The sequence below is a fragment of the Vigna unguiculata genome, chromosome 9 (assembly GCF_037176805.1).
Source record: "Vigna unguiculata cultivar grain cowpea cultivar isolate G323 ecotype 2 chromosome 9, ASM3717680v1, whole genome shotgun sequence".
NCBI lineage: Eukaryota > Viridiplantae > Streptophyta > Magnoliopsida > Fabales > Fabaceae > Vigna > Vigna unguiculata.
In genome coordinates, this window is record NC_140800.1 from 45597644 (window position 1) to 45734347 (window position 136704).

The following is a 136704-nucleotide window of genomic DNA, read 5'->3' on the forward strand; positions in this document are numbered from 1 at the left end:
TTCTGTGGTTGGTTTTCTTTTGTAATACTTGTCTTGGGTCAAGAGAAACTATGAATACGTTGAAATTAAGGATCTTAATCCATGTTATGAAATTCACACGTTATTGTTTCTATAAATGGGTTCGTATGTAATATATTTTTTGGGTCGATAAAAAATTGAAATGTATTCTTATTTTGTTTCAGCCTCTTTTTTTTAGAAACAAATTACAAAGTTTATATGGATACAGTAAATTATTTTTCCTCAAGTATTAGTCTTTGAAATTGCAATACATTTTCTTTTAATATTTAATATCCAATTCAAGAGGAAGTTCTACGAAAATTCTTTTAAATGCTCACCGGTTAGTATTGTCGCAAAAGATGATTTAGCAAGTAATTATCATAATTTAATATATTAATGGAAATTTTCGGTGAGATTTGACTATGATAGATAGATTGGATGAACTTTAAATTACTGATTTTATTTTAAATTGACAAATACACTCACTAAAATAAGGATATTGATAGAAAGAATAGAGAACTACAGAAAAGAAAAAAAAAACAATTTACTTTTACATAATGTAGTGTGCAATTGGATTTAATTAAAAAAAAACTGAACTTGATTGAAAATAATATGATAAAGATAACACAGCAAGCACATATATTTTTGTCAGTTTTAAGAATGAAAAGAAGAAGAAAAAAATGAGTTAAGTACTTAATTAGTTAAATTTTATTTTTTGAATATTTGATCAAATAAAGTCACTTATATTTTTTACTTTAAACTTTGAAAACCTGTAACTCATAATTCTGTTTGGAGCATTGTAAATACTTAATAGTTCTTTTTAGTGAGAATAGCATATACACTAATTATGTAAAGTCACAACAATAATTACTTTTACGAGCATTTAACAGTTTTTTTTTTACCTTAACGGTTACAGAGAAATTATTACTTTCTACTTTATATAACCTTCCTTTCTACAAAACTTAATATAATCTTTTAACATGCAATTTTTTAAATTCTAAGGAAACAACTTAGAAACATCTTCAAGAAAATGTTACAAATAATACATCTGAACTAAAACATCTTATCAATAAATGAATTGAATTTCAGTTTTAAATTTTGTATGTTTAAGTAATAAATAGGTATTGAGATAGTTTAATTTGGTATATTTACCGATACAATATATAACAAGATAAAGAAAAAACTAACATCCTGTACACACCTATGTATATAAGATGGATAGAGAATTTATCAATTGTCAATTGTAACGTAGAGAATTACAGTATTAACAAAGCTGCAGAAAAAACCGCCACTTTGGCTGAGACTGGCTTACATTAATTATATAATAATTGTCAAATTATTAGTTGACACAGAGAAAATGCAATACGAAGATTGTTATCCAAAACAGTATATAGTAAATGAGAAGGATAATTAAACATTTGACTTTGAAGTCATAAAGACTTGGTCGATATCAATTCAACTGTATACTTAATGGAGATGCCAACCTGTGTTATAAAGTCAAAAAACAAAAAAAAAAATCAGAAGAAAGGACTATTTCTGAATGCTTCTGATCTTAAAAAGAAAGGTCCATTAAATAGGGTCTTTTCTTTCCTACAACAACATGACAATATCATGTTAGTAAGCAATGAGTGAATTCAATCCCAAAAAAAGAAAAAATATATCATCAGAGCTGTAATGCCAAATTAGGCTGCAACTGAGAACCAGCCTCCACATTGGAACTACTGGGTGAATTTGTAGTTCCAATCCTTCCATTCAAGTCATTAGAAAGTGCAAAAGACTTCTGTTTAGTGGGAACTTCCAAACCCTGCCAAGATGATTTTCCAGCAATTCCTTGAGACCAACTTCGTGGCTCAAACACAGATTCTCGGGCCAATAAATTACCAGATTCTAGTTGACTTGATTTGCTCCCATACTGTCCCATAAGAGAAGGATTAGTATTTGTCTGCGCAATGCGGTTGCTTATGGGATCCATTGGAGGAGCAACCCCAGCACTCGGAGACCCAGTTAGGTCAGCAAGTTTTACCATCTTCATTTGTGGTGAAAAATTATAACCTAACCAATCATGTGAGCCAATATCATCAGAGTGCGGCATGGATTCCTGCTGAATCTTCACAGGAGTTATGGACTCAGATCCACCAGCAATGTTGATTGCCGGATTCAATTCTTTTTGATAATTATTTATAACCATGTCAACACTTTGCAAGCAGGGTCTATTTGCAAGGGGAAGAAGTGATCCAGATGGAGAAGAAAATCTACTTTTACAATCCTCTACTACGGGAGGGTCTGAAGTTCTACCCTCATCACAAACTGGGAAGTGTTGTTTCTGTGACCCGTCTTCTTCACTTACCCATCCAGGACCAAATTCATGTCCTGTAGGCAAAACACTGCTGATTTTACTTGCAGCAATCTTCCAAACAACAGGACCAAGGTCTGCAGCAAAATGGGCTAGACTTCTTGCATAACTATGCTTCATGTGTATACCTACCTGATTTATACAAAAAGAGGCGGACGTCAATTTTGTGGCCAAATAAAAAGCCTTTTTGAATTTGACTGAGCATGTAAGTATCATGATTCAAAAGCGAGAAAAGAGTAAAAATCAAAAAAAAAAAACACAGAAGTCCGTACAGCAAGAAGCTGTTTGACTTCATCTTCAACTGTGGTCAACAGCGGTCCTTCATTTCCTGAAGTCACTGGTATTTTGTAAGAATCGCGCCTGGTCTCATCAACTGCAAACTGCTTCTTTCCATATCTTAACACAGCTTTTACAACAGAAGCTGCAAACAAAGACATAATTAATTGAATAACTCCAATTAAATGATGGGTGCATTTGTTTGTCCCTACTATTAATAGAGAAGTTATGGAACAATGGGAAAGTGTAGATATAGGCAGTGACCTGGAAATTCATTCTCCCATTCAGGCCAGCCACTATACCCTCCACTGTTAAAAGTGTTGTTGTAGGCCCTAGTAGATGAATCTGTAGGCTGAAATTTGCTTGGTCCTTTCCTAAGATTATAACCGTTGGAGCCACTAGCAATGTCCCCGCCAGAAGCAAGAGTTGCATCAGAAGAAGATTCAGGACCAACGCGCTCAGCAGGAGGCATACCCAGTGACTTTCTTGAGGGCTTGCCTGGTGGCCTTCCTCTCTGCACAACTTTGGGCTGCGGTTCACTATCATCACTATCTTGTCTAAGATTCTCAAAGTCCTTCCTTGCGATATCTTGCATGGCTCGGGCCTAAGAAAAAGTAAAAATATTTACCTTTAACAGACACTAGACAAATACTAAAAAGGGATGGAAACAATTTAGTTTGGTTAAAAACTTCACCAAACCTGTCGATGGTAAATGGTATCTGATGAATTATATTGCATTGCATTAGAGCAAATCAAGAACACATCTTTCTGCAAGAATGAAGCAACAGTATTTCAAAATTGTATCAGACTAACAAGAAATACTCTCCTCAATGATCAAAGTAGTACATGGAACCCAAACCATCCACTAAATAGCCCACCCAAACTAACACAACAGTGAGTTGCATAATTAGTGAAGATATGCCACGATCACCAGAAATTTAAAGTTAACCCAAATCAGACATATCAGAGAATCTAAAACAGGGCAGCATTGTCAAGAAAAATCCATCGATCATACGAATGCATGGGTTTAATAGATAACAAGCAATCACAGACCAAGAATTACATACTGCACTGCACATGACATATCAGGAATAACCGTCCTTAATAAAACTCGAGCATGCCAACGATGTAACAAATTATCAGTTTGTCATATATGTTGGTTTCCCACATGAAACTTTTTTTAAATCTTACATCCAGCACTAGTTTCAAAACACTTAGTAGTTACATTAACCTTCTACATAACTGTCAAGCATGCATTAACCATAATTAAGAAGCATTAATCTAGTTAAATTTCAGGTGTCCTGTCATGGTGTTCATAAACACTCGAAGCAGAAAATATAGTAGCATTAGTTACTTAGCAAGAATCAAGAAATCAGCACTGCATGCAACATTGTGTGAAAGTTATGCTTCTTCGTTTCAAGGACTTTGTTATTCATAGATAAACACTACAGAAAAAAAAAAACGAAAATCACGTAATAGAATGCCCTGGGACTTCTGACCCAGAAGCAAATCACATAAGAATCTGTCCAGTAAGAAAGTTAGAAGAGCTTTTGAGAGTTGCTACAGAAAATAGTAGCACCAACCTCAAAATCTTCCAAGTCGGTATACAGTCCCTCATCCAATTTCTTTCTCACAGTTCCAAAATCCATCGGGTGCTTAATGATGTCATGATAATCAGGAAGCTGCAGCAACAAGGTTAAGGTGCTGAGCATTCAAACAGTGAGAAATCAATTGCAAGTACTCTTTTATCATATAAAAAATTGCACCTCTTCAGGATCCACAGGCTCGGAGAACACCCCGTGTGTGTCCTTTCTGCAAGAAGGTTGTGCAGTAAAGAAAGATCAAATACCCAACTTGAAAAAAACAAACAAGGGGGAAAAAGAAAAAAGAAAAGAAAGAAAGAAACAAATAAGACTATAAGAGACACACTTTTGAAGCCTGTCAAGGATAAACAGCAAGAGCTTTTTGTCTGGCAAAGGTGTAGTGGGACCGGACTCCCCCTGCGAACCTGTCAACACATAATATAAAAATCGCCATTAATATTCCCCCACTATACTATATACTAAGTATGCCCCCCTGCCATTGCACCTCCGTTGAGAAATCATTTCATAAAACTCTTCATTTTACACATACCATGTTTACTGTCAGTCGCTTTCGGAACCTTCCCATCCTGCAAGCAAAATCACCCCATCATCAAATACCATAAAAAGACATGTGCGTGTGATTTTGCCACACACAGCCATCCACTTTTTATCCATAGTCCTCCAAAAGAGAATCGAAAATCAACCCCCCCAAAAACAATTACTATTTTTTTTTTTTTAAAAAAAGGCGCAACTCACGAGCAAGCTACTAAGCTATAGAGTCTTGTGCTGAAGGGCAAGGAATAAAAGAGAAAATTAAAAAAATGAATAGCCCCAACAATACTGGGAGAAAAGACAAATTGAAGCTTTTATGCATATCCGTGCATAAACGAAGGCTCGATCTGGCGTACAGCCAATAATGAAAGATTAAAACTAGGGCCAAAAGAAAGAAGAAGCACCCACCAGTGCCAGTACCCCACATAAATTTTCCCCCAAATAATTTAAATTAAATTACACGAAAACTGAAAACCTAAACGGTCAAACCAACAAACACATCCACCGGTTCCGAGTTCCGCGAGTTCACCGCGAATTAAAATAAAAACAAAACAAAAAAAAGGAAACAATATTACGCGCGAATTCCCAAAAGATTATAAAATAAATAGAGAAAATCGGCGTTCTAACACGAAGACCCCACAAATCGGATGCGCGGAAGAGATAGATTGTAATAATGGGTGAGATGAATGGCGAAACGCACCGTTTGGTGGTTGTGTAGCGGGTCAATCTTGCGCCTCTTGGGATCGGAATTGACTGGCTGTGAATTGGGGAATAATGTCGGGTGTTGGAGATGTGAATTGAGCCCGACTAGTAGCTTGTGCTTCTTCTCCTTTCTCTCGTCGTCGTCGTCGTCGTGGGTAGCAGCAACGTTGGTGTTTTTTGAGTGTGAATTTGTGGAATTGGGGTTGTTTTGTCGGTGGTTGTGGTGGTGGTTCTGTTGCTGTTCCTTCTTGAGAGATCGCTTTTGAAGATCCAAAAGAGAGGGTCGTCCCTTCTTCTTCTTCTTCGTCATCGTTTCAGATACCTCGCCCATTGTTTCCTCCTCTTTTCTCGCTCTCCCCAAACAACACACACAAACAAACACGTCCAACACCTTCTCTCTATTCTCCCCTTTTTTAACAAAAACAAAATTTTTTTATTTCTTATTATAATTTTAATAATTCAATTATAAATACATAAAACAAAATATCTATATTCTCCTCCACGCGTGCACCTCACGTGACTACCCACCTTTTCTTCACCTCACACTCTCTTTCTTTCTTCCTACAATAACATTTTTTTTTAACTTAACATCACCACAAACAAACCTATGCTTCTAGTACTCCTCTCTACACTGTCCAAAAACTTTGAGGTTGCAGTTGGAATAACTAACCATCAAATATTGTAACTATTAACTACCCGCTCTTATAAATTTGCTTCTACGTAAATAACTCCTAAAAAAAAACTAAATATGCTTTTTATATGCCACAAAATATATATTTCTTCTTCATAAATTCATATTTATACTTTTATTTTATGGGAACCTTTCCATTTTTGTAAAAATATAAATGTTTTCTTTTAACATTGTATATATGCTTCTTTATGTTGTTTTCCATTTTCCATTCTAATGGAAATATTTTTCTCCTGTCTCTTTTTCACCAACTTTTTTCTAGTTATACGGGTGTTAATATAATTATCCATCACGGTCGAAATATTTATCTAAAATTTTCGATATTTGTATTAAAATTCTGTTTTAATGTGTAATGAATGTTTTTTTTTTTATTTTTGAGATAAAGATCTTTTTTTCTTGGACGAATCAATTGTTTGTCTTTCATTTTTAAATATAGATTTTTTATTAAAAAAAACACAATCTCATATATATATATATATATATATATATATATATATATATTATTTATTTACTGTGTATGTAGGTGTGTATGTAGGAGGGGAAAGATGAAATGAAATATGTGACACTTTCTAATATTACGGCGAAACAACTTAGAATTTATGATTTCAATTTATATAAGTTTAAGCATCACAACGTGTTCCTACCGAATATCGAAGTACCCGCGAACACAAGTTATGTAGGGACCAATAACCTATTAAATGCACACGTCCACCTGCTTTAGCTTCTAAGTACAGGAGCCTAAGTATCTCCTATCTCCTTCCAAGAGCCTGAGTATCTCCTTCCAGGGGCCTGAGTATCTCCTTCCAGGGACCTGAGTATCTCCTTCCGGTGGAGAGTTCCGCTGGCTGGAGGCCTTCTATGTTGTCCACTGCCAAAGTGTCCTCTCCAATTGTGTGGGATAATTTAGGCGGGGAGCCTTCTATGTTGTCCACTGCCGAAGTGTCCTCTCTAGGTGTGTGGGATGATTTAGGCGGGGAGCCTTCTATGTTGCCCACTGCCGAAGTGTCCTCTCTAGGTGTGTCCGAGGATCTGGACAAGGAGCCTTATGTGTTGCCCACTGCTGAAGTGTCCTCTCCAGATGTGTGGGGTGAACTGGGCGGGGAGCCTGCAAAGCCACTTCGACGCTCAAGTTAGATATATGATATAGGCAGTGATAGCAGTAATAATGAACAATATGTTTTACCTCGTGAGCATTGTCTTATATACTACCTGAATGGGCCTGACTTCGTGGGCCTAGGGTTTGTGGTGTCCACTTGCTTTAGGACCCTCCTAATTAACATTTATTAGTCTAAATCTATTAATTTTGCCAACAAGGATATGTACTTCCAACCACCTGTCGTTGTACTTGTATGGAATGTTATTATCCCCTTTATGGTGGTGGATACTTAGGCCTTCATTTATAGTGTGTGGCACATTCAACTTTTTGGTTTGAGACATACTCCTTGGTCCGAGGTCCGAGGTGTCTTCTCCTACTTCCGAGGTGTCTTCTCCTGTCCACCACGTACACTAGTCCCCCAGAGTTAAGACTGTATTGTCGAAGACTGTATTGTCGACACTCTAAATGTGCTTTTAATGATGCTTTTTGGTTTCGATATGCTTTGTTTTGGTATATATTAATAGGCCGATTAATTCCCCTGCTTCTACTTTTGGGATGTTTCACCCTTTTATAGTTCTTCTCAATCGAGTATCCTACGAGGGAGTTGAAGGGCTTTGAGGAGTTTAAGTGGGCTTGGGCCCTTTAATGTGACCTTGCATAGGGAAGTGTGACCGTTGCCACTGTGTAGCCATTGGATCTTCTTAATCTGATGGATGGGGTGAGATTGGCTCTGACTCTTCCTCTCCTATAAATAGCTTTGACCTTCTGGGACCCCTTGTGGTCGTATTTGAAGTTGAGTCGTTGATATCGTGATTTTAGGCAGGTATGTCTTCGTCTTCTTTGTCTGATAGGTCAGCTACCAAGATCCACTCGGATCGTGTTGGGGCATCTTTGGCCTTTCCCTCCACTAGTAGTAGCACAACCTCTTCTGATGAGGAAGGAGTGGTAGGTTCTCCATCCCATTCGGGATACGAGTGGGTTGATAAGGGTGTGCGTGAATACTTTTCAAAGTATCAATCGTCCTCATCCATTCGCAAGTTTGCCGCTGCATACGCGATTTTGGATGAGGATAGTCCGGATGAGGCAGTGTCTTTGGATCAAGTTAGTCGTGCGGATAATGCTTGTGATGGGCGAGGGGGGTATTCTGATGAATTCTTTTTTATGTATTCCGTGTTACTGACAAGCCTGCATGTTCGACTACCTTTCGATGAGTTTACTGTCGGGGTGTTACGCATCTTAAACGTGGCGCCTTCCCAACTTCAACCTAATGCTTGGGCCGCTTTGGAAGCCTTTAAGTTAGTTTGTAGAGCCTTAGGCTTGAAGCCCTCTCCTCCGGTATTTTTGCATTATTATAGTACCCGACCTAAGGAGCTTGTGGGATGGTTATCTCTGTTTGGGCAACCTAGGATAGGTCTCCTAGCCCCTTATTCTTCATCCTTTAAAAGTTATAAAAATACCTTTTTTAGAGTGGTGGTGAATCCTCCTGGTCGACCTTATTTCTTTGACGGTGATGTTCCTAAATTTCCTTTCTATTGGGCACGTAATCCACTGCACTATGATAAGTGGCTTCAGACTATGTTGTCTGCTGAGGATTGTGAGATCCTTAACTTGCTAGATTCCCTTCCTCGAAGGCTTCCTACTAAGCGTATTGTGGCTATATTGAATTCTCCTCGTCCCCGCGGGGATATGTTGGGTATGTGTCAACTTTTCTTGCTTTATGTTATAATGTTAACTTATCTTACTTTGCGTTTGTTGTTGCCAACTTTGATGGCTTCGCATGAGGGTGTGGGTGCTCGTCGAAAGAGTCGTTTTCAACTACTTCGCGAGAAAGTGAATGCTCGCAAGAAGGATGAAGATGCTCTTGTGGGCTCTAGTTCGGGTGCAGCTGGGAGGAATAGTGTAGGTGGGGTACTCCTCGACCTCCACCTGCTGCAGAAAAGAAGAGGAAGAAGACTTCCCAGAAAGGTGAGAGCTCGTCTCGACATTCCTCTCCTAAGTGTAGTCGAGTATCAAAAGTCATTGCTTATACTCGTTTGATGGGGACTGAGATGCAAATTTATGATGGCATGAGTATTACCATTTCCCAGCAGGAGGATGATATTATTGCCCACTCTCCCTTGCCTATCTTGATGAAGGCCTTCGCTGAATATCAGTCTCGAGCATTAGTGATTGGGAGGCATATAGGTCACGAGCTAGACAAATCAAGCCATGTGGAAGAGCTTGAAACGGAGGTATCGTCACTGAAGGTCGAGAAAGAAAACCTAATGTCTGAGGTGAGCAATTTGCGGAGCCAGCTGAGCCAAGCTCTCAATGAGAAGAAGTCTTAGAAGAATCGTTGTCTGGAGACCAAGGAAAAGGGGAAAAAGACCCTCGAAGAGATTGCTGCATCCAAACGTGTGGTGGAGGAGCTGAAGATTACTAATGCTGAACTGGATAAGGAGTTGTGGGAGTTACAAGAAAGCGTGATTAAAGAACATGAATTGGGTTTCAAGAAGGCATTGCGGCAGGCTGCTCTTCTGTTTAGCGTGCCTGCAAATGATCAACGTTTTGATGTTGGTAAGGACGTGTATTAGAAGTCTTTGGTTCGACTTGAGGATATTCCCCCTTGTCCTGAACATGCCGAGGATACTCCCTGTAGGGAAGATCGCGAGGGTGTTGATGTAGATGGGGCTGAGGGAAGAGACTAGGTTGTTAGCTTGACAAATGTTTTTTTGTGTTGTCGTTGGCTTTGTAAGCCCTTTTTTGACCGAATGGTGTGTAGCTTTTGGAATGTGTTTGTATAGGATTAGGTTTAACTTATGGTGGTTAAGTATACCCGGCCTATCTTGGTTAAACATCGTTGGATTGCCAAAGACGTCTCCGCTGATTGCTTGTATCACCTACTAAGTATTTTTGCAGTATGCGTTGATGAGAGAGTGAGGTTGTTATTCATGGCTGTAGTTTGCAGAGTTTGTATCCTTTTTGTTATCGCGAGTCTGTTTACTTCGCTTGATTGTACGACTTATATTGCTTGATTTCTTTGGTATTGGTACTATAGTGGTTGGACCGTAATATCTTAGATTGTCAGTGATTATTTTTGTTCGCGTACACGTTGTGGTGTGTGTAATTGACTTTGTGTGGGAAAGGTGTTATACTAGGGTCCTTCTAGGCAGATAGTCTTGATAAGTTTTCCTTAATCAAGAAATAAGGTTTTGAAAGATTCCACCTTGGTTGACAGGTTGTATCAACAAGTACTTGTGAGAGATAAGGTTTTAGGAGAGATCCTGAGTCGACCTGGGTTGATTGATTGTATCCACAAGGACTTGTGAGTTATGGGGTCTTAGGAGAGACCCTGAGTCGACCTTGGTTGATAGGTTGTATCAACAAGAACTTGTGAGATATGGGGTCTTAGGAGAGACCCTAAGTCGACCTTGGTTCATATGTTGTATCAACAAGAACTCGTGAGATATGGGGTCTTAGGAGAGACCCTGAGTCGACCTTGATTGATAGGTTGTATCAACAGGGACTTGTGAGATATGGGGTCTTAGGAGAGACCCTGAGTCGACCTTGGTTGATAGGTTGTATCAACAGGGACTTGTGAGATATGGGGTCTTAGGAGAGACCTGAGTCGACCTTGATTGATAGGTTGTATCAACAGGGACTTGTGAGATATGGGGTCTTAGGAGAGACCCTGAGTCGACCTTGGTTGATAGGTTGTATCAACAGGGACTTGTGAGATATGGGGTCTTAGGAGAGACCCTGAGTCGACCTTGATTGATAGGTTGTATCAACAGGGACTTGTGAGATATGGGGTCTTAGGAGAGACCCTGAGTCGACCTTGGTTGATAGGTTGTATCAACATGGACTTGTGAGATGTGGGGTCTTAGGAGAGACCTTGAGCCGACCTTGGTTGATAGGTTGTATCAACAGGGACTTTTGCAGGGAGGGGGTATATATGGAGATATTAAGATAAAAAATGTAGTGATGACAAAGTATTTTAAAAGATCGGAGTAGGAAAGAGTACCTCTAGTTGCAAAGTTTAGCTGTAATAAAACTTTAAATGAGTCACATTCCATGTCCTGGGACCTGGCTCGCCAAAAATATATTCCAACTTGTATGCTCCTTTTCCAACATCTGCAAGCATCCGGAAAGGGCATTGCCAATTCGCGAAGAACTTTTCATCTGTTTGCCTTGCATCACTATTCATTCTTCAAACCAAGTCACCTAGGTGGAACTTCCTTGGTTTGACCTTAGAGTTGTATCTTCGTGACATGCTTTGTTTTGCAGCTGCATATTGGATTCCTTTAACTCTTCCATTCGCATGTATTTTGCCGCTCTTTGCCTTAACTCAACCATACTAGTTGTTGGTCTTTTACACAGACTATCGGCAAAGGGTCTGCTTCTTAGTGCGTTAATCATCTGATGCAGGGCTATCTCTGGGCTCAAGTTATTGATGCTGAGGGCTAGCTTGCCGAGGCGCTCCATGAACGCTCTCAATGATTCCCCTGCCTCTTGCCATATGTTGATGAATGCTAGAGAGGTGAGATCGTGTGGTTTTTGACGTAGCGAATTGCGCTCCAAACTGGTATGATAAGGTGTCGAAATAATCTACGAAGAATGGGGCAAGACGAGTGAACCAACTGAAGGAAGCACCCTTGAGGGATGTTGGAAAGACTTTGCAAAAAATTGTATCATCAGATGTGTAGAGTCCGATCTGGGTTAAGTACACATGTATATGCTCATATGGGTCGGTGGTTCCATCGTATCTGTCCATGGTCAAGGACTTCCATCCTCAGGGCAAGGGTGTTTCGATTATGCCATCCACAAAGGGGTGCTTATGCGCGCCCCGCCGTGGTGCCACGATATTTATTGTGCCTTCCCTAGGGGTATGAGTGTTGTGTGCGTTTTCTCCTGTTGTTTCCATATGTGTAGGCAGGGAAGTAACATGAGTCTTGCTTGGATGTTGTTGATCACCCTAACCCTCTGCATTTTCAAGCTTTCGTTTAATTCTAACATTCTCTTCTCGCAATTCAACTATCTCTTGTTGTATGGCTAAAATAACTGCCATCTGACTGCTCCCTGTTATTGCTTGGATGTTCTCGGTTGTTAGTACATCGGGGTCGTTACTTGTCATGTTTCTTGTGGACACCATGTGCACTAATTTGCCTCGACCCCACGGTGGGCGCCAAATGTTCCTACCGAATACCGAAGTACCCGCGAACACAAGTTATGTAGGGACCAATAACCTATTAAATGCACACGTCCACCTGCTTCAGCTTCTAAGTACAGGAGCCTAAGTATCTCCTATCTCCTTCCAAGAGCCTGAGTATCTCCTTCCAGGGGCCTGAGTATCTCCTTCCAGGGACCTGAGTATCTCCTTCCGGTGGAGAGTTCCGCTGGCTGGAGGCCTTCTATGTTGTCCACTGCCGAAGTGTCCTCTCCAATTGTGTGGGATAATTTAGGCGGGGAGCCTTCTATGTTGCCCACTGCCGAAGTGTCCTCTCTAGGTGTGTGGGATGATTTAGGCGGGGAGCCTTCTATGTTGCCCACTGCCGAAGTGTCCTCTCTAGGTGTGTGCGAGGATCTGGACAAGGAACCTTATGTGTTGCCCACTGCTGAAGTGTCCTCTCCAGATGTGTGAGGTGAACTGGGCGGGGAGCCTGCAAAGCCACTCCGACGCTCAAGTTAGATATATGATATAGGCAGTGATAGCAGTAATAATGAACAATATGGTTTACCTCGTGAGCATTGTCTTATATACTACCTGAATGGGCCTGACTTCGTGGGCCTGGGGTTTGTGGTGTCCACTTGCTTTAGGACCCTCCTAATTAACATTTATTAGTCTAAATCTATTAATTTTGCCAACAAGGATATGTACTTCCAACCACCTGTCGTTGTACTTGTATGGAATGTTATTATCCCCTTTATGGTGGTGGATACTTAGGCCTTCATTTATAGTGTGTGGCACATTCAACTTTTTGGTTTGAGACATACTCCTTGGTCCGAAGTCCGAGGTGTCTTCTCCTACTTCTGAGGTGTCTTCTCCTGTCCACCACGTACACAACGAGTTATATATTAGCTAGCAATGTTTTAATACCTTTCAAAACCTCAAATTTTGTACAAATTACATTTAGTAAGTTTCTTTCATCTTTGTAGAATTACTATTTTATTCTCATATTTTTTATTGTTTTTTTTATTTTTGTATTGTATAATATATTAAACTTTTAAGGTGGAAAACTATTTTTTTTTAATCCATGTGTTTTATTTAATAAATCTTATGATATTTTTTTATGGTAAAAAAAATTACAAATATATCTTTTTAAAGTATTATTTTTAAAATTTGTTACGTAATTACAGGAAAAGATTAAATTTAATTTTGTATTTAAACCCATTATAGGAAAAAAATGTTTTTTTCGTCATTAACTAAAATAATATTTATTATAAAAAGGTTATAATTAATTAGATTGTAATTTAAACTTTTGGACGCTATTAGAGAAAAATGATATTTCTTATAAAAAATTGTAATTATTTAAAATGTAATTAATTAGTGCTTTGTTTTGAATTATAAATTATTCAATTTTAATTGATTAAAATTTATATTATTAGATTAAATTAATTAATATATTATTTAGAGTAAATTTTGATTGAATATAAAAATTTATATTAATCATTAATAGAATTAAATTTAAAATATTATAAATTTGTTATTTATAAATTGTATTAGATAATTATGGTAAAAGTAAATATAATGAATATAAAAATGTATAAATTATTGGGATTTAAGTTTGAAAATTATGATAAAAATTTAATATTTATTGTTTTGTTTATTTTAATTTATTTCTGACCAGATTTCTGAAAACACTGTCCTACATGCATTGGGGGTGATAATAGAGATTTAAGTTTGAAAATTATAATAAATATTTAATATTTCTTGTTTTGATTATTTTAATTTATTTCTGACAGATTCCTGAGAACACATGTTGTCTTCCTATATCCTACATGCATTGGTGGTGATAGAGGTTAGTTTTTAAATATTGAATAGTTTATTTAAAAACAAAAACAGTTGTCCTCTACATGCATTGGTGGTGGTAGAGGTTGGCTTTAAAATATTGAATGTTTTTTTTAAATGGTTGAGATGGGTTGATGTTGTTTATTTATGTTTAGAAGAGGGTGATTCCTGGTTGTCATCTTCAGAGAGTTTGTCTTGCTTTGTTTGATTATTTTGTGAATCCAATTAAGTTTTGTTATTGTTAAGTCCTCAAAATTGAAGTTGTCCCAATTGGGTTTTGTTTTAAAAAATTTGTTCCAATTTGGTCATTATTGTTAGGGTATAACTCACTTAATTATGTGCCAGTGCCACTACCACCTTCTGGGTTTTTTGTTTTTTGTTTTAATTTATTTTTAACTTTTTTTTCTTAAATAACAACTGACACATGTCAAATTAGGGTTTTGCCACGTGTTAGTTTGTGTGTTTTTTTATTATAAAAAATTGCCTTGTGTCAATTGTTTATGTAAAAAATATCAATTTGATCCATATATTTGTATTTTATCTCAATTTAGTCCTAATTTTGTATGGTAAAAATAATTACAAATACATCATTTTAAAATTTATTACATAATTACGGGAAAAGATTAAGGTTATAATTAATTAGATCGTAATTTAAACTTTTTTAAGAGAAAAATGATATTTATTATAAAAATTGTAATTATTTAAAATGTAATTAATTAGTACTTTGTTTTGAATTATAAATTATTCAATTTTATTTAATTAAAATTTATATTATTAGATTAAATTAATTAATATATTATTTAGATTAAATTTTGATTGAATATAAAAAATTTATATTAACCATTAATAGAATTAAAGTTAAAATATTATAAATTTGTTATTTATAAATTGTATTAGATAATTATGGTAGAAGTAAATATAATGAATATAAAATGTATAAATTATTGAGATTTAAGTTTGAAAATTATGATAAATATTTAATATTTATTGTTTTGTTTATTTTAATTTATTTATGACCATGTTCCTAAAAATACAGATTGTCTTTCTATATGCATTGGTTGTGATAATAGGGATTTAAGTTTGAAAATTATGATAAATATTTAATATTTTTTGTTTTGTTTATTTTAATTTGTTTCTAACTAGATTCCTGAAAACACAGGTTGTCTTTCTACATGCATTGGTGGTGGTAGATGTTAGCTTTTAAATATTTAATAGTTTATTGAAAAAATACAGCTGTCCTCCTACATGCATTGGTGGTGGTAGAGGTTGGCTTTAAAACATTGAATGTTTTATTTTAAATGGTTTAGAGGGGTTGATGGTTGTTTATTTATGTTTAGAGGAGGGTGATTCCTAGTTGCCTTCTTCAGAGAGTTTGTCTTGCTTGGTTTGATTATTTCCTGAATCCAGTTAAGTTTTTGTATTGTTAAGTCCTAAGATTTAAGTTGTCACAATTGGGTCTTGTTTTGAAAATTTTGTTCCAATTTTGTCATTATTGTTAGGGCATCACTGACTTAACTATGTGCCACTATCAACTTCTGATTTTTTTTATTTTAATTTATTTTTAACTTTTGTTTTCTTAATAAAATAACTGACACATGTCAAATTAAGATTTTGTCACATGTTATTTTTTTTACTTTTTTTTTTATAAAAAAATTGTCATGTATCAATTATTTATGTAAAAAATTTCAATTTGATCCCTATATTTGTATTTTGTCTCAAATTAGTCCTAATTTTTTTTAAGTGGAGTAATTTCACCCCTCCCAATTTGAAACTGAGTTTAACTTTTAAATAAAAATTATAATGATATTTTTATTATAATAGATATTTTTAACCAAATTAAGTTTATTTATAGATAACTTTATAAATTGAGTCAATAACAATTACAAACATTTAAATTTTACATTTGAATTTTGTAATTGTTTTTAAATTTTACATTTAAATTTAAAAAGTTGTCTAAGAATTATTAAAACAAATTCTAAATAAAGTTCAATGCATAATTTAAATTTAAATAAATTTAATTTAGTTAAAAATTAAAAATATCATTATAATATTTATATAAAAGTTAAATTTGATCTCAATTAGGAAGGGATACAATTACTCCAGTTTAAAAAGAAATTAAGAATAAATTAAGACAAAATAACAAATATACCAAATCAAAATTTTTCACATAAACAATTGACATAAGACAAAACCATAATTTGACCCATGACATTTTTTTTGTTTTTTTGTAATTGAAAAATAAATCAAAAAAATTACAAGGTGACGTGTGGCATAATCCTAATTTGACACATGTCAATTGTTTTTTTTAAAGTAAAAAAAAAAAATGAACTAACATGCTACGCTGAGTTAACATGGTCACTGGTGTCCTAATTGAAATGACCAACTTGGAACAAAAATTCAAAAATAAAGCTCAATTGGGATGATTTAAAATCTAAGGAGTAATTGAGTTTTTTTAACGAAAACATGACCTTATGAAGGATTAAACCTTTTTTATCTATCACATATATCACATCACTCACTACTTCTCATAAACTTTTCTCTCATTTCTTTTCAGATCTTATCATATTTTTCTTAATTCAAACAAGTCAACTTCACATTTCTTTCACCTTAAATTCAGCCAAATCCTAAACAAACACACGATTAAAGAGAGGAAGATAATATAAATATATTATATTAGATATAAATGATTTTTTTAATTGAATTTTATAATTAGAAATTACAAGTTTTAATTTTAGATTTTAATTAAAAATTATTTATGTATCAATCAATCAATATTCTAAATAAATAATGAGAGAAAATTTATGATATTAGGAACGACAAAATATATTTTACCAAATATCTAATAATAATCTTAACAAAATAAAGAAAGAGTTTGCCCCACTAACCTTTATGTAGAAATCTGCCGCTAAATATATGTATATAATATGTGTGTTTACACGTGCTTTTATTATATTTTTATATATTTAATGATTTGGATTAATTGTGTTCTTACACTTAAAATGTTTAATTGAATAAAATAACAATAGAATAAGTGAATAATTTATTTATAATTAAATTTTTAAAAAGGAAAAATATGAATATAAGTTGTATGCGTGTTTTTAATTATTTTATTTTTTATTACACTTGTTTATGAATAATTGAATTTACAATTTTTGTACACTAAAATTAACTATCATAATTTTGTACACGTTAACTTAGTAAGTCCGGATATCGAAAATAAAAATTTAAACTATTTCTCTTTCCATTATTAACTATTATATTATATACAATGTCATTAAGATTCAAATTTTCATGCAATAATTTAAAAAAAAATGCAAGATTAGGTTTAAATAATATTTTGGTTCATGTTTTGGTCTAGTTTGTTCAATTTGATCTTGTTTTTTCACATTCAATTTGGTCCATGATTTGATAAATTATGTTCAATTTCCTATTTTTTGTTGACATTGTTTTAATTAGTAATGGCATAAATTACATCCTGATAATGTTCACAACATGTGGCACTGTTCACACTATGATTACACATGTTTTGTTTAAATAAGTTCCTAATTTAGTTAAATTTATTCAATTTAATTTCATGACCTTTCACTGATGTCACCATTGAAGTTGTTGTTCTTAAGCGTGAAGGAACACTCCATCTCCACCACTACACTGCATCTTCTTCACACTTCATAATTTCTTATCTCTTTATTCAAACATTCACTCTCATTTTGTCGTGTTTCACCAAGAGCAAGAAAACCATGTATTTTTGGCATTCACTTTCAAAGTCTTAAACTCAAACTTCTCAAAGCACTACTATAATTCCTCTAACATGTTCTCCACACCTCACTAAACGAATGCAACAAGAAATCTGCTTCATTTGTGCCCAACTTGCAATAAGTGATTGTATTGGTAATTGCAGAGTGGTTATAGTGGTGGTGGTGGTGGTTGTGGGTTCAGTTTGGTGGTGGCAGTGGTTTTAGTGTGGTGGTGGTTGTAGTTATGGTGTTGGTAGTGACAACGACAATGGTGGTGGTGGTGGTGACAGCGACAATGGTGGTGGTGGCAGTGGTGAAGGGTCATGAAATGGAGGGTGAGACTAAATTGAACAAATTTAACTAAATTAGGGATTTATTTGAACAAAACACAAACAATTATATTATTAACAATGTCCACTTGTACATTCTGTCGTTATCAATTTAAATGCGTAAACGGAAATGTCAGAATTGGATATAATTTAGCAAATCAATGATCAACTTCAACGCGCAAAAAATAAAGGACCAAATTAAACAAACAAGAGAAAAACAAGGACCAAAATAATATTTTAACCATAAGACTAACACGCGTAAAGTATTCCTCTAGTTTGACATCTTATATTGCTATTAGCAATTTTTTTAGATTGGTTATTTACAACTTATTTATTATTTTGATAGTCATTGTTTTCTTTGTATCCATAAAAATATATTTAGTGTTTTTTAAATCAATAATTATGTTTGTTTTTGAAGATGAGTTTAGAAGGGTTAGTCTAAGGGGAAAGAAAGGTAAGGGATAGGTAGTTTGGATTATGACAAAAATGGTGAAAAGTTATGAAAAATGAGAGATAAACTTATAAGAGTTAATGAGTTATGTGACGAGTTTAATAGGTTAGAAAATGTTTTAATTAATAAACATAGATTATTACTATTCTACCATTGATTATAAAAGTAATTTAAACTAAAATGTAATTAGTGTAATTATGGGTGACTATATTAATGAAATTAAGTAATCATTTATATATTATTGTCATTACTTTTACTATTAGTATTATTATTGTTGTTGATATTGTTATTGATAACTTTTTCTTCTCTTTCTTCAAAGTACAAGTCTAAAGCACCAACCCACGTGACTAGGGACAACAATGGCCCACTCCATCAGGGACCCAACACCAAACTTCCACTATCATTGTAAGACAAACACCACTACCACCACTACCACCACCATGACAACCTCTTGAACAATACCATCATCACGATAAGAGGACCACCACAAACTCCACGACAACACTTCCACCACAACCCAAACACACCCACCTTAAGACCATAACTACACCATGAAATAACTGCCAACACCAAGACACCACAATAGCCATCATTAAACAATCAACAACCCCCACCACACCAATAATATTGAACACCACCCATAACACAACAACACAAAGATCACAAATGAAACACCAACAAAATTAAAGGAAAATTGATTCTCATTGTTAAGTTGTGGACTTTAAGTATAACTCAAAACACCACAAATATGGCTTTTAAGGTGAGGTTTGCACCCACTTATACTACAAGCTCACCTTATTTTTGGTCGATGTAGGATTACCAACACCCCCTCACGTCGAGGTATATACATCTCTTGCGTGGGACTCGACATTAATGGGTAGTTCGATAAGCTTTAACAAATAACAAATTTTGCTAGGATTGATTTTAACAATGACTCTAATACAATGTTAAGAAGTTTACTAAACCGCACAAAATCAGCTTGTAGGGTGAGATTTGCACATACTTATATTCTACAAACTAGTCTCATCTTTAGCCGATATGGAACTTCCAACACCCATTACAACAAAACTTGTTCTTGGTGCAACTATCATCTTCAAAATAACACAATGAATTGGTTCTTGGCAAACAAGAAAGAGAAGGGAATCAATTCTCTGGATCCAAAATTAATTTTCTCAAGTGTTTGTGCCATTAATCCTTTCTCTCACCACCACATATTTGATTTAAGTCATAACCCTTACCAACCTCCAAGCTACATATATCAATTATGTGTAACTCACGTTGAAAACTTTAAAAACCAATAACCAACACTTTCAAACTAATTTTTCACTGATATCCAAAAGGGACACAAAAGTTTCTTTATTTTTTTGGGATAACTTTTCATCTAATATTTATTTCTACTTAAGTGACTTACTCATACATGCAAGTAAAATCTAAGTATCATAGAGAGAATAAGTTGTATGTATAAGACTATCAATTTTAACTCTTTCACCTTATATCAAACACGATAAAAGTTAAAAATTTAATTGAATTAAAATGTACTGCTTACAAGTAAAAAAGAAATATACATGCACTAAAACCTCATTAACAAACTAAATGATAAAAATTACAAAACAATGAATTATATATAATATTTGTAATATCTAATTATATATGATTTTAATTCTCTAAATTTATTACTGAAAATGTCCTTATCGGTTAACCAACAAATATACTATTTGTGTTTGGATTAGGAAGATGATTTGAGGAAAGATGACCGGATGAATTTGAGAGGTGAAAAAAAAATTGTGGTGTTGTTTAGACTAGGAGAGATATGATGAGATTTGAGATGAAAGTTTATGTATGATGAGTATAATAACTTAAAAAATGCTTTAATGGATAAAATTAGATGATTACCATTTTATCATTAAAAACAAATGTGATATAAATTTAAATTTAAATATAAGTACTGAAAATTATATTAAAAGGAAATTAAAGTTGTTATTTGTAACAAAAATAATTAAAATTGAAAAAAAAAGATATTTGTGGAAATAAATTTCAAATACATTTTCTTAAACTTAATTTAACTAATTTGTAATTAATATATCTTTTAATACCTAATTGAAATGAAATTAAATTCCTAAATAAGGTTATTGAAATTGTGTGTACTAAAATGATTAAATTTAATTATAATAGAATACAAAAGATTTATAAAACTTATTATCAAGTTACGATATATCTGCTTATACCTAAATGGAATTAAATCAGATTCCTAATTAAGGTAATTAAATTTTTATATACTAAAGTAATTAAATTTAATTCTAATAAAATAAAAAAAATGTATCAAACCTAATATCAAGTTATGATTTTTCTTCTGATTAACTAAATTATAAATAAAATAAAATAATATTTATAAAAAATAAAGTAAAATGTATGCAGAAAATATAAGAAAATAATTGTTGATGAATAGGAGAAAAAAGAAGGAGATAAGTAAATAATTTTATAAAAACTTGTAAAAATAACCATTAATTTTTAAAAATTTAACAAATAATTACGTACTAAAGGATAAAGTTGGAATTATGAAATGTGGACACAAAAGAAATAAAGTTGAAATTATATATATAGTTATAGATTCCTATAATTAAGGGTAAAGTTGGAATTATATATATAATTATGAAATTAAGGATAAAGTTGAAATTATATATATAGTTATAGATTCCTATAATTTACCAAAATATTAAAACACGTTATAATAAAATACATGTAAAATTAATACCACCTAAGCATTTATATCTTTATTTATTTATATATATATATATATAACATTTTTATTTATATCTATTCCATTTTTTCCTAAGGTTTTAAAAAAATAAACTTATAAAAACACAACAATCGAGTAATAAAACTTGCTAACAAAATAAATATTAACATACTAAATTAAAAATAGTCACTACATTCCATACACAAACCAAATTACATTAACATACCATGTCAAATTAACCAATTTAAATTAACAACATTTTCAAAATCTACAAAAAAAAAGAGTATAACATCACAACCATGCACTACCTAAAGGACAATTTCAAGCCACCACCTTTCTCAACAATCACACACCAAAATCTACAAGTAAAAAAAAAAAAAAACCACGACCACCATCAACCACACACCATCATCAACAACCTCTATACCCAACAAGTAGCAAGCACACACTTTCAAATAACACAAGACATATCAATTTTGCATAAAAAACATGATATAACAAATATTTTCCAAATTCAAAGACCAAATAATTGATTCAAAACTCCATTCAAACACCATGGAACCGATTCTACTGTCAACACATATGATTGGAGATCGATTTCAGCCTCTAATATCAAACACATGAAACTCATTCCAACTCCAAAACAAACACATCTAATATTAATACAACTTTATCATACTTTAAGAATAACTAAATAAACCATAAAATATAAAGTAATAAAACTTGTACAAACCCCTCCCTAATTGAACGACCTGTAACTTTGATGCTAGTTACATCAAGTAGCATGTGAAAAAATAAGAATATATTAGGAAAATCATTAAACTACTGTATAAAAATAATTTTAAAGTACAACAATACACCATCAAAACAATATACCTTGAAAATGTCCGTTCTAAAACATTTGGTAATCAAATATATTACTATCATATTTATTTGATATAAAAGAAACAAAGTAATTTTGAAAAAAAAATCAAATGTTTAAGTTAAAATAAAAATAAATTACTTACTAATTATTAAATTTATCAATCAGGTCACCTAGTTTAATAATTTTATTATTTAAAAATTTATATTTTAATAACTTTATAATTTATAATTTTATAGTTGGAAATTTTATAATTGTATAATAAGCAGTTGATGTTTTTTTGTTTAGTAGATAAAAAAAAAAAAGAGTGGAGGAAGAAGGAGTGGGCTTGGGAGAAGGCAAAACATTAAAATTGGGTTTGAGAAAAAAATGTGGACTGGCCCAAGTCAGAATCGGAAAATAGAAGTAAAAGCAACGAAGAAGATCGGCGATTGCAGAAGAAAGCACACAGAAAACACAAAAGGGTAACGGAGGCATAAGCTTAGGAATAACGCACCCAACACAAAATAAGGGCACGGATCAATGACATGGCAATAAATTTAAATTCCCGCCTAAACCCCTGGTCCCTTTGATTTTCATTTCGTTTGCAATTGAATTTCAATTTCTGAATGAGCTTAATATCTCCCCGCATTTGTGCCTAGCCTTATGTCATAGTATATCATATCATTTCCTTATCTTTCTCTCTCTTCTTCTCTCCACCCAAACCCTAACTCCCAACCCTATTCCCCTCTCTCCGTACGTAATCCCTTCAATTTTTTTCTATTTTTCATCATTTTTTCATCGTTTTCATCGATCTTCTGTGACTTCAAGCCAATCAAACTAACCCCGTTGTGTTACTGCAGCATCTGCCATGAAAGGAGGCAAGTCAAAAACCGAATCTAAGAGAGGCGATGCCAAGTAAGTTTTCTTTGTTTTTTTATATTCAGTTGTTTATATCTCCTACGATTTGGCGTTTCCTGCAGTTAAACATACGACAACGTTATGGTTTACAACTTTCTGGATCTCAGATCTGAGATCTCTGTTATTATATGTTCCTTATGTTATTTTGATGTTATTATGTGTTCGTTGTGTTATTTTGATTTTGGATTTCATCGATTTTGTTTGGAATTTCAGACTTGCTGTGAATAAGAAGGGTGCGCCAGCCAAGGCCAGGAAACCAGCAGGCAAGGGCAAGGCTGCGAAAGACCCTAACAAGCCAAAGAGGCCTCCCAGTGCTTTCTTTGTTTTCATGTAATTTTAACTACTTTGTTTTGTTCTTCACAATCCTTTAAATTTTCATGCTATATGTGTTTCTTTTTGTGGGATATTGTTAGCCGTCTAAATTTGTTTAGTTGTCAAATGAAAAATTACATGTTTATCTTTATTTGATATTTTTATTTGTTTGCTGTGGATTTTGTATTGGTTAAATATAAAGATGAAAAATCACGAATGATGATTATATTATATCCTGGATATGCAGCTTGAAGGCTTGATATATTTATCTGGTGCATTTTCTTTTATCATGATGATGTTGTTGTATACTTGCTTTGTTACTTGTTTCTTATAATTTTTTATCATTAAAGGGAGGAGTTTAGGAAACAATTTAACAAAGAACATCCTGACAACAAAGCCGTGTCTGCTGTAAGTTACTTTTGTTGTTATAATCATGTGTTTACGTATAGAAACCTATTTATCTTTCAGTAGCAGTAGTCTGACTTTAATTAAACATTCCAGGTGGGAAAAGCTGCTGGAGCAAAATGGAAGTCTATGTCTGATGCTGTATGTAGTCAACTGTTTCTTGATCATAAATTATAAATTAAGATTTGTTTGAACATTTTATTGAAATGTTGGGTGATTGTTCAGGAAAAAGCACCATATGTGGCAAAGTCTGAGAAACGAAAGGTGGAGTACGAGAAAAGCATGAGAGCCTACAACAAGAAACAGGTTGATGTATATATGGATATGTTTTTTATTATAGGAATACCTAGTAGGTGGCATGATTCATTTGATGTGTTTTTTATTGTTCTCATGTGCTTTTGTTTTGGCTGGTTGTTGTCAGGCGGAAGGTCCTACTGGTGGAGATGAAGAAGAGTCTGAGAAGTCAGTATCCGAGGTGAATGATGATGATGATGATGATGAGGGCAGTGCCGAGGTCCTTTTTTATACTCTTTCCACCTTTGTCCTATGGGTTATGGTATTTATATGAGTTGTATTTACTTGGTGTTATTTTTTCATGCAGGAGGAAGATGATGACTAGAAAGTGGACTGATAACCATTTATGTAGGTTTTGATGATTTGGATCATCTTTTGTAGGTGGTCTGGTCATTTCCTGATAAACAAACATGTTTCTTGCTTCCAGAAAATATTTCTCTGCTCCCTCCGTAAATTTGTTTTGTCTGTCCAAAACGTGAATAGTTGAAAGATGGGAGATCTTTATTTGTATTTCTAAATCCAACTGTTTAGTTAAGGGGTGTTTATCTTTTGTAGAGCTTTTTAGTTTGATTTAGTTTTCTTGTTGAAATCTCGTTAAGTTTGTATGAATATAATTGGCTTATCATCCCATTTCTGCTGTATATATACACGTATGCTATGATGCGTCACACCTTAATTAATTCTGCTGTGATGTGTGTATGTTTATTTGTTTTTGATTGTATTTTATGCTTGATTTTATCTTGGTGTTGTGTTCTGCTGTACACTTTGTGTGGGGGGGGAATGCGACTATATTCCTGATGTTTTTTTTTTCCAATCGAAGTTAATCTGTGTTAACAACAGTGTGTTTTGCTAATAACGTTGAATTATAATCAGCATTATTTTTGTCATAATGTGTGACAATCTTAAAACCTTTCCTCAAAATGCAGTTGATAGGACTTAATTAAAATTTCTGAATCCTTGAGGTTCTTTATAATGCAATCAGTTCACATGTATGACATATTCTGATGTGTTGTACGTTTGAAAGTATTAAGTACTGTAGTTTCCTGAGTATTTAACTTTTGATGTTATTGAATACGTACCAGTTGCATGATTTTTATTATTGTCCTCAAATTAGGATGTTCTTTTTGCAAGCAACCGATTCTTGGTTGATGAATGAGTTGAATGACAATGTCTTAAGTTAGTTTGAAGGTAATGTGCTATCATTTTTCCTGTCGTGTAATGCATAATATAGCATGGTTATTCTGATGCTGTTTTACATGCAAAATGTCGATTAGTTGTGCTTTGTCGTAAGATGGTATATTTTAAGGATTGTTTTTTTTTTATATTGTTTTTTGTACCCAATTATGTTTTATAATAAAAATTATGAAAGTGAAAATTTGAAATTATAGTAGTGTTTTAAAACAATCTTTTAAGTGATTTGCATATTAGAAACAGTTCGGTGGACTTTTTTATTTGATATTGGAGGTTAGATTTTTGGATTTGGTTTGCATAATTGACTGTTATCAGACATGTAAAAGTAAAATTTTAAAAATGTAATATGACCGTTGTATAGCAATACCGTTGTTATAAAACAATGATTTTAATTCAAATGATTTGTAGACATGATTTTGTACTGTGACATTGTCACATTGTGACACGTAAAAGTACAATTTTATTAAAACATGTAATATGACCGTTGTATATGGAAAAAGTTATTAAAAATGTTCAATAATAGGTTGTGGTTATAATGATGAATATATTATATGGCTATTTAAAAATGCGATAAATTTCAAACAATATTGTCATTGAAACATCGAAAATTAAAGATTTTGTATATGGTCTTACTAAACAGTGTTTGTTAATATAAGTAAATTGTTTTATTGCCTTTACTGATACGGTGAATTTTTTATTATTGAATTGTGTCGGTGCAAATTCTTTGGGTTTTTATGAATTTAATTATGTGTATATTATATTGAAATTAAATTATATTGTAATATTTTGTTAATATTGAAGAAGTAATGTAAAATTGTTAGTAAATAATTGAATTTGTTATAATCTCTAAAAAAATTGTTAAATGATTTTGTAGTGAAATTTGGGTATATTTTAACCGTAAGATGATTTCACTTTTCTCTCTAATAAAGTAATAATAATGAGAAGTTGTATAACATCCCGTTTTCATAATTTTTATATTATTAAACAAAATATTAAATTTTAATAATTTAGAAGTAGATGATAAAAAAAAAAATAGGCTAACGATACAGTCATCCTCAAAATAATTATATATATACTGTCTATACAACATCTATGAGGAATAACAGATTACAACTATTGGAAACGCCCGAAACCCACTCAACTCCTGTCAAGGGGTTTATCCTCACCTATTGCAAAAGTAGAAGACACATAGAACACACAACATGCAAGAAGGGTAAGCTAACTTGAACCAAGAATAAATCATGCAATTTTGATAGTTAGGCATTAATCAGAGTTAATCACACAGTGTTTAGAAATCATCCAATTTCATCACAACCATAACACCATATCACCATTTTAGACTCGATATCCGGATTATGTAAGTGACATTGGAGCTCTCAGTGGCTTGCACTTGTAACAGTTCCCAAACTCTGCAGAGTTTTAGGCACAAGGGGTATTCACCCAACCACTCCCAAGGTAAGCCCCTTCACATCTATGACGGATCGGGTCCATAGACTAGGACCTCCTCCTACTCCCCTGACATAATCTATTATACTCTATATGAGTCTTAATGGTTATTAGGAGCGTCAGGATGCCACTGATATGAGTCCTCGTGTCCTTACATTTACAAAACCACCTTCCTTAGAATTTCCCTTGAAATCCTAACTCCAACATACTATCATAAAGGCCAATTTCACACTCAATTCCATCACACTGACTATTATGCATAAGGATCACATACCAGACTCGCCATTATCACATGAATCTAATTAATACAACATCATTTAATCAAAAACAAAGAAAGAGCTCAACTTCTGCAGGAAATCTCGCTTAGGCTAGAGGGTCTCGCCTAAGCTAGAGAGTTGTCTTGCTTAGGCGAGCTACTCTCTCCTGGGCGAGACCTCTTACAATGGCAAATTAAAAATCATGGGCGAACTCTCCCTTAGGCTAAACTGGCTCGCCTAGACGAGAAGTTATCTCGCTTAGGCGACTCCAGATCGCCTAGGCGAGACTTCACGCAGTGACAGAGGCAATTTTCTGGTATTTTCGCTTAGGCGAGAGCTGCTCGCCTGGGCGAAACTACCAGGAAATCTCATCTGTTCTTCACATGCAGACTCGCTCAAAATCATCCAACACTCAATTTCACATACAGGCAGTTTCAAACACGAATTAAACACATAATCAAGCAATTTAATCACTCATGAACACATTTCACACGAAAATTGGGCGAAAAGTCAGCTTCCCTTACCTTTTTGCCAAGGATTCAATTTGGTGGAATCAAGCAAATTACGAGAGAGCAGAATTTACAGTTTAACCTAGGAGAATCCATCACCACGACATGGAGAAGGAAGAATTACACGGTCAGAATCAAAATGCAGAGGTTAACTAGTGAATTCTGGTTGGAATTGAATCAAAGTGAAGATGGAACCTACCTAGGAGAATGAAAGCCGAGAGAGGAAGCTGCTAGGGGTCCTGTTGAGCTGGTCCTTCCTGAATCTGAGCACGCAAGAGACAAACAATGAGATAGCAGAACTTGAGAAGAGAGGTTGGAAAAGAGAGTTTGGGCAGCAGAGAAGATGAGAAAAGTGAGAAAGATGGGTACAGTGGCTTTTATTTCTAATAGAGAGAAAGTGAAAAAGGGGTATTACAGAAGGTGTATAGGGATTATTTTCTTTGGAAATTTATTCCGATTTAATTTTAAAATTTAATTTTATCAAATGGTTAAAATATTTCTAATGTTTAATATATTTTATTTTATTTTTTATATCACTTTTTATTTGTTTATCATTTAATTATTTATTAATTTGAAATCTATAATTATATTATAACGTGATAAATATGCATTTTATAACCTTCTGATGTAATAAATGTTTTATATCACTGGCGGTGATTTCAGATCTTGAATTGAAAATAAAAATGAGGTGGTGGTGATTTCAGATTTGGAATTGAAAATAAAAAGAAATGAGGAGTATTATTATGCTTACATATATATTTTCTTACAGTTGACAAAGAAATAACCAGGAAAGTATTAGTACTAAATGAGGTGTATTATTATGCTTAAATATATTTTCTTATAGTTGACAAAGAAATAACAAGAACTTATTAGTATTATTTTATTTATCGGTGGTGTTTGAAAAATAATATACAGTGTTTTTGTCATGTTAAAGATTAATCTATATTGAGGATTCCTTTTTGGTGTCATTTTTTTCTTTTATTTTTAAGTTATCATTTAATTCAAATTTAACTAATTCTTTAAATCTACTATTTTTTAATAATGTAATTATTTTTTTATAAAATTGTACTGTTCTTTTAAATTAAAAATTATCTAATAATAAATAAATTATTTATAATTGAGTTTTATAAAATATTTATATTTATTTTAATAACTATAATTTTATTAATTTTTATTGTAAAAAAAAGTAAATAATCATGCACCAGCACGTGTGCTTATAGTTAACATAAAATATGCACATCAAATATTATGGATGTCTTTCTATATAGTTAGGTTTATATTTACTAAAGTTAGATACCAAATGAGCAATACAATCTATAATAGTAAAATTTCATTTTACTCATAAATACGAAAAAAAAAATTATAAATCAATAACTATGTTAAAGTAGTTTAAAACAGTTGGTTAATTTAATGATAATAATTTACTATAAAATGTTTAAATTCTTAAGAAAAATGTGATTGCATAATTCATCACATTTTCTTTCTATTTCTTCCTTTCACCCCATCTATCTCAAAATATGTTGAATATCTAAATTTTTGCTTTACTTTTAACATGTATCAGACAAAAAATTCATAACCAGTTGAATGAGAAATTGGTGTAGGCCATTTTCACATATTGTAACAGACAAAACGTTCATAACACAGTTCTTTATTGCATGTAGACACATTTAATTAAAATGTGATAGGTTGTTTCAGTGATCATGTTGAAGAAAAGGATAATCTGTATATCCAACTACAGGATCACTGGTGTAAAAAGTGCTTCTATCAGGCTTGTTCAATTCAGCATCAACCTCAAATCTCATAGGTAGATCTGGATTAGCCAAAAACAAGCGTCCATAAGCCACCAAATCGGCACCACCGTCTGCAACCACTTTGTTTCCACCACTCCGACTGTAACCTCCAGCCACAATAAAGGTTCCACCAAAGGCCTTTCTAATAGGCAACAATGACACATTGGTCTCACACTTCTCAAACATTGTAACCATTCTGGGTTCAATGACATGACAATAAAGAATGTCCAATTTTCTTAAGGATTGAGCCATGTAAATCCCAAGTGCTTGAGGATCAGAGTCTTTGCAATCACAGTAGTTAGCAAAAGGGGAGAGTCTAACACCAACTTTCTCTGATCCAATCTCATCAATTATTGCCTTCACGACCATCAATGGAAATCGACATCGATTCTCTAAACTACCTCCGAATTCATCATCTCTGTCGTTCACATGGTCTTTCAGGAACTGATCAAGTAAGTATCCATTGGCTCCATGTATCTCCACTCCATCAAAGCCTGAATAAATTTATCAGTTTTCACACATTATCTCATTAATCAGTGTGCATGCAAATAATGGGAAGATACCTTTTGAATGAAAAACTAAGAGTAGAAGAAGAAGAAACTGTTAAGTAAAAAGGTTGGTACCAGCTTCTATAGCATTTTTTGCTGCCATTCTAAAGTCATCGACAATTGTAGGTATTTCATCTGTTCTGAGACGATGTGGAGAGGGGTATTTGGTGCTGCTACCTTCAATGGCCTTGTTTGTGCTTGAAATTGGGGGTTTTCCATTTGGCTGATACACTGTTCACTATACACAATCAGTGTTTATGACATCATTTTCCCAATGCACAGAAAAAAAGTTAAGTGTGCTTCCATCATTAGTGTCAAGGTTGAAAATGAAATGAAAGTTCACTGAGACTCCATGATGTATTATAGCATTGTGAAGTAAATGTTTAGCACTTTGCAGAGCCATAAGTAAATAAATACAAAAGACAAATACCATAGTTGGAGACTCTTCCAGCATGCCAAAGCTGGCAAAAGAATATACCCCCTTTCTCGTGAACAGCTCTCACAATTGGTTTCCATGCTTCCACTTGGTCTCTTGTCCAAATGCCTGGTGTGTTTGGGTACCTTTCACAAGGAAAAAAATGTAACGGTGTGGAACAGAATGTCCAAAAAATTTCACTAGGATAGATCTAATAGCGGGTAAAATAGGATGTATAAGTGTGTTTTAAGTCTAACTCATTCTCACCGACTTCTAAAGTGAGGATTGTAACACACTTATATACTATGAATTGATCTTATCTCTAATCAATGTGAGACTTCCAACGAGATATCTAGTTTATGATATTATTGGGAATCACTAATTCCGTAGAGTAAAATACAGAAAAAATGCAGAAAAAATGAAGATTTGATTACCCTTGTGCAGTTTCTGACACCCCTGAGGCTTCTCCAATCAAGAGTCCACCCTTTGTTGTTCGTTGAGAATAGTAGAGAGCAGCATGAGGCTGAGCAACGAAGTTGTAAGATCTTGTTCTTGTTAATGGCGCCAGAACAATCCTGCACCATGGAACACACAAATCAAAACTACAGATACACAGAAACGATACATGTGGTGAAGGTAAGAATGATGCTAATTTACCTGTGAGAAAGATTGAATTTTCCCATCTTGAATGGGGTGAGAAGGGGTATCACTTCCTCTTCCTTCTCTTTCTCTTCCTCTTCCACCATTGTGTTGTTCATTCTCCTGGTTCAGAATTTGTGATGGAATGTGTATTGCTCTTCATTCTTATATAGTAGCTAAAAAGGAAATAATTGTTTTAACTTTTTGCACCTTATGAAACATTTGTCTTTAACTTTTTTCGGAAAGTCAGAGTAACTCCAAATGAATTTATGTACACTATTGACTACTATTTATTTTACCTTGAGTTACTCAATTTACATTTATTTCAAGTATTACTTTTTCATTCTTTTTCTAGTATTATCATGCAGACTATTGATTACTATTTATTTTATCTCGAGTTATTCAATTTACATTTATTTAAACTGTTATCTTTTCATTCTTTTTATAGTATTAATGGTTTTGCACGGAATTTAAAGTATTTTATTTTGTTTCTATATAGTATTTTTAAATTGATATTTAAAGCTCAAATATATTAATGCTATACAATTTGCATTTATTTTAATTATTATTATATTTTTTTGTTAGAAATATATTTTGTCTTTCAATAATATTTATTATATATATATATATATATATTTAAAATTAATATTTAAAGTTCAAAATATTAATATCAAATTAATAGTTGGAGTTTGAATACAAGTCCTTTTAAAAAATGCAAGTTTAACGTATACAACAAATTACCTTTTTCTTTTCTTTTGAGTTACTCAAGTACTCAAGTGCTTATTTTGTCTCCGAGTTATTCAATTTGCATTTACTTGAACTATTATACCTTTACATTCTTTTAACAATTTTTTTTTTTGTAGTATTAATTGTTTTGCATGGGATTTAAGGTATTTTGTTTTGTTTCTATTTACCACTTTTAAATTGATATTTAAAGAATATATTAATTATACTTTTTGCATTTATTTTAACTATTATTATTCCATTTTTTAAGAAATATATTTTATATTTAAATAGCATTAATTATATATATATATATATATATATTTAAAATTAGTATTTAAAGCTCAAAATATTAAATCCTAATACAAGTTGAACCTCTAGAAAAAATTACCTTTTTCTTTTGTCTTGAGTTACTCATGTATTTATTTTGTTGAGTTACTCAATTTGCATTTATATGAACTATTATATCTTTACATTTTTTTAGCAATTTATTTTGTATAGTATTAAATGTTTTGCACGGGATTTAAGCTATTTTACTTTGTTTTTATATAGTATTTTTAAATTGGTGTTTAAAATTCAAGTATATTAACTATACAATTTGCATTTATTTTAACTATTATTATACCTTTTTATAAGAAATATATTTTGTATTTTAATAGTATTAAATTATTATATTTATATATACATATATATATATATATATATTAATTTAAAATTAATATTTAAAGATCAAAATATTAATGTTAAATTAATAGTTAGGATTTGAATCCAGATTTTTTTTAAATGTGAGTTGAATATCTAGAACAAATTACCTTTTTTTTCTTGAGTTACTCAAAGTATTTATTTTGCCTTGAGGTACTCAATTTGCATTTATGTGAACTACTATATGTGAGAACCCTCTTTTATTTTTCCCCTTTCTAAGAACACTCTCTGCCAACACACAAGGAGATTATACTCCACTCACCTACACCTCTCTACTTCACAGTTCTCCTCCTTCTCTCTAACCACCAAAGAAGTTCAGATTCCTAAATTCAATCCCTAAATCTGTTTTCATTCTTTCAGCAACAGCAACACAACCTGAGATCACCACAGAACCTCCTCCCTAAGCTGTTCGATCCATCCTTACGCGTAAGTCGAATTTCAATTTCCTCAGTTCACCTTCCTTCTTTCTGTTTTTAGGGTCTTTAAGTGGTTGGGTCGAAATTTTGGGGATAAACTCATGTCTAGAATTCCCTTTCAGCCCCTTAAGTGTTGAAGTGGTACCATTCTTCTGTTGAGAGCTGATCTTGCTTGGGCTTTGTTGGGGAAAGGTAAGGGAAGCTAACCCTTTCTGTAAGGTTTCTAGAAAATCCGTGAAAAAGCTTGAATTGCATGTTTGATTTATGGATTTGGTGTTTGAAATCGTGTGAATTGATGAGTATTTGAATGGTGCTAAAGGAAAACTGGCTTGCTGCATGAAGGAACAGGTTCGTGTCCTGATATTTTCGCCTAGGCGAGTACCGCTCGCCTGAGCGAAAATACCATGAAACGCACCTCTGTTCCTGCGCGAAGCCTCGCCTAGGCGAGCTGGGGTCGCCTGAGCGAGATCACGATCTCGTCTGGGCGAACCAGCTTAGCCTGAGCGAGGGTTCGCCCAATTTTTCTATTTTTGCCACTGTTGGTGTCTCGCCTAGGCGAGACTGACTCGCCTGAGCGAGATAACCTCTCGCCTAGGCTAGACTTTCTAGCCTAAGCGAGAGGCACTGCAGTAGTAGTGTTTCAAAAGTTGTTTCCTTGGTACAAATATATAATTTAAAGCATCTTCGTGCAATTTAAACTCCGTATGATTGGAATGTTACCATTGATGTATAGAATGATTTAATTGAATGAATGTAAGTATGAAGAGATGAAGTTTGGAAGGAATTTCAAGGGAAATTCGAGTAGGAATTTTAGTGTGTGTAAGGATGTAAGGAATCTAAAATGGTTGGTATCCTGAAACTCCAATAATCATTTAAGCTCAGGTAGAGTAAAATGATTATGTATATGTGTCCATAGATGTATCCCTTATACCCACTTTGACCTGATGTATATGTGTCCATAGATGTATCAGTGTTGGAGGACTGTATTGGATAGGTTTATTCTACGTCTGCATGTTTGCTCCTACTATCTGCTATGTTTAATCATAATCTAATGTTTTGTTTGATAGTATGGAAAACTATTAAATGGGATGTTACATTTTGGTATCAGAGCAGTAGTTCCTTTAGGGTCTGTAGGTGTGAGCTTGCCTAGTTTCTGTTGCGTGTTTCTTATAGTGTTTTGGTACTTTTGTGGCGCTTGTTAGATAAACTGATGACTCTCTCTTTGTGTGGTCAGAGCTATGGCACCTAGACCTCCTCCTCCTCCTATTCCTAACCCGGATAGCTCTCACTTGGTGGGGACTATTGAGGCGATGTTGGCAGCCATGCAGCAGCAGAATGCTAACATGGTGAACCAACACAACTTGGCCTTGCAGCAGATGGAGTCTGCTAGACTCGCAGCAGAGACCACCCAACAGAGGCACTTGGAAGCCTTACATCAGCTAGGGGAGAATAGATCTGCGGCTGGATCTTCCCAAGCTCCACCACCACGAGTGCAAGAGTGGAGTTTGGAGGACTTTCTCAAGCATCATCCTTCCCGCTTTGACGGTAAGAGCACTCCCGACGAGGCAGATCAGTGGATGCGAGATATGGAGAGGATTTTTGAGGCCAAAAGATGCCCCTCAGAGAGTAGACTGGCCTATTCTGAGTACTTGCTAGCCGGGGAGGCTGTTCATTGGTGGTCTAGCATGAAGATGATGTTAGAAGACGGTAGGGAGCCCATCACTTGGGAGCTATTCAAGAAAAAGTTCTATGCTGAGTACTTCCCAGACAGTGTGAGGTATGCCAAGGAAGTGGAGTTTTTGCAGTTGATGCAAGGGGAGATGTCCGTATCCGAGTACGCTGAAAAGTTCAAACACTTGGGCAGATTCCACACCTTGAGGATGGCAGAAGACTGACAGTGTAGGAAGTTTGAGAATGGGTTGAGAGGTGATCTCAAACTCATGGTGGCTCCACTCTCTATAAAGGAGTTCCCTGCTTTGGTAGAAAAAGCAAGAGTAATGGAGAAGCTGAAAGCGGAAGTCGAGGCTCAGCAGCGGTCTCAACAGAAGGTGGGAGGACCATCTGGGTCCACGAGCCGACAGGATGATAGGAGAAAACCCTACTCTAGACCTCCGCCTCAGGGGCCCAGGAGATTCTCACCACAGCCACATCAGTCCCCTCAGCACCTTTCTCCCCGACCTCAGTGTTTTCAGTGCGGAGGGCCCACATGAGGAGCGCTTGTCCTCAGCTTGGTAGTAGGTGGACGTGTTATAAATGTGGCCAGGAAGGTCACATTATCAGGGATTGTCCCACTGGCAGGAGCACGATGCCAAGACTTTCGACACAGTCACAACCACAGCAGACACGAGGAAGTACTAGACCTCAGGCAGCTGGTCGAGTGTATGCCATGACGGACACAGAGGCGAACAGAGCAGGTAACCTCGTCTTTGGGTCTTGCATGATTGGTGGTAGGAGCCTATGTGTACTATACGATTCAGGAGCGACACATTCTTTTGTGTCGGAGTCTATAGTGTTGGAGTTGAGTCTTCCGGCGAAGGAGCTCCAGTTTGACCTGGTGGTATCCACGCCTGCTTCTGGGTTGATCAGAACCTCAACCGTGTGTGCTAGGTGCAGGGTTGAGGTTGAGGGACGCCAATACCGGGTAAATCTGATCTGTTTACCTTTGGAGGGCTTAGATGTGATCTTGGGAATGGATTGGCTATCTGCTAATCACATTCTTATCGATTGCAAAGAGAAGAGGGTGATGTTTCCCAGCTTAGAGGATGAGGTTGTGTTGATGTCCTCACAGCAGGTGGATCAAGCCATCCAAGAGGGATCTCAGTGTTTCTTGATTCTAACTCAACTATCTGTTGAGAAGGAGGGCGGACACCTTGAGACGGCAGTGGTGAGGGAATTCTTTGATGTTTTCCTTGATGAGGTACCCGGCTTGCCCCCATCCAGAGAAATCGAGTTCTCTATTGATCTGGTACCTGGGGCAGGGCCAGTATCAATAGCACCTTACAGGATGGCTCCCGCTGAACTGGCAGAGTTGAAAAAGCAGATTGAGGAACTGCTAGAGAAACAATTCATCAGGCCCAGTGTGTCACCTTGGGGAGCGCCGGTGTTGTTAGTTAAGAAAAAGGATGGCAGCTCCAGGCTTTGTGTGGATTACCGGCAACTCAACAAGCTAACCATCAAGAACAAATATCCTCTGCCAAGGATAGATGACTTAATGGATCAGTTGCACGACGCTGCGCTGTTTTCGAAAATCGACTTGAGATCAGGATACCATCAGATTAGAGTTAAGTCTGGTGATGTGCAGAAGACTGCTTTCAGGTCTAGATAGGGGCACTACGAGTATGTAGTGATGCCCTTCGGTGTGACCAACGCCCCTGCCTTGTTCATGGACTATATGAACCGCATCTTCAGGTCTTTCCTAGACAAGTTCGTAGTGGTTTTCATCGACGACATCTTGATATACTCTCAAACTCACGAAGAACATGCGGAGCATCTGAGAACAGTTCTGAGCATCTTGAGGGAGAAGCAGCTTTATGCAAAGCTGTCTAAGTGCGAGTTTTGGATGACTACGGTCCAATTCTTGGGGCATGTGATCTCGGCCCAGGGCGTATCAGTGGACCCATCCAAAGTTGAGGCTGTTTTAAAATGGGAGCGTCCTAGATCAGCGACCGAGATTAGAAACTTTGTAGGACTTGCAGGATACTACCGGAGTTCATTGAAGGATTTTCTAAGATTGTGGCGCCTTTAACTCAGCTGACCCGTAAGGATCAGCCTTTTGCTTGGACTGACCGATGCGAAAGTAGCTTTCAAGAGTTGAAGCAAAAGCTGACCAGTGCTCCTGTATTGGTGATTCCTGATACCAGTAGACCCTTTGAGGTATACTGTGATGCCTCCCAACAGGGGTTAGGGTGTGTTCTGATGCAAGAAAGGAGAGTGGTTGCCTACGCCTCCAGGCAACTTAAGAGTCATGAGAAGAACTACCCCACACACGATCTCGAGTTAGCGGCGGTGGTTTTCGCACTGAAAATGTGGAGACATTATCTGTACGGTGCTCAATTCCAAGTTTTCAGTGACCACAAGAGCCTGAAGTACCTGTTCGACCAGAAAGAATTGAATATGAGGCAAAGACGTTGGATGGAGTTTTTAAAAGACTTCGATTTCGAACTGTTGTACCACCCGGGAAAAGCAAATGTGGTGGCGGACGCTCTAAGCAGAAAAACAGTTCATGCCTCTTATATGATGGCCAGAGAGTTGGAATTGGTGGAACAGTTCAGAGACATGCAGTTACAGGTGACTTTGGGAGAGGGCGTCATTAGATGCAACCGCCTAATCGTATCTAGTGATTTCCTCGTCCTGATAAAGGAGAGACAGTTATCTGACCCCAAATTACGGGAGACAGCGGAATGTCTGGGTACAGAGAAGGCCAAGGACTTTGAGATGGGAGGTGATGGAGTATTGAGATTCAGGGGCAGGGTCTGCATACCTGAGGATTTGGAGGTGAAGGGCATGATTCTTGAAGAAGGCCACAAGAGTCGTTTTAGCATGCACCTAGGCATGACTAAAATGTATCACGATCTGAGGGAATCGTTCTGGTGGACGGGCATGAAGTCGGACATTGCTCGGTATGTGTCATCCTGTTTGACCTGTCAAAAGGCTAAGACAGAACATCAGAGGCCTGGAGGGATGCTACAACAGTTGGAGATTCCAGAGTGGAAGTGGGATAACATTGCTATGGATTTTGTTACCCATTTACCACGAACGGTGAGGAACCATGATGCTATATGGGTTATAGTAGACCGCCTAACCAAGAGTGTCCATTTCCTCGCAGTGAACCTAAGAATGTCCATGGCGAAGTTGGCACAGATGTATATCAATGAGATTGTGAGACTGCATGGAGTGCCGTTGAGCATAGTCTCTGATAGGGATCCTCGTTTCACCTCCCGTTTTTGGCAGACGTTGCAGAATGCCATGGGTAACAGACTAACCATGAGCTCAGCTTACCACCCCCAGACGGATGGCCAATCCGAGAGGACAATACAGTCTCTTGAGGACCTCTTGCGGACATGTGTGCTAGATCACCTTGGCATGTGGGATGAAATTCTGCCACTGGTGGAGTTTACATATAATAACAGTTTCCATGCGAGCATTGGCATGGCGCCATATGAAGCTCTTTATGGCAGGAGATGCAGGACCCCCTTGTGTTGGTACCAAGACGGAGAGTCGGTTGTTGTAGGACCAGAATTGCTGAGGCAAACTACAGAAAAGGTCAAGCAGATACAAGGAAAAATGAAGGCATCTCAGAGCAGACAGAAATCCTATGCTGATCAGAGGAGAAGACCTTTAGAGTTTGCAGCGGGAGATCACGTTTTCTTGAGGATTACCCCAACCACTAGTGTGGGGAGGGCTATTCGCTCAAGAAAGCTCCGTATGATTGGAATGTTACCATTGATGTATAGAATGATTTAATTGAATGAATGTAAGTATGAAGAGATGAAGTTTGGAAGGAATTTCAAGGGAAATTCGAGTAGGAATTTTAGTGTGTGTAAGGATGTAAGGAATCTAAAATGGTTGGTATCCTGAAACTCCAATAATCATTTAAGCTCAGGTAGAGTAAAATGATTATGTCGTGAGGAGTAGCAGGAGGTCCTCGTCGTCGGACTCGATCAAGTCTCAGACGTGGAGGAGACTTACCCTGGGAACGGTCGGGTGAACACCCCATGTGTCCAGACTCTGCAGAGTCTGGGAACTGTTACAGGTGCAAGCCACCAAGAGCTCTAACGTCACTTACACAATCCGGATATCGAGTCTAGGATTTTTGGTTGAATTCCATGCTATAAATGACAATTTAAGTTGTGAAGTGCATTGATATTTGTTCTCTTTCAGTTAGTTTACCCTTCCTGTTATGTGTTTACTTGTGCATATTACCCTTTGCAATGATCACCTATGTTTGGTGGGAGCAGAGCTGAAACCAGATGGAGACGTTTCCTCTTGAGCAGAAGTTGGAGCTTGGCAAGGAGTGCCACTATAGTTAGACTTTTATTATATATTTTGAGATCTTGGGTGTAGTCTAGTATCCCTTATACCCACTCTGACCTGATGTATATGTGTCCATAGATGTATCAGTGTTGGAGGACTGTATTGGATAGGTTTATTCTACGTCTGCATGTTTGCTCCTACTATCTGCTATGTTTAATCATAATCTAATGTTTTGTTTGATAGTATGGAAAACTATTAAATGAGATGTTACACTATACCTATACATTTGTTTTAGCAAAATATTTTTTTGTATAGTATTAATTGTTTTGCACGCCATTTAAGGTATTTTACTTTGTTTTTATATAGTATTATTAAATTGGTATTTAAAACTCAAATATATTAACTATACAATTTGCATTTATTTTAACTATTTTTATACCTTTTTATAAGAAATATATTTTGCATTTTAATAGTATTAAATAATTATATTTATATATATTAATTTAAAATTAATATTTAAAGATCAAAATATTGATGTTAAATTCATACTTAGATTTGAATTCAGTTCTTTTTAAAATGCGAGTTGAACATTTAGAAAAAAATTACCTTTTTCTTTTGTCTTGAGTTACTAAAATACTTATTTTGCCTTGAGTTACTCAATTTGCCTTTATTTAGACTATTATTCCTTTACATTTTTTTAGTGAAATTTTTTTTTCATATAATATTAATTGTTTTGCACGGGATATAAGGTATTTTATTCTGTTTTTCTTTTGTCTTGAGTTACTCAAATATTTATTTTGTCTTGAGTTACTCAATTTGCATTTATTTAGACTATTATTCCTTTACATTTAGTGAATTTTTTTAACTATTATTATATATTTTTGAAGAAATAGATTCTGTATTTTAATAGTATTAATCACATATATATATATATATATATATATATATATATATATTAATTTAAAATTAATATTTTAAACTCAAAATATTAATATTAAACTAATAGTTAACCCCTGTCCATTTTAAAAATACGAGTTGAACCTCAATAATAAATTACTTTTTTTTCTTGTCTTGAATTACTTAAGTATTTATTTTGCCTTGAATACTTAATTCGCATTTATTTGAACTATTATATACCTTTTCATTTTTTTATAGTATTAATTGTTTTGTACGTTATTTAAGGTATTTTATTTTCTTTCCATATTTTTAAATTGATATTTAAAGCTCATATATATATATATATATATATATATATATATATATTGACTACACAATTTGCATTTATTTTAAATATTATTATATATATTTTTAAGAAATTTTTATTTTAACAGTATTAATTATAATATATATAATATATATTTAACGCTCAAAATATTAATATTAAATTAATAATTAGGATTTGAACCTAAACCTTTTTTAAAAAAGTAATTGAAGAACAAATTATCTTTTTTTTTGGTCTTGAGTTACTCAAGTACTTATTTGGTTTGAGTTACTCAATTTGCATTTTAATTATTATACCTTTTCATTTATTTGTTTTTGTTAGCAAAATATTTTTTATAGTATTAATTGTTTTGCACAAGATTTAAGGTGATTTATTTTGTTTCTATATAATGTTCTTAAATTGATATTTAAAGCTCAAATATATTAACTGTACAATTTGCATTTATTTTACCTATTATTATACTCTTTTTCTAAGAAATTGATGTTGTATTTTAACTGTATTAATATATATATATATATATATATATATATAAATAAATTCAAAATTAATATTTAAAGCTCAAAATATTAATATTAAATTAATAGTTAGGAGTTGGATTGAAGTCCTTTTTAAACATGCTACTTTAATCTCTGAAACAAATTATCTTTTGCTTTATTTTAATATTATACAATTTGCATTTATATTTTAATAGTATTATATATATATATATATATATATATATATATATATATATAAATTTAAAATTTATTATTTAAACCTCAAATATTAATATTAAATTAATTAATATTTAATTAATAGTTAAATTTAAACCGAAGTCCTTTTATAAATATGCCACTTGAACCTCCGCAACAAATAACTTTCTTCTTTTGTCACTTTTAGAGTTTAAAGTTACATTGTCTCATGATTATATCCATAATTCCACTAATTGTTTTTTGCGTATATTGTTAATTAAATTAAACAGGAATAATTGAAAAGTTGAAACTGATTATATGTGGGCCAAAAGTTTAGTGGATGGGAAAAAACGACACAATTAAATATTTTATTTAATAAATATAAACACATTTTATTAATTTACAAATTTACATATTTCATCATTATAACTCCCTAGATGTACGACGTTTTGCAATAAATTTAAAATATTAATGGATATACTTAAACAAATTTATGTTTATCATTTTTTTTGTCTCCTTTTGAAAATAATCACATTTTTTTGGTATTTTTTTAGAGGGCTTTTGATCGAAATAAAATATATATTTTCAGAATTTAGGTTAAACAGACATGGTTAAAATTTGTTCAATCAGCGAAGATACTAAGTTTACACTCTTAAAGTTCATTCATAGTCACTAATAACTATAGTCCTATACATAAAAAGATAAATAAACATTTACATGTTACAATTTATCAACACTCTTTCAATTGAAGATTTTTTTTTCTTATCATTTTAGAGTTAATTGTCCTTATATTTGCTGAACAAAATTAAAATTTTTTGCTGATTGGTATCTTGTCAAGAATAATTGAAAGTGATTTTAGTATATAATATAATCATTGGTTTTAATTATCCTCTACTGTTCTCCCTATTGGTGTCCACTGCTATGAAACATAATCTCCTTTCCTTTTTAAATGATGCTCATTTTTTAATTTAGCTTTCTAATTTTTTTTTCACTCACATACTTTGAATGGTTTTGTTGTGTATTGTATTTGTTGTATAAAAAAGAGACTTCAACACTTTTTCTACATTGTTCATCAAAGATAGTATTATGTGAGTTGAGAAGATAAATTCTTTGTATGTGATTTCTCCGTATTTAAATTCAAAATTATGTTTATCTAACCCACATCAACTATGTTGGGTCATTCGAGAGAGGATCACCGGAGATATTTAACATTAATGAGCATGAGTTGAACCTATATAAGGGATTAACATCACTCTTAACCTAAAACCTTAAGACAATAGATTTAGGAGTCTTTATATGGTGTTCAACTTTCTCATTTTTACTTAATGTGAGACTTAAACTCATATTTAAATTTTCAACAAACTATTTTTTAACATGGTGGTAACAAGTTTGTTCACATTAATGAAAAAAGAAACAATAATCTATAATAGGAATAACTTAGTGGGATCTTTTTTCTAATATATATATATATATATATATATATATATATATATATATATATATATATATATATTGGTATGTGGTGATATGTCATAAGATTTGGGTGGAGAGTGAAAGCTTTTCATGATATACTCCATTTATTTAGCATATCTTAATTAAGGATTTGGATGTTCTTTTTTCTTAATAGTGTAATCTTCTTCTAGCACTTATTAATCTAATTTTTTAAAATTGGAATGACTCCATTAAAAGGAATGAGAGGAGATGTTGCTTTTCCAACTCAACTTACCCTCTTTATTTTTAGTTTATGGTTTTTTGAATTGAAAAAAAAAAATTAATCTTTGAAATAAGCAATAGATTAGTAGGACTTGTTAATTGTTGTAAACTGAAATACAAATTTCATCTGTTAAGAACTACTACTTAATATTACTAGAGGAAATTATACTTATATTTATGAATTTTTCTTTAACTATATTAAGAGATGTTGTTATTGAAAGAAGTAAACATTTCTTTCTTTTATTTTAAAAACATTATATTACTGCTCAATTTTACGTTATATCTGTTAGATTTTTGGACTTATTCTTGTGCTAAAAAAATTCAAATGTGTAAAATCTACTTATATCCCTTATTTAAGGAGAGAGATAGGCTATGTTTGAGAGATCCAAAATTTCGGATTTTTTCGATTGCAGTTGAAAAAAATGTTTCTATAAAAAGTGATTCTTCATTTTAAACGGTGATTTGTAAATCATTATTCTAAAGATTAATAAACAGTTTCCACAACCAAGGATCACGTGATATACTTTTTTATGTTTTAAAAATATCAAGCTTGCATTAGTAAGAACTATAATAATAATAATAATAATAATTGTATTTACAAAAAAAGAATCTTAAATAGAGTTAAAGTTATATAGTCATTCATTTAAATGGATAGATAAATATTTCGAGTCTAATTAGTTCAGTGTTTGCTTCTTATAGTTATATTCCATTTAGTCTTAAACAATTATAAAGTTAGGGTAATTGAAGAAATATGTTGGTGTAATGTTTTTCAAATACTTTTTTTTTAAAGTTAATTATTCAAATATAATTATATAATCAAGAGTTTTTCTTTTGTTATAGAATAAAAGAGTCTCAGTGTTCCCCAGCCTGTAGTTTTTTTTAAAGGCAAAATAAATATATTAAAAAATTTATTGAGTGCAACAAATAATGAAGAAAAGGAAAATTTGGTATGGCGTGATAGAAGAACACGAGCTAAAAAAATGGTGGAAGAGCCACGCAATCTAAACTAATAATCACCACAATAAAAAGCAGAAATACCACATAACTCTCCAACTAAAAATATTCAAATAGTTGATTCATTAAATTAAGTATTCACATGGTTGTTAGTACAATAAAAGAAAAAATATTATAAATTAAATGTAACAATTATTCTCACATGGTCGGTGAATAGTTTATTTCAAAGTTTCCTAATTTATAAGTTATATATCACTTCTTGTAATTTATTTATTTTTTGTTACTACTTTTCATATTTAAATATAGATTTTTTATCCTTAATTTATGTTATATTTATTATTATCCATTTGAATATTACAGAATTCATATGAACAAAATTTAACGCTATGAAAGTTATACATGTTAATTTTTAAGGTACGAGAACCAACCTTTAAAAACTTGTAAAAATTCATTGAATCCAACGTTTTATGACAATGACAAGTTTAGTTCTTTGATTAGATTCAATCAAAGTCAAATATCAAATTATTTACAAAAAATGAATTATATTGGGCATTAGTAAGTGTTGGTGTTCAATTATATAAATAAGCTTTTTAAAAAGCTTTGAATTTTATTTTGGTCAAGAGGTTGGTGAAGACAAAAGACTCCTACAAAAAAGTATTGATGCATTTAGCACGATTGGGAAGTGATGAATATATTGAATTATTATAAATAGCTATGATAGCATTATCTTCTCTTATTATTAAAAACACAATCCACTCATTCATTCCACTCTTTCTATGTCCAATAACTACACCCATCTATGCCCTTCTTTCAGGGACTACTTAATTATTATGCACTTTAATGCATATACCTAACTACATACAATTTTCATTCTCAGTCAGAGTCTAAGTTTCTGTACTAAAAAACTTTACTTGGAATATAACTATAATGTTTTTTAATTATCTTTTAATATTATTCTTTATTTATTTTATTCGATTTAATATATGAGATTGAGTCCTAGTAAATATTTTCAATTCTAAGGGTTAGTATAGTTCTTGTATTTCTTTGTTTTAGAGCAGTGTCTTCAAAGAGTTATCTTCTCTTAAACCAGGAAAAGCCAATTTAGTAACAAATGAATTGTATGCTAGAAGTAAAAAAATAGTCGAAAATTATACAATACCTACAAGATAGAGATGAAAGAAGGAATGGAACTGAAATTCATCATAAAGAAAACTTGAAAAAAAAGTCTGCAAAATTCTTAAATAACTTGAATCGTAACATCCAGACCATAGTAGAACTACAAGACCATATATCATTTTAAAAAAATACTGCTCATGGAGAACAAATAAAATAATTTGCGAAACCATTTTGTAAGAAAAACATATATCTTTTTAAGATAAAAGCATTAGATAAGGTAAAAAAAATACGGAGTAAAGTAACAATTAAGAATAATAAAATAAAAAATATATTTAGAATGTCAAAAAGTATAAAAAAAACGAGAGACACTAAAAAATGTGAAATTAATGACTTTAAAAAATATAATATCTTTAAAAGAGTATTATATATATATATATATATATATATATATATATATATATATATATATGATTTTTTTTAAATAAAAGGTTGAAGATTGGAAAAGTACTTTTTGAAAGAAAAAAAAATAGTGTATAAAAAAGTAATATTTGGAAAAAATAAAACTCATTTGAAAAACATGAAAAATTGTGATCTCAGACTTATCTTTTTGGTCTTCGGGGAGTAGTTGTTCCTACTTGTGATTTCAGAGCACTTAGTCCATTGTTACCAACATCCTTGGGCCTTGTCATAGTATTAACGGGCTTAAATAGAAATGAAAATGGGCCCTGTTTCATTGGCAAATGGTTAGAGACTGTTGTAATGTTGTAATGCTTTTGTAATCACAAAAGTTTATAGTAGTATTTATTATATTGAAAATAAATTATGGTAAAACGATGTTTAATAACACATTTTATAATAGTTAAAAATTTACAAAATAAAATCATCAACCACATATGAAACAAATTATAAATGCTTTATTAAACAAAAATCAATTAACGTGATATTATTTTCATACAACTGATCGTAATCTTTTATATTTTTTCTATTCAATTTATATAGTTACTAACCAAAGTACGTATTTAATCTTCTATTTATCATATATCTTTAAATTTCGTAAGGATAAATATGGTTCATAATTTTGATGTTAGCGTACGCGTGGGACGAGCGTTAATTACGCATCTTCTTCTTTCTATTCCTAAACTACAGCCTCAAAACAAACTTACAATTATTTATTCATTTATTTCCATTAATTTATCATTATTTGTGATTATTATTGTGTTTGTCTCATACAAACATTCAAAAATCAAGGTAAAATGATATTCATGAGACATTTTCATGTAAAATGTTTTTTAATGAAAGAAAGTAAGCTTAAAGTTAAAAAAAGGAAGAAGAAAGGAGAGGCTAACCTGCGAGATTTGCGGTATTAGGCTAAATCGCGCAGTAAACTACGCTACTTTAAGCTTTGACTTGAGGTCTGAGAATGCTTCCTTTCTCTGCAAAATGCAATCCAATCCCAAACAAAACTGAATCATTTTCTTGTTTCTGCAACAACTAACAAGGAGACAAAAAAAATGGAGGCAGAACATCACCAAGATACCTCAACCGCAATCGAAAGCCTTTACGTTAAAGTGATGACCGACGAACAAATGGAACTGCTCCGGCAACAGATATCCGTCTACGCCACCATCTGCGAACAGCTTGTAGAGATGCACAAAGCAGTAACCACCCAGCAAGACCTCGCAGGTTTTTCCTCGCTTCTTTTCTAAATCTAACTAACTCTATAGATCGAATAATTGGAGGGAACGACACACTTATTTATATAGAAAACGAGGGTTGTAGGTTATATTTTTTATCTGATGTGGGACTTAATTTCATAAAATTGGTTTATCTGTTGTGATGTTTTGGGTCAGGGCTGAGGCTGGGTAATTTGTACTGTGATCCGTTGATGGCGTGTTCTGGACACAAGATAACGGCGAGGCAGCGTTGGACTCCGACGCCTCTGCAGCTTCAAATTCTGGAGCGAATTTTCGATGAGGGAAATGGCACTCCGAGTAAGCAGAAGATCAAGGAGATAACCACCGAACTGGGGCAACACGGCCAAATATCAGAGACGAATGTGTATAACTGGTTCCAGAACAGAAGGGCTCGTTCGAAGAGGAAGCAACTCGCTCCCGCCGCGCCGGAGCCAGAAGCCGAGGCGGAAGTTGAGTCTCCGAGAGAGAAAAAGATACGCGCCGCCGAGAGCGTTCAGGTTGTTCAACCCTTTGAGAATTCATCACCTCATAGGATGAAGGACATGTACATCCACAGTCCTGACTTAGGTATTGTTAATTAATCTTTCAGGATGAATTTCTTGATAAACATGCATACAAAAATTAAGAACATGATCGATTAAGTTTTTTCAGAATTCTTCATAGGCTTGTTTTTAATTTGAAGATATGCAATTCAAATTCCGTTGATTTGTTTATGCAGGATTTGACCAATTGCTGAGTAAAATAGAAGTTGCAGGCTGTTACAGCTCTTATTTTCTTTGACAGAATCTGTGGAATGCATGGGTTGAAGACTCTTCACTTTTTCAGTTCATCATCACCCAAACACTAGTCTCCTTTTGTATTGTTTTGATACTTGATATATAACATTAGTTATTTGATGTTATTTTAAATATTAGTATATAGTTATTTATACTGACAAATGGCAAGAAGAGTTAATTATTCCTTCTTCATGGAATCAAAATTTAGTAGTGAGTGTGAGTTGTGCACAACTGTTTATTTAATATAAGTGTCTTTATAACGTCATCATTTTTTCATTTTTCTTCTTTGTATTACTCAATCACCATTTTGCACAAACCCACCGACATCCAACTTTGCTCTATAGAGCACACACATATTTTGATAGAGAAGAGAAATAGATTAATGTATAAGCATGGTAAATATATTGTTGTGGTTAGTATATAAATCCATAAGAGGTATCAAGGTGGATATTAAGTTGTTAATTTGAGTACATAGTTTATTGTTTATTAAGGATGTAAGACTTCACAAAATGTTATAAATAAGTTTAAGAGAATTTCAATTTCACTTGCCCACTATATTGAGTTCAATTTTTCTATTAAATTTTCTAGTATTATTCCCTGATATCGACTAGGAAAGAAATACTATATTGATATTGAATTTTTTTAATATATTTTAAAATTTTAAAATTAATAATCATTAATGTATATCGAAGAAACAACGTAGAAATAATTAAAAAAACTTAAGAGAGAATCTAAATTCCTAAATATTCATGCAAACTATATAAATGACCTGCAGTCTCAAATACATATATCTTAATATCGTAATTAGAAATACCTATGCCGATTTTATGAGAGGTGGAGGCATGGCCTCTCAACGAGGTGAGAAAGAGGGATGTCAAAAAAATTTGTATCTCCGGATAAAATTCATAACGAGTAAGAAATGAATATTGTAAATAGATACTCGCGGGTAACGGGTACATGTATTTTTAATACCCGCATGTTAATAAACGGGTACATGTATCATAGTATCCGTACCCGTGAACAGGGGCGGAACTTGGTTGTGACCATGGGGAGCCATAGCTCCCCTAGGTTTTTAATTTTAGATATATATATATATATATATATATATATATATATATATATATATTTAAATTTAAATTTATATATTATTTTTATTAAGTTATATATATATATATATATATTATTTACGTATTAAGTTGTGTATATATTTTTAAAATATAAAATAAAAATTAATTTTATGGACCTTAATTAATAAAGTGATTAAGGTTTTGTATTTGATCATAAAGTTTTTTTTAAAGTAAACTATTAATAAAGTGTAAAAGTAAAAAAAAAAAAGATTGAGAAAACGAGATTGGAGAGTAGAAAGATCGAATAACTCATATTCACAAGATCTCTTGAATCAGTATCCTAGTATGCATATTAGATTTATGATTATCTCATTACTATATTTCTTCTAAATTAAGTTTTTCCTAAATTAATATGAAAACTAATTTGATTTTAGGAATTCTTTTTATGAATTTAGCATGAACTCTAATTATATCTTCTCAAATTAGTATTACCCTATATTATAAATGTTGGAATTTTATGTTTTTCACTTTATATAATGAATTAGTTGAATAATTTTGAATTGTAATAGAAATTAAAATACCTATTTTGCATGAATTCAATCCATTAGGAAAATTAAAAATTGAAAAGTGTGAATTACTGTGTGAGAATGATTTAAGTAAAAGAAATAAATAATTTTTTTAATTAGTAAATTATATATAAAAAATATAAATTGGCACCCCTAAATTTTTGGTCCAAGTTCCGCCACTGCCCGTGAATATCCGTACCTGCTATACTTTAATTTAAATTAAAAAAACATGATTAAAATTTTAACATATTGATTTTGAATGAGTTATTTTTTTATCAATTAGTTTAAAAAAACAAATTCTTTGTAAACTATCATTCAACACTATTTAAATGAATTATTTGGACTTTGTTTAAAATTTATGAATGTTATGTATTGTATTTTTTTTGAATTTACGATTAAAATATGTTATTAAATATTTATTTTTATTTTTTTAAATATCCACGGATATCGTGGATATTCATAGATATTAAAGAATTATGCGAATATCCGTATAACGGATATTCGACAAATATAGATACGAGTACAAGACAAATATTTATTTAATAGGTAGGATACCGAAGAACTACTTCGCGTACCCTACAGTTACGTGCGTAATGAGAATCTAGATTTTAATTTTTTCATAAAAAATTCTCTTTCTTTAAAGATAATAAAAACATTTTAAAATATATTTAGATTCTGCATCACATCATAATATTATTAAGAAAAAAAAATCTTAAAACAACCTTGTATTTTCATTATAAATAAAGTAAAAAGATAAGAAAATTTTACACAATGACAATAAAAACACTGACATTTATTTTTGACAAATAAATATAATATATAATACATTAATCCAAAGGGATCATCAAAATAATAAATCATTATTTTTATCCATAAATATTGAACAAGTATTGAATTTTTTACGACAACTCATGCATATTACACTAAAACAACTAAACCCTAACTATTTAATTGCCATTAATATCTTAAATTCAGGTTATAATTAAATAACTAATTTCTTAGGTTACTGACATTTATTTCCGCACATGTTTATTTGTTAATTTGACATAGATTAATGACGATGGTCATTAGAAAAAAAAAACATGCCGATTTTTTTAGGCTTATTTCTTTTTCTATTCACATGAAATTATTAACTTCATATTTAAAGAACAAAATATCATATCATACACATTTATGTGTTTATTCTAATTTTATAAATGATATAACCCAGACATAATTGTTGTAATTTTTTTATACATGACACAGCAAAAGAAAAAAAAAATGTTTTCTTTAACTGTGGATCAAACTTGCTTAATATTTTGAAAATTCCAATAAATAACATTGATAGAATGATAATGCGAGTGATAAAAAAGAAAGCAAAAAATAAAAATGAAAAAAGTATTAGAAAACAAATGTCATTATTTTACCTAGAAAAAAAAAAAAGAACCATGTTACTTACCAGGCCAGCTGATTGACTTTTGGTTTTACCATTAACTAATGATTTAATGAAAATGACAATTTTTTTTATAATCTTTACACCTAGATGCCCAAAACAATAAATTAGTTTAAATAGTAATTTAATCATTATATTTAGATATTTAATAGTTTCTGTATTTATTTTTATTTAATTGATTTTTATTTTTTTTAAAAAATCAATATGATCATTTGATTAAATTGATGTTAATATTATTTGATGGAAAAATTCAAGTCTGTTGTCACGTATAAAAAATGATATAATAACTCAATTTTTATTTTTTATAAAATATTTGTGTAAAAGTTCCCATAGATAATAATATACACGTTTTCAACTTCTACACAATTAAAATCAAAATTAGCTATATTTATGAAACTTATGTTATTATATTATCATTATTTTTGTTTGTGTATCGTTATTATTATTTATATATATATATATATATTTATATATTTTGTTCTGAGTGTCTGAACGGTGGGATAATTACTATATGTAGAGATATACATATAGATAGATGCAAGTGAAATTGGGATTCCTCCGTTTAGGCACAGCCAGTGCTGCGGTCGTTGCAGTTGGAGAAGGAGGCGCATCTCAGCCACCTCGCCGGGAATCAAAATAAAACCACTTCTCAATTCACTTTTTGGTCTTCCCTTGCTTCTTCCAAATCTGCCAATTCGCGCACAAACACGCTGTAATCGAATTCCCTCTTCCCCAGCAATTCCTCAATTCCACGAAACAAATCCCTAACCCACTCCGATCTGCTCTCCGGTCGAAGACGAAGGGAGTGCAATGGCGGCTCCCAACATGGATCAGTTCGAAGCGTATTTCAGGAGAGCAGATTTGGACGGAGATGGCAGAATCAGTGGAGTTGAAGCCGTCTCTTTTTTCATGGGATCCAATTTGCCCAAACAAGTCCTCGCTCAGGTTTTATTCTGTTTATAATTTCTAATCCAGAGCAAACGTTTCGATTCACTACACTTAAATTGCTTGTTTCGGTATGTGTTTTTTGTTGGAGGGATTGGATTTTCAGCGTCGATGGTTATACTTTCGTTATTGTGTGCTTAGGATAGTTAATTTAGGCTTTCGTCCATCCTTCGTTTCGCTTTTCCTTGAAAATGTTAACCGATCTAGATTATTCTTGTGTAATGTTTCGTGTTCTCGGTGTGAGTTGCAGGTGTGGGCGTATGCTGATCAGGCCAAAACTGGTTTCCTTGGACGCGCAGAGTTTTTTAATGCTCTGAGGTTAGTTACTGTGGCTCAGAGTAAGCGAGATTTAACGCCTGACATTGTGAAGGCAGCTTTATATGGTCCTGCTGCTGCTAAAATCCCTGCGCCGCAGATTAATCTTGCTTCTGTACCTCAACCTGTCCCGAATGCGAGGCCCCATGCTGGGTCTGTTGGGCAGATGGGTGTTACTGCACCCAATTCGGCTCAAGGTTTTGCCTATAGAGGACAAGGGTTAGCAGGTCCTGGTGCAAACCCGCAATATTATCCTTCGCAGCAGAATCCTGCCATCAGACCTCATCAATCCATGCCTGTTTCTGGCGCTCCGCATCTGCAACAGGGTGTTGCAGGCCCAGATATTTCTAGAGGAGTTAACATGGGTGGTCACAATTTCTCAAATCCTGGGCTCTCAAATGATTGGAATAAAGCCAGGCCTGGTATGGTGGCCACCAGACCTGCAGGAATGAACCCGTCGGCTGCCTTACAGACATCACAATCTCCTGTTTCACCAATGCCCCAGTCATCTCCAGTTTCTCCAATGCCACAGTTATCTCCAGTCTCACCAATGCCCCAGTCAACAACTGTTCACACTAAAGCATTGGGTGTTTCTGGAAATGGGTTCTCTTCCAATCCAGCTTTGGGCAATGATTTTTTCTCTGCCGCCTCATCAACACCGAAACAAGAACCTGCTGGGCACAGTTATTCTGTTTCCAATGTCTCATCAGCCATTGTTCCTGTTTCCACTGGTCCCCAGCCTGCAAATAAGCAAAATTCACTAGATTCATTGCAGAGTGCATTCTCATCAGTGTTGCCTGCAAATAGTCAGTTTCAGCGGCCACAGTCTGCACCAAACCAGCAAATTAAACCTCAAGCTTCTTCTTCTCCACATACACCATCTGGGATGACAGGTGGGGTTGGAAATGCAAATTCTGACAATGTGCAGCTTTCTTGGCCAAAAATGAAACCTACTGATGTGCAGAAATATACAAAGGTGTTTTTGGAAGTTGACACTGACAGGGATGGGAAGATCACTGGGGAGCAGGCACGCAGTCTTTTTTTAAGCTGGAGATTACCAATAGGTAAGCCTGTTTCGTTCTGACTGACCCTTTTTGATGTAATTTTCATGGAAGTTGGTACCTTAATGTGATGGCTTGTCAAAAACATAACAAGAACCATAGTCACCTTAAAATTATAGTTTTAGCTTCTTGAATTCAGATTTGTTTTGGGATGGGAAGGGTGTGCCCAATGGCTTTTTTGGTTGACAAGGAACAACCTACTGTGCACTGATGCTGGAATTTTTATTGGTTTTTACTGAGCAAACTTACGACTGACAATGATGCTTTATGGTGTTGAATGGTGGGTGATGAATTGCTACAAGAGTTTATCTCTTGCCTAAGATGATTTGACCATGCGATGATAAGATTCATAGAAGTCTCGGTAAGAAGAGTTCATTAGATGGAGGATAGCAAAGTAAGTAGAAGTAGAGGAAGAAAAAGGAAAATTGTAAAATAATGCACTAAAAAATACCTAGATTTAAATTGGGTTTTGACAAAATATAATGTCATTGTTTGGTCCATGTTGCTGAATCCGCTTAGTGGGGAAATGTTCTTGTTTTGAATCTAATGAACTAAATGAAATATTTTACTAGAAAGGAATAACGACAGTAGGATAAGTATTCTTTCTTGAACAAACTTACCAAGAAAACTAGTATCCCATGGAAACGTAGAAAACGCCACTAACATATGGTACACCCGTTAAAATAGAGAAGCTCTTCAACACTATTGTCCTCTTTTATTATTCTTATTATTTTTTGGTTAAGAACAGTATTTATTGTTAAGCTTAAAATAATACAATCTCATTACAAATGTAAGGGCAAAGAGGACGTCCTTGAAAACATCAATAGTCTTCACTGACCATACTGGACAATTGCATTAACTACACGTTGCCTTAAAATTGTAGTATCCTTTTTCCATCAAAAACCTTTGAGAATCCGCACAAGTTGAGAGGAAACAGATTTTATTATTTGAGAATCCCCAGAGAACATGAAGTAACAATCCCTGTTTTGAATACAGGGTAGAACTTCTCTTAATCTACTTTATTCAATAAGCCACTTGACTTATCTGTGATCAAATGCAACATTTTGCAGTTGTTATACTTTCCTCCCAAATATCATCTCACATTTTGTCACTTGTAATTTTTTCTCTCATATCTTCTTAAATTTAGTCAGTTCCTATTCATCTGGTTGTTGATTAGAAAACTTTTCATATCTATAACTGACTTAGAGTAATTTGATATATATGTATATAGCTTTAAATAAGCAATGGAATATGAAGTGGGAATGTGGATTGCTCCTTTTCAATTATCCGAAAATAGCACTGGTATAAGGAGAAAGAGCAGGGCGAGGTCTAGAAATCTGCAACACTTAATTTGTACCAGTTCAGTAAAGTACTGTTGTGCAGATTAAAAGGATTAGGATTTAGGAGAATAAATTAGAAGCTGAAAAAGAATTTATTAATATTTAGAAAAGAGATGTGAATAATTTATAGTTGAAATTCTTGTATATTAGTCGCACTGAGTAGAATCGAGTGAAAGGGCCTCTAATTCAATTAGATTTCTATTAATGTGAATAGTTCAAGAGATATGAATAATTTGTTGGTGGAAAATTATGCATAAAAGAGCAACATCTAAGCAAGGGAAAACCTCTAAGAAACAAATATTCCCACTGTCGTCCTAGAACCTGATACAATAACTATCTTCAACTCCAAAGAAACATGTAGTGAAAACACACATCTCTTTGTAATAATATCACATGGATTTGCTTGAGTTTAAATGATTGTAGGTTTGCAGCACCCCACCCATTTTAATCCAAGTCATTCATACTATGAATTACTTTGTATCATAATGGATCATTTTTTTAAGAAAGAAAGGTAACGAAGATATTGATAATTTGAGAAGAGATATATAATGGGTTATAGTTATTAGACCTAAGATCATCAACTACACACTTATAAATGTATTTTATTATTGAACCAAGAATCCCTATCAATTCCAAATCCTCATGTTTGACCTCAGAATCACAATAATTAAAATTTCTAGGAGAATAACAAGAAATACTGATAGCTTGAGTTTCAGCTGGATTCTATGATAGATGACAGTCATTTGATTTAGACCTGAGAAATAGATCAACTCAACATTTTGAAATTTACTGGCTATGAACCACAAGAACTTTATTAAAGCCAAATTCCTGTTGATTTTTTTTCCTTCCTGGTGTTATGCTTGATTATTTTTTAAGGGAAAATGACTAGACCCGAGATAAACTCCGCATTTATATATACATTAGGTATGAACCAATAGAATCAACCATGTCCAAATCTCATTCATCCTACATGAATTAGTTATTTGTGAGCTAATTCATGATCTGCTATGTTAAGTAGAACATATTGGCTTGGCTCACATTGTTATACTGTGAGGAACTTGGATTTTTAAATGGAAGATAGAAAAGAAAGCATGACTTTCTTGACTGCAAAATAACAGAAATTAAGAGAGAGATCTTTCTTTTAAGAGGTTACTTTTGACAGACGATTTCTCCTTTCACTAATTCTATTTTGTTTTGGTGGAAATGGGGCGGAAGGAAGTATGAAGGAGAGAAGTATGATAAAAATACTGTCTGCGCAGGTAGTTTGAAAAGACAACTAGGAAGGAGGGGATTCATTTTCATGCGAACCAACAAAAAAGTATCTTCCTCCTAAAGTGGTATGAAATGGAAGGGGAAATGATCTATCTTTTTTGCTTTACTTACTATTTAAAAATTATAATATAATATTAAAAAATAATAATTTGTTTTATGTTATAAAAAAATATTCTATTAAAACATCATACTTTTTAACTATTTTGAAATATTTTTCACATAATTTGTTTATTTTTTTTTTCATTCTCTTTACCATTCATCCAAACAAAGGGAAAAAAAAATCTCTCGCTTCCTATTTCTATCCGTTCAAATGGCATAAGCTTTTCTATTTTACTTCTTCTATATTTGTATTATTGCTTCGTATTTCTTTCCTCTCTATTTCGCTCCACATCCAAACAAATAAGAGTAGCTGAATTCTCAAATGATATAATACAAGATAAAATATTTGTTTCTTTACGTCGGCCAGCTACTTATTTATCTCTCAAATGGCATGTAATTGACTTCACCCTTTTACTAAGTACAATAACTATCCAAACTCACGCCTGATATTACTATCCTCTTGAAATCCAACCTTGTTGGCTATGTTGGAAATTTGTTAGTAAAAGTTGAATATCATCCTCCTATATATTTATTTACCTCTCAAATATCTTCCTACTAACTAAAATAACTGTCCTAACTAACTTCCTTACTCGATCAGACAGCCAGTTTCTTTGCTAAGCATGCTAACTGTCCTATTTATTCAATTCTTGAATGCTACTAAGTAAACTACACTGATAAGATGCTCTTACTAGATTTGTTTCTTTACTATGTTTTTTGGACTGTTTCTTAGCTTCACTATTTTTGAAATTTTCTTGGAGAGCGGATGACCTTTTTGGCATTTCTCCGAAAGCAATAACGTAGTCCGTGGACTTTGTGCAGAGGTTTTAAAGAAGGTGTGGGACTTGTCTGATCAGGACAATGATAGCATGCTTTCTTTGAAGGAGTTTTGCTTTGCTCTTTATTTGATGGAACGGTACAGGGAAGGTCGTCCTCTTCCACAGTCTCTTCCAAGCAATGTCATGTTTGATGAGACATTGATGTCTATGACAGGCCAACCAAAAAATGCTCCTGGAAATGCAGCCTGGGGTATCAACCAAGGTATTTTCTCTTATTTACTCTATCTCCAACATTCTTTTCTTTTTCTCTTATATAGGACTTCTGTTGATGAATTTGTCTACTTTTATCCATCTCAAGGTTTTCAGCAGCAGCAACAAGGGATGCCAGGTGCTCGGCCAGTGGCACCAACTGCTGGTTTCAGGCCACCAGTCCATGGAAGTTCTGCTCAGGCTGATTTCACTACGCAGCCCAACCAGCAAAAATCAGGAACACCTGTGTTGGAGGAGTCCTTTCTGAATCGCACAGATAGTGGTGAGCAGAATGCATCGAACACAAAGCCTCAAGATGCAACAACTGCAGAGAAAAAGGTATTTATATTTATGAAAGTGAAGGTTATCCATAATGTTTTTTTTTTGTTGATGCTTTTGTTTTTTGTTTTCATCAAGGAAGATGCTTTGTCTCCTATTCTTTCATAGTTATCATTCCTTCATCTTCATTTGTTTATGTTTGTTTTGAAGTTCCACTTTATAGAAATTGAAAATTATAAAACTCCTTCTAAAGCCAGGGATTCGACTATATATCTACAAACAAGTGTAAGGTAAAGAGACACCTTTGAAATTGTGAGGCTTTTCTTTCCCAACCAAATACATCAAATAATTGTATAAATTGCAGCCTCCTGTAAAACGACTGTTTCCTTGTTTCTGCCAAAATCTTGTTCCAGTAGAAAGGAAAGGACACACAAGTACAGGTTCACAGTTGTTTGGTACTCCCTTCAGAATTAATGATGATTGTTTGCTGGGTGGACCCAAGTTAGTTTTTGGTGTTGATTATAATTTCACAAGTAAAATTGAAATGAATTACGAGTCTTATAATTTCCTCAACCAGATCTTTTCAGTTTTAAATGGTCTTGGTTCTCTTTCACATTTTGAGATATTATAAATAAAAAATGTTTGTTTTTGCCATTGTAGCCTGAAGAAGCTCAGCTCGTGATTTTGGATTCAAAAGAGAAGATGGAGCTTTACCGGAACAAAATGCAGGAGCTGGTCTGTAATTCATATCTTGTTTCTTTTATATTTTGATCTTAGATTGATGTTTTTTTCTTAAGGCTTAGCATGGTTGAAATAAATTATTTGTTGGCTTCCTTGGCCATACCGCTGGTGGCTCACTTTCAAGTAAACCTGTGTTTAAAAATAAATTTATTGGCCATCTCTGATCTGAAGTTATGTGAATAACTATTGTATGTTTAATGTTGGTTGCTCGGATTTTACAGAAAATAACTTCTAAGGAAAATAGTTCTTTGGTTTATACTAGTATAACTTATAAGCATAATACAAGCTAATTCAAAAAACACAGTAAGTGTACCAAGCTGTGCAATTTAGCTGGAGAGTTTGGTTTGCTATGACAAATGCAAATCATCCTACCGGTGACGGAATTTTTGGCTTTTATGGTTCTAGTTAGCCTTGGTTGAAGCCTAGGAATTGATTTCTGGTTAGGAAGAAGATTGGAAATTTTGAGGGCAAGGAACCACTTTCTTTCAATCCAAGAAACTCTAACTGGAATCATGCACGCAGGGAATAGATGATTTTCAGTAAATGTAGTTTATGTTGATATTTTAGCTGGATCTAGTTAAGGATTTTATTGGGTAAAATCCAATATGATATTTTTAAATATTTTTTATTGCATGATATCAATCTGATTAAAGGACTATGAAGCACTTACTCGCTCCCCATTTCCCCTATGTTTACTTGTACTTTAGGTTCTATATAAAAGCAGATGTGATAATCGATTAAATGAGATAACGGAAAGGGCATCTGCGGATAAGCGGGAGGTATAATCCTTTCTTCTGAAAATGTGATGCATTTTTATGTGAAAAGAATTAGCTATCATTTGGTGGTGTGTTACAGGCAGAATCATTGGGCAAGAAATATGAAGAGAAATACAAACAAGTAGCCGAAATAGCATCAAAATTGACTGTTGAAGAAGCTAAATTTCGTGATATACAGGTAATTAGAAAATCTAAATGGTTGAAAAAATAGGCTATTTTTAAATGGTGAGAGTTATTGCTTACTTGGTATGCACTACATTTTTTATTGCATTGATTGTTCTTATGTTATTGTGAAGGACTGACAACTAAAAGTTTAAGTTGTTAGGCTAAAGCTCAAGAGGGTTTTATATCTAAAAGCACTACCCTTGCTTGAAGCACGCATGTAGGCCCGACTCAACTTATTTTTAAGCCTAAAGCAAAATTTGATACGAGGCCTTTCTAAAATAATCATTATGTTTTATTGACAAAAAAATAAAAGCAATATTTTATTGAAAGTTTATTTTTGATGTTTTTTCTTGATAAAAAATCATTTTATTATTTATTATGATAGATGAAGGATGATAGTTTTCACTGCTATAATTTAACATGATTACATGTACAAAATCAGTTTATAGAAAAAAGTTAAAATTTTAAAAATAGTAATTTAACAAGTTTACGTTAAGTAAACTAAACAGATATAAAGTTGACAACACTACCAATCCTGTAGCTTTGTGTTGCATCCTTATAGCATGAAAGTTGCCACCTTGCTATCTTTTCTTTTCAAGAATTGTTTTTTTAGATTAGAGATCATAACCGTACTCTCCAAAGAATAGATTCACTTCAGAAAGTAAATTGAAATTTATTGTCATGAATGAAAGGTTTAACCACTAAAGATCATATACTACATTTCAATTTTCAATGCATCTTTAACCATTAGTCTGTACATACTTAGGAAAGGAAGGTGGAACTGCAGCAAGCCATTGTCAAAATTGAACAAGGAGGCAGTGCAGATGGCATTCTTCAGGTGAATTTTATTTCTGGAATAAAGATGGGGAGTTCTGGGGAACCTGTCTTGTGCTGTTACTGATGTTTAGCAAAATCCACAGGTCCGTGCTGAACGCATACAGTCAGATCTTGAGGAATTATTTAAGGCTCTAGCTGATCGGTGCAAGAAACATGGGATAGATGTGAAGTCAATTACAATGGTTCAGCTTCCTGCTGGTAATTATTATAACTCATTTTGTCTCATCATGTCTTCTTTCTCGATCAACTATGTTCTTTGTCAATTCTGAAATAATCATTTTGCAACAACAATTTTATGATTTATTTTTACTCAATAGATGTGATTAGTTTATGTGATTCTTTATATTAATGCTTCTGTGGAAGCCTCTTTTTGTGATCTGTAAGACTGTATTTTTCCAAGGACCCTCTTTCAAAAAAGCAAGGGCATTGCATATCAAGTGACTGATAAATTACTTATATGTGTTACAAGTGAATGCTTTTTTCTCTGTTTCTAACTTTAATGTTGTTGTATTGGTGTGCGTGTATGAACCTAATGAACTATAAGGTTGGCAACCTGGAATTCCAGAGGGAGCTGCACTTTGGGATGAAGATTGGGATAAATTTGAGGATGAAGGTAGCCATGATCTTTTTTTATTTTATCCTTACGAAACTCTTCCCTTTTTTTTTTTTTGATGAATTAACTTGTTTCATTAATTGCGTTTTTTACTTCTAGGATTTGCCAATGATCTTACTTTTGACCCCAAAAATGCATCTTCAAAACCAAAGCCCGTATTTATTGACGGAGAACAAAATTTCTCTGATGATAATTCTATTCACGGTTCACCTATGAAAGCAAATGGGAAGCAAGAAAATTCTGCTAACGGTGATTATACAGTTGAGGATTACGCACATAGTGAAGAAGACCTGGCTAGAAGCCCCCACGATAGTCTAGCTGGGAGGAGTACCTTGGAGAGTCCTTCTCAAGACTTCTCAAATGCTCACTTTGGAAAAGGTTCTGAAACAGATGCAGAAACACACAGGTATTTTGTTTTATTTTTGTCTCGAGGGTGTGTTTCAGGGGGAGGGGTTGATTTGTCAATTCCCATTTTTTTTTGTTTCTGAATGCATGCCTTTGAGTGAGGCATCTATCTAGTAATTATGACGTTATAATCTATGGCAACAGAAGTTTTGACGAATCGACCTGGGGTGCATTTGACAACAATGATGACGTGGACTCAGTGTGGGGTTTCAAGACCAAGGTAACCCTTTCTACACATAGCTTTAAATTTTGTGATGTTCAGGATATTAACGTAATTAGTCGCCGTTATTCACTAATAATTGTTCTCGGGGAAATTCTTTTGAGATTGTTTCTATACTGAATTGATGTAAGAGATAGACAATGGAGGTCTTTTTTCATTATAATTTTTGGAATGGATTTCTTAGCACATTTACCAAATAACAGAAGAAGGGACGTGATTTTTCAAAGATGAAGTTGCTCTGATGATATAAAGCTACTACGTACTAAATTTTTTACGTTCTGTTTTGTAGGACTCTGACTTCGAGCAGGGAGATTTCTTCAAATCTGATGATTTTGGTATAAACCCCATCAGAACAGGATCTACACATACGGATAACACGTTCCAGACAAAAAGCCCATTTACTTTTGATGATTCAGTGCCTGCAACTCCAGTTTCCAAGTTCGAAAATTCTCCCAGGTACAGTGAGGCGGGGGATCATTTCTTTGACACGTCAAGGTTTGATTCCTTCAGGCACGAAAGTGGATATTCTCCACAGCCAGAGAGGCTTACGAGATTTGATTCCATAAGTAGCAGTAAGGATTTTGGCTTTGGCAATGATAATAAATTCACAAGGTTTGATTCCATAAGTAGCAGTAAGGATTTCGGCTTTGGTAATGATAAATTCACAAGGTTTGATTCCATAAGTAGCAGCAAAGATTTTGGCAACAGTAATGATAAATTCACAAGGTTTGACTCCATAAGTGGCAGCAAGGATTTTGGTTACAATCCTGAGAAGCTCCAAAGGTTTGATTCCATGAATAGCAGCAATGATTTCGGTTTCGGTCAACAAGGGCATGCAAGGTTTGACTCAATAAGTAGCACCAGTGGTCCATTCTCATTCGATGACTCTGATCCATTTGGCTCCTCTGCCCCTTTTAAGGTCTCTTCAGAAAACCATTCTCCGAAAAAGGGTTCAGATAACTGGAGTGCATTCTAGCTTCCATCCAACTCTTCCCCGGGTTTTCTTTGTTTCCATTTCCTTGATTGTTCATGATAGCCTATTTTTTTGTGTATAGCTAGAAGAAGAAAAGCTGGACGGTAACATTATATGGTGTGTTTGAAGAGAGTTTTTCCTCTTCTTTTTTCTTTCCTTTTTTCTTTTTTGTAATGCGCGGACGAGTGTGAAAGATAGATAGATAAAATTAAATGTCTTGTTGTGTATCATGATTGTACTATTGAGTTTAATGGCAAGTGCATCCAAAGTTTTTGTTTTCTTGGTTTTTCATTACATGCATTCCAATGCCATTTTCGACTGCTTCTTCTCATTTAACTATTATCAGACACAATAACTCACATTGCTCAAACTACTTTTATTCACAATAATTGTTTAAATAATACTGTTTACTTTTATTATTAGAATTTGGTAAAAAAATAATTCAAAGTAGTTCGAATATAATATTCTTTTTTCCAAATGACGTTATTTACAACATTTATTCAAATAACTGTTTGCTGTTCACTATCAAAATTTAATTTGAAGTATGATTCTGACCTTCATTCTAACACACCGATTTACTTTTTCAATTTTTTAATTAAAAAAACAAAATTATAAACAAATTAAAAAATTAAAAATATAATAATAAAAATAGCTAATATTTTATAACATCTGTAATCTTTAAAATTTATTTTGTAATAACTTAATAAATTGTTAGATTTAGTTAATATTGATATTTTTGTTAAATAAATAAATTATTTGATAGTAAAAATAAAATTTAAATTAATGATTTGAGTGTATCCATAATTGAATGTATTTATTAATTTAATTATAAATAATGTATAAAATTAAATTTATTGCAATAACTAAACGATCTCTCTCTCTATATATTGTTAAGTATAATAAACCTTTTTAAATTAAATAAGTATATTTTGTTTTGATAAATATTGTAATCTATTTTCTTTAGTGATGTTGTGTTAAATTAAAGTTTAAAATTGAGTATATCAAATTTTAATCATGAATAATAATAAAGAATGTTATTTGAGTGAATATTATAAACAGTATATAATTTGGAAAAATATTGTATTATACCATAGTGCTTTGAAAGAAGTTTCTATACTACTAATACAAATAAGAAAGATCACATTATGTTGAATACTCAGGTTTCCCGTGAGTGGTGAAGAAAAAAGCCATTTTTCACGTTCTGTGTAATAATATTCATATGTTCCAGTTGCAACTATGCAGTATGAACTGAACCTGCTGCTGCTGATTTTTTCTATTCAGTTCTTCCACCGTTTCCAGAATTTGATGTTCTTCTTCTTTCGTGCACTGCGACTTATTCACGTTTCTATATTTTGACGTAAGACGCTTCGTCACACATTTTTTTTGTTTGGATTCTCTATCTGCAAAATCGATATCGATAGTTATTAATTTTAAAATATTAAAATATATTAAAATTATCTTTAAAATATAAAAACAGTGTATATTTAATACTTAACCAGTAAAATACAAAAAATTCAGCCAAAAAACTAGACTTCACGTTTTTGCAGATACTAATTTATTATGATGCCATTTTTCTTTAAACACTGTTTTTAGTCTGCATCAACGAAAAGTTATATACCCTTAATAGAAATAAGGTAATTGTTTTCTTTAATTTAGACCTTCATAATTAAAGTGAAATATCCCGTTAAACCCGTGGAAAATGGAAGAAATTTTAATAGAAAATGTATATTTTTAATCAGTAGTCCTGTCAAATATTTTCACTAAGAGTAAAATTTACTTGACTACAACTAATTGCTTTCGGTCTAAATTTTTTTATTTTATAGCTATAGTTTTATAAACAGTAATATTCTACTTGTTCCGATATATTAAAAGGAAACAAATATAAGAGGAAAATAATTTTACCTGTTAGTCATTTGTTTCTCCAAACCAAAGTCTTTGTTACTTATAGTTGACAAGGTTAATAATATATAGTTGATAAGGTAGTTAAATGAGTTATGAGTATTAAGAAAAAGAAAATATTTTTTATTATTAAATTTTGACAATTTTTTTTATAACTTTAAGTATATTTTTAAATAATTTTTATCTTTTTATTTTTAATATTTTAAAATCATTAAAAAAATATCGACTATAGTAAAAAAGAGTTGTCAATAATAAAAATATCATTGTCCGAAAGAAAATAAAACAGCAATAGACACACGAAAGTAAATAACAGCTGGAGGTGTTCAATTAACACACTCACCTTAAAGTCTTCCAATTCATACTTTACAGTCTTCCAATTATATAGTACTGTTCAAACAATCAATAAACATATACTCACAATATTATGATGAAAAAAGTTATTTGAATTTTCTTTTTATATTTTTGATGTTATATATTGTCATTTTTTTTTAAAGTTTTAGTATTTTAAAATATATTAATTTTAATATATTTTGAAGAAATAACAACAAAAATTTTAATAAAAAAATCCCTACCGTAAAAAAAAAAGAATATATAGATCAAAATCCAAAGTCAAGACTATAAAAGAAATAGATCTATCAATATAGCTTTTTTTTTCCTATCAATTATTAATATTCATTAAAAAAATCTTCACTGAATTTTAAAAACCTGCGTCTGCATGATTCAACAGTTAGCAGTGATAGAAATTTTGCTAATAAGTACATAAAATCATGGATTAAGAAATTAAAAATACAAAATTCAAATATTAGACTATTCAAAAGGTTTATTTTTATAATTTAATTATTTAGTAAGTGTAAGAATAAACATTTGTCATCTCTTTATACTACTGATTGAATCATTGGTATTTGTAATTTCAAAATTTAAAACATGCGACTTCTTTTTTTTATGTTTATAAGAACACTTTAAAACACTTACTATTAAATATTAACACAGAACTTACATTACATCCTCTTCTTAGTATTAATACAAGCCAAAGTTCAAACTTCAGATTCAACCATAAATATAAAACTTTTCTGAAAAAAAAAATTGAATTTAGAACAACACTGTACCTAAATTTTGTCCGTTATTATTTTATTAAGACATTATAGGAGCCAAGCTGTCTTGTTGGATGGCCCAGGTGGATGAAAGCTCCATCTTCTCTCTTTCCATTTGTCTCACATCCTCACTGTAACAATCCAGTCAACCTTCTCTCTCCCCATCTTCAATTTTTTCTTAAAAATCATTTTTTTTATCTTTATGTTTTCTTTTTCCAAGGTTTTTCAATTTCTTGTTTCTTATTTTTGGTGTCTCTCTTCTTCTACTCCCTCAACCTCTGCCCCTCTTCTGCTCCTGCAATTCCAACTCTTTAACCATGCCCCAACTCCAATTTCGCTGCCCCGTCAACTCTCTGTCAAGGGTTTCTCTTTAATTCTCAAATTAACACTAAAAGTAGGTTTTTTTATTTTTTTTCTCTTCTGGGTCGCTGCTTCTCTCAGCTCGAACACGGGTACCCTTCTTGCTGTTTATTAGATTGCCGTCGTTTGCGATTTGCGATGTGTTTTTGAATCCTTACTGTCCGTTCGTTTTGTTTTGTTTGGTCATTTGTTGTCGCCCAACGGCACTTACTCTCTACTCTGCCAAGAGTTTCTGTTTTTGATTGAATTATGATGATTACTTAAAACACCATCAGTTTCTGTTTAAAGGAAGGTTAGATTGAAGTAATTTGCATCACCCTGTTTTAAATTATGGGAATACGCAATTCTGGGAGATCTGTTTGTTATGTTTCTTGGTTGTTGGTATTGGGACATTATTGTAATTAACGTCCGACACAATTATTAGTTTCTGTTTCTATTCGGGTAGCTCGTGTTTTTCTTCCATTGGCTGAAGATCATAGAAAATATACAAACTTCTTCAATTTTCATTCATAGTCACTTACGAATCATCATTATTGGCATAACTTTCCAAGCAGTCGTTATAGAAGTTAACAGAGTCACCCTACAGTCACATAATGTAAAGTCTAATTCTATATAAATGCCACACATTTACATCGAATTTGTTTGATCTTGCACATGTTCAAAGTTTGTCGGCGTTACCTTAACCTTGTGTTGTTTGTGACAACAGATCAGTGTGTATATGATGGCTGCGAGCTGGGATGGAAGTAATGACCCTGGCAGCCAGTCAGATGATAGTTTTCATTTTGAGAGGTTGCACATTGAGCCTCTGTATGATGCTTTTGTGTGTCCATTGACGAAGCAAGTGATGCGTGATCCTGTTACTTTAGAAAATGGACAGACTTTTGAACGTGAAGCAATTGAAAAATGGTTCAAGGAGTGTAGGGAGAGTGGGAGGAGACTGGTTTGCCCTTTGACTCTTCAGGAGTTAAGAAGCGCAGAGCTGAATCCAAGCATGGCTTTGCGTAACACCATTGAAGAGTGGACTGCGAGAAATGAAGCTGCACAGCTGGACATAGCTCGCAGATCGTTGAACATGGCGAGTCCAGAGAGTGAAACTCTTCAGGCCTTAAAGTATGTGCAGTACATCTGTCAAAGAAGTCGATCAAACAAACACACTGTCCGCAATGCAGGGCTTATACCAATGATTGTTGACATGCTGAAGAGTGGAAGCCGTAAGGTTCGATGTAGAGCTCTGGAAACCCTTAGAGTGGTGGTAGAAGAAGATGATGAGAACAAGGTTTGTCATTGTCATTGTCATGTCATGTCATAGTTTGATGGTTATCATTTCATTTCCTTTCTGGTTTTTGGTATCATAAATGTGCTGTTGGGAAATAAATCCATGTTGACATGTTGTGTTTGGTCCAAAGGAATTGTTGGCCGAAGGGGATACTGTGCGTACTATAGTGAAATTCCTTTCCCACGAGCTTTCTAAGGAGAGAGAGGAGGCTGTGTCCTTGCTTTACGAACTCTCGAAGTCTTGTACCCTCTGTGAGAAGATTGGTTCAATCAACGGAGCCATTCTAATATTAGTAGGGATGACAAGCAGCAATTCAGAAGATCTTCTCACTGTTGGGAAGGCTGAGGAAACATTGTCCAATCTGGAGAGGTGTGAGGCTAATGTTCGGCAGATGGCTGAATGTGGTAGATTGCAGCCTCTTCTTACCCAACTTCTTGAAGGTACTATTATCCTATAACACCGTACCCATGTTAATTTTTGAAAGAGCATAATTTGCGTGTATTACACAAAAAATAAAACGAACTCTCTTGACTCAAAGTAAATAACACTTAGGTCAAAATAGTTTCGTCCCTTCTGGTTGGAGTTAGCTTTTATTTATAGACAAAGTAGTTACAAATCGGTTTTATTTCCTAGAAAATAGGAGAATATTTCAGTTACAGAAAGTAATAACAAAAATATAAAGATTACAAAGATAATAATTAGTATTTGTTAATAAAATTTAAACTATATATAGGATAGTCTTAGTCCCAATTTCTGAGTCCATAAACTTTAGATAGGCTTTTTTGGACGTTCTATCTTTATTTAAGTATCGGGTTGGGTCTCGGACGACCAGGATGGTAGGTTTTATTTCATATTATGTTTTGGAATTATTTGGAGGGCAAATGCAAAATTATATTTATTTTATGGATATTGCAAGAATCTCATGAAATGAACATTTGGGACTTTTGAAAACAGTCTGACTTGCCATAGATGCTGATAGGGACTTAGGTATTATGAGGTGTCTAAGTCTCATATTGAGTATTATGGGATGTTCTGTGGAGTATTTTAGTGTTTGGTTCTGCTCCTCTTAGCCTTGTTAAATAAATGGAACTAAAGGAACACTATTGAACACACCTTATTTTAATCATTCAGATTTCAGATGCTTTATTTTCATTCTTCTGAAATAAGGTTTCACCGCATCACTCACCTGTTCTATGCATGCATGAATTTGGTTTTCCATTTCTATGTTTTGTCATTTTTAGAATTTATGTATGCTGTATACAGAACTATACAAAATGTTTAAAATAGTGACTATACAGTATCTTACTATGACTTGCAATTCAACAAGCTGCACAAGTGTTGTTTATTGTGACAAATGTTTCAGACAGAGAAGTATAGGAAATTGATGAATTATTTACATTAAAAACTCTAAATGTTTGGCATGAAGATTGGTCCCTTGCTTGTAGAACTTCATATTCCATGCGGGTATCAAGTTATTTTCATTAAAATGTGTGCAGGTCCACCAGAAACCAAACTCTCCATGGCTGGATTCCTTGGTGAGCTGGTTTTAAACAATGATGTTAAAGTTCTTGTTGCAAGAACTGTGGGTTCATCTCTGATCAATATAATGAAAAGTGGTAACATGCAATCAAGAGAAGCTGCACTGAAGGCACTAAATCAGATATCATCATGTGACCCAAGTGCAAAGATATTAATAGAGGCTGGAATACTTTCTCCTCTTGTCAATGACCTTTTTGCAGTAGGTCCTAACCTGCTTCCCACACGGTTGAAAGAGATCTCTGCTACCATTCTTGCCAGTGTTGTAAACTCCGGAGAAGACTTCTATTCCATTTCATTTGGACCTGATCACCAAACTCTGGTCTCAGAGGATATAGTTCGTAATCTACTCCATCTTATAAGCAACACTGGTCCAGCAATAGAGTGCAAACTACTACAAGTTCTTGTTGGACTTACCACTTCTCCAACCACAGTTCTCAGTGTTGTGGCTGCTATCAAAAGCTCTGGTGCCACAATCAGTTTAGTCCAGTTCATTGAAGCACCACAGAAAGATCTGCGTCTGGCTTCCATAAAACTTCTTCAGAATTTGTCTCCTCACATGGGTCAGGAACTAGCCGATGCACTACGCGGCTCGGTCGGACAGCTTGGAAGTCTAATAAAAGTCATATCAGAAAATACAGGGATCAGCGAAGAGCAGGCGGCGGCGGTCGGCCTCTTAGCCGACCTACCGGAAAGGGATTTAGGCCTCACAAGACAGCTACTAGATGAAGGTGCCTTTGTGATGGTCATTTCCAGGGTGATTGCCATCAGGCAGGGAGAGATCAGAGGCACTCGCTTCATGACACCATTTCTTGAAGGGCTTGTGAAGATTGTTGCTAGGGTTACCTATGTCTTGGCCGAAGAGCCGGATGCCATTGCACTCTGCCGTGACCACAACCTTGCTGCACTCTTCATTGACCTGCTTCAGTCCAATGGACTTGACAACGTGCAGATGGTTTCTGCCACAGCTCTGGAGAATCTATCAGTAGAGTCAAAAAACCTAACCAAATTACCGGAGATGCCGCCGCCCGGTTTTTGCGCCTCGGTGTTTTCATGCTTCAGCAAGCAGCCGGTGATCAGTGGATTGTGCAGGCTCCACAGAGGAATCTGCTCTTTGAAGGAAACATTTTGCCTTTATGAAGGGCAAGCAGTGCTTAAGCTAGTAGGGCTACTGGACCACACAAATGTGAATGTTGTTGAGGCAGCACTTGCTGCATTATCAACTTTGATAGATGATGGAGTAGACATAGAACAAGGTGTGGCGATTTTGGTTGAAGCAGAGGGAGTGAAGCCTATACTTGATGTTCTACTTGAGAAGAGAACAGAGACATTGAGAAGAAGAGCGGTTTGGGCTGTGGAGAGACTGTTAAGAACAGATGACATAGCCTGTGAGGTTTCTGCAGACCAGAATCTGAGCACTGCACTTGTGGATGCATTCCAACATGGTGATTATCGAACTAGACAGACCGCTGAGCGTGCTCTCAAACATGTTGACAAGATACCAAACTTCTCAGGAATCTTTCAGAACATAGGATGAATATTCATGTTTCACTGTTCTTTCTCTTCATCGTCATCACAAAAATTTGTATGTAATTTGTATTGTGCGTAGCAGTTTTGGATTGTATCTATGCTTATCCTTTTACTATATGCAACATTTATCCAACTACAGTTGTTGGGGATTGCTGTATACACCTTCGTTGCCCATTCTTTTATGAGCTCTCTTCATTTGTTGCTCCTTTTATTCTCCATTTTGCAACTTCACTCACCATCTCTGAACTCACATTTTTATGTTCTCCATTTTTTGTTACATCAATGTGGTCTTTTTCGCATATTAATCATGATTTTTATTAAATGAAGATGTTTGAAAATAAGTAAGTCTCACTTTTAATAAAAGTGTTCTAATTTTTCAGTTTTCAATAAATGTTAACTAATAATTATTAAAATAATCGTATTATGTACAGAATTACTTGAAAATATCACTTCACCACCCTAAAAAAATCTTTTAACCAAGTTTTAAGTCTTATAAATTATATTTTTAATAAAAATATTGTTTCGTCAAATATTATTTTCTTTTATATTTTTCAATTGAATCACTCTTTTCCGTTAAGTTTTACTATTAAGCGTAACTATGCATCATTATTGGATACATGTTTCCAATAAAAAAAGAAACTCAAAATTTGAAATTCCTCCTAAATTTTCATATTTTCATTTGAATTCATATTAAAAGTTTTCATTCTATTAAGTATTCAACATCTTCATGTTTTTCAAATAAATATATGTCGGCAATCGAGGGTGACGTAACCTTTTAGTTAAGCAAAACACCACAAACTTGCAAAAATAACAAAAATTAAGTTGTTATACTCTAATTGTTTAACTAAACACCATTGTTACGTTTCTCAATATGATTGATTTGATATTTTTAATATTTAATTTATAAGATAAAAGAATATCATTTTTTATAAAAATAATTATGGTTCTAGAATTTCAATTTTTTTATTATCCAAGTTTATAATATTCTTGAGATTGCGATTCAGTCACCCCAACTGACAATAGGAACTTTATTAAAAATTATAAAGACTTTGAACACTCAACAAACAAATATTTATACTATGGACCCAATTCAATACACTTAAATTTATAGTATACTTTGAACTTAACAAAGTTTTTTTTTTCCTTCCATAGATACAAGTAAAAATAATACATAAGTAACAACTGCCCCACTCCAATTAATAACAAACTTTAACCACAAGAACTTAATTAAAAAATATAAAAATTTCAGGTACTGAAATATTTTTAATAAAAACTCAATTGAAACTCCTAAATGTAGGTGAACTTGTGAAAATTTAATAGAATTTAAGCGTAACTACCACAATTTCAGGAAAAAAATTTATACATTCATCCGTGGTTATAGTTAGTTTATGATCGCAAATGTAGTTAAATTACCTTTTAAATATCACATGAAGCAGATATTTCTTCCAAAATGTTTTCTTTTAGGCAATTGTTAAAATTGACCCCCCAAAAAGTTTTATTTTATTATAGATGTTGAAAAAATAGTGTGTAAAATAAACACATTGCAAAAATGATTTTTTTTTTCTTGTATTCTATTTTGCTCCTGCCTTAATGTTTCGAACTTGTCTATGTCTAGCCGTAGTCCACACGCATAATAGTTAGTGATTCAAACATCTCAGATCCCATGGCCATTTCAGAACCTTTACGACCAAGTAGTAAAAAATTGGATTTTTGTCTCTTTAATAATAGCAAGAATAAAAAAAACTTAACTTAAGTACTCAAACCGAAAATATTCATGAGAAAAATGTATTGGGGGGGCTTGTTAGAGCAAAGAAACAGGTTTTTATATTGTCAAGATTTTGGAACTATTTACTGACATACGAGAATACTACTTACTTTCATGTGTTTTCATGAGAATTTCAGTAACAGAAGTAAGGGTGCAACAATGCACCTAATATCACACATTATATACTCGTTTCCATCATTAAGACAATCTAACTTGGATTGCATATGAGAATAGAGAGATATGACAAAGTCATAACGAGGCTCATTGATGCAACTCCAGAAACTCGATGCACAGGAGAAATAATACAAGAGCAAAGTCAGTGTGGAATTCAACTTTTATGATTGGTGAGAAATGAATTAAATAAAAGGTACATGAGAAGCACAGAAACAGAGAATCACGGAGTTCGGAAGATTTGCCCATATACAATTATTTGCAGCCAATATAGAGCAGGACTTACCGGTCATGCTGCATCTCGAAACAGAGAAGGAAGATCTAAGATGATTCTGATGTTTGGCACCATACATGCACAATGGATTTCAAAGGTGTAGCACTGCCACAGATTTGGTCAAGCAGGAAGAACCATCGAGCTCATGAGTAACATGGTTCCCTGAAATATGGTTCCATTTTGTGATATCAGACACATCACAAACAGTGAAAAAACCTAACACCCGACCAAATATTTTGAACATCTCTACCCCAAAAATGAGGTTTTTATCCGACAGAAAAACAGCACTCCAGTCCATTGGAGCATCAGGATGAACTGAGGCTTCAGTCCAGGTGAGATACGCGAGATCCAACTCCCATAGTTTTCTAACAGCCTTGTTTCGTTGCCCAATTTGACCATCTCCTTCACACCAGGACACAGAAAACATGAAAAGCCGGCCACTAGAAGATACAAGTATGGGGTAGTATTCGTGGACACGAGGCGGGATCGGTGTGGTTTGAATTCCAATCCAACAACCTCGTTCAATGTCATATGCTGCAAGCTTGTCTGTTTCAGAATAAACATAGAACATTCTGCCACAAACAATTCCAGAACGAGCAACCCCAAAATCAAAAGGTAATCTTGGGATTTCAGTCCATTTATTTGACACAGAATCATAGATTTCTCCAGAGTCCAGAGGCTCATCCCAGGATCCCAAACCTCCTACAGCTATCAACAAGAACCTCTTACTGCCCTTTGAGCTTGAATGGTCACTTTTTTGTCTAACAAATTTGTATGCCTTTCGACTGGGCAAAGACAAAGCTTCAGTCTCATTAAAAGAAGATCTGCAGTGACGTCTCAGCGAAAGCTTGTGAGGATCCTCATAAACATCTGAAATGCCACCAATCCTCGATCTTGGAAAGCGTCTATCCGGGCGATTTTGATGACTCTGGCAAGTTGGAAAATCCAAACTGACCTCAGAGACTCCTAATATAGGATTTGATCTAGCATATTTCATGTAGGGCATTTTGCGCCAAGATTTTGTCAATGGACTAAACACAAGAACCCCTTTGTGTGTCCTGTAGGAGCTTCTATCCACTTTCCCGAAGTTAGTCAGGCTAGAACACCCTCCAACAATGAAGATATCATCATGTATACCGGCAACAGAGAACAGGAACCTTCCTCGGAGAAAATGAGCATCAATCCTGTGCCATTGATTCAGAGACACGTCAAGTGCATGTATCTCACCAGAACAAAAACCATCTTTAACAGCACCAAACAGAAACAACCATGGACTCTGGTAGGAACCCTCCCTTCTCATTTGGAGAAACCTAGGAGTGGTGGTCAAGGACCTCCATTTTTTGCACACAAGTCGGGCATTCATGAGACTTGTCAATGGGAGCCTCACCAAACACATTTCAAGAATATCATCAGGAAGAAAGATATGCATTCTGTTGTTTGTCAAAAATTCTTCAAGCTCTGAATTCTTTCGGTTGTGTCTCCTCCAAAACCTGTCCTTCACCCCATATGAAAAGCAATCCACAGCAGTTTCTTCAGGGCCACAAATCGGCTTATATCCCTTTCCCTCGTCACTGGCACTAGATCTCCTTCTACTGTTTGAATCACCAAAATCATCACTGGTGTCAGCACCTACCTTGCAACCCCCACCTCGTCCATAAAGATTTAAGCATCTTAAAGAAACTCCATTCACATCATCATCATCTTCTTCCACCGCATTCCTGTTATTCTTCTTCTTCAACCTCTGACTGAAACTCCTCACAAGTCGCTTTGACACACTCAAATTCTGTAAATCTTGACAATAAGATTCGTCTGCCCCCAATCTTCCAGAAAACATTATGCTCACTAATTCTTCACAAAAAAATATACAACACCCATCGCTATCTGGCAAATTTGCTTATAGAGCAGCACGCAAGCCCCCCTTCTATGATTCATCAAATAAAAAGAAAAAAAAAAATTACAGATTTAAGCATTGTCAAGGAATAGAAGACATATATACACACACACACTCCTTGCAAAGCCACTCGGTATTAATGTCTCGGTTAATTTTCCACATCTAACCGCCAGAATTTTATGATTAAAACAAAAGGGAAAACGAAAGTGATCCTGAAAATAAAAATAAAAAATAAAAAAAAGGGATTTTTACCTGGCAAAGCCAATCAATGAGTCCAGATCCTGAAGGGAAACGTACAAGTATGATTAAAATTGGCAGTTTAATAGGAAACTAACGGTATGTGATGTCGGAAGAAGGTTGTGAGAGAGTGATTATAGTGAATCCCTGTGATGAGTGTGAACAGTGAGTGGTAGCATATATTTCGCAGAAGCAAAGACATTGATTTCATAGAGACACATAACTTTGCGGTTTGACGAATCTAACACATAACGGAAACCTCACAGAATTCCAAAGACGGAAAGAGAAAAAGGAAAAGGAAAAGAAAGAAGACTTACATTGCAATGCAATTGGGAAAGAAATGAAATGAATCACCAATTTCTTGCTCCATTGGAAATCCTCGTCTTATACCTACCCCAACTTTACCTTTTCCATTTTATGCATCACATCCAAAAATCAAAAAATAATAATAATAACAATAATAATTAAATAAATACAAACAAAAAATTTGGACAGTAAACAACAATGTTGTGGCTTGATTGGTTGGGACGAGAATTTAGTAAAGCCGCTGCAACACTGAAGAAAAGCGACCCGTCGGTTTCTCCTTTTAATATTTATATTAATATCTTTTTTGTTTATTATTCTGCAGCTAATTTTTTTTGTCCTAACTTTTTCTTTTCTTTTCTTTTTCTTTTTGCTTTTTTCCGCACTCATACGCTGCTAACATGTTTTGTAATGATACATGTCGAAAATAAAAAAATGTCATGTAATAATAACTCTAAACTCAGCATTCAATTCCCCATGTGTGTGATTTAATGAAGCCACGTTTCAGCTTTAACGGTTACCCTTCCCTTCACTTCACTCTCTGCAACGTTTCGGTAACAAATTATTGGTAAATTTTGAAGAAGAAAAAAAAGGCGAAACCCTAAATTACAAAAAAACATGGGTATGGGTTGTGTTTGCAAAAGATGATGAATCCATGTCTGAATCAGGTTGTGCCTAACTTTTTCTAGGAACACTAACTTCTGTTTTCTAATATTAGTATTACGTAGTGTTCTTTTTACCACAGTGTATGCGAGGAACATTTATATCAAATTGTAGGAATGTTTTTGAAACAAATTTAATTATGTTTTTACCAAACTCAACAAATTTTCGTATGATAAATATTCTGAGATGCATCTGTCCAATTTCTTAATTTCAAATAAAAATTCATTTCAAGCTTTTTTTTTTCATTTCAAGTTTCTAATCAATGAGAGGGGAAAATGATAAATACCTGTTGTAAAAAAAATTATTCATTAGGTTAACACTATTAAACTGAAAATATATTAGTATAACCGAAATAGTGATTAATACTTTAGAAAATGGTGATTAATACATAACTACAAAAATATTATTTATTTTAATACAAAGACTACATGAAATAGAGTATAAAGACAATCATGAAAAGTAAATAAATGTCATTTAAAGTTAAAAGTTAAAATTATTTAGCAATTTTTTAAGTGTAAAATTATATTGAAACTATTTGTTTTGTCTTACACCAATTATGGGATAAGAGTGAAGAAGACTAAGATAAGATGTGAAATTTATTGTTAAAAGTTACTTTAGTAAGTCTTTTTTTTTTTTTTCTTTCTTTCTTAAAGCTACTTTTTTGCATTTATTTTTATATAAGAAAAACCTTTTTAAATTGTTAAGAGCTTACCAATTTTTTTTAACAAACAAACTTTTCTTCGAATTTGTTTCACCTGAGCTTTTCTTTTAATTACTAAAAAAAGTCATTTTTGTAGCAAAGAAGACTAAACGCAAAATCTGTTAACTTATCTATTTTTCAATTACATCACCCTTTTTGTCTTCCTAATGATATAATAACATGCATATATAGTAAATATATAGTTAATGTAATAGTTTATAGAGTTCGGGTCAAATGTCATATTCTGTGCAATTAATTTACACGTGACGAAACTTTTACTCAATTAAGAATTAAGATATGTAAGAAAATGTAAAATAGTGTATGATATTAATATGTCAGAAGAAAATAATATGACACTGCGACTGGCAATAAATTCCCAAACGAAAGGATACAGAAACTAAATAATACTATTAATTACGTGTATACCATACCATATAACAACTATACAAATTAATAATAAGAACAATACAAAAAAAATCTAACAATCTCCTTTCAAAGTCATTGTTTAAAAAAAAAATATTGACTAGAGATTATTTATTAATTTCTTGATTCAGACACGAGATGAATATATTGTTATATGGGTAAGAAAGTGTATTAAAAGTCTTACATTGACTAGAGATAATGCCAATTCACAATATATATAAATAGGTGCAATCTTCTTTTAGTAAACTAGTTTTGTGGAGTTTAATTAAACTTAAAACTCACTTCTAACGAGTATGATTCATATCAATCATCTAAACTTTCTATTTTAAGTGCAGCATAATGGTTAGTTGTTGGTCATGTGAGTTCTGTTTGTGCTTAATTCAAATATGATAGCAATATGTATTTATTACAGTGTGTTGGTGTTTGAAAATGAGTCTAGTTTGTTGATCAGGTATACTAAACTTACAATGAACTATTTTCATGGCCAACATCGCTTTGAAAATCCTAGTTCTGTGGTGGTTTTTTCATGGAGAACATTGACTTTTGTGACAAAATTTTCCTCGTTCCTTCTAATGCTGATAGATTAGTTAACCCACAACGGTTCTGGTTAAAGTTTGGTATATGGGTAACTAAGAAGTTGAACTAACACTACTTACACCATCTCACAGTTTTGGTATAAAACTCCCGCATGGAACATTTGCAACATACGCTCAAAAAACATACCCAAACACTTGCAAAGATCAAAATGTATTCAACCATGGCTCCTTTCGGTTTGTCAACAACAGTGATTTTTTCATTTCTTGTTCTAACATTATTGTCTGCAAATAGCCACACAATGGTTGTCGGAACCCGCAATCTTTTAGAACCAACATTATCTAAGCCAGAAGTGCCACAACTTCCCAAAGTTCCTGAGTTACCTAAGGTTCCAGAAATACCCAAAGAGTTACCAGAATTATTCAAAGTTCCTGAGTTACCAAAAGTTCCAGAATTACCCAAAGTTCCTGAGGAGTTACCAAAAGTTCCAGAATTACCCAAAGTTTCTGAATTACCTAAGATTCCAGAATTACTCAAAGTTCCTGAATTACCCAAGATTCCAGAAATACCCAAAGTTTCCGAGTTACCTAAGGTTTCAGAAATACCCAAAGTTCATGAGTTACCTAAGGTTCCAGAAATACCAAAACTTGAAGCACCTAAAGTTCTAGAATTGCCTAAATTACCTGAGATACCTAAGATTCCTGAATTTACTAAAGCATTTCCAGCTACCCATCCTTGAGCTTGAATTCTGGGTTTTGCAGTCTTGAGCTACATTCCAATGCCCAGTTCATGTTGTTTGATGAATGTGAGATTATTTTTTGCAACAACTTGAGTTGTTGAATTGGTTTACTTGTATTTTGAATCATACTAGAAGTTATGTTCAGTTTTAAAGTTGTTTAAATCCTTTATGTATCAGTTGCTATGAATTCAATAAGATTGTAGTATTTAAAATCTGAGTATATAACTTTCTAAATCTTGTGCTTTTAGTTCATGCTGCGTCATTTTCTTATTTTAACACTTTCGATATACAATTCTAAGCCTTTTCAAGAGGTTTATGATGAATATTATTATCTACATTTTCCACGAATAATTATGTTAACACGTATGAACTTGTTAAATAAGAAAGCTACACAATTACAATTGAAGATGTAGCTTGAGAAATTAAAAAAAAGAAGTTATTCTTTAACTTAAAAAGGGTGTTAAGCTAAGAAATGGTTTTAATTTAAATTTTATTCATTTAATAAATCACTAGTTATTAATATTTAATAAGTAACTTTGATTTTTTTTTTTATGAATTTTGTTTATTATTTAATGTATAAATAAAAACGTTAAACAATTTTTTTGTAATGAAAATATTAAAATTTGTTTATTAGATCGACATGGTTTTGAATATCTTCATACAAAATTTATATTTAACTGGAGAAACAGGAAGTGAGGTTGAGAGAAGAAGATGGCAGGGTCAATGTCAATGTCAATGTTGCATCTCTGTTTCTTCATTCTCCTCGGAATCTTAACAAGAACTTCTGATGCCGTTCATGACAAATGCGCCGCCTGCAAAGCCGTCGCGGTATGTTCTATGCGGTCCTCATTTTCTCTCCAATCAAACTCAACATTGCATATATAATATAGATCCATTTAATCCTATCTTCTATATCACTTTTATTAGATGATGTTATCGAATCACGTATCGTGGATTTGATCTCATTCTTCATTTGATATGTTGTGGTAAATCATTTGGAATTTAGGTCTGACGATGTTTGCACTTTGCAGGAGGAGCTGGAGATTGGGCTTTCCAGCGTAACGTCTTTATTTGTGTTTTTTTTTTTTTTTCAATTTTATGGGTCTTTATTTTTAGGTTGCATGATCGAATATTGAGACACTGCGTTTCCGCAGGAGAGGCCACGGAATCACTTGGATATGCGCTATCGCTTGGACTCCAAAGGTCAGCGTGAAGGAAAGCTAATCGATTACACGTACGTATATCTAAATATGTGCCTATATCCTCTTCAATTTCAACACCTCTTTTAATTATGAAAATATGTTTGGATTGATGCAAAATGAGGAAATGGAGTGGAGTGGGATGGGAAGATACAAGGTTCCTTTCAATTGGAGGGTGTGTGATATGAATCTACTTTTTGGATTTTGCTCCTTAAGTGAGGAAAGTGTAGTTTAGGTGATAGAATGCGTTTTCATTATGGATTATTGAAAAATCATCGGTTGAAATTGTAAATGATTTTAGAGTTTATATGTATGTATTTAATTACATCATATTTCTCGAAGTTAATTTTATAATTAACGATAATGACTTGTGAGGGTATTATATTCTTTGAAGTGCGCTTTCGTGATTCCATTTCAGTCTTATATTCAAACATACTGGGGAATTGTTGAAATTAATAGAGTGGTAGGGAGTTGTTGGCAGCTGAATCTTCTACCTTTTCATTTTTCAGAATTCAATCTGACATCTGACACTGAAACATTTGGTCATCTGATTTCTTCAAACAGTTGTATTTACATCTCTGTATGTTGATCTCTCGAATATAAATGTTTTTGCTCTTCTTGGTTACTAACATCTCATGACTGCATAACTTTGAAACTGTTTTATACAATATACAGAGTTAGCGAGCTTAGAGTTGTTGAACTTCTCGATGGCCTTTGCGAAAAGATGGAAGATTATACACTCAAGGTACTTAGTTACTTTACTTGTTCTTAATTGTTCCAGTTTCTAAATCTGCATGTTTTTTGCTGTGTTAGTGTCTACATTTCTGAATTGAAATTTACTTACAAATGCATCATACTTTTTTTATCGAATCAACTACTACTCCTTTTCTCCCTTTGCTTATGTCATATTTAGATACTCTAAAATGGTTGTTATTGGCTTTCTATTTCCATCTATTTTTGCAGAAAGGTACAAGTACCAATGAATGGATCAAAGTGAATAGCTGGGATAACCTCACAAGTATGTAATCTATTTCATCCAGCGTTGATCTAGCATACTCCACTACATGGAAATTCTCACTCTGTTTTACTACCCATATATTTCCAGATGGGTTCTTCAATCTTAAGTATTTAAGTTTTCATGGCAAACAATAACTTGGGAGTGTAGTTTAGAAAACACCCATCCTTTATTTTAATGTGGTGACTGTCTTTTCTAGAATTTGGGGCTTTATGTTACTCAACAGTGCAGTGACATATTGAACAGTGAAAAATTATAAGAGATTAAAGATTACTTTGCTTCTTGTGGCAAAATGTATAGGGCTGTTAAATTTAAGTTATTCTAAAAATTCACACAAACAAGACAAGAATATATATTTTATTAGCATTTTGAATGCTATTCTTGAGTTACTGGAAAGAAGACCACTGCAATTTAATAGGATTATTCTAGTATTCAATATTACGTTTGTTTGAGATGTTTGCATGATAATTTATCAACTTGTCACATGGGATACATACATATGTCTTGTTTTGAAATCCTTATTTCAATGTGTGGCATGATTATGGGGCCTTGGGTATTATGGAGTGCCCAAGTACCACATCAAGTAGTATGGATGTTCAAGTCAAATCGAGTTGAGTAGCATGGTGGAATATTTAAGTGTTTTTTTTCCCCTCTTGTTCGTTAGTTTTTTTAGGGTGTTATCAATTGGTGTCTGAGCTAGTTTTTGGTAACCCAGAAAAGCCTGCCTATTGGTATAATGATTGGGTGCCTGAGTCCCATATTTAGTCGATGTATTTGAGTTGAGAGTGGGTTTCCAAGTGGTTGGGGTACTTATCATTTCTTTAGTGGTTTCATTCTCCATTGATGGCTAGCTTTGAGGGAGGGTTCCCAAGTTTTTGGGTACTTATCACATGTTCTATTTGATGGGTATTGTTCACATATAAGTGTATCAAACTAACCTTTGAACTATTGCTGTTTGTTGCATTGTGAAGACTATTCCTGTGTTGGCATTTTAGTTATTTGCTTTTTTCTTTAATGCAGCAACTAAAAAAACTAGAGATTTTTTCATTTTTCATGGTAGTTTTCTGAACAATACTCTATTTTAAATTCTTCTCTTGGCAGATAAGCAAGAAGCTCGGGCATATTCAAAAGATATATCTTCTTACTGTGGAAGGTAAGGACAACTAGCTGTATACTTTTACTCTAGTTATGTTTTTTAACAAGGCTACTTATGGCATCAAAGCTTTGCCTTTATCTTTGCAACAAGTGATACTAAACTTTTGTATTTCATTTGTGCACAAACCATCTCTGCACTATGACCAGATTACTTGAAGATACAGAGGATGAGGTGAATTTTCATGTTCTGATTTTTCAGCATTTGGTGCATATGTATTCATATGCGTTATATGACAATGATGATTTTTTTTGTCTAAATGATGCTATTTTGCAGTTGGCTGAATTGATCAAAAAAGGATCCGTTAAAGTAGGAGGTGTGAGCAAAGTTCTTTGTCAAGATTTAAGCAAACATTGCAGTCCAACGAGGTAATTTCAAAGATAATTGTGGGAATTTATCTTAACTTATTGGTTTGCTTGATAAGCCAGAGATACATTTGTTGAATTCATGTTTTGTAATGGTTATTTGGGTGTCAAATTAGGCTGAATGTTCTAAAGATAATATCTTTGTTTATTGATTATGAACATTCTAACTTTTAGCATTAGTGAGGTGGCCTTCCTTCTGGCCTATCTTCCTAGTAATAGGGTTTCTAGGTACAAATTAGAATGCATCGTTGATGATTGGTGGTAGGAAGCTTTGACCCATGTAAGATAGTTTCGCACTCTGTAGGTCACCGACAAATAACTTTGAACGGTTCAGATTATAATAGAATAAATAATGCCTTTGATATTGTCATTATTAGCTTTAAAACTTGCTTTGCATTTTTTATTTTATGTTCTGGAAGTCTCAAAATCCATTTACATCAAATTCACACCATATGAAGATGACTAGAAATGGCTATATTCATACAGTGTATCACATGCGGCGGAGGTCGATGACGATGAGAATGAAGAGCTCTAAAACCATGGAACTACGGTGGCTGAAAATATCAGCTTTTGGGGCAGTTAAAAATTGACAGAATGGATAGGATAATTTGTTACTGTTGGAATGGTCTTTGTTCTCGTTACAGTAGAAGACTCTTTCAGCAATATGGTGGACCGAACCCTAATTATTAAGTTAAGGGTTGTGCTCTGCGCTCTAAAAATCTTATTTTGTTTTCTGTATTTTATAGATATTTGGTAATACCTAGTAATTCAGATAGATATAACGTCTACTGTTAAATAATAGATACATTACTGAGAAGTCAACTGAGTTTTTTTAACTTATTTTTAGTGGACCCAACACTGCTATTTAAAAAATTTAAGAACTCTAACCCTTATCTCTTAAAATTAGTTGCACTTCACGTCACATTTATTTCTTCTTGTTGAAACAGTAATTCGGTTCTTATGTAAGAAGTCAGTTCTTTTATAAGAAATGATGTTACAACCAAAAAAGTCATCAGAATAAGTTAACATCTTTAATAAAAAAATTGTAGATGGCCTTGTAATTTTGATCTAGACTATAGTGAAAAATGTTTCATCCGTATCCGAGATCAACACATTATTAGAACATTAATCTGCAAATTTTCAGCCTATTCTCTAACATTCAGCAGTTAGTATGGTGCTCTGATCATGATGTGTGTTGTCAGAGTATACCTACCACCGGCTCACACTGCTTACTGGTTAAACCTTTCAGCGATTCCCTTTATTCTTTATAATGTCAGGGATGAATAAAGAAAAAATAAAATATACATGTGGAAAAAGTATTGTATCCACCTATCTCGCATTTCTTCTCTCACTCGAATTATACTATTCTTGAGAGCAAAGTAATCGCAAGTGATGAATATAATCCACGAAACTGAAGAAACTTGTGATCTCATAATCTCATATGTACAACAAGACAGATCTAACGGGAGTTAGGAAGGTGAACAGATAAAAATAAGCTCGAAATGTATGGGGCAGCAATGGAGAGAGAAGATCCTCCAGCAACCTCCATAACAATGATCAGTATCAGATTTTTATACACACAACAATATCCATCCTTTCTAAACCTAAACAACCATAAGGAAACAACACTAAGAATCCAACACACCCTTAAGTAAATTGAGACCTTCTGCTGATATACTCCTCCTTACCCGAGAAGGAGGTGTCTCTATCCTAGGAGGAGGATCTGGGGAGAAACATATGACTATAACAGTCAAATTATCACAGGAGTTACGCTTGAGAGCCTCTCTAACCAGTTCTCTTGAACACCTTTGAGGATCATTATGTATCATTAGTTCTTTCCTTGCCATTGTCACAGCAAATTGGTTACTCATTACATCCCACAGGCCGTCACAGCCCATGATCAAGAACTCGTCATCCTCAGTGAGGATGATTTCCTGCAGCTCTGGCTCAGAACTCAAGGGACACGCAGAACCCTTCGGACCCTTCATGTGCCAGTCTCCCAAGGCACGGGAAACAGATAACTGCCCATTCAGGTATCCATCGTACACCACTCCACCAAGTTTCTCAATCCTTAGCCTTTCCGAAATGCAATCTGGTTTCTGGTCTTTTGACATCTCAATTGCTCTACCTCGCCTCCCCAGTACAGCTCTGCAGTCCCCGGCATTCGCAACTATCATGTTCCTGTCCACGATGAAATTTCACAACTTGAGAAAGATTGCCAATAAAACTGCATTTGCAGTCTCCACATTAGCATGTTGAAAACTCGTAAGTTTCTTACCCAATCACTTCTATAGTTACTTAGAATTTTAGATTCGGTCATTGACGAGAGAATCGATCTTTAGAATTTTTTATCTGATTCCTTTATATTCGGGATATAAGGATAAGGTAAAATAACTTCAGTCATTGATGAGGAAATCGATTTTTGATATTACAAGTTTTATTACATTTATGATTTACCTGTTATGTGTTCGAAATAATTGTGTTAAATGTCTTCATCAACCACTGTCTTGATTTACTTTATACTTTAAAGTGAATTGTTAACTTTAAAGGAGTAAGATACCGGAATATTTTCCAAAAAGTTGATTAAATAAGTCCCACTACAATGCTATCGGTTACTGCTAGGGGTGATGATGAACCAACTTCCACATATAAAACTTACAGTAGAATCTAAAAACCGATATGCTAGGAAGGCGACTAATACATGCCATAATTAGTGAAGCTGATACTGAATCATTGATATTACATAATTAATATGATCATAATGGAAATTGATTACCTTCCGGATACAAGAGCAGTTAAAGCAGTGGTCCCAGAGGAGATATCGAGAGAACTAGAATCTGCAAATGCATAATCTGCTTTCAGAAACGCACTTGTAATTGCCTGCCCCACGCAGGTTGGAAAATGGGAGTCTTCAACTATGAATTTGAGGATGTTATTTCTTATGAACAAAGCTGCGTCTGTACCACCATGGCCATCAAACACCTGAACAATTAGGAGAAGTTAATCAACTGCTGAACTCAACATGAAAACAATATAGTGTCTCGATCACAGCATGTGAGCAACAAAATGAATGAAACAAAACAGTATCTGCTAGTAAAGAAATGAATCATCTCCTATGGTCTATATAACTCATTTGTCCCAATTACCAGCTTAGTCAAATTTTAACTCATCTCATCAATAATATAGGAGTTGAGAAAGGTTGGATTGTAAAACCCAACTTTCTGATGAACATTGACTCTTAGAGGGTAAAGAACAAATGCATCCAAGTAACACGTAAAGCCGTGTATTAACCAAAATATCAGGCTTTATCATAATAGCAAGTGTGTAAATTATAAAGCCAGGTAAACAAAAACAAAATATACGAACCCCATAAAAAGCTCCAGGTAAAGGAATAGTTGAGGCAGGACCCATATGCTGAATAAGATCATCAATGCATACGTGTTCGTCTTCCATATACTGTTTAGGTCCTCTTTCAGCACAACTTCCTGACCGAAATATTGGTAGAAACTCCGTCTTTTCTTCAGAAGATGACTTGCTTCCAGTAACCCCCACATCCAAACTCTTCAAAAAGTTGAGAGAAACAGAAAAAATCAGATAATCAACACTTTCGAAATTACCATGAGAAATGGAGAAGTAAATTATATTAATGTGAGAAACGAACTGAGATCCCAGAAGCTTTGGAAAGAATAACAAACCTTCAGCGTGTAAGTTCATATTAGTTTTGCAAGATGGATCATAAAGTTTGACCAAAACATTACATAAAGCTACACAATCTTAAGGCAAACAGATAAAGAAGATAAAAGCCTAACTTAAAATAGCAGCTAGCAACAAAAAGAGTAAAAAACAGTGACATTAAGAATCATTTTAAACCAAAATTACAAAACATGGGAGAAAAGATTAGCAAAAGAAATCCATGTCTAACAACAAAGCCAAATCAGATGAAGATGACAAACTTACCAAATCTGCTACTGCCATCAATCTGGTGGTGCTAACGCTGTGCCTCAAACTCGAAACATGCCGCGGAGGCTTACCCTTGGTCATTGGTTTTAGATTATCCAAATCACCTGATTTATCATCTTCCATCGGAAATGCACTGTCTTTGTCCTCTATCACAGTAAAAGGAGGAGGCAAATTCATTCCCACAGGCATAACCACTCCCAAATCATACATACAAAACCCAACAATTACTAAAATGACAACTTCACAATTATGTGTGTAGTAGCGTATTTCTCAGGGAATCACGAACTGAAGATTTATTAGGGTCCCACCGAACAAATTCACAGTGAAATGACAGGATCCTGAAGGTATGTGAATTCTAACTCTGCCACGGCCACCACTGATTGCTGATACAGAAAATAGAAGGTACCCAAAGAAGTACCAAGGAATGATTGGATCCAATAAATCCAAAAGTCTAATGATTACAATTATGATGTAAAAGATGAAGTCTTGGAACAAACACAGATGTGAGTTTCAATAAATAAATAATAATTGGGATCAGGTAGACGAAGAAAACACAAAAGAGAGTAGGTGGTAGAATCATTAAATGATGCTAAATTTTGCACATTACAAATTGAAAATAAGGCACCGAAAATTGCGGTTGAAGGAAGCCTTCACGTCCACAACAAAACCAAAAGAAGAGTGAGCCACCTAGAAAACAAAACACTGTTGTTGTCTTGAATCGATGAAAGAAGGACGAAAACCTAAATCGATGTTGTTATATTACCATTGTTCCAACAAAATCAGGGTAGAGACAAACAGAACAGAAACTTATGCACGGTGACCGGCGATTCCAGGTTAACATTGTGCCTATGGCGGTTCTGGATGGAGAATGACGCCACGTGGAGAGTTTCTATTGGATGTTGGGGATGACCTGGAAGCCGTTGGATCTGTGTTGAAGGAAATGAAGGGCTGGTAAAGGCAAGGGAGAGTCCTTGGATTCTGATATGTTGGATTATCATTATGTCCACGTGTCCCAGAGAAGGGTTTCATATTATTATATCTGGATCATAGTATTAGATACTTTGTATCATGTTTTCTCAGATTAGGATGGTTCAGGGATAATTTTTTTGTCTTATAAAAATGGTATTTAATAATGTTATATTTTTAATTAAATTAGTCAAATAATCTATATTGCTAGAATAATTTTACAATGCGTTGTTAGAAGGATTTTTTTTTGGAGGATCATTTAAAACTAAATTTAAAGTAACTGAATTAATTAGTTTTATTTTAGGTTGTGTGACTAGTGATTGGAGAAAACTTGGAAGTGAATATTGTTTCTTTCAACACATGATTGTCTAAGCTATTATTTATGGATACATTCTATTTTACTGTGCATTAGCCAACTGTAACAAAACATATTTTTTTAAGTAATGCTACACTTACTCATAAAAAGGACACTCACTTATTACTATGCACAATATCATACCAATCAAACAAAAAATTTTCCACTTGGAATAATCCCAAATATGTTTATTTTTAAAGTCAAACTATTGTTCATACATTGGATTCTCAGAAGGCATGATTGGTGTTTTCATTCATATTTGTACATAAGTAGTGGATGCAAGATTTGGTTGAACATGACACACAGTTACGTATTTATATTAAAGATAAAGTTAACATTTATTATTTTAATATATAATTTAATTAACACTTTTGTTAACGATGAGTAATTTATTTTTTTGTATATTTATTTTAATAAACATAGTGCTATGTTGTTATAATGTTTGCACCTAGCGATTAACTGTTTTCATATGAATTCATATGGATGTTTAATAATTATTATGTACTATTTTTTATCAGAGTAGTTCCTGCTATATTAATTTTCTTTTGCATATTATTCTTTTATTGAATATATTTTTAAATTTAATCTTTAAATCCAATTTTAAATATTAAACTTTTAACATATTTTTACCTTTTCAAAATTGTATGTCGAAAAATTAATCTGTAATTAAATATTATATCTATTTAATTTTAAATAAATGAATATTTAAAAAAATATTAATTATCATCGTATAAATTAATTACTTTATAATTATTATTTTTTTCAAATTTAACTTTACAATTTTTTCCTTTTTAAAATATAATTAAATACATTTTTGTAATTAGTTATATTAATTTTAATTTTTTTTCTGTGACATTACTTATAAATTTTCTATTTCATTTTTTCTCACTTTAAATAATCTCATTTTTATCTTATTTTTTTCTTTAATTTCTATAATGTATTTGGATCATAGATATATTATGTTTTTGAAAATAAAGATAAGGTAAAAAAAAAAATATAATGAAAAAAATTATATTAGTAAATTTTGTTTTTACTAGTGAAACTTGTAATCAATTATGTTTATAAATAACCAGTGAAAACATGTGCACTTTTACTTCTTCTTTTTTTTTATGATGAAATATAATTAAATTATATATTTTATTATATATATTTTTATTTTGTAGATAACTTTTTTTATCATGGTTATTCTAATTTTAAGAAAATGGTGGAACTTAAACAAAATGGTTACAAATAATTAAAGGATAAAATAGAAAGTAAATGTGGAGACATAGAGAAGAATCTCTTTAAATAAAACATTTACGATATAATTAATTATATTTATAAATAGTTAATTATTATTTACATTTTTGTAATTGATTATATCTATAATTGTAGTTATTATTTGATTAAAAAATGGGGAGTGAAATATTATTATAGAAACAAATAGTTTTTTATTTTATTTTAAAAATCTATATAATAATATTTTTATTACATTAATTAAAAAATTTGACTTAAAAACAATAAAGTGATTTTTTTATATTTTATTTAAGTTTTAAAATTTGTTCAATGACATAACACTAATAAGTGATTCTTTGTAAAGAAAAAAAAATATAACAGAAGATTCACCTTTTTAATCTATAAGATTATTTAATAAAATTTACTTATCTTTCTATCTTTCACACTTAATTCATTGAATTTAATGACTATATATTGACAACATAATTTATAAATAATTATAACAAAAATTATACTTATTATGCATTATGATTTGTAATTAAAGAAGATTTAAAATCATCTTATATAATCAAATTTGTTTTTGTTTGTTTCCTTCATTCAACAAATGGAGAATATGCATTTACTTTTTCTTTTTTTATTCTAGCTATTTGAGTAATAAATCATTATTTATTTATTTTTTTTTCACTTATATCCTCACCTGAGTGAGCATTGAATTCAAGAAACCAAATTAACACGAAAAGCTTGAATTAACGTGTGTGTGTGTGTGTTAGATAAAGTTACACAAACTTTATCTTATATAGTCAACAACTTATGTATATAATATATGATATGCCATACACATTTGTCATGTGGCTATTGCATACATATTCTAACATCATCACATAATATATTATGGTTTAGGGTTTATGTATATAATATATGACATGCTACACATAATACATTATCTAAATGTGGCATGTTTCGCATTAAAACCTATTGTTCAACGACCTATTTCCTTTGATTATTTGATAATTGGCTAAGTGCAAATGACAAATTTTATTTTTTAATTAGTATTTTTCAAGTGAATTCTTAAAAGTAAACATTGTAAAAAAGGAGTCATTTCAATTTGTTTTTTCTTTCACATCTAAAGCCTCTTGAATTCTCACATCCAAATCAAAATTATCACATTTGGTGGTTTATTTTAATGCTAAATAATTGACTTTTCACAAATAAAAATGTTTAAATTCTTCAAAGTTACCCATTCTAAAAAATAATTCAAATATGATTAAATTTCAATATTTCAATTTTTCATTTACATTTTAGTTTCAACAAATTTATCGTTATTTCTTCTATCGATAAAAACGACTTCATTGATATTAACACTGTTTTATACAATGAAATAAAACATTATCGCATAAAGTTAACTATCTTTTTTTAAGTAAATGACTTTGATAATATTATGATCGATACGAATTTAATAAAAAAACATGCCAAAATATAACCAAAGTATATTCTTAACCATGTCTAAATATTTTTTTAATATTGCAAAAATGAAAGTAAAAATAAAAACAAGTCAATTATTTAAAAAAAATTACAATAGTTTGGATGAGAAAAATTAAAAAAAAAACACTAAAATTGTTTTACAATTCTGAATTAAAATGTAAATTAACAAACAATGTTAAATTTTACTATTTTTCTAATAAACTAGTTTGATAATATTATAATCAATGAAAAAGAGAAGGTACAAATTCATTCAAAATATAATAAAAAAAATTCTTAAAGATGACTCGTTAAACTATGATTAAATACTTTTTAATAATGGAGTAATGTAAGTAAAAGAAAGTCCTCTATTTGAACAAAAATTACAATAGTTACTATGAGTAAAATTTGGGAAAAACATACACTAAAACTATTTACAATTTGTAATAAAAATATAAATTGACAAACACGTTATTGATAAAATATCATATTGAAAGCTTTCCTATAGAACCATTTTTGGAGATTTATTGTTTAGAGTTGACTGTATGAAAAAAAGAAGAAGTAAAAATAGTATATTTAAAATTATAAAAATAGAACATCTTAAAATTTAAAATTTTAACATAGTAACATAGTAAAATAATAAAATAACATTTATCTACCATTCAACAAGGTAAGACAATATTAAAATTATAGAAACAATATATTATATTTTAATAAAATTAAAGTTATATTTTAATCATATAAAATAACAAATTATATTATATTTAATAAATATGAAATTTAATGATAAAATATTAATAGAAGTTTCTGAAAGTTATATTAAAATTTGTTAATACTATAAGGACGAAGCGACCTACAAACAGAAAACAAATGAATGACGTAAATGTCATTAAAAGACGGAAAAAGTAATGAGATTCATACTTACCTTCTATCCTACTTTCTAATAATTACTTCTCAATTTCTTCCGATTCTCTTCAACTCGGACATTATGTCTTCTAATAATGAAACCTTTGAAATGAAAAAAAAAAAAGAGTGAAAAGAGAGAGAAAGATAATATATTTTAAACCAAGTTTTAAAATATCTGAGAAAAGAGATTAAAAGATAATAAAATAGTTAAAAGGTAGAAGGAAGCAAGTGGGTGACATTAATTAGATCTCAACTTTCTGAAAAATGAAAGGTAGGAGGAAAAGAACAATGAAAATTAAAAAATATGTAAACAAAATAAAGAATACCGTTTATGAACGTGACAGAAAAAAAAAAGAAAAAGAAAGAAGATGATCGAAAAGGCTGCAATTTTGTTATGTTCCATGTCACTAATTTTATCACTTCAACATAATATTTGTGTGTACGAGAAAAAGCAACAATAACGCCATACCATTGTTTGGTCTCTTTTCATCGCCGATTGAAAGGAAGAAAGAAAGAAGAAAAGAAAAAACAAATAAAAATAAGAAAAGGACTGTGTCTTTGCTTTATCTTTATTCTCCAAACACCAACACCAACTCACTCTTTTAACTTTTAACTCAACCCAAACCTTTTCAGATATATATACCTAATTTTACATCTTGTTATCATCAAAAGTGATCGCAAATAAAATATTTTTCATCAAAAGTTTTCAGTTATAAATTAAAGGAAAAGTTTTCACTTCACGATTTGATATTTTCAAATCAAAAAGAAACACTCTGTTGGTGTGTTTATTCCTTCGGAGTCAGTTTAGTTTATTCCTGGTGTGTTTCACGGAAAAAGAACACAGCTTCTTAACTGCACTCACGGAAAGAATATTGAAAAAAAAACCTGCAAAAATAATTAAAAAACCAGAAAAATCCATTTTCGAACATTGAATATAAACATCAACACATTCTTGTAATGTGGCATAAAGTTTCTAAAAGTGTTGTTAAATCAATCAAATCTACTTTATATGTTCGCTTTGCATGAAAATTATTTTTAAGTACGCGTCTTAAGCCCGGAACAATCTTCTGTTCATCTGATCAAACGCACAATTCTTAATAATCAAAAGTTAGCAATCCACAATAAAATTTATTATCCAAACATCAAATTCTAGCACATTAATTAGTTAAAAATTAAAACTTTGTAGGAAAAATTTGATTTTTCATGCATTGTGGATTGTGGAGCTCTTTTTCTTGCTTACTTGTTTGGCGGGCCAGTGGCATAGCAGGATTGAAAATGGAGTTTTGGGAGAATCTAGGAAGTTTCAACCTGAGAGAGTTAACGTTGTCGCCATTATTTATAGTAACATATTACATGTGAAAGCGTGGAAGGATGAGGGTGTGGTTTTTCTTGGTCACAATAAAGGTTCTTACAAAAAGCTTTATCATTTATTATTTACAATTTGCAGGTGATGCCGTGAGAGTCCCACTCCCACATCACACCCACTACCTGTTCCTGTTCTTCATTCCATTATTTTTCTTAGTCCAACAAAGACAAACCGACATTAATTCATTTCTTCACTCTTTACATCCAATTTCTAAATCTAGTAGTACTGTTCTATTTATTATGTTTTGATTGCGTTCTGATACCAAACACAACCATGTTTTCTTCTGCTTCCTTTTCAATAAATGTGAAACCTTACCACTCACAACTTCCAGGTTTCCGTTGAATCTGACACGCTCTAAGTGAGGAACAAGGCATTTAAAGTTTTGAAATACTTTCCTGGGATTGGTGGTTTTTGTTCCAGGTTAAGGTTACTGTTTTGTCTTTGCCATTTTTTGTTGGGGTGGAGTAAGATGGTGGTTTTGTCTTGGGAATCGGGTGCAGGGAGTGAATGGTTGAAGAATTGAAGGGAAAAATCGTTGTTGGTTGAGATGAATTTGTTTCGGGTGGTTTGTTGGGTGGTGTGGTGTTTGGGATTTGTGGGGGCTGCAAACGTGACATCCTCGAGACCCGCCATCGTCAACATTGGAGCAATCTTCAACCTCGATTCCATTTTAGGGAAAGTGGCGAAAATCACATTGGAGGAAGCCGTGAAAGATGTTAACGCCGACACTAGCATTCTACATGGAACTAAAATTGTTCTCACTATGCAAAATTCCAATTACAGCGGTTTCTTAGGCATGGTTCAAGGTGATTTATTCTATTCTGTACTAAAAACGCAGTTGGAACTGAAACTGAGTTTTGTGTTTTAATTATGCAGTTAATTGTTTGTTGTGTTGTTTTGACTGATAATTGCAGCTTTGCGGTTCATGGAGACTGATGTGGTTGCTATAATAGGACCACAATCTTCCGTGGTTGCACATATAATATCCCATGTTGCAAATGAATTACGAGTTCCTTTGTTGTCATTTGCCGCAACAGACCCTACCCTCACGTCGCTGCAGTTTCCTTTCTTTGTGAGGACAACGCAGAGTGATTTGTACCAAATGAAGGCTGTTGCTGAAATCATTGATTACTATGGTTGGAAGGAGGTGATTGCCATATACGTGGATGATGATTATGGACGGAATGGCGTGGCTGCTTTGGACGATGAACTAGCCGCCAGGCGCTGTAGAATCTCCTTCAAGGAAGGGATTAATTCCGGAACTGAAGTCAACCGGGGAGAAATTACGAGTTTGCTGGTGAAAGTGGCACTGATGCAGTCTCGAGTCATTGTTCTCCATGCACAAACTGATTACGGTTTTATGGTTTTCAATGTGGCGCGTTATCTTGGGATGACAAACAATGGCTATGTGTGGATAGTCACAGACTGGCTCTCTTCACTTCTGGATTCTGCTTCTCTCCCTTCAGAAAAAATGGATGTTCTCCAGGGAGTGCTTGTTCTGCGCCAGCACACACCTGATTCAGATAGAAAAAGGGCATTTGTGTCTCGGTGGAACAAGTTGACCGGTGGCTCTTTGGGGTTACATTCTTATGGCCTCTATGCTTATGATTCTGTGTGGCTTGTTGCACGGGCCATGGATGCTTTTTTCAGTCAGGGTGGGGTTGTTTCGTGCACGAACTACACAAGGTTAGGTGGTGGTGATAAGGGAGGTGATTTGAATCTTGATGCAATGAGCATTTTTGACAACGGAACGCTTCTGCTGAAGAACATAATGCAGAGTGATTTTGTTGGAGTTTCAGGTCGAATGAAATTCGAACCAGATCGATCTCTGGTTCATCCTGCCTATGACATCCTTAATGTGGTTGGAACTGGTCTTAGGAGGGTAGGTTACTGGTCCAACTATTCTGGTTTGTCGATTGTATCTCCTGAGATACTGTATGCAAAGCCACCTAATAGATCTAGTGCGAATCAGAAGCTTTACAGTGTGATATGGCCTGGAGAAACATTATCTAAACCCCGTGGATGGGTCTTCCCAAATAATGGTAGACAGTTGAGGATTGGTGTGCCTATTCGAGTCAGTTATCGTGAATTTGTGTCACCAGTGAAGGGAACTGATATGTTTAAAGGTTTTTGTGTTGATGTATTCACAGCAGCTCTGAACTTGTTGCCTTATGCAGTTCCCTACCAATTTGTTCCATTTGGAGACGGACACAAAAATCCAAGCTACACAGAACTTGTGCGCTTAATCACAACTGGTGTATGTTATGTCTCATAATTCTGATCCTCTATGCATGCTAACATTTTAAATCAACTGGCTAATTAGTACATTTCCTTGGTACAGTACTTTGATGGTGCCATCGGTGACATCGCTATTGTCACAAACCGGACAAGGGTTGTGGATTTTACACAGCCATATGCAGCATCGGGACTTGTTGTGGTGGCCCCGTTCACGAAAATTAATTCTGGTGGTTGGGCTTTCCTGCAGCCGTTTACTCCTCTTATGTGGATTGTGACTGCATGTTTCTTTCTTTTCATTGGGATAGTTATATGGATTCTAGAACACAGGATCAACGATGAGTTCAGAGGTCCACCCAGACAGCAAATTATAACCTTGTTATGGTAAGTGATGTGCTTGATACGAATCATCATCATGATTGAACTGGGTGATCTCGTTTTTGTCTGATCCATATTTTAACAATGCCTGCAGGTTTAGCCTTTCAACTCTGTTTTTTTCCCACAGTAAGTGAAACCTGGGTGTCTTTTGTTTGGTGGATGGACACAATGAAGTTTGTTTATTAGGTTATTTTTTTCATTGTCTCTGCAGGAGAGAATACCATGAGTGGTCTTGGTCGGTTTGTGATGCTTCTATGGCTATTTGTGGTGTTGATCCTCACTTCCAGCTACACTGCAAGTTTAACATCCATACTCACAGTGCAGCAGTTATCTTCTCCTATCAGTGGAATAGAAAGCTTAAAGGCTGGTGATGAACCAATAGGATACCAAGTGGGTTCATTTGCAGAACATTACTTGACCCAAGATATTGGAATATCCAAATCCAGGCTTATTGCCCTCGGAACTCCAGAAGAATATGCTAAGGCCCTAAAGCTTGGTCCTAAAAGAGGAGGTGTTGCTGCTATTGTTGATGAACGACCTTATGTTGAAATCTTCTTATCAAGCCAGTGCACCTTCAGAATTGTTGGTCAGGAGTTCACCAGAAGTGGCTGGGGCTTTGTGAGTACCTCTTCTTCTCTACTTTTTGATCCATAATTAGATGAAATCATCATAAGGAGTTTGTGTCATCATCAGAAGTACAGTTTGACATCAAACTTTTTCCCATTAGACACTACCATTCACCCTCTTTTTATCTCGTTTTTTAAGAAACATAAAAGTTAACTTTTGTTACGACGAATCAAATCAGTATCTCATCAGTAGCATAATCCTAGTTTTGTTGGCATGGCAGGCATTCCCTCGGGACTCCCCTTTGGCTGAGGATATGTCAACAGCCATTCTACAACTTTCTGAAACGGGTGATCTACAGCGGATTCATGACAAGTGGATGACACGAAGCTCTTGTAGTTTAGACAATGCTGAAATCGACTCAGATCGTCTTCAGCTTAAAAGCTTCTGGGGTCTCTTTCTCATTTGCGGGATAGCTTGCTTTGTTGCTCTTCTTTTGCACTTTTTGCAGATCATTTTCCAGTTATGGAAGTCTCCTCCTTCTGAACCTGCTGCATCTTCTACTGCATGCTCAATTTCTGGTCGTTTTCAGAGATTTCTTTCGCTCATTGATGAGAAAGAAGATGCATCAAGGAGTAATGGAAGAAAGAGAGAAAGATCACTTGAAGAACAACTGGGAAGGCAATCAAAGAGGGTACAATTACAAACAGAAACGACCACCTAATTCAACTTAACACTTTGATGTCATTGATTATTTATTGATATTTAGCAGTGCTCTCAGCATTGCTAATGTTCATAGTTATAAGTTTTCCTCCGACGGAGAACATGTTATGAAGTGTGTCACGGAGAACATGTTAACACATCACATAGGTAGTTATGTTACATGCTACAAAATCTTTCTTTTTGAAAAATTTAGTAGATTTGTGTCTGCAGTTTTGACATATCAAATTTAAAGCATCTATCTATTTAAGATTGAAGGAAAACGGTGAATAAAATATAGTGACTTTATTGAAGGAAAGCCTAAGATAGAGGAAAAAGGAAGGTTTTAGTAACTTTTTTCATCTTTTTTCACGTGCTTCATAATCTCTATTAAACAAGAAATTATATTTTAAAATAATAATATGTTAAAATAGATCATTTTGTAAAATTATATTTTATTTATTATTTGAATATTCAAGCATATATTTTATTATACTTTTGTATTAAAAATTTGATATATAATCTTATAATATAATTATTATAAAATTTCTCGTATCTAATCTAGAATAATAATGAAATATTTCTAATTACTCTTTTCATATAATCTATTGTAACTTCTCAGTGCAATCTACCTATTTCTTTACAAATTATGACTACACAACGTGGAAAATCTATTGATAAACATTATCTTTCTTTTCTCGTGTTTTCTCTTATTTACCCGTGAGAATAGCAAATGAAGAAAAAAGAAGAAATGGTAGCTGTAAAAGCAAACTCAAACCAGTTATGGTGATGGAGCCGTGAGCCATGTCAGGGAGACAGTGAGTCTTATGGTCAACACTGAATTATTTATAATTTCCCATCTAATTATAATAATAATTGCCTTGTTTTTGTCTTGTTTTTATGAGATATATAATTCTGTTATACAAAAATAAACTTGAATAATACAAATTCTAATGTTTTAGTAATTTTTATTATACATTTGTATGAAAATCAAAATTTTGATATTTATGACTAGAATGTGAAATTTATTAATTGTTCTATGCTACAGTTTTTCAAACTATCTTTTAAGTCGTCGATACTTCTAAATATGTGACCAATATTCACGCATTAAAATTGAAATAAAACAGAGAAAGTGACGGAAAAATTCACGCATTAAAATTGAAATAAAACAGAGAAAGTGACGGAAAAGACATATATTTAATAGTAAAAATCTAAAGAGTTAATCCAATTATATGAAAGATCACGTTTAAATTTGCAGAGGATGAGTCCTACTACAGTTTCAAAAGAAAAAATATACAGCTTCTCGCCATATTAAAAACTACTCAAGGGAAAAGAAAATGAGTGAACATGGAACTTTGAAATTAGAATGAGAGAAAACTTTTAGATTTTTTTTGTAAAATTCCTTTTTTCTTCATTTTCTCTTTCATATTGCAAAATTTTCTTTCTTCTGTATCTTATTTCCTCTGTTGTAACAATGGGTATAAGACAATGATAAAAAAGGTTAATGAGAATAAGATAGCCGCAGCCTCATAGAATACAAATTCTGAAGTTAAATATCAACAGCTTCTAAGAATGGAGTCAAGCTCACTCTGGTCTTCACGTAGCTACAACTTGCAGAAGCTCAACATTTAGTTCAAATGTAGCTCCAGGCTGCAACATCATAAACAACTTGTAGGCTAATCATTTTCATTAAACATTGTACTTGGTTGGGTATAAGCTAGAAACTATAAGTGTTTTTGAAGGTTTCTTTTGGTGGATTTTGGGATAGAGAAACTCACACACACACATCTACATAATTTTTCTAAATGTATAAATTAACTTTAATTTATAAAACAACCATTGTCCAGAAAGATATTTGATCCATAAGAGAAGATTAATTAAAGAAGTAAGAAAAGCATGAGGGGGAATTACCGGAATCTCGTTCATTCCCTTTTGTCCATAACCATTTTCAGGAGGAACAATAACAGTTCGCTGCAGCCATTAAAAGTGACAACATAAAAATAAATGACACAAGATAAAGTATATAGAAGTTTTAGATGAATGAATGAGTAGAACAAAAGAGGAAGCATAGAATGATGTTAGAGTTACCTTTCCACCAACTCGCATTCCCTCCACTATTGTATACATGGCAGGTGGGGGTTTGGGTGCTGCTTGAGCAGAGAATAAACCATTTGGATTATCAACAAATTCACGTTTTCTTTCCTTTCCGGGAGGAGCTCCCACCCTGAATTCGTATGGCTTTAAGAGAAGGAAGGAAGCACGCACGCATCAGCAGCACCACCAAGTAAAGTACAGTAACGGTGATAAATTTGAGATGACTTTGCAGACAAAATATAGAAAGAGAAAAAAAGGTTAGAAAACCTGAGCAATGATACGATTTCCCGCTAGGAGTTTAGATTCGCGACTGGATACAGCAGTGATCCCGCGATATAAGCAATCAAAGTGAACCTGTCAGCGAAACTAGAAACGAAAAGTAAACAAGAAATAGAAAAGCAAAATGAGAGGTTGATTGAGACATGCAAAAGCTCACAAAGTGTACCTGAACGATTTTTCCTTTTTCAGCTACTGGACCTTTGCCCTCAATCAAATCATAGTATTTCAATCCATCAGCTGAGTTAAACATCACAATTAAACATTGTATTTAGGATAAATAAACTGAACTTGTTGTTGTCTAATTAAGTATAACTACAATTAAACTTCGTTTGGCGAAACAGATAGAGATTTGAAAGAAAATTGACGGTAATAGAAAAAGAGGAACTAACGAGTAGTGAGGTATTCCTCTTGGGGAATTGTCTTCTTGTTGCGTCTGGCCTCCGCCGGCGGAGAGAGCAGAAGGAAGGTGAACGGCAACGATGAAATGAGAATCGCCGTGGATCTTCTGGAACCAGAAACTGAGAGTGGCATGGCGATTTTCGTTGACCTGATTCGCTTTGAATTTGAAAGCATTACACCTCATAATCAATGCTCCAATTTGTTTAATGTATGAGAGACTATGCATATATATATATATATATATATATATATATATATATATATATATTAAAGTGGAAAAAAAAATGGTAATTGATAATGCAAGAAATGGACCTTTGAGGTGCATTGGGTTGGGAAAGAATGAGAAGCCTTGGATAGGAAGCTGGTGTTTGTGGGGATCCTTGTGGAAGCTAGAGCAGAACGAGAGGCCATGCCTGCAACAACTCTGTGTATTATTCTTTGCAGATTGTCACAGAACAAAAGGAAAATTATGGTTGCTGGGGGAGTAACGGGAATGAGTGGTGAATAAAATATTATAAGAAAATCTATGTGATAAGATAATGTTTGGAGCTCAAAGTTTTTCACAATACAGGGAAAAGAGAAGTGGCATCATACAGGGAAAATTTGGAATTTATAATTGATTTTATTAGTGAAACAAAATCATTTTATTAATATTAACCTTATAATGTTTTGTTTGAATTTGAAGTAAAAAGAAGAAGAAAGAATGTTAAAAATGTCATTATTTAAATTATGAAAAAGAAAATAAAAGATAAATGAACAAAAAGTTTGTATTTTGGTTGATGCAATAGAATAATTTTGTTAAAAAGTTTATAAAATACACTTTATAGAATATAAATTAGAGTTAAAAAAGATCAAAATAAAAAGCTAATATCAAATTATGTTTTAATATAACAAATAATATGTTAAAATATATCATATTGTAACATTATATTTTATTTATTATTTGAATATTGTTTAAGTATTTATTTTATTATACTTTTATATTAAAAAATTGATATTTTTATATTTGATATATAATCTTATAAAATATTAACAATATAATTATTATAAAATTTTTCGTATCCAATCTTCAACAATAATAAAATATTTCTAATTAGTCTTTTCATATAATCCCCGACCGTAAGTATCTTATCATGATTTACTTATTTCTTTACAAATCATAACAATACAATGTGGAAAATTTACTGACAAATATTCTCTTTTTTTTTTTTTCGTGTTTTGTGTCTTTCTTTTCGTGAGAATGGCGAATGAAGCACAAAGAAGACATGGTAGTAGCTGTAAAAGCGAACTCAAACCAGTTATGGCGATGTCAGGGAGAGAGTGAGTCTTATGGTGAACACTGAATTATTCCCAATTTCCCATCTAAGTTACAGCAGTAATAATTGGCCTTGTTTTTATGAGTTATGTAACTCTGTCACAAGAATTAAGAAATGCAATATGAATCAATATATATGGGTGGTATTCATGAACATGAATCACGCCAAAACTTATTATTGGCTGCAGATAAATTTAAAACTTGGAAAATCTGCCCTCAGACACTGTCTGTCTGAACAAGATCCTTCTTTTTCACATGATATGTTTAACACAAGGTAAAGGTAAAGAAAGAGTAAAAATGGGTTGCTTCTGCTAATGGCGATCCTCTATTCATAAACTTTGCATTCCTCATCAGCAGGGTTTGTCTCGCAGAATTCCTCCAATGGGTCTCCACTCCCTGCTTTTGCTGTTCCTGGCCACTTGCTTGCTACTAGATCTGCCAAATCCACCACTCTTTGGCTGCGATCATCAAAACACAATGATGTTAAGCTTTTATGTTGGAGATTCATATCAAACAGAGATAAGACGAGTTTATAATATATAACTGGGTGTAAACTTTATGTTATAAACCGATTTTATAAGATTGAGTTAAACTTAGAGTCCAATTCATAACACATGTAATTGTATGAGTCTAAAAGTGAAGTGACTAACCTGTAACCCCATTCATTGTCATACCAAGCAACCACCTTAACCATGTCATCTCCCATGACCATGGTCAAGGAGGAGTCAATGGTGGAAGAAACATCAGAGCAGCGGAAGTCAATGGAGACCAGTGGAACATCACACACATCCAAAACACCTTTCAGTGGCCCCTCTGCAGCCTTTCTGAATGCTCCATTCACATCTTCAGCAGTGAGACCCTTCTTCTCAACATTCACGACAAGGTCAACAACTGAAACATTGGGTGTAGGCACACGGAGTGCAATTCCATTCAGCTTCCCCTTCAGCTTTGGCAGCACCAGAGACACAGCCTTCGCAGCTCCAGTGCTGGTTGGGACAATGTTCAGTGCTGCAGCCCTCGCTCTTCTCAAGTCACGGTGTGAAGCATCCAAAAGCCTCTGCACAACCAAACACATGCACATTCCTTTATCAGCAAATGTTAATTCTTAGTTTTGTTAGCAGGCAGAGTTGTTGATCCTACAACCTCTTCCATTTTTCCTTTCAAACTCAGACATGTAAATCATTGTCATATAATTACAAATGCATAGTCAAAACTAGTGGTTGATCGATCTTGTACCTGGTCTCCTGTGTAGGAATGAGTGGTTGTCATGGTTCCCTTCACAATTCCTGAAAACATAGACCAAAGGGAAGTGAGTTTGATTTGAGCATGTCACATCTCTCTTAAATAATAACTTCCAGTGTGATCAGTGTTTGCTTACCAAACTCTTCATCCAAGATCTTCACAAATGGAGCAAGACAGTTTGTGGTGCAAGAAGCATTGCTGCACATTGAAGAAACAATAAGAAAAAACAAAAAAACAATGTTTCATTGACAGGGACAGAGCAAAACCTTGGTTGCTGTCACAGACCTTATAATGTTAGAGATCTCATGAGTGTAGTCCCCTTCATTTACTCCAACAACATAAGTTGGAATGTCAGCACCCTTTGCAGGAGCAGTGATGATAACTTTCTTAGCACCTGCTTGGATGTGTTTGCCAGCACCAGGGCCATCCACAAACACTCCAGTTCCCTGAACAAAAGTTCTTCCATTTATTAGTAAACAAATTTTCACTTCATTACAAGATGTTTAAGGTAAATCAAGTAATGGAGGTTACCTCAATGACAATGTCAATTCCTAGTTCAGCCCAAGGAAGCTTCAGAGGATCCCTGCTTGAAACAACCTTGATGGGCTTGCCATCAACAGTGATGGTTTCATTGTCTAGTATCTTCACATCTGCTTTAAAGGTTCCCAGCATAGAATCATATTTCAACAGGTGTGAAGCCTGGATCATATGTGAAGCACAATCAGTGAAATTTCAATATCTCTGCCAACAAAACCAGCTAAGCCAGGACAGTTAAAGACTTACATTCTTGACACCACCACTGTCGTTGACAACAATAACATCAAGGGGCGAGTCTTTTCGGCCGTGCCAGCAACGAAGAAAGTTTCTACCAATTCGTCCAAAACCATTGATTGCCACCTTCAACTTGGCCACTGTTTCTCCCCTCACAGGAGTTGATCCATTGGTCTGCTTTTAGTTTGCAAATTAGAAGTAGAAACATACACAAAGAATAATTAAGAAGCCATGCATTTTGAGCAGCGTTATTCACACAACTGTTACATTCTTCTATTCAAAAATACTTTTCATTACTAAAGATACCAGTAATACCATAAAACATGTACGACAAAGTCTGGTTAAGAAGTATTTATTATATCTCATATTTCTCACTAGCTTAACATTTTTCGTTCATCTTTCACGGTTAAGATAACAAATTCTCTAAGTCAATCTTACAAAACTAACTCGTAAATTAAGATTTGTATTCAATTATATGTTCTGAATTGGCCTCATCTGATATTGTTCCAACAGTTTCTACAGTGATAAGAGACTAACCTTGGGAGTGAGTTGGGCAGCGACGGTATCAAAAAAGGAAGATTCCCTAGCATTGTTAGCGTAGGTGACACATGAAGAGGATCTCAGCCCAGAGAATTCTGTGACCTCAAGTCTCTGCAGAAGGTAAGTGAAATGTATGAGTGAAATGGTATTAAAGTGAAAGAAGCAAAGATGATAATTGATAATGGAAGAAATGGACCTTTGAGGTGCATTGGGATGGGAAAGAGTGAGAAGGCTTGGATGGGAGCCTGGTGTTTGTGGGGATCCTTGTGGAAGCTAGAGCAGCATGAGAGGCCATGGCTGCAACAAGGGTGTGGCAACAACTATGTGTGCCAATGCATATATCAACAACAAAGTTGCATTTCCTCCTCTTGTTTTATTCTTTGCAGATTGTCACAAAAGAAAATTATGGTTGCTGGGGAGAAACGGGAATGAGTGGTGAATAAGATGAGAGAAAATCTATGGGATAAGATAATGTTTGGAGCTCCATGTTTTTTAATATTGTCACTTCATATTTTCAGCCACGTATCGTTATTGTGGCCGTTCATTAATTTCCCAACAGTGTCCCTTGCTATATATTATAAGGAAAATGTTTTTTTTTTTCTTTTTTTGGCCTCAAGAGAAGGGAAAAGAGGGTGCCATCGCAAAGCGTACTTTGCATCCACACGTTTCCGTGTACAAACTATCTGCTGCTAAGTATCTCCTGTTTTATATGGGAGTTTTAAGTTTAATTATTTTTCGAAATTAAATAACTTACATAGATAAAAGTAATTCAAATTAGGATACAGAAAATTACAAGTAATTATTTTTAACCTAGTGAAATTAGTGAAACATAAAATATTAAAAAAAATTGAACCGATAATGTGAGACTTTTTTTAAAAAATATTTTTAAACAATCACGTGAGAAAAATACTTTACAACAGAAAGCACTATCACTTTTAAGAGTGGGGATTTTTAATTTCATTGTATAGGCACGAAATAAATCAAACAGTGTAACATAAGAACAAGGTGAAAAACTATAACTATTTTTTCTTTTTAATTTAAGATTAAAGTAATTTGGAAATATTAAAAGATAACTTATTTAAAAAATGACAAAAATAAACTTGTATTCCCTCAAGACTAACGTAAAATGTGTCGAGGTATTTCTTGTAATAAAAATTATAATTGGAAGTAGCAACAAATTGTTCAACACTTCAATGCTGCCTTGTAGCCTTATCTCCAATTTATACTGTATGTATTTTATTTTACTCCTTGGTAAGAAGACTGAAGCAAACACGAAACAAAGCCTTAATTAGTATTTTCAGTAAATCACCCATAATTTTCAGCAGCATTACCTTAATTCATGAGTAACAAGAATTTGTGAAGTAAAAGATAACAGGTACCGTTTTATTAGCATGAAAAAGTCAATTTAATTTTGATGCAGTATAGAATTATATCAATTTTTATTTCAGGATAATGCTTGTTTAAATGTTATTGTCTAAGTACGACTAACAGCATAAACCTATAGATCAACATTATCGAATTCATGGTGACAGCAAATGTGACAAGATCCTAGTATTGTGTTCACTATCTAGAACAATCATCAAACCTGGATTATTAAAAGATCCGACCACAAAACGACCAGCGTTGCTCCAGTTCCATGCCCATCATGGAAACTTTTCAATATAAATAAATGGCTGATAGAACACAAGAAATCAGCCATAAAAGCGTACTTTCCCACAGTAGCGGCAGTCATTAGCAGAAAACCAGTGAGTTTATTATTAAGAAGAAAGAGAAAGATATTACAATAAAATCAAAATACATTTTGTACCAATAAAAGATTTTTTAGTGAACAGAGCAATGGCACATTGTATACTATGAGATCACAGCAGTCTCATGTGGCAGCTTCAATTTCATCAGAATTAATAGCTACTCCATTTGTGGCCTCCTCTGAACGTAGCTGTGCAGAAACATCATCTATGGCAGCATTCAGTTGTTCAATCTTCTCAGCCAGAACTTTCCTGGTTTTCTGCAAATCAAACAAGCAAATTTTGCTAGTCATTGAACTGATAATACCCTCTCTTAGAATCAACATGTTGCAGTAACTACAGATGCAATTCCCCACATAGTATTAGGACATAATTGAACAGTAGAACGCCAAAGTAAAATTGATAAGAACTATGAAACTAATCAAACGACAGTTATGGCCTCCAAGCACAAGCCTACAGCAATATTGGCAAGTGTCCTTTATAAGATAAACATGATGGATGGTATCAAGAGCAAGCAACTGCTCACCTCTAAAGCCTTTTCCTCATCATATATAAACTTTGGCAATTTTCTCATCAACTCCTTCCTGTCAGCTCCAGCTATGGCCTTGCTGATCTGTGGAATAATAAAATAATAATAATAATAATAATAATACTCAAGCAACAAAAAGAATACCGATCTCCATCATATAAATTTTGAAGAAAAATTTACAATGCAGGTCCTGGTATCTTTAAATTTTAAAACATGTGCATATCCAACTACTTATATTTATCCTGCATACATTGTTGACCGGATAAATAAAAGCAGTTAACCAATTTAATTTCAGTATGTAGTCACATAACATAATTGAGGAGTTTATGAGCAAGAAAAACATCTGAATGTATCCCGTTAAACACCAATATCTAGCACCTGAAAAAGTATATTTCAGCAACAAATACTACCTGAGGTGCATATACGCAACCAAGAGTGCCAACTATTAATCCTCCCAAGACAAACCCACCAACAAATATACCAGCACTGCTGGGCCTTCCACCATCACTGCAGTTCCACAGGAAGCAGAGGTCAGGTTAATAACAAATATTCAAACAACTTCCACAGTCAACTCTTTTTCTCATTCAAGAATATTTATGGTGTTCTGTTTCTTCCTCTTTTAGCTATGTTTTCCTCTTAGAGTCATGAACTTGTGATTATTATTTGTGGCAGTGATGTGAAGGCATATATCAGATAATAACAATGATTATAAATGTTTAAAGGGTTTGATTTTCATGCTTTGTCAAGAATTTTACACTGTGGACCAATCAGAAATCATTCTAGATACAGCTTTTAAAGTAGTTATCAAGTCTATATTTACACGGTTATAATTGGACGAAGTATAAAACTCCTTTTAAATTGTTAGTACATTTAAGTTAAATTAATATTTAAAATAATACTCTTGATCAAACATTCATTTATTTGAGTCCAATTGTGACCAAACAAAAGTTCCCAAAAAAGGTTCTTAACCATGTTTCTGTTCACAACTTTATCTAATCAACACTATCATGTATTGTTTGCATAACAACTACTCCCTCTGTTCCTTTTTAGGCGCTTTTCTTACAAATTTTGATTTTACAAAACTACCACTTTCAAAGTTCAACATGGCGTTAATTGATCTTTTTCTTTTTCATTTATACCATTATATTTCACCTAATATTTAATTAGTTTACACATTGTTATTATCTACAGATGAAATGGATTGAATAGAAATCTTATAAATATTATATTAAAATCAAGAAATCTATTACATTTATTGGTTAAGCAGTCATAACAAAGTCACAAGAACAAAAGAAATACCTATATGTAGCTTGGATTGTTGGGGGCCTTCTTGCTAAAGACGTTTGCATTCTCCCTTGACGATTTAGATTCAGACATGAGTTGTATGGTTTAATCTTGACCAGAGAGTGGTCCACCTTGTTTATGGACGATGCTGGTAAAAGTTTTTGCAACAGTAGAGGAGTTTTAAAACAAAATGCTCGATTAGGAAAAAAAAACACACACACACAAACAAACGTAAACGAGTCTAGTTCCACAGTATAGAAGCTAGCAAGCGAGACATGTTCTTTCGGGTTAAAAGAATAATAAATGGAGGAAGCAAAAATATAGAAAGCACCACTAATGTCGTACAGAAATATGCCAACATTGCATGAAACAAATCCACAAAGCAAATCTTAAATATCACGCATCTCCCCCCCTTCCCCGACAAACAAGAAGCAAGAAAAACAAGAACCGAATAGATTATCTTAACAGGTAACAGACAATTTGCGGCATGGTGAAATCCAAGTCGTTTCAGAACACAGACCCCAAGAAAAGCTCGTGATAAATCAGTGAGACTGTGATACCCTAATGAGCCTTGGAAAAAAAAAGCATACAAATTTAAAGAAATTTGCGGTTGTGATTGTAGTGAGATCGAAAGGGAGTAGCAGAATTGTAAAACCCTGGATTAAGTAGGCGAATGTGCAAAGAAATAAGGGGAAACGCTTTTTGGGTTATTTATGGCTCGATTTTGCTATGAACAGGTAAAAATTTGAAATCTTGGAAGTGATTAAAGAGAGATAAAGCGAAAAATGAATAATCTTGAAAAGGAAAAAGGAAGGATCGGAGAGAAAGAGAAAGAAAGATACCAGATTTGGTTAGAACGAAGGAGGTGGGAACAGCAGCAGCCATGGAATTGGTGAGTGAGTGTGATCACGAAGAAGTTTCGATAATATCAAAGCTTCGATGTAAGGTAAGTAAGTAAGTAACACTTGTTTCTTTCTTTTCTTTTTCTCTTCTCTTCTCTTCTCTTCTCTTCTTCTCTCTTATGTATATATCTCAAATCACTGCCTCGTGTTCGCTTCAGACAACTGCTTCCGGATATAACCATCTCTCTCTAATTTTTCTTTTCTTTTTTTCTTTTCCTCTAAATATCCGCTCATAATAAAAATATTTCACTGTTTTTTTCTAATTGTTTTTATGAAAAAATACGTTTAAAATTAGTTGACAGCATGTTTTTTAAACTGAAATTGAAACATGTTTTAAATGGAATTTATATATATTTTCTTTTTTACACATTTACAACACTGTTGGCATAAAAAAAAATGTCCATTTCAGATAATACTTTTTTAATTTTATTTTAATACTTTTCTATGTTTGGTTTTGACATTTAGATTAATGTGTTGTGTAATTTGACGTAGAAAGTGAATGATTAGTTTGAAAATAATGGAAGAGGAATTAAATAAAAAGTAAAGTATTGCTGTTTGAATAGAAAATGTTTCTAATTTGGTTAAATTAACGAAGGTTTATAATTTATTTTTTAATATATTATCCAAATTACCTTTAGGTATACTTTTAAAATATAAAAATTTCAACTCAAAAAAAGTAAAAGGAAATTACTTTTTTCAATATAATTTATTAATTGACGTAATAATTATAAAAAATCAATAAAAAAATTACTTTGAAAGTCAACTGTTTAACCTAGAAAAAAAACAAAATCATAATAATCAAAATAATGTCAAATGCATAATACTTTTAACGTAAATTTTTATTTAATAAAATAAATATTGACATATTTTATTTTAAATATAATAAAAAAATAGTCGCTGTCTTAATCTAAAAATTTAAATTTTATTAATAACTGAGATAATTAAATATATATTTTTATTTTAATAATAATTTGTTAAACATAATAAATCAACATCAATATATAATTAATTTTAACAAATGTTTTTCACTTTTTGTAAATTCGAAATCTTTGCATATTAATGTTACTTCTGTTTTTAATAAACACATTTTTCAATTACAAAAAATCAAACTTATATTTAATTATATTAATTATTAGTAAAATTAAATAAAATTAACAAAATTAGAATTGTTATATTAAAAATATAATTTTTTATTAAACTAAATATAAAATGTATCAAGTTATTTTTTCCAATTAAAAATGTAACTAAATATTTTTTCCAATTTTATCATTTCTTTTTAAATTTAATGATCTTTTAATTAAAAATTATTTACAAAATAATTAAAAATTATTTTTAATTACATTATAAAAAATATTCATATTTAATTTTATAATTATAATAAAAAAATATAATTACAAATTTTATTACCTTTTACTATAATAAAAAAATGAATATATATATATATATATATATATATATATGCTAGTATATAATAAACAATGTGAGATTTATAATTAATTATGATTATAAAACAAATAATTTTGATTAGGACACGATCAATTATAATTATAATTATATATATATATATATTTGATTATTTCTATATTATAATAGATTAACATAAAGATTTTGTTGATTTTTGACTTTTGTATCAATCTTTATCCTAAGTTGGTTTGAATTAACCTTCGATTCGTGTTGAAAATTTATAGTAAGTATATCTCGATGGTTGATTTATCTAGAATTTTGAACTAAATTAATTTGTTTTTATTCTTAACTTAATTTTTCTTGTTTCGCCTTTAAACTAATTTAACCCCTTTTCGGTCTTTAATTAACTAACCCATTTTTATCTTGGTCTAGATTAAAGGTATTGCTATTATGAGTTAATTGAAATTAAATTCACTTTAACCTTTATCCTAACCCATTTTAAAGAGACTTAAAGATGATAGGTTATTTTTCACCTACTCATTCGATGATCTAATAAAAAGGAATTTTTTAAGATGCTACTATGGATCCATTGACCATGGTCAAGTTAATCTCTCTAATCACAATCAAGGATGTATCTTGAACGATTGAGATTTTATTCTTCTAGAAAATCTAGGTTCGCAAAAATTACTTTCTTAACTACCATTATTCGTCATTCATTATATACTACTAAGTGTAAAAATGTAATTCACCAACATTCTTCACAACTTCACAACATTTCTCATATTCTTTCCCTTCAACACATGATTTTCTCACTCTGTCCATCATAATCTTTAATAAACACGTGTAATTCTCATATATCAACTCAAATTCATCCTTATAATAAATTGTCCCAGCCAAAAAAGGCATACAAATTTGTAATATATGACTTTAACCAAATTTAAACTGTTAATATTAGTTAAATTTAATCAAGAAATTAGCTCGTTTAACTGATTTAATTTTTATTTATGAAAACTACGAACACATTATTTTAATTACACTAACATGTTTTATTATTTGATCAGTGTGTCCTAAGATCCCACTCGTCTTCACTTAATGCGATCAAGAATTGTTCATCACTAAGAATCGATCGAGAATAAAACTCCACGCATAATCTTCCAGGGCCGGCTTTAACGTTATTATTATATATTATGTTTATTAGTTAATTAATCATGTTCTGTCTTCTACGAGGAAACTGCGTAGTTCCTGCAACAGTAATACCGTTACGTTCTGGGCGGATAAACCATTGAAGCACATGACAAAACATCGTTCTCCACAACTTCAATTATACCAATAAATACACTCTGCTTAACTTAATTAATGATTATTAATATTAATTTTATGTTGTAAACTAAGCTTGTCCCAGAAAATTTTTGTTGTCAGAGAGAATGGCCGGTGGAGCTTCTGGCGGAGAAAGAACGTTGCAGGAAACACCCACATGGGCAGTGGCTGCTGTTTGCTCAGTCTTCGTCATTCTCTCTGTGTTAATCGAACATGGAATCCATTTACTTGAAAAGGTTCATTTTTTTTTTTTTTACTTTTTATATACTATAAACTGCTACTGAGAAATTGGATTGGATTGTGTTGTGACCAAGTTATGCGTTAATTCACATCACAGTGGTTTAAGAAACGACATAAGAAAGCCATGAGTGAAGCCTTGGAGAAAATAAAAGCAGGTGAAGAGAATCAGACCGATGTGAATTCAAATTTTGATGCTACAGATACACACATATATATACATTTGTTGATTTTTGTTTGTTTGCAGAATTAATGTTATTAGGATTTATATCCCTGTTACTTACTTTTGGTACACAATACATTGCAAAGATATGCATCCCTGCATCAGCTGGTGATATCATGCTTCCATGCAAGAAGGTTGAAGCGTCAAAGAACCCAGATGATTCAAATGGCGGAAGGAAGTTACTTTACTTTGAGGAGCGTCGAGTTTTAGCAACTGCGTCTTCTGGTGGTGACTATTGCTCACAGAAAGTGAGGAACATCATCACCTTTTATGGTACTCCTTTTTTTCACTCATTATTATTAACTATCTTTATTGTGAGAAATCAGGGTAAAGTGTCGTTGATTTCTCAATCCGGGGTGCACCAGTTGCACATATTTATCTTCGTCCTCGCTGTTTTTCACATATTCTACAGCGTAATGACCATGGTACTAGCCCGAGCAAAAGTAAGTTTCTGGGTCCATTCTACCTAATTTGTTTCCAAAAAAGAAAGGGATAACGAAAATGGCATTGCTCTATTATAGATGAAGAAATGGAAAGCTTGGGAAGCTGAAACATCCTCTCTCGAGTATCAATTTACAAATGGTAACTTAAACTATGATTCTGTCAGTATATTACGTTAAGAATCGAACTTTAAAACTAATTGAACCGCACAAATAAAATGAGGTTTGATGGCAGATCCTTCGAGGTTCAGGTTTGCGCATCAAACATCGTTTGTTAGGCGTCACTCTGGTTGGTCTAGGATGCCAGGAATTCGATGGATTGTGAGTTTCATTCACTGTTATGGTTCCGCATGAAGAAAAATAGTACCCAAAAGATATTTTGTAATTTGTTGTTGTAGGTAGCATTCTTCAGGCAATTCTTTGCGTCTGTCACTAAGGTGGATTACATGACCATGCGGCATGGATTTATTAACGTGGGTGCCAAAGTTTTACTTGTGTACCTTAAATAAATGATGTTACTGTTTTGAATTAATTGAGTTGGTGAGAAAAACTTTGACAAACGCAGGCACATTTTGCTCCCAATAGCAAATTTGACTTTCAAAAATACATTAAAAGATCGATGGAGGACGACTTTAAAGTGGTTGTGGGTATAAGGTATCAATCAATCATCAAACCTCAAAAATCTGCAACGCATTAATAATCTCACGACACAATTTTGGTTTTTTCTTACCATATCAGTTCTTGTTTTGCAGTATTCCGTTATGGGCTTTCGCTATCGTCTTTATGCTGGTGAACGTTTACAGTAAGTTTTCTCTTCTCGGTCCTCTCTTTTAAGTCTCCAACTCACACACGCAATGCTCAAAACCGTGTTGTTATTGAAGTTCTTGACTTTGTTTTGTTTTGTTTTGTTTATTGCTGCAGAATGGTACACTCTCACCTGGCTATCATTAGCGCCGCTAGTGGTAATTAAGGAAACTTGTTATTGAAAAGTTTGTAATAATTATCGTCATTATTATTGTTATTATCAACCTCGAAAGAAAATTAATGATGCTAACTAACATCCCTTGAACTTCATTGCTTTTGACAGATACTTCTATTAGTGGGAACCAAGCTTGAACTTATAATCATGGAAATGGCCCAAGAAATTCAAGATCGGACCACAATTGTCAGAGGGGTCCCTATTGTAGAGCCTAACAACAAGTATTTTTGGTTTAATCGGCCCCAGTGGATTACCTTCTTAATCCACTTTACCTTATTCGAGGTCAATACTTGTGTGTCTGTATATAACATAAATTTACCAGAAAAATTACTGACATTATGTCATATAACAGAGATTTTCAATTTTTATGACAGTCCATGACTATGAAACAAACAATTTCTCTTGTGACGTGTGTTATTTATCTGTTGTTCTGTTCTGCAGAATGCATTCCAAATAGCCTTTTTCCTGTGGTCGTGGGTAAGTAGCATGCATAACCATGGTGTTTTCAAACTCAGAGTACTTCGTTGTTTTTAATGATGTTTTCAAAATTGCAGTATGAATTCAAGATCACATCTTGCTTCCATGAAAACTTGCCGCTGATACTGACAAGGGTTTTCCTTGGGATAGCCTTGCAAATCGTGTGCAGTTACATTACATTTCCTCTCTACTCCCTAGTAACACAGGTGAACAGTTTCAAACTAATTGCTACAAAATTACGGATTAAGCATTAATTATATTGCTGGAAGTTACACGTACACTAGAAATAAAACCAATTCATAATATATAAATAGAGTCTATCTCTGCAAGCTTTCTTAGACATTTTGTTTTATCCGATATTAGACCGCTAGCGGATCATCCATTCATTTCTAGTCCCACGCACGAAATGTAGGCGTGAGGGAGGTGTAATAGGGTGCAAACTTTACCTTACAAATCGGTTTTGTGGGATTGAATTTAGTCTTAAAAGTCAATCTTAATGGTGTGTTTTGACTTGTAGATGGGATCTCACATGAAAAAAGCAATTTTTGAAGAGCAAACTGCAAAGGCACTAAAGAAATGGCAAAAGGTGGCAAAAGACAAGAGAAAGTTGATGAGAAAAGCAGGGGTAGATGTTCCTTCAGGAACAATGAGTGGTGAAGCAACACCAAGCCAAGGAACATCACCAATACATTTACTTCACAAGTACAAGCCTAACCAAACAGACACAGATAGTGTTCTCTATTCTCCACGATCATACCAATCTGAAACTGACTTGTCTGACACAGAACTGTCATCACACCAACTGAATGAAATAACACAGACACGACAAGCTCCAAGAAATGGAGAACCTCACAATGTCGATTTTTCCTTTGTCAGCTTTAATTAACAATGAACAATTTTGAAAGGACTTGTGTGATTGTATCTGCAGAATTAACGAGTAATAGCAACTAAAGAAGCTGTGTTTAAGATAATGAACATGATTAATATTCAGATACTGTTGTAGCTTTCAATTGAGAGATTCAGATTCAAATGATAATAGTTATAACTCAAGCTACATAATACAACTAATGTAATCACTACCCAAACATATTGAGTTTACATTTAACAGAAGTTTCTGTTTTGCAACACCATTTTTTTTTTGTTTATATAGTAATGTAAAAAATATAAATAGAGAAATTAATATTTAAAGAATACTAGACATGTAAAAATAATTTAAAAAAGATATACGAGTGTTTGGTTAGAATTGACTGTACAAAAATTATGTTAAAATCTTTATTATTTAAATTATATTTTAATGAAAAAGAAAAAATATTTTTGAGAAAAAAAAATGTTTTAAAGAACAATATCCCACTCTCTTCCTTTTAGAACCCTCTAATTTTTAAGGTTTGAGTTACACCATCTATTTTTCCTGCAAACCCTATTAACTTTTTCAATAGTTATTTTTTAAGTGAAATCTTCTTTAAAATGATTTGTTTTATGTGCATGATGGCGATTTTTATAACTTAGATGTTTTATTTGATAATATTTTTTCAAAACTATTTGTGGTCCATATTTGAAATATTGTGGGTTAGTTTTGCAAAATAAAATAGGCGTTATTGTAAATTGTGTTAAAAGAACAGGAGTACGTGTATAATATCTTTCAAATTTAAGGGATATTTGTATAATTTTTGTAAAACATAAGAAATACTCTTAAATATATTTTTTTCTGTCGACGTTATACATTTTTGCAACTCTTCAGATATGAAAAGAAAGAAAAATAAAAAATCTAATCATAATTAAATTAATACATTAAAAATAGATAAAAAATAATAAATTAAAATATCATTTTCAACTAATTTCTTTTTAATTTTTTTTAATTTTTCTCGTCATGTACCAAATAATTTTAGAATTTTGTTTTCCCTGCCAAAGAGAGTGAAAGTAGGTTTCCTATGACCTATTTCTCATAAAAAACATTCAATAATCCAATTGTGGTTGGTAAGTCAAATCAGTGCTTTACATTTTTTTTTACTTTCTTTTTTCTTTTTCTTATACCAAATGTTATTAGACTTTGCTAACTCTCTCACGCTATTGCTTTTGTCGCTTTCATATCACACTAACTTCCCAAGGAATCGCTTCCACACAAAAAAAAAAATCATTAGTTGGAAGATTCCAAATCATTGCCATGTTTTATGTGAAGACGGCACATAAATAATTAATTATTCAACAACAAAATAAATAAACCACTGTTTCTCGCAAATTAATAAAGTAATTATAGAAAGACAGTCAACAAAGTATTTCACTAAATAAAGTAAAAAATATATTCTGTGAGTATTTTTTTATAGTTATATATAAAATATAAAAAAATGTTTGCTGTTGCATTGTGTTAAATCAGAATCATCATTACTGTGTAAAATTTCTTCTTCACTTTTAAAAAAAAATTATCATATCATAAATATAAAATATAATAGTTATTATTAACTCAAAAAACATCATGTGTTTCCATAGAACAACAAATGTATCAGACAAAAACACAGTATTAGGTGGAAACGTAGCAGTGGCCTCTGAATAGGGATTTTGTGGAAGTCAAACTTTATTTTATGAGAATTGATTGATGAACTATCATTTCACATGTAAATATTTGACACCCAACATCAATAATTTATGACCACATAACATAAGTCTATTATTCTATAGGAAAATGATAAAATTGATTTTTTTTGACTATTAAATTTAAATTTGGTCTTTTAATCTCTAAAACTAATAAGATATTTTTGTTAGCCCTTTAAGAATATATTTCTGTCTTTAAATATATAAGTGGACTCCTTTTTTTTTGTATTAATTTGATTTTTTATCTTAAAATTAATGTTATTGAAATATTTGTTGACATAAAAATCATTGTACGTACTATGATAATTTTTCGAAATATTTTAAAATCTAAATATGCGAGGCTAATAAATATTTAATAAAAATTATAAAATAATTTTTCACATTATTTAACCTGTGTCATTGTTAACATGAACATAATAAATCAATTTTATAATCGAAGGCTAAACTTAATTTAAACAGAACAAATTTTGTGGGTTTACATGGAAATTTCATCACATGTATGTGAAAAAAAAATAATCAAAGCAGGCAAAGTTGGAATGAAATGTCACTTTTACCCTTATTTTTGTTGGAATTTACATTTTTGATATATTATTTCTTCATAACTTTTTAATTATTAAATAGGATCTTCATCTCAAAAGATACTGAAATTTAATTACAAGGAAATGCAATATTAGTAAATAATATAAAAAAAAATACACCTACATGTTATACATTTAATTATTATAATTATAACTGTCACATTAAAAGATAAGAAACCTAATTTTTTTATTGATAATTAATGCATACAGGTGATTATGCAGCACCTACTAACTTTTTTAATGTACAATTACTATTATTTGAATATTTTTTCCTTCAACAAATGGACACAGAGATATTATATTAATTCAGTTACCAGAGTTTGAGTTTTGAAGATTAAAAAATATAACTGAGAGATTTTATTTAAAATGTTAATATTAATCATAAAAAATAATATTATTCATGTTTAAATCATACCATATTTTTGAATTTTAAATTTTGAAATTTCATTTTCTATCAAATTTTCTACATTTACTCTTTTATCAAAATATCCTTAGTTGTTTGAATTGCTATTAACAAATACTATGAGTTATCATTTTCTCTTTTAATGAAAGACACAAATTTAAATATTTAAAAAGGAGTTGGAGCGAAACAGTGAAATTAATAGAATGGGGTCCAGTTTTCAGAGTAGCAACGGTGAGTGTATAATATATAATATATAAATATAAATAAATAAAATAAAAGCGATATTTCCCTAATTTATTTATTTATTTTTAATATAATAATATAATATAATAATGCAATACAATAGTGGGAGAGTGAGTGACTTTATTCTGGCTTGTCTCTTGGCACTCTCACATCACCCAACAACCTCTTACCTTTTTCTCTTTCTCTCTCTAACTCTCTTTCTCTCTCTTCTTCTCTTCTTCTTGAATTTGACTTGCCAAACCCTAGCCTAAGAATTTTCATACAACTTCTTCTTCTTCTGTCATTCCAAATCGGTTTCCACTTTGCGTGATTAGAGAACAAGTGTGAAGGGTGTGGCAGATGCTTCTTTTCTGTGCAAATGCTTCTGATTTCGTAGTTCGTTAGAGAGACTTCTCACTCGGTCATGGCTAGGCGTCATGGATGGGAGCTTCCTTTTCACACTTTCCAGGTACATTCTCACTCTCACTCCACACCACACTGTATTTTCAATGCCGCAACGCAATTGTCTTCTCATTCCTGTGCTACTTTGTTTTCTGTTTGTTTTGTTTTTTCCTCAGTTTCTGATAGGCCTTTTCTTCAAACTTTCCTCCAATTTTCCATCGTCTTCTACCTTTTCCCACTTTCTCGTTTACCTCTTTCTTCTTTGACTCTTTCCTGTTTTATCCCACTCTACCGCATCTTTTTCTCTATGGTTTATTTTGTTTTCCGCCGTTAATTCGTGTTCTAGTTTTATGCGGAATCTCATGCATTTTGTCGTATATGTCGTGTCCACTCCTTTTACCTCTCACTTTCTGGGGGATTCTGTTTTCGCACTCGAATATCCGTTTACCTAAGATTTTTTTTTTTCAGTGTGGAAGCCACGTCAATTACTTTAGCGTTTTTTTACTTCATCATTTCTTGTTACGAATCTTGTGTTATCATATTATCGTCATCTGCAGAAAGATAAATTTATGAGTCAACTTGTAGATGGAACAACACTACTACTAATATTAGACCACGATCCTTCGGCATATTCTTTAGTGTCTGATAATTTCTTTGGTAAAATAGTTTTTTTGTCTCCACTTTAACCGTAACACATCTAAAAATGTTTGGGTTTTTGTCTTCCAAAAATTTAATAATTTTTTTGTATTTATTATTTAAGAGCAACACATCCCTGATGAGGGACTAACACTCCAGGGACTAAAACATATTATTTTTGAAGGAAGTATTTTGAAGGACTAGAATCATATTTTTGCCTAAATTCTTTGACAATGCTGAAAAATGCCAACTGTTGTTCTAGTTTCTTGTTTTTTAGAATTGAAGGTTTCTATATTCTCACTGAGCCTTTTCTCACTGCTTTTTGATTTATGAACAGGTCGTGGCTATAACAGTATTTTTCTTACTGTCTATTGCATATTATGCATTCTTTGCCCCTTTTCTTGGAAAGGACATCTATGAATATGTGGCTATTGGTGTTTACTCTTTACTGGTAAGCAATACTCTGAATCTTCTCCGCTCTCCCCCCACTCTTGTGTCTACCATATGGGAGATTCATTCTAAAATAGGGTGTTCAATATTCCTTCATTAACTTGTATTTAAGTTTTGAATGCAGGCACTCTCTGTGTTCTTTCTTTATGTTCGATGCACTGCCATTGATCCTGCTGATCAGGGTGTAACGGTTGACTGTGACAAGTCGTCGAAGAATAGATCAAAACATGATGAAGAGTTGGCAGGTTGGACTTTCAATGCTAAGGCATTTATTGATTTTTGGTTTATTCTTGTGATCAGATTTGTTAGAAATAATGTATAGGAATGGGGTAGATTATATATTGTATTTATTCTCGTTATAAATATATTCTCTTTTGTGTAGTTCAACCCATGCAATTCATCCTATCTGTGTTGTTGTATCATTTTTTCAACAAGATTGAAATCATGATTCATCATAACGGGTTGTCATAAATTTAGTATATTTCTGGTTTTATAAAGCAGAGGCGGACCACCAAATTGAAAGAACTGCTCCGAATTTAATTATGCAGCAGTGACATTTTTGGACTATGGTGTGTTACATCTTAATGTCTGCACACATATCCTATATCAGTTGAAACAGATTTATTTAAGCGTTTTTGTAGGTTTGGTAGAACCGTTCATTTAGATTTTTACTTGTTCTTTGAAATTATGAATATGCAAACACTTCGTTTGTTACCTCCTATATGGCATATGCAGACAGATTGTCATGAATTTATTATCTTAATTGATTTGACAGCAATACTTATTGGGAATATATTGGGATATGTTGTCAGCCATTGATGATTTACTATCCCTTTAATAGCAATTTCACTGTAACTTGATTTTTTATTTAGGATCTGCATCTCCTATTGCAGAACCCAGCAAGATAGGACTAAAGGGTGAAGGAATGTCTGATCGGCATAATTCAAATTGGTGCTCGAAAGTTGGGTGTTTCTTTTGTGGTTTTCTTGTTAGAGAAGACTGCTGCAGTAATGAAGATAGCATTCCACAGCAGCAATCTGGAGAAGAGGATGCTTTGTTCTGCACTTTGTGCAATGCTGAGGTTGACGCAAGCTTTTTGAAAAATATTATTATGTTTTTCCATACTGCTTCAAATAAAGTCAAATGGAGAAAACCGAGTATTGCAGGGAAAATAGAGAAAGAAAATTCTAACATGGTTTTCTAGAATGCAATGGAAATCTAAGCGGATGAATCCAAATTTTATTTCCCAAAACTGCCATGGTTATAGACAAAACAGGAAAATCTTCTGTTATATATATGTGTGTGTGTGTGTCACTTTCCTGATGCTTCATATTTATTCAAAAAACAACCAAAGCCCTTTTCAATCAACAGTAAATCAGTGTCTCTTTGATTTGAGAAAATATTTTGTTTTAATATTTTTTGTTTTCGTGAATAATTATAAAATAGCATCTTGACTTCACTTTGTTTCTCGTTTTTATATTTTAAAATGTCTAGGTGTAGAGTTCTCTCCTTTACATGTCTCACCATAATATTGACAAACCACCATATACTTACGTCTTTTTAGTTAAATTTTGCAGGTGCGGAAGTTCAGTAAGCATTGTCGAAGTTGTGACAAATGTGTTGATGGATTTGATCATCATTGTCGGGTAATCTGTGCTTTTAATCCCACCTTAAGTCGGTTATTGGCTATTTTAAATACTCAATTTTGTAGTGTCTTGTCTGAGGTATAGGTCTTCTGTCATAACAATAAAATAATGTTGATAAAAGTAATCAGGTCAATCTTTTAAATTCTCACTTTTGCACACACTTATTAGTGTTCCTTTCAGAAATGATTTGTCCCCTCTTCACTCCATTGAGAGTGATTACTTGTTTGATCGTCTCCAATGACAGTTGTTTTCTTAAATGTTATTTTGCCTGTAATACTTGGAAGCTGCAATACAGACTGGATTTTGACAATCGAATTATCTAGAAGTTTACTATAGCTTTGTTATGTTTGGGACTTGAGATGTGAGCAGCCGTAAACTTGTCTTGCTCATTTTCCTTCTTTTAACCATTAGGTTCTTCAAATATTCATTATCATCTACTTCCTTTGTTTTATTCAGTGGTTGAACAATTGTGTTGGAAAGAAGAATTACATCACGTTTGTGTGTCTTATGGCAGTGAGCCTTGTTTGGGTAAGTTGCATAAATATGCTCTTCTTGAATCTTGTTCTATCCCCTTTTGTCTGTTTTATATAGAAGAAACCTTCCAGATTAGAACTTGTTTTTCTTACTTAATGCTCACGCATGTCACAGCTTATTGTTGAATGTGGAGTTGGGATTGCAGTGCTTGTCAGATGCTTTGTTGATAAGAAAGGTACAGAGCACCAGATAGCTGAAAAACTTGGAGCTGGATTCTCCAGGGTCCCATTTGCTACCATAGTGGTACCTTTGCTCTCTCTTTTTAATTCTCTGTTTTTATATAGGATAGACTGAAATAAACTTTACCTGACCTGCTACTTTTGTATTTCTAATGAGTTCTATTTGCAGTAATGGTGCATAATGAGCCTTGTACGGGCATTCAATATAGTTTTTCATGTGCAATTTCTATTGACGCATGTCTCGTGTAATTTAAAACCCTGGGTTCTGTCAACTGATGTGAGCCCTTATTTGGCATAAATATCAAATTATGCATTTTGACTTCTCTATTGTATATAATGTGTTTTTTGATATAAAACATTCAACTGAATCTCTGAAAATCTTTATTTTAAATAATCAGTTCTTCTGTTGTTTAGTATTCCGGATTGGTCTTTGAACAACATTAACTAATTGAGCGGTTGATTGTTCCCAAATGATGATGTTTAACCAAGATTTTCTTCGTCGTTATTTTAACTTCAATAAACTTTGAATTGCTGTTTTACATAATTTTCCAACCTTTAACAGGCCATATGCACGGCAGTTTCATTCCTTGCAACTGTGCCTTTGGGAGAATTATTCTTTTTCCATATGATCCTGATACGGAAGGTATATTCACGAACTTTCCTTCTATTGATGTGTATATTCGAAGTTGACATTTTCTTTCACAGGGTATCACAACTTACGAGTATGTTGTTGCCATGAGAACTCTAAGTGAACCACCTGGTCCTTCTGTTGATGGAGGTGAACAACAGAGTCTACCATCATCTCCCACTAGTTCAGCCGTCACTGCAATGAGTGGAAGAAGCTCCGTTGGAATGAGTTTGCAGTACAAAGGGGCCTGGTGCACACCTCCAAGGATCTTTATGGATCACCCGGTACTGCCATCTCTGTCTAATTGCCTGAACCATATGACCAGCAATTTCTTTGAAAGATGTATCACTCATTTATCAACATTAAATACAGACAATTATGGTGATAGATAGGAGAGGAGAGTTGACATTTGCAAGACACAGTATGACATAACACTTTAATAGAGGAAGCCCTTATACTTCGGAACAGCATGTTCTATATTTTTTAGTAATTATGCATTTCCGAGGTTAGAAATAAAAAACTGCTAGAGTTGAACAGTTGAAGACACGAGTGGTGCATTGTTTAAAGCATGCCAAATAAAAACTGTCACAACAGCTACTATGCTTATTCCTAGTTTCTGAAATAAATTAAGTTCTTGTTTTACGTCGATTAACTCTGATCTTGGATAAGCAGGATGAAATTATACCACATTTGGAGCCTGGACGGCTACCATCCACTGTTGATCCAGATGCAGTACAACAACTACCTGACAAAGGGAAAAAGTTGAACCAGCGCCCTGTTCGGATCAGTGCATGGAAACTTGCGAAATTGGATTCTAATGAGGCAACTAAGGCAGCTGCTAAAGCTAGAGCATCATCGTCTGTGCTACGTCCAATTAGTTCTCGACCTCATGGATATGATGTCGATCATTTATCCAGCAGCAATGTGAGTGGAAGAAGCAGCCCAATTAGCAATCAAGGATTTCAGAACAAATATGACACAGCGGGGACATCAAGGTTATCTCCTTCCAAGAGCTCATACGCTCCTAGCCAAGCAAGCAAGGATGATATGGATGCATCATGTCATCACAGTATGAGCAACTTCAGCAGTCCACAAGTCTCAAACCTTACTCCTTCACCAATGCAGAAGCCGAGTTTGAACAGAGACCATTTCAACCCCATGTATCAACAACCATCAGGAAATCAGTCTCCGTCATCAGCCAAAGAAAGTGAGGGGAACACGAATCCAGTTCAAGAAAATGTGGCACGCGTCCCAATGAGAAGCAACAGCTTAGCTGTTTCAGATAATAGAAGATCGTCAGTGTTTTGGGACCAAGCTGCCGGACGCTTTGTGTCATCTTCATCTTCATCAAGAGGTCCTGGCAGTTCCCAGATTCCTGGAACAGAGTTATTGTACACTGGTCGATCCATATTTTTTGGCAGTCCCGTTGTGAATGAACAGCCAAATACGGGAACAAGACTTAGCAGTTCAGTAGCTGGTATTCCTGATAGAGATTCTACATTAAGGGATTTTCAGCAAGGTAGATCACATAGAGGTGGCCAGCTTCCTGTGTTTGTTCCTGGTTATTCCCAGCAAAATAAGTTCCCCTAATTGCCTCACTTCTTGACCATTAATTTGTTACGGCAACTATTTCTGATCTTTTTTTAATTTTAAAGAAATTCTCCAAACATGTTATCTTGCGCTTTTAGTTGTCCGTCATTTGACTTGTTTCCCAGGTATGACTGAGCATTCGTCTTTCCATCTGTACAGACTAATGGATCACCACCCTTTTCTGTACAAATATATTTGTTCACCTTCATTGCATTTCAAGTATTAATTCGAACGTGGATATGAAGAACATTTTATTTCTCAAATCAGCACGTTTTGTCTTTTTACTGGTTTTTGTTTTATGAAACGATTTATGTTGATTATTAACCATTTTTTTTCTCAGAAAGTAGTTACGTTGGTCAATAAAGCGAAGAGGAAATCGATGTAAAGATAGCGGTAAACTACTTAAATTGAGTTACTCTAGATTTTCTGTTTTATTTAGGTAAAAGGTGACAGTGCACTCTTTTTTTTTTTTTTTTGTCATGGACACAAGAACATTTGGCATGAGCAATGGTTTTCTAAGTACTGTAATCGTCTGCCCTCTTTGTTAATATATGTTATAATTAATATTGTTCCACATTACTTCATTAACAGTAAAATCTTTCCAAACATTTTAATAGAGGTATTTAAGTTTTTGGGTCATGTTAAATTAAAAGTTTACTACTAATAATAATAAGTAGAAATATTATTATTTTCATTTTCAACTATTCAAATTTAAATTAAGCAATGTTAATTATATTTTGGTGGGGGAGTATGTAATTTCACGTAGAACACAGACATTATCCACCAATTTTGTTTTTTCTGTTTTGTGTGAAAGTTTTGATTGATCGCAATTTGTAGGTATATATTATTAAAAAACTAGAGGCGGGGGAGGAAGTTAGAAGAAGAATAAAATTGGATGGCAACATATGGGTGTAATCCTGAGTTGTTCCTCTCCATACATTTGGGATAGTTGTTAGAATGTTGCATGCATGCGCAACAACGTACCAAAACACTTCCAAGAACACGATGACCTTCTTCTTCCCAATTTCATCTTCAACAACCCCTCTCATCATTGAATTTTAACTCTGCACACCACAAACGCATTATCAATCATCACCGTCGCGAACTTTTTCTTCCCAACAATTCAGTAATTGAATACGTATGGCGGGAGGAGGAGGCGGTGACAACAGGGAGCTAGATCTCACGCCTACATGGGCTGTCGCTGCGGTTTGTGCAATCATCGTCATCATTTCTATAATGTTGGAAAAAATCATACACAAATTCGCAGCGGTACTACCATAACAACAATGCATATTTTTTTGTTCACGATTCCTCTATCATGATGGGTGATAACGATAACAAATATCCTTTTTATTGGTTTCAGGTGTTTGAAGAAAAAAAGAAACATGCGTTGCTAGAAGCTCTTGAAAAGATTAAAGCCGGTGAGCAACCTCATTAATAGGAAAGTTCTCCTCTGTTTTTCTGTTCGTCCTCATCAGTAATGAATTCTTGTTTGTTTGTTGGCATGCAGAGCTTATGGTTTTGGGATTTATTTCTTTACTTTTAACGTTTGGTCAAAACTACATTTCCAAAGTGTGTATTCCCCAAAAGTATGCACACACAATGCTACCATGTCTTCCCCCTGAACAACGTGGAGGGGGTGCAGCAGCTGAACACGGAGCGGGTGCCGCAACCGATCACGGAGCTGGCGCTGCAACTGAACTTGGGGGTAGTGCAACCGAACATGGAATTGAACCTAAGACAGATGAGGGGGGCGGTGAAGCTGAAGGAGGCGGTGAGGCGGCCGAAGGAGGTGGCCATCGTCGCAGACTTTTTTCATACGATCGTAGAGTTCTATCAGGTGGTGGTGGAGGCATGAGTTGTAAACCGGTACTCAACTCTTCAATTTCTTTTAATAAAGGATAAGACAATCTTTCTTTTGATAGATAAAATTACTTGTAAGAGATAACTTTAGTTGCATGTTTAATCTTGAAGTTGAAACCCTGAATAAGTTTAAACAAAACTCTATGCGCCTAAAATGCTTTAAACCCCATTTTTGAGTTAAGTACGGGCATTGTATAGTGATGGTATTAGAATAGCATTTTTGATACTTTCACTTGTAGTGAAGCTTCTGATTGCTCCACATAAGAGTCGTTGTTGCAATTGTCCCATTTGGGGCAGATCTCTCAAGTTTGTGAAAAGCTCATGCTACTGAATGTTGGTTGTGTAGGGGTACATGCCTCTTATATCAGTGAGCGGGTTGCATCAGTTACACATTTTTATATTTTTCTTGGCTGTCTTCCATGTGATATACAGTGCCATAACAATGACCCTTGGAAGAGCAAAGGTTGGTATTGATTCAGGAATCAACAATAGGTAAACTAATGGAGGAATCAGTTTTTCATTGTATGTATGGTAAAGCCTTTTTTTTCTTCTGACAGATTCGTGGGTGGAAGGCATGGGAGGAGGACCATATCGTGGATGAAAATGCCTTGAATGGTACAAAGCAATGAATCGTTAATAACTTATTGCGGCTTCAAGTTTCATTAGTACTAATTCTTCATAATTTGAACATTCTGAATTGGATGTGTAATATCTGTTCAGATCCTAGAAGATTCAGACTTACTCACGAGACATCATTTGTGAGGGATCACAGCAGTTTCTGGACTAAAACACCAGTTTCCTTCTATTTTGTAAGCAATTATCACTGCCAACTCTTTTTTCATATACTAGATTGCTAGTTTATAGAAGGAATCACCAAAAATATGTGATATTAACATCACGATTTATTAGTCGTTTCATGTCCTGCTTTAATTCACTTGCAAATATATGTTGTTGATCAATTTTCAGGTATGCTTCTTTCGACAATTTTTCAGATCTGTTCGTAGGGCTGACTACTTGACCATGAGACATGGATTTGTTTCTGTTAGTAATTTTCACTGTGCAACATCACTATTACGCCTGCAATGTTGTCTTTTTTATTAACTGATAATGCCCCCCTTCACTTTGCAGGTCCATTTAGCACCAGGAAGTAAGTTCGATTTTCAAAAATATATCAAGAGGTCATTAGAAGATGACTTTAAGGTAGTTGTAGGAATCAGGTAATTTTGACAAGTTCGCCATGACTTTGGTTTTTTGTGTTACAGTAATTTAGCCTCGTGGAGTCATATGATGTTAGGAGGATACTTTATTCCTGAATCCCTTAATCTTTGGTTTCTTCTAATGGTTACACATGTTCTTTTGGCAGTCCGATTCTTTGGGGATCAGTGGTGTTATTCTTGCTCGTGAATGTCCATGGTTTGTCTCTCACCTAATTATCAATAGCTTCCCTGTTTTGCACTGAAATTCTTACTGAAAGAAATTGCTCACTACTTTTCAGGATGGCATGCTTCTTTTTGGGTGTCTTTTCTTCCTCTATTGGTTAGCAGACATATCTTATCTTCACTGTCAATTGTGTTCGTTTCAGTTTAGATGAAAAACAATGAGACTAATGATTGATTAACTTGAAGGTGATTCTGGCTGTTGGAACAAAACTTCAAGCAATTATTACTCGAATGGCACTTGACATAAAAGAAAGGCACGCTGTAGTGCAGGGGATCCCTCTGGTGCAAGTGTCTGACAAGTATTTTTGGTTTGCATGGCCTCAGTTAGTTCTTTATCTCATCCATTACGTCCTCTTTCAGGTACTCACCCTTCACTTTTTTTTATCACTTCCTTTTTTAGTATCTTCAAAGAATTTCTGAGATCCTGAATATTCGAAGAATTTCTCACTACTTGATGCTTGGTTTATCATTTCCAGAATGCTTTTGAGCTGACATACTTCTGGTGGACATGGGTAATAAACACTACATAATTCCAATTCTCTTCTTCTCACCATTTGTTTGATTCTACAAACTTTAAATCACTTCCTTCTGGCGCAGTATGAATTTGGTTGGGCATCTTGCTTTTACGAGGATGATAAACTCATGATCGTCAGAGTAGCTCTTGGGTAAGTCTCCGTCCCATTTAACACTACATCACTCAACAGAACGAACAGAACGAACAGAACGAACATAACGAACATATTCCTTTATGTAACATCTTGAATTTACAACACATACTAAATAATTTAACCTCAAATTTGGTGCAGGCTGGGAGCTCAAGTGGTTTGCAGTTATGTGACACTTCCACTCTACGCACTGGTTACTCAGGTGCATTCACTACATAGTTGATATGAAAAATGTTATTTTGGGTGTGGAAGGAGAAGTAACTGTGTGTGGTGATTGAATTTGTTCCAGATGGGGTCGACGATGAAGAAGTCAATATTTGATGACCAAACATCGAGGGCGCTGAAACAGTGGCATAAGAATGCTCTGAAGAAGAAAACGTCAAAAGGACGCCACGAAACTCGAACGTTGGGTGGGAGCCCGGGAGATCATACGCCGGAACATTCTTCGCCGCACCCACCGCCACAGAGAGACACGGAAATGGCTTCTCAGACCGCCACCATCGTCAGCAGCGTTGATAACGAATCCTATGATAAACGAGACCTTCTAAGTGGACCGTGACACGTGTCGAAATCTGCTGCAATGTAATTAAAAACACTACAGTGCATCATCATGCCAAAGCTTTGTTTGACATAGGTTAAATAGAATTAGTTATTGTATAATTGTATAATTGTATTCGTTATACTGTAGATTTATAAAATTCTCACACACCATGTATCAAAATATGTATATCAAAATATGTATTTTAAGTGTGTTAGCGCAATTCTTCCCTGTTTAACAACTAAATCTATTGCTTAAAATCAAAATGTTACACTACACATTAACTCAGTAAATTAATCGCCAGAAATATAGAAAAGGGCAAATGGGTAATTTTATCTCCCGGGAGAAATGAAGAGTGGATAATGGGCTAAAGAAAAAGCATAGCATGTGGCGCGAGAGAGAGAAAGAGTAATGGCAATGAGTTCGTCTTCTTGCGCTTGCGCTTCTAATTCAAAAAATTGGAGCATTGATTATGGAGGTACAATGCATTCAAATTCAAAGCGAATCAGGCCAACGAAAATCGCCATGCCACTCTCAGTTTCTGGTTCCAGAAGATCCACGGCGATTCTCATTTCATCGTTGCCGTTCACCTTCCTTTTGCTCTCTCCGCCGGCGGAGGCCAGACGCAACAAGAAAACAATTCCCCAAGAGGAATACCTCACTACTCGTTAGTTCCTCTTTTTCTATTTCCGTCAATTTTCTTTCAAATCTCTATCTGTTTCGCCAAACGAAGTTTAATTGTAGTTAGTTATACTTAATCAGCCAACAAGAAGTTCAGTTTATCCTAAATGTGATGTTTAATTGTGATGTTTAACTCAGCTGATGGATTGAAATACTATGATTTGATTGAGGGCAAAGGTCCAGTAGCTGAAAAAGGAAAAATCGTTCAGGTACACTTTGTGAGCTTTTGCATGTCTCAATCAACCTCTCATTTTGCTTTTCTATTTCTTGTTTACTTTTCGTTTCTAGTTGTCGCTGACAGGTCCACTTTGATTGCTTATATCGCGGGATCACTGCTGTATCCAGTCGCGAATCTAAACTCCTAGCGGGAAATCGTATCATTGCTCAGGTTTTCTAACCTTTTTTTCTCTTTCTATATTTTGTCTGCAAAGTCATCTCAAATTTATCACCGTTACTGTACTTTACTTGGTGGTGCTGCTGATGCGTGCGTGCTTCCTTCCTTCTCTTAAAGCCATACGAATTCAGGGTGGGAGCTCCTCCCGGAAAGGAAAGAAAACGTGAATTTGTTGATAATCCAAATGGTTTATTCTCTGCTCAAGCAGCACCCAAACCCCCACCTGCCATGTATACAATAGTGGAGGGAATGCGAGTTGGTGGAAAGGTAACTCTAACATCATTCTATGCTTCCTCTTTTGTTCTACTCATTCATTCATCTAAAACTTCTATATACTTTATCTTGTGTCATTTATTTTTATGTTGTCACTTTTAATGGCTGCAGCGAACTGTTATTGTTCCTCCTGAAAATGGTTATGGACAAAAGGGAATGAACGAGATTCCGGTAATTCCCCCTCATGCTTTTCTTACTTCTTTAATTAATCTTCTCTTATGAATCAAATATCTTTCTGGACAATGGTTGTTTTATAAATTAAAGTTAATTTATACATTTAGAAAAATTATGTAGATGTGTGTGTGTGAGTTTCTCTATCCCAAAATCCACCAAAAGAGACCTTCAAAAACACTTATAGTTTCTAGCTTATACCCAACCAAGTACAATGTTTAATGAAAATGATTAGCCTACAAGTTGTTTATGATGTTGCAGCCTGGAGCTACATTTGAACTAAATGTTGAGCTTCTGCAAGTTGTAGCTACCTGAAGATCAGAGTGAGCTTCACTCCATTCTTTGAAGCTGTTGATATTTAACTTCACAATATGTATTTTATGAGGCTTGCGGCTATTTTATTCTCAATAACCTTTTTTATCATTGTCTTTTACCCATTGTGACAACAGAGGAAATAAGGTAGAGAAGAAAGAATATTTTTTTTGCAATATGAAAGAGAAAATAAAGAAAAAATTATTTTTACAAACACAAATTTCTAAGCTTTCTCACTCATTCTAATTTCAAAATTCCATGTTCACTCATTTTCTTTTCCCTGTAATAGTTTTTAATAGAGCGAGAAGCTGTATACTTTTTCTTTTGAAACTGTAGTGGGACTCATCCTCTGCAATTTTAAACTTGATCTTTCGTATAATTGAATTATTTTTGTATAAAAGCTTTTTTCTGCAGAAGAGCCTAGCATTAGATTTCATATTGATGGATAAATTAACCGTTAATTTCACTTTTGAAGTATGACCTTCTCTTCTAAACGAGTAGTAAAATGCAAGAAAATTACGTGAGTAGTTTTTCAAGTATTAAAATCAAATTCAGTAATTTTTTATGCATTGATTAATTTTTTCGAATCCATTCATGAATGTTAGTCTAATATGACAGCTTATGTGCTAAAGTTCTATTGTTTTATTATTTATGAGAAATTATCTATATACCGTGTAAATTATCTATCAGATCAGAACTTTAAAATAAATGCTATATATTGGCAATATTTATTTATTATTAATTTTAGAGTTAAAAAAGGCTTTGCCACTTTCAAAGTTGTCCTGCGGTAAAATTGATGTCATAAAAAAAATTGGACTTAAATACATTTTTTATTTTCAATATATAATCTGTTTCTTTAGCACTAAACGAATACAAATAAATATTTTTTTCAAGAGTTTAAATTAAATTTTTATAATTTCTTTTATAGGCAATATGAAAAAAGAAGGCGTACTAAATTTTATTAAAGAAAAAATTTAAAGTGTCTTTGGTACTCATCATCTAGTAAATATTTTATTTTGATTTTTAAGTCTCAATCTGTAATGGATAAGATTGACATGTAAAACTCTACCAATATATCTGTAGATAAACGCATTGAGAAGTGACACTGTGAATATTATTAACATGCCAATACCATTAATTCCACATTAACGGAGTATAATGATTAAGTAACATGGTTACTAAATGTTAGATGTGAAAAAGTACAATTTAATATAAGTAATTTTTGGAAATATAAAAGGTTGGTCTGATCCTAAATTTTAATTATAATATAATATTTATATTTCAAAAAAAAATTCCATTATATTATTTATTATTAAGTATAAATTAGTTATATAGATAAACATTTATCTTCATTTATAATATTTGTGCTGTTGAATATAAAAACCATTTTATTTTATGTAATTTGTTATCATGTCTTACCAAAATTTTAATTTGGTAAACTCGTGTTTATGGCAATAAAATTTAATAATGGTTTTATTCAGATTCTCAATATTACTTTTTAATTATTATTTTTATTAACAGTAGAGAGAGAGTGCAGAGTGGTAAATTACTCTCTTACAGTTGAATTGAACAAGAACAACACATCAAAGTCTTGTGGTCTGTTTGGTCCCAAGCGCAGCGAATGAGTTGAAGCAGCAGCAGTGGCTGAAGAAGAAGAAGACGAAGACGAAGAAAACAATGAAAAGAGACATGATGAGGTCGAATCTGTTTCCGCTTCTCTTTGCATTTGCCTTTCTGTTTTCGCCTGTGTTCTCTGCTTCGGATCTGATCCTCGCCAAGGTTGACCGTCGTGTAAGTCTCCTCTCATTCCCTTTTCTCTTCTCCTTTTAGGGTTTCGATCTTGCATCGATTGCGCATTCTCTTTTCTTCGCAGCACATCACAATATGCACACGCCATTCTATTGCACTCCCAAGGGTTTCTGTTTCACATAACCGATCAAATTTCCTCCGATCTACATTATTTATATATCTATTGCCTCTATTATGTTCAATGTATGCATATGTTTCACGTCGGTTATGTAATAGAAAACACGGTTTACACTCGCTGACGCAGAATCACAAGAATACATCGCGACACATGACTGACTTCATCTACTTGCTTGGTCCTTAATTTCCTTTGTAGAATTCTATGGATTCAGGATTCCGAACTGCTTGTTTTCTCCCGTGTCTGTAAATGTTCAGTTCTCTGTATCTAATAATTGTGCTGTATGCTTCTTCTGTCGATTTTTTTGTGTTTGCAGATTGATCTGACATCACAAATTGTGCGCATCGCCACTTCGCTAAAGGTGCTAAAAGAATCATTCATTTTCTTTCCTTCATCTATTTATTTTAATTTCTTGAGTTTTCTGTGAGAGTTTTCGTTCTAGTTGTATCAAAAACACTGAAATTTACCTTATTAATGTTTTTCATTTCAGCTGAACTGTATGGTAGGTGGGTAAATGACAACTTAACTTCTGGAAGAAACATAACGTGCACTATAGTTTAGAAATTTAGACTAAATAATAAATGGATTTTGGATGTGAATCTTTTTCCTTCTAAATTTGAAAGAAAAAAGTACTGTTGAAGTTGAAGTCGCTAAACAAATATAATTTCTCTTAGCCTTCCAGTTACCAAATCTTATCTCCTTTCATATTCTAATATACTTCTCTTTCCTATCATCTTCACTTCATGACACCCTTCCTGTCCATTTTTTTGCAGGTGGAGAACACGGGATCTGATGTTGTATCTGAGATTTTGCTGTCCTTTCCTGAAAACCACGCAAAACACTTGGCATACTTGAAAGCAATAGTTAGCGAAGGGAAGGGAAAAGCAAAAACATCTTCTGGTGTTGGTTTACCCGTTAAAGCTGTCCAACCTAATGATGTACCTCCTGCCTTGACAATTTACTCCGTATCTTTACCAAAGGGGCTTGGGAAGGAACATAGTTTGACTTTAGATGTCTTGGCTGTTTTTACCCACATATTGCAACCATTTCCGGAGAAAATCAACCAGGGTGACGTCCAACTTCTACTGTTTCAAGAGAGTGCGCACTATCTCTCTCCGTATGCTGTCAAGGCACAATCACTCACTCTTAAGCTGCCTGATGCAAGAATAGAGTCATATTCAAAACTAGAAAACGCTAAACTTCAGGGATCTGAATTAAAATATGGTCCATATGAGAATATTCCCCCTTTCTCATATTTACCAATAGTTATTCACTATGAGAATAACCTACCTTTTGCTGTTGCTAAAGAGTTAGTGCGAGAGATTGAAATTTCCCATTGGGGCAATGTACAGATCACAGAACATTACGATATTATTCATGCTGGTGCTCAGAGCAAAGGAGAATTTTCCAGGTATCCTTCTTTCATTTATTCTGAGTTTTTGATTGTTTCATTAATTTGGCTTGTCATAATAGTTTGTTTCCTCTCACAGGCTTGACTATCAGACCAGGCCTTATTTAAGGGGTGCATCAGCTTTTAGGCGTCTTGTTGCCAAGCTGCCACCAAGAGCTCATTCAGTGTATTACAGGGATGAAATTGGCAACATTTCCACTTCTAGTTTGTGGGGTGATTCAAAAAAGGTGAATACTTTTGCATTTGACAAAATTGTACTGTGAAATACTTTTTAAAAAGCATTTACCTAAACTAACGATTCTTTAAAAATCACAGACGGAACTGGAGATTGAACCTAGGTACCCTATGTTTGGTGGCTGGAAAACTACCTTTACTATTGGATATGGCTTGCCACTTCAGGACTTCTTATTTGGATTGGATGGAAAACGCTTCCTTAATATCTCTTTTGGTGCCCCTATCTACGAGTTGGTCATTGACACTCTTTTTGTGAAGGTGACCGAGTTTATTTTATCTTTCCCAATATGTATTTCTTTGCTTTTCATTTTTGTCGGTTGGAAACTCGGAAGGTGATCTTTGGATGGAGAATTTGTTAGTGTGACTTGTGCAACACCACATTTCACTTTTACCTTTTTTAGGGAGGAGGACGTATATACCAGGGAAAAAACAAATTTCTTTATCTGAATATGACTGTATCACAGTCGTGTGATAATATAATTGTGAATTTTAATCAATCGTTACCTGAGTTGTTAACAAGTAACCACTTATTGACATGTGACTGTGTGAATAGTTAATTGATCCTAAAGTGGAAATATTTTTACCAAAAATTAATCTTTTTTGCAATATTCCATACTCTCTTTCAGTTATCTTTTTGTTGTAGTATTGTCAAATTGAATTACAATTACATCTACCTAATGCTTGTAAATTCCAGGTTGTTTTGCCAGAGGGTTCTAAGGACATTTCAGTATCTGCTCCATTTCCTGTGAAAGAATGGCAGGAGGTATTGCTTGCTATATTGGTATCTTCCACCAAATCATAGCTTTTCCATTCCTTGATTGGGCTTTATATTCCTTCCATGTAATTGTTGCAGACGAAAATTTCTCACTTAGATATTGTTGGTAGACCTGTTGTTGTTCTGGAGAAGAACAATGTTGTCCCTGAGCATAATGAGCATTTCCAGGTATTGCTGTTACATCTTTAATAAAGCTAAAAGTGCTAACATTGTAGCCACCAAAAACACAGTATGCATTTTCAACTTCGTAAAGGTCATGCTTTCAAGGGTGATATTTTCATAATTTTTCTTTACGAGAGAAATTAATATCCATAAATTTCATTGACTGCTGGTCGCCTTATTGAATTGGTTCTCACTGCCAATATATTTATAATGGGATTTTTTTGTCAATTTACGTATGACTTGCTTTCATTGTATTATCAAGTATAACACCATCGGATAGAGACAAAAACTAGGGACACGGAAAATTATGACTCGATTACTTAGTGTACAATATTTGTTTCCCTTCTGAAATTGATTAGGTATACTATTATTGTCATTTTTGTATTGCAGGTCTACTATAAGTTCAACAGTCTTTCTATGCTCAGGGAGCCTTTCATGTTGATCTCTGGGTTTTTCTTTCTGTTTATTGCTTGCATTGTCTACTCACATGCAGATATATCAATCTCCAAATCTTCTGCATCTTATTTGGCAAAGCTCCAGTGGGACGAGGTATTCAACTTGTATCATGTATAAAATCCAGTATGTGCAATAGAATGTAGTACTTATATTGTACCCTTGTGTTTCGCTATGCAGGTGCAAGCAACTACTCAGCTGATCCACGGTATCATTAGCCGTTGCTTAACAGCACATGACAAGCTAGAAGCGTCATTGCATGATCTTTCTAGGACGGGAGACGTTCAAGCCTGTAAAGCAACTCGCAAATCAGTAGATAGCTCATTGAAAGAGCTCTCTAAAGAGTTGAAGCAACCATTGACATTTTTGCAATCTTGTCCACAAGCTGCTCAAATATTACCAAAGGTTATCTTATAAATGTTTTCTTCTATGGATTATTTTCTATCTCGATTTATAGTTACAGAATCTATATTTTTGTTTTCAGGTGGAGGAACTTGTCACCAAGGAGAGAGAGTTGCAGGAGAAACTTGTAGTGAAACACACTACCGTTGTAGACGGCTATGAGAAGAAGTCAAGTGGAAGGGAAATTGAGAATCGGATTGCTTCTTATCAGCAGAAAATTACTGCTTTGAGACGGGAGGTTGATGATCTTATGGACTTTATTGATGAGATATGATAGGTGACTCTGACTATGCTGCTCCAGATATGATAATATGCCCCCATTTTGACCTTGTTTTACTTTATTTTAGGTCAGAATTTTGTTGCGGTTTGATAATTGCAAAGAGATTAGTGATACTTCTGTGGTTCGGAATTTTTTTTGCAGACTATCGTCTACCAGTAATTTATGGAACAGTTAGCGTATATATGATTGACTATGGATCTCGATCTTAATTATCGCTAATTTTATATCCGTATTTATCTATACCTAAGGGAAAACATGGATTACATACACTTCTAAATGAGATTATTTTTACACTCCTGGTGAATTTTAAGTAAAAATTACGAGAATGGACAGGTTTTAAATTTAAATTTATTAGGAGTCATATGCTAAGTTCTCAGTTACACGATTTCATTCATTATTAAAATCGTGTTCATGGGACTTTGAATTGGATTTTGAAAAGTAAAAGTCTTTTTTAAATATGAAATGCGAAACCATCTCCGAATAAGCAGTGTTGGTCATCTTTTAATACTCCTAGACACACGTAAAAGGGAAGAAAGAGTTAAATAAACAAAAAAGAAAGAAAAGAAAAATATCCAGTGGTCACGAAGCCATCGTTTTACTGTGGAAGGCCTATCGACTTTTTCCACCCGAGCAACAGTCGTGAAACAAATGGTTAAAATTGGAGTTGTTGTTTTCAAGAAAAGAAAACCTCAAAGAGGTGTTGATTAAATAATAGCAAATGATAGCTCTTCTTTTAAAAAAAGTTTCTATTCACTAATAAATTTTAGAAACAACTTTTTTTTCTTGATTACAATAAAAAAAAGTAAAATCGCGTAATTCTTTAATTATAATTTGAAGTGATTTTTTTTTTCTGTTCGTCTTAAATGTTAATGTATTTATCTTTTTTATTGACTGGTAATGAATTTAATGATTAGAAACTATTTTTTTCTTGATTAGAATAAAAAGGAAAGTAAATTGGTGTACCTTATGCAATAAAATGTGACGTTGATGAATAATAATGCGTTGAGTTTGATTTTCCACAATGCACAACAAAAGAAAAAGCAGTAATTGTTGGGCTTATGTAGCATAGGCCCATGAAGAAGAAAAGGGAGGAAAAAAAAAAAGAGAATACTAGGGTTGTGTTTGTGTTGTATCTAATTACTGAAGTTAGAGTTACCACGGAGTTTTATCCGAAAAAAGATGGAGACCTCTTTGCGATATGGAGAAGATTCCAAAGCTCTCAGAATCCATGCCAAAGAAAAACTCGCAATCTTTCCCAACACCTACCTCCAGGTAATTCATATCACTCATCAAACATTTACATTTTCTTCATCGTCTCCAATCTTATACTTCTCCTTCCCTCAGGTGCACGGAGAACTTGACACCAAATTTGGACAACCATCATCTTCCGGTGCTTTTATAAGATATTTCAATCCAAATGTAAATCTATCTTCTTCTTCTTTTTTTCTATCCTAATTTAAAACCTATCTCCCATTATCTATTAATGTTCTCTTTCACTCAATTCGATTAGTTATCGTCTACTCTTGGTTTCGGATTGCGATACGATAAGCGTGAAAAATTGCGCTACACTGTCAATGCAAAGAAGACTTACACTGTCGGCGTTCTCAATTTTAAAGTCAAGGGCGCATCTGAGGTTGAGAGGGAGTTCAAAGAGGTACCGAGTGTTCTCAATATTAAAATCAAGGGAGCACATGACATGGACAATAAGTTCAAAGAGGTACAATAATGTTTGTTAAATTGCGCATTTCGTTTTTTCTTCAATTGCTGAATCCTCTTTTTTTCTTTTTTTGCAGGGAAAGTCCAGAATAGCGGCGGAGGTTTTGTTGAACCTCTTCAATTTCAAGCAAGATCAAGATATTAGACTTAAGATTGGATGCGAATATTTTGAAAAGGTTTGTGTTGTTCTCTCTCAATTACAACCTCTCTTCCTTCCCCTAATTTGGTGGTGTCAAATAATGCTTTGGTGATAGCAGGGTTTTATATTGTGGTGGAGGTTTTGTCGTCTTCTTTGGGACTGAAATTAGTGTTTGTGTGGATGGCATGAGATATCACATTAAGGATTGAAAATATGGAGAAAGAAAACCAAAATAAAATGGGAATATTGTCTTGTGGTATCTGCAGCAATGCAGACATCTATCTATGTTGACTATGATTTTGAGTTCGTGTTTTCTCATCAGTGACTTACGTGGTTGTTGGAGCCTTGGGTAGTTGTGTGATGTAGTGGCTCCTAAATTGATTATGTTTTCTGTATTCGGGGAATTTATTTTGTGAGTCCAATGAATTCATTTACCATTTTCCCTTCAGCAGCTAGAGAAAGAGAAATAATCCCTTTTCTGCCACCACTAATATCTGGGCACTTATTGTTGGATTTGGGTTTCTTGATTATGAGTTGGAACTAGATTGAACTGTCTTTAGTAAAACTAATTACCTGCAAGGTTTTAAAACCATGTCTAGAATATTTTCACTGCATTGAATTAGCACTAGTTTGTTAGAACTATCATTCATTTACGATTATTCCTTTTGCCTTTATCTCTGTACTTACAAGCGCACAAAGCTTTGTACTGAACCCATGGAAGAATCATTTTATTAGAATTTGTTCTGTTAGTCAGTTGTTTTGTAAGTAACCATGATTTAAGCCTCGGTATCAAATGTGACTGCAGTTGTCTGTTAGTTAGTGTTTAAGAATGTTTACCGAAAGCTAACAAGTTTGTTAAAGTCGAAGTCACGTACAATTTATATGTAACAGGATAAAATATTGAGAGTAATGGATGCATGTGTTTTAGGGATAAATAGTTTTGTTTTTTACACCGATTGAATTGTGTCAAGAGTATGTTAACTGAATACATAGCCTCTATTTAACTCTTGAGTAATTTACTTAGGGTACAAAAATAGTAAAATTACTATAGTCGGTTGTTATATTTCATCTGGTAGCAACCAAATGGTTTTCTGGAATTAGGAAGTTAGCATAATCCGCGAAATTGTCGTTGGTGTCATTTTGTCGAAGATATGATGTAGTTTTTTTGTGTATTATTCCCCCATTGTGTATTCCTGATGTTTTTTCTTAATGACATTTAGGTTAAAACTCTTGTTTTCAGGTTCCTTACCTGCAGATTAGAGAGAACAATTGGACAATAAATGCCGATTACAAAGGTAGATGGAACGTGAGATATGACTTGTGAGATATGACTTATGAGAAGTGCAGAGAGCTTTTTTCTGTATTCATGTTCTGCTTGTCATTTTTGGTAGACGTGTTCTGTTTCTCACCCTAACCTTAAGCCTGCCTTATAAAAGGGACCATGCATAAATTTATGTTTAGTCATGCGAATTGCTTTGCAGGAACTAAAGTGATTTGTTGAAAATGAAGTTCGCATATTATTTAATATTGATTTTACAATTTGTGTCGAGATAAAATTCTTCACTGCGTCTGTAAGATGTCATCATCTGGAATTGGATGAATTCGCCTGTATTAATAAAGCGCTAAAGAAGAAAATCTATATATTGATAGAGACTTGTAGGGAAAAAAGTCATAGGAAATAAATGAAGACTCTTTCTTTAAGATTAATTTATATACTTCTAATCTGTAAAGGTTGAATTGTAAAGTAGATTTATCTTGTAATGATTAATTTTGCTTCTTTATTTTTTTTTAATAACTTTTTTGACAAATTGCTAAATTATATTATCCAATAGTGATTTCCTGATGACCTAAGATGATTGCGCCTTAAAGTCAGTCATTTATGCATTTTTGCTGTGAGATTGTTGTTAAAGAATTGGAAAGGAGGGGGTGTAACATTATTTTTATGATTATACAACTATAATTATATAATAATGTAAAATTATGTTATATTATGGTTATATAATTTATTCTTAATTTATTTATTACAGTACTTAAGAGATATCAAATAAAAAAAATGTCTTATAAGAACTAAAGTAAGATTACATATTGCATGAAAAACTTTTGACTGTCCACTCAAGAATTTATAAAAGATGATGAATGTAATGATTGATTTTGGTCTTGATAAATAAAATACGTGTGAATGTTTGAATTAATTTGGTTAAGTAAAATAATAGGAGTGAGTAGCATGAATAAAAATAGTTGGAAGCGAATATTGTTATAAATACGAAGACGAAGAGGGGTATAGAGCAGAAGTAGTTACTTATAGTGTAAGTCCAACCAAAGAAACCCAAAACTTGAAACACACTCTTTGCATTTCTCTCCGAACACATGACTCGTCCCTTCAGATATTTAGGCGAGCGCGACTCGTCCAACGACTCCGCCGTGGTCGACTCCGACTTCGTCGTCATCCTCGCCGCCCTCCTCTGCGCAC

At 33.4% G+C, this 136704-nt stretch overlaps 21 protein-coding genes, 1 long non-coding RNA gene and 1 pseudogene across 37 annotated transcripts in view; 15 read left to right on the plus strand and 8 right to left on the minus strand.

The window, feature by feature from the left end:
- Positions 1-1386: 1386 nt before the first annotated feature.
- LOC114164185 (uncharacterized) lies at positions 1387-5864 on the minus strand. Its single transcript, XM_028048751.2, has 9 exons — positions 5462-5864; positions 4760-4796; positions 4556-4634; positions 4393-4438; positions 4210-4308; positions 3326-3394; positions 2891-3230; positions 2623-2771; positions 1387-2482 (listed from the first exon to the last, which is right to left on the minus strand). The coding sequence occupies exons 1-9, from the start codon at positions 5792-5794 to the stop codon at positions 1661-1663; spliced, it is 1974 nt and encodes a 657-aa protein (XP_027904552.1). The 5' UTR covers positions 5795-5864; the 3' UTR covers positions 1387-1660.
- Positions 5865-22798: 16934 nt separating this feature from the next.
- On the plus strand, positions 22799-24939 carry LOC114163825 (HMG1/2-like protein). Its single transcript, XM_028048178.2, has 8 exons — positions 22799-23083; positions 23191-23245; positions 23462-23578; positions 23911-23968; positions 24062-24106; positions 24191-24271; positions 24387-24479; positions 24567-24939. The coding sequence occupies exons 2-8, from the start codon at positions 23199-23201 to the stop codon at positions 24582-24584; spliced, it is 459 nt and encodes a 152-aa protein (XP_027903979.1). The 5' UTR covers positions 22799-23083; positions 23191-23198; the 3' UTR covers positions 24585-24939.
- Positions 24940-29242: 4303 nt separating this feature from the next.
- On the minus strand, positions 29243-31294 carry LOC114162438 (putative 12-oxophytodienoate reductase 11). Its single transcript, XM_028046329.2, has 5 exons — positions 31073-31294; positions 30850-30990; positions 30431-30561; positions 30076-30231; positions 29243-29946 (listed from the first exon to the last, which is right to left on the minus strand). The coding sequence occupies exons 1-5, from the start codon at positions 31171-31173 to the stop codon at positions 29354-29356; spliced, it is 1122 nt and encodes a 373-aa protein (XP_027902130.1). The 5' UTR covers positions 31174-31294; the 3' UTR covers positions 29243-29353.
- Positions 31295-34097: 2803 nt separating this feature from the next.
- On the plus strand, positions 34098-35211 carry LOC146884001 (uncharacterized; annotated as a pseudogene).
- A 5475-nt stretch (positions 35212-40686) lies between these two features.
- LOC146884002 (uncharacterized) lies at positions 40687-46248 on the minus strand. Its single transcript, XR_014984395.1, has 3 exons — positions 46082-46248; positions 45891-45977; positions 40687-45269 (listed from the first exon to the last, which is right to left on the minus strand). It is a non-coding gene; the product is annotated as an uncharacterized LOC146884002 (long non-coding RNA).
- Positions 45940-47279, plus strand: LOC114162345 (WUSCHEL-related homeobox 8-like). The gene is made up of 3 exons (XM_028046201.2): positions 45940-46227; positions 46395-46805; positions 46957-47279. Exons 1-3 carry the CDS (start codon positions 46056-46058, stop codon positions 47016-47018), a joined length of 645 nt encoding a protein of 214 aa, XP_027902002.1. The 5' UTR covers positions 45940-46055; the 3' UTR covers positions 47019-47279.
- A 3313-nt stretch (positions 47280-50592) lies between these two features.
- Positions 50593-61423, plus strand: LOC114164719 (Calcium-binding EF hand family protein). Of its 2 annotated transcripts, none has more exons than XM_028049466.2 (13): positions 50593-51024; positions 51275-52403; positions 55931-56149; positions 56246-56475; positions 57076-57150; positions 57864-57935; positions 58012-58110; positions 58864-58935; positions 59018-59132; positions 59479-59547; positions 59647-59953; positions 60100-60172; positions 60462-61423. In XM_028049466.2, exons 1-13 carry the CDS (start codon positions 50890-50892, stop codon positions 61146-61148), a joined length of 3282 nt encoding a protein of 1093 aa, XP_027905267.1. In that variant the 5' UTR covers positions 50593-50889; the 3' UTR covers positions 61149-61423. The 2 variants fall into 2 exon arrangements, with proteins under 2 accessions (XP_027905267.1, XP_027905266.1); XM_028049465.2 differs by having other exon boundaries at positions 50595-51024; positions 60097-60172.
- Positions 61424-64266: 2843 nt separating this feature from the next.
- On the plus strand, positions 64267-69048 carry LOC114163042 (U-box domain-containing protein 44-like). 2 transcript variants are annotated; one of them, XM_028047089.2, is made up of 4 exons: positions 64267-64587; positions 65202-65771; positions 65902-66211; positions 67268-69048. In XM_028047089.2, exons 2-4 carry the CDS (start codon positions 65214-65216, stop codon positions 68842-68844), a joined length of 2445 nt encoding a protein of 814 aa, XP_027902890.1. In that variant the 5' UTR covers positions 64267-64587; positions 65202-65213; the 3' UTR covers positions 68845-69048. The 2 variants fall into 2 exon arrangements, with proteins under 2 accessions (XP_027902890.1, XP_027902891.1); XM_028047090.2 differs by lacking the exon at positions 64267-64587 and adding an exon at positions 64602-65090.
- Positions 69049-70800: 1752 nt separating this feature from the next.
- On the minus strand, positions 70801-73730 carry LOC114163337 (F-box/kelch-repeat protein At5g42350-like). Of its 5 annotated transcripts, none has more exons than XM_028047589.2 (3): positions 73493-73730; positions 73191-73219; positions 70801-72965 (listed from the first exon to the last, which is right to left on the minus strand). In XM_028047589.2, the coding sequence occupies exon 3, from the start codon at positions 72879-72881 to the stop codon at positions 71139-71141; it is 1743 nt and encodes a 580-aa protein (XP_027903390.1). In that variant the 5' UTR covers positions 72882-72965; positions 73191-73219; positions 73493-73730; the 3' UTR covers positions 70801-71138. The 5 variants fall into 5 exon arrangements, with proteins under 5 accessions (XP_027903390.1, XP_027903386.1, XP_027903389.1 ...); XM_028047585.2 differs by having other exon boundaries at positions 70801-72968; positions 73493-73729; XM_028047588.2 differs by having other exon boundaries at positions 73191-73322; positions 73493-73726.
- A 2245-nt stretch (positions 73731-75975) lies between these two features.
- On the plus strand, positions 75976-76762 carry PELPK2 (hydroxyproline-rich glycoprotein family protein). The gene has a single exon (XM_028046781.2). It carries the CDS (start codon positions 76010-76012, stop codon positions 76535-76537), a length of 528 nt encoding a protein of 175 aa, XP_027902582.1. The 5' UTR covers positions 75976-76009; the 3' UTR covers positions 76538-76762.
- Positions 76763-77187: 425 nt separating this feature from the next.
- Positions 77188-81109, plus strand: LOC114163045 (TLR4 regulator/MIR-interacting MSAP protein). The gene is made up of 9 exons (XM_028047096.2): positions 77188-77365; positions 77569-77595; positions 77692-77771; positions 78412-78481; positions 78700-78754; positions 79853-79904; positions 80054-80078; positions 80181-80272; positions 80756-81109. The coding sequence occupies exons 1-9, from the start codon at positions 77249-77251 to the stop codon at positions 80802-80804; spliced, it is 567 nt and encodes a 188-aa protein (XP_027902897.1). The 5' UTR covers positions 77188-77248; the 3' UTR covers positions 80805-81109.
- Positions 81110-81668: 559 nt separating this feature from the next.
- LOC114163044 (putative protein phosphatase 2C 27) lies at positions 81669-85025 on the minus strand. 3 transcript variants are annotated; one of them, XM_085666554.1, is made up of 5 exons: positions 84837-85025; positions 84227-84375; positions 83636-83830; positions 83046-83251; positions 81669-82450 (listed from the first exon to the last, which is right to left on the minus strand). In XM_085666554.1, the coding sequence occupies exons 2-5, from the start codon at positions 84350-84352 to the stop codon at positions 81898-81900; spliced, it is 1080 nt and encodes a 359-aa protein (XP_085522680.1). In that variant the 5' UTR covers positions 84353-84375; positions 84837-85025; the 3' UTR covers positions 81669-81897. The 3 variants fall into 3 exon arrangements, with proteins under 3 accessions (XP_085522680.1, XP_085522679.1, XP_027902894.1); XM_085666553.1 differs by having other exon boundaries at positions 84227-84916; positions 84993-85011; XM_028047093.2 differs by having other exon boundaries at positions 84227-85021.
- A 5527-nt stretch (positions 85026-90552) lies between these two features.
- GLR3.3 (glutamate receptor 3.3) lies at positions 90553-94620 on the plus strand. Its single transcript, XM_028047696.2, has 6 exons — positions 90553-91301; positions 91410-92752; positions 92837-93114; positions 93203-93234; positions 93320-93726; positions 93956-94620. Exons 1-6 carry the CDS (start codon positions 91043-91045, stop codon positions 94394-94396), a joined length of 2760 nt encoding a protein of 919 aa, XP_027903497.1. The 5' UTR covers positions 90553-91042; the 3' UTR covers positions 94397-94620.
- A 1165-nt stretch (positions 94621-95785) lies between these two features.
- Positions 95786-97694, minus strand: LOC114163308 (peptidyl-prolyl cis-trans isomerase FKBP18, chloroplastic-like). Of its 2 annotated transcripts, none has more exons than XM_028047535.2 (7): positions 97456-97694; positions 97134-97299; positions 96911-96981; positions 96733-96819; positions 96460-96609; positions 96283-96342; positions 95786-96021 (listed from the first exon to the last, which is right to left on the minus strand). In XM_028047535.2, exons 1-7 carry the CDS (start codon positions 97552-97554, stop codon positions 95968-95970), a joined length of 687 nt encoding a protein of 228 aa, XP_027903336.1. In that variant the 5' UTR covers positions 97555-97694; the 3' UTR covers positions 95786-95967. The 2 variants fall into 2 exon arrangements, with proteins under 2 accessions (XP_027903336.1, XP_027903337.1); XM_028047536.2 differs by having other exon boundaries at positions 97134-97291; positions 97456-97673.
- Positions 97695-98566: 872 nt separating this feature from the next.
- GAPB (glyceraldehyde-3-phosphate dehydrogenase B subunit) lies at positions 98567-101537 on the minus strand. Of its 2 annotated transcripts, none has more exons than XM_028047534.1 (9): positions 101208-101537; positions 101009-101122; positions 100484-100645; positions 100232-100399; positions 99986-100146; positions 99837-99898; positions 99695-99744; positions 99109-99515; positions 98567-98916 (listed from the first exon to the last, which is right to left on the minus strand). In XM_028047534.1, exons 1-9 carry the CDS (start codon positions 101304-101306, stop codon positions 98784-98786), a joined length of 1356 nt encoding a protein of 451 aa, XP_027903335.1. In that variant the 5' UTR covers positions 101307-101537; the 3' UTR covers positions 98567-98783. The 2 variants fall into 2 exon arrangements, with proteins under 2 accessions (XP_027903335.1, XP_027903333.1); XM_028047532.2 differs by having other exon boundaries at positions 100484-100648; positions 101208-101484.
- A 1205-nt stretch (positions 101538-102742) lies between these two features.
- Positions 102743-105640, minus strand: LOC114196252 (inner membrane localized protein). Its single transcript, XM_028086837.2, has 5 exons — positions 105412-105640; positions 104585-104717; positions 103696-103792; positions 103283-103369; positions 102743-103016 (listed from the first exon to the last, which is right to left on the minus strand). Exons 1-5 carry the CDS (start codon positions 105452-105454, stop codon positions 102882-102884), a joined length of 495 nt encoding a protein of 164 aa, XP_027942638.1. The 5' UTR covers positions 105455-105640; the 3' UTR covers positions 102743-102881.
- Positions 105641-108030: 2390 nt separating this feature from the next.
- LOC114164286 (MLO protein homolog 1-like) lies at positions 108031-111565 on the plus strand. Of its 3 annotated transcripts, XM_028048893.2 has the most exons (14): positions 108032-108428; positions 108530-108587; positions 108677-108900; positions 108979-109095; positions 109174-109234; positions 109328-109413; positions 109491-109565; positions 109658-109746; positions 109845-109894; positions 110014-110054; positions 110180-110353; positions 110513-110548; positions 110626-110754; positions 111066-111564. In XM_028048893.2, the coding sequence occupies exons 1-14, from the start codon at positions 108300-108302 to the stop codon at positions 111432-111434; spliced, it is 1638 nt and encodes a 545-aa protein (XP_027904694.1). In that variant the 5' UTR covers positions 108032-108299; the 3' UTR covers positions 111435-111564. The 3 variants fall into 3 exon arrangements, with proteins under 3 accessions (XP_027904693.1, XP_027904694.1, XP_027904695.1); XM_028048892.2 differs by having other exon boundaries at positions 108031-108428; positions 108677-109095; positions 111066-111565; XM_028048894.2 differs by having other exon boundaries at positions 108350-108428; positions 108739-109095; positions 111066-111565.
- A 2920-nt stretch (positions 111566-114485) lies between these two features.
- Positions 114486-120668, plus strand: LOC114163222 (DHHC-type zinc finger family protein). Of its 3 annotated transcripts, none has more exons than XM_028047399.2 (10): positions 114486-114806; positions 115713-115826; positions 115950-116070; positions 116698-116906; positions 117403-117471; positions 117928-117999; positions 118120-118248; positions 118747-118827; positions 118890-119096; positions 119485-120668. In XM_028047399.2, the coding sequence occupies exons 1-10, from the start codon at positions 114762-114764 to the stop codon at positions 120400-120402; spliced, it is 1965 nt and encodes a 654-aa protein (XP_027903200.2). In that variant the 5' UTR covers positions 114486-114761; the 3' UTR covers positions 120403-120668. The 3 variants fall into 3 exon arrangements, with proteins under 3 accessions (XP_027903200.2, XP_027903201.2, XP_085522649.1); XM_028047400.2 differs by having other exon boundaries at positions 114487-114806; positions 116719-116906; XM_085666523.1 differs by lacking the exon at positions 114486-114806 and having other exon boundaries at positions 115938-116070.
- On the plus strand, positions 120667-125130 carry LOC114163223 (MLO-like protein 9). Its single transcript, XM_028047401.2, has 16 exons — positions 120667-120795; positions 121240-121671; positions 121766-121823; positions 121913-122271; positions 122612-122728; positions 122823-122880; positions 122986-123074; positions 123232-123306; positions 123394-123482; positions 123629-123678; positions 123761-123801; positions 123891-124064; positions 124181-124216; positions 124302-124369; positions 124511-124571; positions 124659-125130. The coding sequence occupies exons 2-16, from the start codon at positions 121543-121545 to the stop codon at positions 124926-124928; spliced, it is 1674 nt and encodes a 557-aa protein (XP_027903202.1). The 5' UTR covers positions 120667-120795; positions 121240-121542; the 3' UTR covers positions 124929-125130.
- Positions 125131-125282: 152 nt separating this feature from the next.
- LOC114164302 (peptidyl-prolyl cis-trans isomerase FKBP18, chloroplastic-like) lies at positions 125283-128399 on the plus strand. Of its 2 annotated transcripts, none has more exons than XM_085666524.1 (6): positions 125283-125574; positions 125727-125797; positions 125890-125976; positions 126100-126249; positions 126367-126426; positions 128260-128399. In XM_085666524.1, exons 1-6 carry the CDS (start codon positions 125319-125321, stop codon positions 128260-128262), a joined length of 627 nt encoding a protein of 208 aa, XP_085522650.1. In that variant the 5' UTR covers positions 125283-125318; the 3' UTR covers positions 128263-128399. The 2 variants fall into 2 exon arrangements, with proteins under 2 accessions (XP_085522650.1, XP_027904714.1); XM_028048913.2 differs by lacking the exon at positions 128260-128399 and adding an exon at positions 126688-126849 and having other exon boundaries at positions 125284-125574.
- Positions 128290-132560, plus strand: LOC114163827 (Ribophorin I). The gene is made up of 10 exons (XM_028048179.2): positions 128290-128529; positions 128979-129023; positions 129436-130073; positions 130153-130300; positions 130389-130565; positions 131002-131070; positions 131161-131250; positions 131635-131793; positions 131878-132102; positions 132182-132560. Exons 1-10 carry the CDS (start codon positions 128416-128418, stop codon positions 132371-132373), a joined length of 1857 nt encoding a protein of 618 aa, XP_027903980.2. The 5' UTR covers positions 128290-128415; the 3' UTR covers positions 132374-132560.
- Positions 132561-133476: 916 nt separating this feature from the next.
- Positions 133477-135773, plus strand: LOC114195972 (outer envelope pore protein 21, chloroplastic-like). Its single transcript, XM_028086427.2, has 5 exons — positions 133477-133651; positions 133724-133798; positions 133890-134096; positions 134173-134271; positions 135475-135773. Exons 1-5 carry the CDS (start codon positions 133559-133561, stop codon positions 135556-135558), a joined length of 558 nt encoding a protein of 185 aa, XP_027942228.1. The 5' UTR covers positions 133477-133558; the 3' UTR covers positions 135559-135773.
- A 723-nt stretch (positions 135774-136496) lies between these two features.
- Positions 136497-136704, plus strand: part of ATL8 (RING/U-box superfamily protein) — a 931-nt gene continuing 723 nt past the window's right edge. The window contains exon 1 of the mRNA XM_028086428.2: positions 136497-136704. This exon is cut by the window's right edge and continues 723 nt beyond it. Coding sequence (XP_027942229.2) covers positions 136602-136704 — 103 coding nt within the window. The 5' untranslated portion in view covers positions 136497-136601.

What these genes read in the sequence shown, in the direction of transcription:
- LOC114164185 (XM_028048751.2), bottom strand. Translation starts at nt 5,794, where the DNA reads ATGGGCGAGGTATCTGAAACGATGACGAAGAAGAAGAAGAAGGGACGA. An exon ending in ATCCTTGACAGGCTTCAAAA is followed by an intron (nt 4,439 to 4,555) that starts GTGTGTCTCTTA and finishes ACCTTCTTGCAG; the next exon opens with AAAGGACACACACGGGGTGT. An exon ending in CCGACTTGGAAGATTTTGAG is followed by an intron (nt 3,395 to 4,209) that starts GTTGGTGCTACT and finishes TCATTCTTGCAG; the next exon opens with AAAGATGTGTTCTTGATTTG.
- LOC114163825 (XM_028048178.2), top strand. Translation starts at nt 23,199, where the DNA reads ATGAAAGGAGGCAAGTCAAAAACCGAATCTAAGAGAGGCGATGCCAA. An exon ending in TCTAAGAGAGGCGATGCCAA is followed by an intron (nt 23,246 to 23,461) that starts GTAAGTTTTCTT and finishes TTGGAATTTCAG; the next exon opens with ACTTGCTGTGAATAAGAAGG. An exon ending in GGAAGTCTATGTCTGATGCT is followed by an intron (nt 24,107 to 24,190) that starts GTATGTAGTCAA and finishes GTGATTGTTCAG; the next exon opens with GAAAAAGCACCATATGTGGC.
- LOC114162438 (XM_028046329.2), bottom strand. Translation starts at nt 31,173, where the DNA reads ATGAACAACACAATGGTGGAAGAGGAAGAGAAAGAGAAGGAAGAGGAA. An exon ending in TGGAAGAGTCTCCAACTATG is followed by an intron (nt 30,232 to 30,430) that starts GTATTTGTCTTT and finishes TATAGTGAACAG; the next exon opens with TGTATCAGCCAAATGGAAAA. An exon ending in AAAAAATGCTATAGAAGCTG is followed by an intron (nt 29,947 to 30,075) that starts GTACCAACCTTT and finishes AAATTTATTCAG; the next exon opens with GCTTTGATGGAGTGGAGATA.
- LOC114162345 (XM_028046201.2), top strand. Translation starts at nt 46,056, where the DNA reads ATGGAGGCAGAACATCACCAAGATACCTCAACCGCAATCGAAAGCCTT. An exon ending in CACCCAGCAAGACCTCGCAG is followed by an intron (nt 46,228 to 46,394) that starts GTTTTTCCTCGC and finishes GTTTTGGGTCAG; the next exon opens with GGCTGAGGCTGGGTAATTTG. An exon ending in CATCCACAGTCCTGACTTAG is followed by an intron (nt 46,806 to 46,956) that starts GTATTGTTAATT and finishes TTGTTTATGCAG; the next exon opens with GATTTGACCAATTGCTGAGT.
- LOC114164719 (XM_028049465.2), top strand. Translation starts at nt 50,890, where the DNA reads ATGGCGGCTCCCAACATGGATCAGTTCGAAGCGTATTTCAGGAGAGCA. An exon ending in GTGCAGATGGCATTCTTCAG is followed by an intron (nt 58,936 to 59,017) that starts GTGAATTTTATT and finishes CAAAATCCACAG; the next exon opens with GTCCGTGCTGAACGCATACA. An exon ending in GGATAAATTTGAGGATGAAG is followed by an intron (nt 59,548 to 59,646) that starts GTAGCCATGATC and finishes TTTTACTTCTAG; the next exon opens with GATTTGCCAATGATCTTACT.
- LOC114163042 (XM_028047089.2), top strand. Translation starts at nt 65,214, where the DNA reads ATGATGGCTGCGAGCTGGGATGGAAGTAATGACCCTGGCAGCCAGTCA. An exon ending in AAGAAGATGATGAGAACAAG is followed by an intron (nt 65,772 to 65,901) that starts GTTTGTCATTGT and finishes TTTGGTCCAAAG; the next exon opens with GAATTGTTGGCCGAAGGGGA. An exon ending in TCTTACCCAACTTCTTGAAG is followed by an intron (nt 66,212 to 67,267) that starts GTACTATTATCC and finishes AAATGTGTGCAG; the next exon opens with GTCCACCAGAAACCAAACTC.
- LOC114163337 (XM_028047589.2), bottom strand. Translation starts at nt 72,881, where the DNA reads ATGTTTTCTGGAAGATTGGGGGCAGACGAATCTTATTGTCAAGATTTA.
- PELPK2 (XM_028046781.2), top strand. Translation starts at nt 76,010, where the DNA reads ATGTATTCAACCATGGCTCCTTTCGGTTTGTCAACAACAGTGATTTTT.
- LOC114163045 (XM_028047096.2), top strand. Translation starts at nt 77,249, where the DNA reads ATGGCAGGGTCAATGTCAATGTCAATGTTGCATCTCTGTTTCTTCATT. An exon ending in ATATCTTCTTACTGTGGAAG is followed by an intron (nt 79,905 to 80,053) that starts GTAAGGACAACT and finishes CACTATGACCAG; the next exon opens with ATTACTTGAAGATACAGAGG. An exon ending in AAACATTGCAGTCCAACGAG is followed by an intron (nt 80,273 to 80,755) that starts GTAATTTCAAAG and finishes ATATTCATACAG; the next exon opens with TGTATCACATGCGGCGGAGG.
- LOC114163044 (XM_028047093.2), bottom strand. Translation starts at nt 84,439, where the DNA reads ATGTATGATTTGGGAGTGGTTATGCCTGTGGGAATGAATTTGCCTCCT. An exon ending in TGATGGCAGTAGCAGATTTG is followed by an intron (nt 83,831 to 84,226) that starts GTAAGTTTGTCA and finishes AACTTTTTGAAG; the next exon opens with AGTTTGGATGTGGGGGTTAC. An exon ending in ACTGCTCTTGTATCCGGAAG is followed by an intron (nt 82,451 to 83,045) that starts GTAATCAATTTC and finishes CATCGTGGACAG; the next exon opens with GAACATGATAGTTGCGAATG.
- GLR3.3 (XM_028047696.2), top strand. Translation starts at nt 91,043, where the DNA reads ATGAATTTGTTTCGGGTGGTTTGTTGGGTGGTGTGGTGTTTGGGATTT. An exon ending in AACTCTGTTTTTTTCCCACA is followed by an intron (nt 93,235 to 93,319) that starts GTAAGTGAAACC and finishes TTGTCTCTGCAG; the next exon opens with GAGAGAATACCATGAGTGGT. An exon ending in CCAGAAGTGGCTGGGGCTTT is followed by an intron (nt 93,727 to 93,955) that starts GTGAGTACCTCT and finishes TTGGCATGGCAG; the next exon opens with GCATTCCCTCGGGACTCCCC.
- LOC114163308 (XM_028047535.2), bottom strand. Translation starts at nt 97,554, where the DNA reads ATGGCCTCTCGTTCTGCTCTAGCTTCCACAAGGATCCCCACAAACACC. An exon ending in AGAGGAATACCTCACTACTC is followed by an intron (nt 96,982 to 97,133) that starts GTTAGTTCCTCT and finishes TGTTTAACTCAG; the next exon opens with CTGATGGATTGAAATACTAT. An exon ending in AGGGAATGAACGAGATTCCG is followed by an intron (nt 96,022 to 96,282) that starts GTAATTCCCCCT and finishes ATGATGTTGCAG; the next exon opens with CCTGGAGCTACATTTGAACT.
- GAPB (XM_028047532.2), bottom strand. Translation starts at nt 101,306, where the DNA reads ATGGCCTCTCATGCTGCTCTAGCTTCCACAAGGATCCCCACAAACACC. An exon ending in CTGCCCAACTCACTCCCAAG is followed by an intron (nt 100,649 to 101,008) that starts GTTAGTCTCTTA and finishes GCAAACTAAAAG; the next exon opens with CAGACCAATGGATCAACTCC. An exon ending in GACAATGAATGGGGTTACAG is followed by an intron (nt 98,917 to 99,108) that starts GTTAGTCACTTC and finishes TGATGATCGCAG; the next exon opens with CCAAAGAGTGGTGGATTTGG.
- LOC114196252 (XM_028086837.2), bottom strand. Translation starts at nt 105,454, where the DNA reads ATGGCTGCTGCTGTTCCCACCTCCTTCGTTCTAACCAAATCTG. An exon ending in GTTGCGTATATGCACCTCAG is followed by an intron (nt 103,370 to 103,695) that starts GTAGTATTTGTT and finishes ATTATTCCACAG; the next exon opens with ATCAGCAAGGCCATAGCTGG. An exon ending in ATGAGGAAAAGGCTTTAGAG is followed by an intron (nt 103,017 to 103,282) that starts GTGAGCAGTTGC and finishes TTTGATTTGCAG; the next exon opens with AAAACCAGGAAAGTTCTGGC.
- LOC114164286 (XM_028048892.2), top strand. Translation starts at nt 108,300, where the DNA reads ATGGCCGGTGGAGCTTCTGGCGGAGAAAGAACGTTGCAGGAAACACCC. An exon ending in TATGCTGGTGAACGTTTACA is followed by an intron (nt 109,895 to 110,013) that starts GTAAGTTTTCTC and finishes TTATTGCTGCAG; the next exon opens with AATGGTACACTCTCACCTGG. An exon ending in CCTTTTTCCTGTGGTCGTGG is followed by an intron (nt 110,549 to 110,625) that starts GTAAGTAGCATG and finishes TCAAAATTGCAG; the next exon opens with TATGAATTCAAGATCACATC.
- LOC114163222 (XM_028047399.2), top strand. Translation starts at nt 114,762, where the DNA reads ATGGCTAGGCGTCATGGATGGGAGCTTCCTTTTCACACTTTCCAG. An exon ending in ACATGATGAAGAGTTGGCAG is followed by an intron (nt 116,071 to 116,697) that starts GTTGGACTTTCA and finishes TTTTTTATTTAG; the next exon opens with GATCTGCATCTCCTATTGCA. An exon ending in TGGCAGTGAGCCTTGTTTGG is followed by an intron (nt 118,000 to 118,119) that starts GTAAGTTGCATA and finishes CGCATGTCACAG; the next exon opens with CTTATTGTTGAATGTGGAGT.
- LOC114163223 (XM_028047401.2), top strand. Translation starts at nt 121,543, where the DNA reads ATGGCGGGAGGAGGAGGCGGTGACAACAGGGAGCTAGATCTCACGCCT. An exon ending in CATACTTCTGGTGGACATGG is followed by an intron (nt 124,217 to 124,301) that starts GTAATAAACACT and finishes CTTCTGGCGCAG; the next exon opens with TATGAATTTGGTTGGGCATC. An exon ending in TCTACGCACTGGTTACTCAG is followed by an intron (nt 124,572 to 124,658) that starts GTGCATTCACTA and finishes AATTTGTTCCAG; the next exon opens with ATGGGGTCGACGATGAAGAA.
- LOC114164302 (XM_028048913.2), top strand. Translation starts at nt 125,319, where the DNA reads ATGGCAATGAGTTCGTCTTCTTGCGCTTGCGCTTCTAATTCAAAAAAT. An exon ending in AAAAAGGAAAAATCGTTCAG is followed by an intron (nt 125,798 to 125,889) that starts GTACACTTTGTG and finishes TGTCGCTGACAG; the next exon opens with GTCCACTTTGATTGCTTATA. An exon ending in AGGGAATGAACGAGATTCCG is followed by an intron (nt 126,427 to 126,687) that starts GTAATTCCCCCT and finishes ATGATGTTGCAG; the next exon opens with CCTGGAGCTACATTTGAACT.
- LOC114163827 (XM_028048179.2), top strand. Translation starts at nt 128,416, where the DNA reads ATGAAAAGAGACATGATGAGGTCGAATCTGTTTCCGCTTCTCTTTGCA. An exon ending in TCGCCAAGGTTGACCGTCGT is followed by an intron (nt 128,530 to 128,978) that starts GTAAGTCTCCTC and finishes TTGTGTTTGCAG; the next exon opens with ATTGATCTGACATCACAAAT. An exon ending in TGTGGGGTGATTCAAAAAAG is followed by an intron (nt 130,301 to 130,388) that starts GTGAATACTTTT and finishes TAAAAATCACAG; the next exon opens with ACGGAACTGGAGATTGAACC.
- LOC114195972 (XM_028086427.2), top strand. Translation starts at nt 133,559, where the DNA reads ATGGAGACCTCTTTGCGATATGGAGAAGATTCCAAAGCTCTCAGAATC. An exon ending in TAAGATATTTCAATCCAAAT is followed by an intron (nt 133,799 to 133,889) that starts GTAAATCTATCT and finishes CAATTCGATTAG; the next exon opens with TTATCGTCTACTCTTGGTTT. An exon ending in GATGCGAATATTTTGAAAAG is followed by an intron (nt 134,272 to 135,474) that starts GTTTGTGTTGTT and finishes TCTTGTTTTCAG; the next exon opens with GTTCCTTACCTGCAGATTAG.